Source organism: Amblyomma maculatum, chromosome 3, assembly GCF_055883805.1.
Source record: "Amblyomma maculatum isolate TAMU_Amacu chromosome 3, ASM5588380v1, whole genome shotgun sequence".
NCBI classification, from domain to species: Eukaryota; Metazoa; Arthropoda; class Arachnida; order Ixodida; family Ixodidae; genus Amblyomma; species Amblyomma maculatum.
This window is the reverse complement of record NC_139346.1, coordinates 32,764,627-32,880,182: the sequence shown is the minus strand read 5'-3', so window position 1 is coordinate 32,880,182 and position 115,556 is coordinate 32,764,627. Positions and strand designations below refer to the sequence as shown.

General features: G+C 44.3%; 2 protein-coding genes and 2 long non-coding RNA genes across 8 annotated transcripts; 2 read left to right on the top strand and 2 right to left on the bottom strand.

Annotated features, from left to right (window-relative positions):
• Positions 1 to 4,786: 4,786 nt before the first annotated feature.
• LOC146194471 (RNA N(6)-adenosine-methyltransferase mettl16) lies at positions 4,787 to 33,117 on the bottom strand. Of its 2 annotated transcripts, XM_084597420.1 has the most exons (11): positions 32,590 to 33,117; positions 25,428 to 25,568; positions 24,436 to 24,614; positions 19,521 to 19,600; positions 18,413 to 18,479; positions 17,521 to 17,610; positions 15,485 to 15,619; positions 14,135 to 14,281; positions 14,053 to 14,092; positions 12,760 to 13,328; positions 4,787 to 6,203 (listed from the first exon to the last, which is right to left on the bottom strand). In XM_084597420.1, exons 1-11 carry the CDS (start codon positions 32,912 to 32,914, stop codon positions 6,009 to 6,011), a joined length of 1,968 nt encoding a protein of 655 aa, XP_084453546.1. In that variant the 5' UTR covers positions 32,915 to 33,117; the 3' UTR covers positions 4,787 to 6,008. The 2 variants fall into 2 exon arrangements, with proteins under 2 accessions (XP_084453546.1, XP_084453545.1); XM_084597419.1 differs by having other exon boundaries at positions 14,053 to 14,281; positions 32,590 to 33,116.
• A 179-nt stretch (positions 33,118 to 33,296) lies between these two features.
• LOC146194470 (corrinoid adenosyltransferase MMAB-like) lies at positions 33,297 to 64,067 on the top strand. 4 transcript variants are annotated; one of them, XM_084597424.1, is made up of 8 exons: positions 33,297 to 33,455; positions 33,541 to 33,587; positions 34,825 to 34,970; positions 45,862 to 45,934; positions 50,552 to 50,649; positions 57,707 to 57,771; positions 58,701 to 58,778; positions 59,492 to 59,519. In XM_084597424.1, the coding sequence occupies exons 1-8, from the start codon at positions 33,388 to 33,390 to the stop codon at positions 59,502 to 59,504; spliced, it is 588 nt and encodes a 195-aa protein (XP_084453550.1). In that variant the 5' UTR covers positions 33,297 to 33,387; the 3' UTR covers positions 59,505 to 59,519. The 4 variants fall into 4 exon arrangements, with proteins under 4 accessions (XP_084453550.1, XP_084453549.1, XP_084453548.1 ...); XM_084597423.1 differs by lacking the exon at positions 59,492 to 59,519 and adding an exon at positions 63,919 to 64,067 and having other exon boundaries at positions 33,298 to 33,455; positions 58,719 to 58,778; XM_084597422.1 differs by lacking the exon at positions 59,492 to 59,519 and adding an exon at positions 63,919 to 64,067 and having other exon boundaries at positions 33,298 to 33,455.
• Positions 64,068 to 68,746: 4,679 nt separating this feature from the next.
• On the top strand, positions 68,747 to 70,893 carry LOC146194469 (uncharacterized). Its single transcript, XR_014705882.1, has 2 exons — positions 68,747 to 69,046; positions 70,538 to 70,893. It is a non-coding gene; the product is annotated as an uncharacterized LOC146194469 (long non-coding RNA).
• An 18,324-nt stretch (positions 70,894 to 89,217) lies between these two features.
• On the bottom strand, positions 89,218 to 95,516 carry LOC146194468 (uncharacterized). Its single transcript, XR_014705881.1, has 3 exons — positions 95,308 to 95,516; positions 94,864 to 94,928; positions 89,218 to 93,962 (listed from the first exon to the last, which is right to left on the bottom strand). It is a non-coding gene; the product is annotated as an uncharacterized LOC146194468 (long non-coding RNA).
• Between the last annotated feature and the right edge of the window lie 20,040 nt (positions 95,517 to 115,556).

Below are 115,556 nucleotides of genomic sequence, written 5' to 3'. Positions count from 1 at the left end.
ACTGGCCAACCTGTATATGCAATGCCTAGTGACATCGTATACAGTACCGGAATCGTGGAAGAATGCCAACATTAGCTTAGTATAAGAAAAAGGACGCTGAGTACTAAGTATTTACTAAGGTAATCGCTAAAATCGGGGCAACCTTAGGCTTCAGTCAATCAAAAGATCAAGCAGGTTTTTAGAAAGGATAGTCTACCATTGATCATATCCATGCCATCAACCATGTGATAGAAAAATGCTCGGAACATAACCAGCCCTTATACATAGCATTCATTGATTACGAAAAAGTATTTGACTCTGTAGAAACCTTGGTGGTCATGTAGGCATTGTGAAATCAAGGTGTAGACAGGCTGTAGGTGAAAGTACTGGAAGATATATATAGTGGCTGTACAGCAACCATAGTTCTGTATAAATAAAGTAACAAAATAACTGCAAAGAAAGCTGTTAGGCAAGGAGACATGATCTCCCCAGTACTATTCACAGCTTGCTTAGAGGAAGTATTCAGAGACTTGAAATGGGAGCAGTTAGGGATAAGGGTAGATCGAGAATACCTCGGTAATCTGTGATTTGCTGATGACATTGCCTTGCTAAGTAATTGAGGGGATGAATTGCAAAGAATGATTGATGACCTAGACAGGAAATGTAGAAAGGTAGGCTTGAAAATCAATATGCAGAAGACTAAGGTAATGTTCAACAGCCTCGGGAAAAGAACAGAAGTTCAGAATAGGTAGTGAAGCATTGGAAGTGATAGGCGGATATGCCTACTTGGGACAGGTAGTAGCTGCAGATCCAGACCATGAAAGGGAAATAACTAGGAGAATCAAATTGGGATTTCGTTAAAACTTCAAGTGGGGCTAGTTGGTAATTTCTTGTTGGAATCATTTTGTAGCGGTAAAAACACGGACACGAACACGAACACCTTGTGTTTCGTGTTCTTTGTGTCTGTTTTTACCGTCACAAAATGATTCCGACAAGTTGGAATGGAGTGCATTTGGCAAGTACTTGCAGATCATGACTAGCAGCTTACTGGTATCGCTCAAGATGAAAGTATAAAACAGTTGCATCTTACCCGCACTCACCTATGGGGCTGAAATGTGGAGGCTAACGAAAAGGGCTCTGCTTAAGTTGAGGACAATGCAAAGAGCTATGGTAAAGAAAACGGTAGGCATAACATCAAGAGATAGAAAGCATGTAAGGGGGTCAGAGAAATGGCTAGAGTTAATGACTCTCTATTCGAAGCCAAGAAGAAATGGGCATGGGCAGGATATATAGTGCGAAGGGAGGATAATTTACAGTCACTAAAGGTAAGAAATCGGATTCCAAGGGAAGGTAAGCGCAGCAGGGGGCAGTAGATGAGGTAAAGACATTTGCAGGTGTGAAGTGTATGCAGCTAGCACAGGACCGGATTAATTGGAGGAATATGGGAGAGGCCCTGCAGTTTGTATAGTCCAGCTGTTGATATTTTGGAAGCTCCCGGCATCCTAAAAAATTGCTGCACAATTTGCTCTCCACTGAACTGAATGAGTGGTACCCATTTGGCTCTTCCACTTCTTGATGTGCTCACTCCGCTATGCACTTCATTACATGGTATCTATGGTTGCTAATGAAAAATTACATGTCTGATAAACTTGAAAGCATTAGTCATGCACAATAGAACAACAGTTGCATTGAACTTTGTTTTCCCTTGCTTTTCACACAGTACCAGTTTTGTGTGGACGCACCTTGTGTGCACGTTCAATGGAAAGAACCCTGACTTGCGTGTATCCCTTATTGTGCATGTGTAATACAGCTGTAATACCAGATGCAGTGACTGCTAGCAAGTGTTTTTCAAACATTTTACCTATTCCATAAAGGATATGGTGCAGGTTTGCTGCTTCTGTTGCTTTCTTGGTGTTAGCCAAGGCTTTCAACATCATTCCATGAATTAATTTATTATAAATAATTAATTATGACTCATTAAAATCAAATTCTTCATTTATGATAAAGGCCGTATAAAAATTAGTTGTGGTTTAGCTCTGGTTAACCTTAGTTGAATTGCAATGGCAATAATGGAAGCTTCTTTTGTCTCCTACATTATTCCCCTATTACGCCCTATCAGTGTAAGGTGCTACATTATTGGGGACACTTAAGCTCATCCTTTAAAAGTATGACGCCAGAGCGTAAGCTACCAGCCCACATATAAATGAGAAGGGTTCAATGCTGCTAAACCGAATGTGGAGCGAAAGCATTAGCTGCGGGTAACCGAGCGTTCTTCGTCTTAGTCTTCTTCACGGCTGTTCAAGGTCAAACATGGCCCTTCCCGGGACCATGTGATGGGCCGAAACCTGTCGTAGTATTGCTATTACACTAAAAGCAAGATGGAATAGGCCTACAGTTGTGTATTTGCACAGGACACTGTTGCCATGGTTATGCAAGATGGTATCTGTTATTTCAGTAAAGGGTTCTACGTCGTGGTTAGAAAAAAATTGTAAAAGCATACACGCAGACCGCTGTATCCTTGTCTTGTTACGACGAGATTCCACTTGCAATTGTAAAACCTTTATTTCGAGTTCGTAGCAGTTCCTGTTGCTTGTGTTGTGGCTGTGCTGTGGCAACAGGCTAATTATTAGGCTTGTAAGGGGGCAGTTCAGTTCAGTTCAGTCGTGTCTGACTCTTCGTGACCCTATGGATCATGTCACACCATGCTTTCTGGTCTTTATCTTCCTAACATCACATAACTTCATCTGCAGTGCCTCGAGGATGCCATCTAACTTTCTGGTCTTTATCTTCCTAACATCACATAACTTCATCTGCAGCGCCTCGAGGATGCCATCTAACCATCGCGTTCCCTGCCTACCCCTTCTCCGGTGACCCTCAACCTTTCCCAACATCACATCTTTCTCCAGCGACCCCTCTCTTCTCATCAGATGACCAAAGTAGCTGAGCTTTAACTTTAGAATTTGACCCTCCAATGAGCAGTCAGGGTTTATGGTCGACAATATCGACTGATTTGATCTTCTGGCAGTCCAAGGAACCCTCAAGAGTCTCCGCCAGCACCACAATTCAAACGCGTCAATTCTTCGGCGGTCAGCCTTCTTCACAGTCCAACTCTCGCATCCATACATCACAACTGGAAAGACCATAGCACGAGTTATATGGATCTTGGTTGGCTTTGTGGCTGTGCTGTGGCAACAGGCTAATTATTAGGCTTGCAAGGGGGAAAGTACCATGAAAAAAATGTGCAATGTTCTCACAAAATGTATGTAGCACCGTTACTTCACTAACTGCAATTTTATTTGGTACTGTCACTTCTGAATCTACTCCAATCGTTTCAGCAATTAGCCACGTTCAAAGCAAACAAAAATGGGAATTGACTGCCTAGACATTGAATCTGGCCTGTGTGGGACGGCTTTGAATCAGTTGAACTTCAAATAGATTAAATCATTAGTTTATCATCATCCATTATTGCACCAATGCTCGAGAAATGTGCACCGGGGAAGTACAAAGCATTTCTATCCTCGTAACTGCCGGTGCCAAGAACTTCAGAGCAAGTACCCTGTGTCGACCCGTGAACCATGTATTTGCTGCTGTAAATTAAACGTGTATCAGCAGTGAAAATGGCACACGCACACCTTTATTTTATTCACAGATGAAATTTCCACCACAAAACCAAAGGGTACACACGATGAAAAGCTCGCATCCAAATGCAGGAAGGGTACATAATGAAGGGTAGCAATTTGGGCTAGTTGGTCTATGTAGTCGGTACTGCCTTCCTCCTGTGTATTGTGTTGTGTGCGCCTCGTTAGAATATCGCAATGAAGGGTACATATTCCCAGGATGAACAATGAAGGTACTGTGGACTAAAAATGCAGGCTGCTGGTCTTTTAAGCAAGCATGTTACGTAGCTGTCCATTGACTGTACTTGGCACTTGCGGTAACTCATACTTCAAGCACAGTAAACAGCCCCTGCTCGCCTGACATTTGATAGACGCAAAGCTCAAGGTGATCACGACCAGGTTAGCCATGTTATCAGCTTGTGATAATAGGCTACTCTGATCCAAGTATACTGTGCTCCTTGGCAGCTCTCATCAAAAAAGGTGCTTTTCCTAGCTGAGATCACTGCAGTGACTAGCCAGCATTTGAAAGAGGAGGAAGGGACACTTTGACCCGCATTCCATGAGCCTTTTACTATTGCAACAGAGAAATTGTTTTTTCTCACATGTGGTGCACATACACTGTGTTGCATCCATTCCATACACACCGCTACAACAACTTCCAGCTAAGAAATGGCAATCAGTGTCAGGCAGAATGCACGTGGTGGAAGCGATCAATCAATCAAAATAGATTTTGTTTACCAGAAATCCTGTATGGTCACCTATTTGGGCTTAAACCTGCACACAAAGCTTTTGGGCCAGGGCAACCATCCAGGTGATCATACTGACACTGTTATCCCTCTCTGGTGCCATTTTTTGCTGCTATCAAAGAAAACATTTTTGTACTGGAATGCTTCCTTCAGATCTGGCAAAATATAATTTGTTAATTTTCCAGCACACACACTAGGGGTTAATTTTTTACAGGGATGAAGCAAAATTTTTTTCACGGTGTCATGTTTGATGGACACAACAGTCAATTAAATATCCGGTGGATCCAGAAATAATGTCTCTCACAAGCGCTTGGCAAATAGTTTCGAAACTCATGCAGGCGACATGCAGCGGCCGCTATAGCAAATAAAGTAGAAGGGGCGGTTCCGCTAACTGTTGGCACTCCCGTCATTTGAAAGCCTTGGCGCCAAATTCAATTGTTAACCTTTCCTTTTTTTTTTTTTTCATTTCTTTTCTGTGTGTGTGTGTGTGGCAAGCGTACTGCAACCAACATCTTCTGATCAAATTTTAAATGAGCTATCGTATGTTCGAATCTATGATCAAGAAAAAATAAAAAGGCTTTGTCACAGCCCTTTTAACTTTATCTGTCAATAAACGGCGCCTGCTTGCGTGTCACCGGCTGCTAGCAATGACAAGGTGGTTATGGCACAAGGAGCGCGGCAGTGTGTTGCCTGTAGTTCTGCGCAAAATACCTCTCGCATTCTCTCCCTCTTTCTAGATCTTGTTTACAATAAACAAGATCATAGAAATGATCTTGATCTTGTTCATAATAGATAAACAAGATCACTTCTTTTTATTATAGATTTCAATGCCAAATTTCTTCACTCACAGCTCCTCAAGATAGCTACGACAACCTTCACCATCATCTTTGGTATTAGCCAGGGATAATGGATGATCGTGGACTGCTATTAAAGTCAACTGTTTGATGACTGTGGTGGTGTGTATTGTCAAGAGAAGGAATTGAAAGAGCTTAGTGAAATGGGGAAATGAGGGAGGGGCGAACAGGCACAGAACTGGGCAGCATGAAACATGGGGCAGCGGTGATTACGGTGGCCGCAGCTGCGCACGAGACTGCGTGTATTAATGCATCGAAGGCTTTGCTGCAGTCCTTGATGTTGCATGCATTGTTGAAGTGTTACCTCTCAAGTAATAGACATTTCTGTTGCTTCAGTATGTCTGCACGCCAAATCCACATTTTTCCCCACATCTTGGCGCCTCAGCAGAGCTTGAAGCGTGTGAGGTTTGCACAAACTGTGATCTCATTATGATCGTAATACATTTTTTTTTTAAATTTTTTATAAGGTCCTGAACTGCCTTACCACATTCGATACGTGTAAGTGAGGTATTTACGCTTGTCGTTTTGAACACACCGAAACCAGAAGTAGTTGCCCTAATTTACAACTGCCAATATGACAGCTGGATGAGTTCAACTAGATGGATTCTCATTTCAAACAGAACAGTTCCACTTCATATTTTTACTGAGATCTACTCAAATGGAGCCAACAGAAGCACAATAAATAATCCCTTTACCCAGGGGCAGTCGTTCAGCTGGTCTAGCTCGTGTCATCGCTCTGTTCCACTGAATTTCTCCTTATACAAAGATGAATATGAACGCACACAGGCCATGGGGGGCATCATGCCAGACAGCTAAACTCCCCAGAGTGAGTTCTTAATGTACTGCATCAGCTGGTGTGCCACGTCTGACTGGCCACTCCGCACGGTCATGTGGATGGCGACATTGGTGTGGATCCGACGCACACGCACGTCAGTGCACAGGATCAGTGGAGTGCCCTCTGGTTTTGGATCTGCACCTGCAAGGCCCTCAGCTGCCAGCAGGTCGTCCTGCAATCATCGGCAACCGGCATAATCAGCACCATGAGGTCAGGCAGAGGTGGAGGCACTGTCAAATTTCAATATCTTGAAATTGAGATGCATTACATTTTGCTGTAAACTGGGAAAATAAATTGCTGCAGGACATGAAGATGGGGACTTGCACATAAAAAAAAAAGGTACAGTATCAGGAGTTCTACAGAGCACTTTCAAAATTTTCAAATGATGTGCTGGCTGAAATAGAAAGAAAGGTCTTTTCACAGATACACACATACAGTGGATGTCAACTATTTCGAATTTGTGTTAGATAGCTAATTATACGCACATTACTAATAAACTCTTTGATTAACACACTCTGGCAGTTAGGGTCGATGGCGAGCTCGTAGCCATGAAGAAAAGCTCACCACATCACCCTTTAAAACAAAGAAGTTGCTCTCCACAGCCCTGCAATATGAGTAAATCCAGGGCTTATTTCCATACAAAAACTAAGTTGGGCTCACAAAGCAAGCAGGATATTCAGCCCAAGCATGTCCTATGGCGACAAATCACAATGTCTGCAGCACAAAATTTTTCACTGCCATCACTACTTCCATTGTTGCGTGTACTTTTGGCCCACTCTTTCATACAAGACAAAGAATGTGGCTGTCAATTATGTGGCCATCAACTTTCAGAGTAACAAAGAAAGCATCGTAGGGCGTTGTGTTTTCAATGAACTTCTTGCGTGCCTTATGTCTATTGTTTTGTTTTTGTATGGGAATAAAGAGCAGATGTTCTCATGCTATAGAGAACATTTCAAAAAGACATGGTATTGTGCTGCTCGTGGCTACAAACTTGCCACTGAACTTAACCACCAAAATGTGCAAAATAAATAAGTTAATAACATTTTGTTGATTGGATCGTTAAGTAGTGACATAACATTAAACATAAGTGACATCCCCCGTGGCTGAGAATCCCTCTTAGAGCGTTAGCTCTACTGCGTTCATTTGCGATTTTTACATCATTCCTGGACCTAGCACCTTATGCGTTCCACAATGGCAGCATGAACTCATGTGGTGCATGTTGTTTCATCTCGTGCTGTGCACCAAACATAGTCGTCTTCGCCAACTTCCAGCTGCAAGACATTCTTGCACTGTGCAATGAACATGCAGTCTGCATGAAGTTCCATCTGCTCCATTCCTTCATTTATTCTGGGTAAATAAGCCATACATACACACCATCTCTACTAAAGACTGCAGCGGTGAATTTTTTTTTTTTTTTTTTTTTAATTGGTTCACAGGAAGGAAAGGCGCAGTAACTGTCACACTTGCTCTGTGGACACCCGAACCGCGCCGTAAGGGAATGGAGGGAGGTGGGAATGAAAGTGGAAAGAGAGAAAGAGGAGCCGTAGTGGAGGGCTACGGAGTAATTTCGACCACCTGGGGATCTTTAACGTGCGCTGACATCGCACAGCACACGGACGCCACTTCGTTTCGCCTCCATCGAAACGCAGCCGCCGAGGCCGGGATTCGATCCCGGGAACTCCGGCACAGTAGTCGGGCGTCTTACCACTGCACCACCCCGGCGGGGCGTGAATTTAGACTGCAGATGTGAGAAACAGGCTGATGAAACCAATGAGCAACAAGAAGCCCGACAAGCCCAATGCCAAGAAGCTTATGAAGTGTGGAAGTGAGCCAAGATCAAAGCTGCAGCCGACGGCTAAGGCTTGCGGAACTTTGTTCAAGAATAGTTCTACAAGTTTTCTGGCAATGAAGCAAAGGCCACAGAGTTGAAAGATGCTTTCTCCCTTTAGGTTTACATAGCAAATATTGCCTCAGTGCAGTGCTTAGTTTCCTCTTGTGAAAATAGTGTAGTGGTAACATTCTTCATTTCATTATTTCACACATTTTTAACAAATACCATGCATGTTCAACATTAGACAGTCATGGAAAAAGCAGTTTATTTACGATGAATAGCTTCATTATGTTTAGTTCCAAGGACTTTTTATAGATGGCACCACCTGCTCCAGCGATTAAATGATAAACTGTGCAGTGAGCAGCAGGTGAGGTAGCCGTCCTATGGCCGAATTATTGTCAGAGTAACAGCGCTGTATAGGCTTTGCCGCTGTACCGTTGCTTTGATTCCCAAAAGAAACTGTAACCAAGTATAGGCTAGGATGTTTTGCAAAATAGAATCAAATGGATGTTCCCATATATCAGCCATGACAAGAACAAGATGGCTGTCCACCTACTTTGAAAAATTATAATGTGAAAGTGCGCAGTTCTTGGCCCTTCCACAGTATGCTAAATACTGAATACCCACAGGACTCGTCCTAGATGTCTAGTCTAGATGTCGTCCTAGATGAAATAACACATGTGGGAAAACACACTTGGAAAATTTCACAGAGGGCTCCTGAAGTAGGGCAGACCCGAGGTGTCACTAGGGCAAGTCAGCACATAAAAATCTCACCTATTGCATACTAAACTGCAACCCATATGCCTCCGATCTCTGTCACCAGCACGAGGCGAGAGTGACTATATCGACTGACATACAAACCCAGCTGCATGCCTCTTTTCGATGCCGACTGGCATGTTGCTGGACGTTTCATTTTTGTTTCACAAGCTGTCTTGCCGTTCAAACGCCAGTGTATGTTACCCTTGCTTATGTACGTGCTGCTCTCCCAGCACTCTGAAAACTGCACCTTCAACACCAGCTTTCATCGTTTGTGTGACGGAGCTTCCTCACAAAACTTGACTGGACTTTCTGATTTTCGGCATTATCTTCGTTTATGGGGCCGGCGGCATAACTCGACCTTTGGATAACTGTGGCATTCCTTCTGCGTCCCTTAAAATTGAAATGAATAAGGCTTTACTATTACTCATGTTATATTTAGTTACCAGTCGCGTGTTGTTCATGAATTTCATTTTAATTTACTATACATTTGGCAAGGACACATTACCTACTGCATACTGCTATGCTATCTAATCAAGCAGTGTACTAAACTCCTGAACAACATTCTGCAGCTATGCAGCCAAAGCTACAGAACTGAAATGCATTAGCACACTGTGCAGCAGAAAATAGTTACTTCAGAAATTCTGCAGACTGCGCTCTGGAGTGTTATATCATTACAAAAATAATCACATTATAATCACATCGATATTGTGCTACAATAAAAGCTAGTGAAGCGTTAATTCAGCGCATTCTAAAATTGGTACAATACACCATGCAAATGCAATGGCTGCACCATCTGTCAGGAATCCCGTGAAGCGTACGTTGGCTGCTCGCGCAGTCTACCTGCTAGTGTCCGCATACTTTAGTAATGCGCTTGTTTCAACAATGTATGTAGCATGAGATATTCATTAAATGCAACTTTATGTTCGGCCTTCAGTGGTGTGAAGGAATACATTTCTGCATCACTGGTAGCTCGAAAATTATTACTTCAAGTAAAGGCAGAACTCAAACCAAAACCATACCCGAGGCCAGATATGCAAGGACTACTTGATGTACTAGTAACACCGTGACGAAAGCTCTGCCCCTGCAGCTTTCGATGCATAGCTACAAAAAGTGTGCATGACATTGTTTTGTTTCAAGTACAGTTTGGCTTGATTTTCTACAGAGGCCATACACTGTTCCGAAAAAAGTAGAGGATAAAATTTGTCTGCTTTTCATTTCTTTTGAAATGTTTTTTCTCATACTGAATGGATAAAGGGTGTAATTACTCATTGACATCCACCCAAGCGCAGCCATACAGTTACAACAGAAAGCTATACAACTTTATCAGGAACTTCTGTAAACATTGCTTTTGTAGCCATGTGGCTGCGCTGAGGTGGATGCTAAATGAATAATTACTCCCTTATTGCAAACCTACTCCACATGGGGGTTCCCCTGAACCATGGACGAACAGTGGCCTGTCACATGCAGCTACATTGTTCATCCACTGCACATTTTGGAGCTGCACAATAACAACACGCAAGCACTCTATCACGTGGCTATTTTCATATTTTGTTAGTTTTCTCTGGAACACGGAAAGAAAGACCACATGAGATATATTGACAGGGAAACAATTCATTCAGAGGTTCTTGAAGATGCTTTCAGTTCAGTTCAGTCGTGCCCAACCCGGTCTCTCACTATCTTCCTAACATTACATAACTTCATCTGCAGTGCCTTGAGGATGCCATCTAACCATCGCGTTCGCTGCCTACCCCTTCTCCGGTGACCCTCAATCTTTCCCAACTTCAAATCTTTCTCCAGCGGCTCCTCTCTTCTCATCAGATGACCAAAGTAGCTGAGCTTTAACTTTAGAATTTGACCCTCCAATGAGCAGTCAAGGTTTATGGTCGACAATATCGACTGATTAGATCTTCTGGCAGTCCAGGGAACTCTCAAGAGTCTCCGCCAGCACCACAATTCAAACGCGTCAATTCTTCGGCGGTCAGCCTTCTTCACAGTCCAACTCTCGCATCCATACATCACAACTGGAAAGACCATAGCACGAGTTATACGGATCTTGGTTGGCAGTGTAATGTTTGGTTTGGTTTGGTTTGTGGGGTTTAACGTCCCAAAGCGACTCAGGCTATGAGAGACGCCGTAGTGGAGGACTCCGGAAATTTCGACCACCTGGGGTTCTTTAACGTGCACTGACATCGCACAGCACACGGGCATCTTGCTTTTCGCCTCCATCGAAAAGTAATTGCAGTGTAATGTATCTGCTTTTTACTAGGCGGTCAAGACTAGCCATGGCTCTCTTTCCCAGAAGCAGGCGTCTCCTAATTTCATGGCTGCAGTCTCCTTCCGGGGTAATCTTGGAGCCCAAGAAGAGAAAATCCGTCACAGCTTCCACTTCTTGTCCTTATGCTCCAGGACTTGACAGGGCAAGACAGCATGACCTTTGTCTTTTTAATGTTCAGTATAAGCCCAAACTTCTCACTCTCTTCTTGTATGCGCATCAGAAGCCTCTTGAGTTCCACTTCATTTTCTGCCATTAAAGTGGTACATGTATCATCCGCCTATCTAAGGTTGTTGATACGTTTCCCAGCAACTTTCACTCCAGCTGAAGACTCGTCCAGACGGGCCTTCCTCATGATGCACTCAGCATATAGGTTAAATAGGCAGGGCGACAGTATGCAGCCCTGTCTCACTCCTTTCTCAATTGGAAACCAATCAGTAAGACCATGCCCAGTTCTGACTGTGGCCTCTTGCCCTTCATACAGGTCACTGAGGAGACAGATGAGGTGAATTGGAACTCCCATCTCTTGGAGAGCTTGCCACAATCTGCTGTGATCTACGCAGCCAAACGCTTTCGCATAATCAATAAAGCAGAAGTAGATGGGTTTCTGGAACTCTCGTTTTTTCCATGATCCAGCGAAGGTTGGCAATATGGTCTCTAGTTCCTCTGCCCTTGCGAAACCCAGCTTGCACATCCGGAAGCTCCCGATCCACATACTGCTGCAGCCTACCTTGGAGGATTTTCCACATCACCTTGCTAGCATGCGAAATAAGCGCAATCGTGCGGTAGTTGGAACAATCTTTGGCACTGCCTTTCTTTGGAATGGGGATGTAAACTGACCTCCTCCAATCCTGTGGCCACTGCAGGGTTGTCCAAATTTGCTGACATAATGTATACAGAACGTTAACAGCGTCATGGTTGAGGTTTTGAAGCAACTCAGCTGGAATGCCATTAATTCCGCTAGCTTTGTTCTTAGCAAGGCTGGCTAAGGCTCATTCAACTTCACTCTTCAGGATGCCCAGCTCGAGATCAGTAATCACAACTATCTTATGTTGGGTTTGCACATCCGAGTCCTTCTTGTACAGTTCTTCTGTGTATTCCTGCCACCTCTTCTTTATCTCTGAGGCTTCAGTGAGGTCCCTGCCTCACTGAGCAATGCTTTACAACTTGATATATAACACTTGTGCTGTTGCAGCCAATACCTAAAGAGTTCAGTAATTAAAAATAATTGTTAAGTTAAGATGGAAATAACAACAGCCTGAGAAACTCTACGCTGGCGCCAACATAAGCATCTGGTTCTATTCATGTCCAATGTGCCATATGTTTTTAAAATCCTAGCTCAGGTTACAAAGTGCAACATGTATATTCGCATTGAAAAATTTAATGTGTACTCGCATACCCCTAAAATTAAAGCATTTAAGCCCAAGCACTTAGGCACAAGCATATTTCTTGGTGTCGGTGCATTAGAACACAGTGCAATTCTTGGAGAAGGTAATGTCTACTGAAGCCAGTGCCTCCTTCTTAGCTGACCATAAAATTCCAAAGTGCACGATAACGAGAAGAGGCAGTGTATCAATCACAAGCAGAGATGTGCTTGCCATCTCGGCATTCCTTTAAGCAGGCGGTTAGCTGGAGGTACAAGACGGAGAGGCAGCTGCTCTGCTCCAGATTATTTTCTATCATGCCAAGGACACTAGTGCTCTCCTCTCCACCAGGGGCACCAATGTCAAGGATTAGGCTGCTCCTGATACCTGACACCCTGTGACCTTGACAAGCAACTATGTCAACACAGTAGAAAAATAAAGAAAGAAGCTGTCACATGGTGTCTGAAGAAAGAAAAGTTTTCAAACGAAGTGCCTCACTTACACTGCTTTCTTCAGGGGCACCATTGCCACCCTGGCGTGGCATCTTGCTTGGAGGTCCGTCTGCCTCTTCCTCATCTATCTGCTTCCTCTTCAAGCTGCCCCCTTCCTGGCTGTCATCCCTCTGGCCCTTCGTGTCTGCATCCATGACTTCAGCCTTAACCTGCGGTGCCTCCTGATCAGCTGGTGCTTGCTCACTCGATGAAGAACCAGCATCTGCACCCAACTGCGACACATGGTTCGAGGAATCGGTGGCTGATGGAGGGTTCTCAACTGGGAGGGATGGCTGCTCGCTTGCAGACACTGCCTCTCGCCCCTCCTGGGATGGCGCGACTGGTTCGGTTTCTGACGAAGGTGCTGGCAGCGTGCACTCTGCTGCCGACTCCCCTTCCTCCTCAGAGGGTTTACTCAAAGATTCTGCCACTTCCTGCGCTGGTGACTGTTGCTCTGTCGTCTCTGGTGCTGCTGCAGCCTCCTCACTGGCTTTGGAAGGAACGGTAGTCTCCATGGCGTCCTCTGGAGTGCTTGTATCGCCTGTGTTAGCCACCTCTGAAGAGGTTTCGGCTGCACTTCCTGCATTCAAAGTATCCAAGAGGACAGAAAGCGATTACGTCAGTGCAGATAAGGATTAGGCAGCAGTTTGTAACAGCGGTCTGTGCCACATATCTTGTAGTCAAAAGTGGGCTCATTTTAGTAGAGGTTAATAGGCTATGGCTTTTAGTACTAAGCTAAGAGAGTGGCAAAATGCTTATTAGTCGCACATTCACCACAGCAGAGAGAAAGATTACACATATTACACCTAAATAGGCACAGATACCATATCAAGATGCATAGCAAATCAACATGGTATCTTCAATCATAGCATTGCAGCTATCTGACAGCTACGATCAAAGGAAAGCTGAAGGGGACTTGGAGGAAATTGTGGTGGATGCACTTTGAAAAGCTTCTGTGCGATTGATAGTTGGTACTATATCTGATTTTTACTAGCTATCCATGTATCTGCTGATGGGCAGTGAAGGGCAAAGCTTAAAAATCTGAAAGGTTAGGTAAAATCACAACTTTCACCTTTTGGACACTGCACAGAATAATCACGAAGCTCACAGTTTTGGTAGGAGGGCATGCTATCTCAGGTGCTTAATCCCCTCTGTATTGTGTTTGTATTCTATTACAGCTTCAAAAAGTGAGCTGCAGAAATGAAAAGAAGTCTAAGCACTTCCTTTAGCAGCCACCAAAAGTAGCAAAACAACCACTTCCGGGAGAGGACCACTGTGAAGAATCCCTAGACACTGGCACCTACCTTTCTGTGTGTCCTGTGCTTGAGGCTCATTGGCTGCAGGCTCAGCCTTGACGGTCTGCGGCTCTTCATCAGACTTTGCCACCTTGGCTTTCCCGGCGTCTTCTTCTTCCATGCGACGCTTGCGCTGTATCTCTCGGCGTCTGCGCCGCAGGTGCGTCCATGTGTTCTCCTTGGCCTTCACCAGCAGGTGGCACATGTTTGGGCCCTCGTTGATGATCTCAAAGGGAACCTGCAAGGACAGTCATTAGGCAGCAGTCACCCCAGAAATGGTTGCCGCATTTACTGCATCTGACACTAAGGCGTCAGTACCCTATATTATAAATGATACCGCGTGTGGTCAGGGCAATCACGCAATGAAACCGCTTCACTGATTTTGCCACCATGAAACCCCTTAGCTGTCCCTCATGTATGCTAGGTGGCAAGTGACATTTCTGCACCCTTTTATCTGCGTCTTTCATGCAATATTTTCATTTACAGTTGACGCATGGCTATGATAATTACGACAGGGCCAGGTTCTAGCCTTCACCACCAGTACTGCTGCCCCCCTAGTGCAAGCATATCAGTGGCACCACATTTCATGAGTTTGGCTTTGGAAACTCGGTGCGCACTGTGATGCCCAGATAATTTCCACCATCTCGTAGTAGACTATCACCATAAGAAAGCACATATTCACGAACCTGCTGCACCAGGCTTGAAAACATTGCCTCCACCTGACCACTGGCAAAACCTATGATATCCCGTAGTATCCAATTCCTCAGTGTAGCGTTAGCGAATACTGACTGGCATACTGCATTATCACAGCCACCCAGGGCATGCATACTTCTTAATTTCATCTCATGACATGATCCTCTGCAGCTACCTCTTATGTCTCCCATCCCCTGGAATTCAGTCCACTATTCTAAGGGACCATCGGCTATCTGCTTACAAGCAGTGCAAGCCCTGCTGATGTCTTTTTCTCAATCTCAGCTACCACATCATTTCCTCAGTCTTGTTCCCTAGTCCATTATTTGGTTTTTTTTCCTGTCTCCTCATGGTATACCCCTAACTATCTATTCATTTCCTTTCCGCAGCTCACTGCACAGGCCTCACTTCAATTTCAAGCCTTCCTAGCAATATACTGCATACATATGCATCTGCACCAAACCTATTTGTTTCCGTAGCTGTATTTGTGGAAAGGCATTTTTTTTTTTATTTTGGATTACCTGTTCTGATGTAACAATTACCTGATGCAGTTCACAGCCAATTTTTGCGAGTATCTTAGTCGCTTCGCATCCAAAAGTGTGTCATTTGCACACCTTCAACGAAAATCAGGAACATTCTGACTTGGCTTCACAACATCACATGACAGCAGTGTTTCACAACAGCAGCCCACCTACAAGATGGCAGTGCACGTCAAGCACTGCCAGGAGAAATGTGGGGAGCGTAGGTTTACCTCTATGAAGCTGAGGGCATTGAGCAGCTCTCGCCAGACATACTGCACACGCGGCACCACCGGTATCTGTGACGGTGGCAGTTCGACCAGGATCTTGGTTGGTGGCTTCAGTGCTCGCACCTTGCAGAATGGAGCCTGCATGCCGATTTTCCCAAACCCAGGTGGCTCGTAAGCACCAATGTGCACTTTCAGACAACTGGCTGGTAGCCAGCCCATGTCCTCAATGAAAGCATATTTCATCAAAAGAATACACCACTAATGTGAGCTAAATGTATTCCAAGCATAACAGTATATCAAGGACCAAGTGAAGCAGGCTTGTACTCAGAGATTGTTGTTTTCTGATGACAAAGGGGATTTGTTAAATTCGCCAGATTTCTTACAAGCTAGAAAAAAAAATGAAAAAGGAATACCAGGTGCTGGCCCACCCACTGCTTAAACAAACAACTATGACGGTGTTCAGACAGATCTTTAAATACAGGCCTCCCAGGTTTTTAAACGGTGGTTGTGGAGTCCTTTTTGTTACCAATGCCACAAGTCTGGATCGAGAAGTTAGAAAAAAATTGCTCCGAAATGGGGGAACACATATAATATGCATGACAATGCAAACAGCACAGATGCTAGCCAGAGAAACCTATGCCATAGGCACACATAGTGAGACGTGGTCCCACAGACAGCCATACACAGTGTTAGTTATAGCTCATCTCCTGACTAATAGCTGGTGCATGTTGCGACTACTGGTTCTGTGCTAGATCTCATGCAAATCTGAACACGACCAGCTTCAAACTTGCGCGACAGTCTGGGGGCCCACTGTCTTTGCCCCAGAAACCGCTACCTCACTGAGTGTAACGGCAATATACTGCTGCAAAAACGCATAAAAAGCATTTTTCATTTTATATCCAACTTTCTCAAAATAAATTCATATTGTGCTACTGAACAAACATCAACATAGCCCGAGAGAACCAGAAAAATCACCTTTAACTCTGAAGGAAAACTATGTTCAACTGTTTTTAGTGCCCCTTTCAAGTTCTCTAGCACAGCAGAGACAAAGCCCACTGACTCATCGAACTGGTGCATTGGAACTGCAGTACATGTGCAATCAAATCCACCACCACATGATTTAAGGCACGACTGATGACACTCTGCTGATTCCATGCTTGGTATAAACTACGCACAACTGAACGGCGCCAAATGCACCACGACAACGAGAGTGACGCTCAGGCACATGTCTCTGCTCATCAGGTATGCTGTATCCCACTAACGCTGCAGCCCAAGTGCTCCCTATGCAGCCCTGAAGAGAACAGCTGAATGTTCACAATATTGACTGTACTGTGCAAGGGGCTTACAGCCTGATGAAACAAAAAAAATGAAGCTGTATGCTCGGCAAAGTATCCATGACTTACGGTGTTAGGCACATGACCTGGAATGCATACAAATGAAGTAATGAAGAGCAGCAGTTCTGTTTCATTCCCCCGATTTACTAAGCCACCCTTTAAACCAATGCGTCAGGTCACACAGGCTAACTATTAACCAATGTCACATACTCCCAAACAGCATAAGAAGTGGGCTGTGGCGAGCGACAGTTAACCTTACCTAGATCGCAGCAGCAAAGAGGGTTAAGGTATTACCCTCACAACAACATAGTAAAAAAAACAAAGAAAACAAGGCTAGTAGTAACTCTGCTTAATAACAACCCGGAATGGAAGCCAAAGGAACAATAATGAACAGAAGAATAAAAGGGCTCTAAGTGGGGTTCATGCAAAAAAGCACTCTACCAGCCACTGACCATGCTCTTCAACAACCAGCTGCCGATCTTGAGTCCTCAACATCTAGAGCTGTTAACACCGAAAAGTTTAGTTTTCCATGCTCAACATCTGTGCTCTGAACATACTGTGCTGTAGTGTGCTCATACTGCAAGCAGCAAACAAGGGGCGTAGCTCCGAAATTTCCCATTTCACAAAGCAGCCCAACTTTGCAACAACTGAGCAGCAGTGCAAAATTTAAGAAGCACAGACATGGATAAGAGCGAGTCTACACACCTTCAGCAGGTTGACATCACGGAAAGTCCAAGCGACAGCATATCGAGTTGTCTTCCCTTGGTGAAACTCTGCAACTCGGCAGGACTTGACCTGTGGAGCGAGGGTTCAACAGGAAATGAGACGATGGCACAAACCAACTGTAGAGTCAGCATTCCAACAGTGCAGCTGAGAATCAAGAGACTGAATTAAGTTTGCAAAACTCGGGAGAATGAACAAAAAGGTTCACACATAAATATGCTCCTGTCTTTGTCTTTCTAGCACACAGAGAAAAAGCATATGCAGCCTTTTTTCCTTCACAAAGCGAAACCAGCTTATCAGGCCCTGGCTCTCACCTTAGGGTGTTGTTACAAAGGAAGTGAAGAAGGGAAGCAAACGCGTGCGCGTCTTCTCCCGGCTTCTGTCTAGTGCCGAGAAGCCGCTGGAGCTTTACGCTGGGAGGATCGCTGTCAAAGTACCTGAATGCTAAAGTTTTAAATTCAGCAAATATTGTTAGATGCCTCATCCCTCATCTCTTCAGGCAAAACTGTGTGCTGCTCTGGACATTCAAAACTAACCATCCTCGGTTGTTGTCCTTCAGTTAAACCAACCCCCTTACCTACATCACTACCTACTCAGATTACCTACTTCCTCTAACATACCGAAAAATTCCGCGATTTATGCCCCTTCATGGTCGCCAGTGAATTTATCTACCATTGATAGTGGCAATATCACTTGCAATGACACAACTACGACCACCTTTGAAAACAGCGCTGATGGACTGAAAGAGACAGAGGCTGCAAAGAGCGCCACGGGACCACCCAAGCAGTGCGCTATCATGAACCCTAACACTGCCCGTGAAATGAACCCTAAGTCACACCTACATACGGCCTTGGGATTAAACTGATTGACTCACCTTTCCGTGCAGAGCAGAGAGGACCTCCTTGACGCTGCTGTTCTTGCCCAGCATACACGTGTACAGGCTGCAAATACGCAACAGAATCAGAAAAATTTGCACCCAAAAAAACTCTTTAAAAAACCCCAAAAGGGAGTAAATGAGCCTCAGCCACAGTGTAGAACACACACCTTCACCGACGACAAGAAGCATTCAGTGCAGCGAAAAAGTAAAGCCACAAAGTGTGCAGTGGCACCACTGGATGACCGAGAAATGATGCCACAATGAGTCACAATGGTTCTGCCTGAACCCTCACAAGTCAAGGCAGCAAGCAGGCAGAATATGTGCATCTCCTTGCAATGGCGAGTTGGGACATATAGGATAACAGTCACCATGGCAACGCATTTCATTGCTCCTTGTTTGTTACTGAAGACTCTTTGTAGCCAATGGATGGCAGCGTACTAACCTCCCATTCCTAGCCTGAAAGAAAGGCCCTGGGAACTAATCTGGCTACATGCGGCTGCACTCCCCGTGCATGGTCCTCATTTAAAGAACAAAAACATGCTACGCCATGCTCTAGCACTTGAGGCAAGTCCCCTTGTCCAAACGTTAGCTTGCGAACTGAGGTTTCCCCCAACTCTTGTTCAGTTTTCTTTCATGCTGGGTTAGAAAGAATGGAAAGCAAAAATCAGAAGAAAAAAAAACCGACAAAATTAGGAGCCGCTGTTGGTTATAGTAAGAAAAAATACAGCAAAAGAATAAAAACTAGATCAGTGCCATGTTAAGATGGGACAGCATGAGATGGTTTTATGCTCTGTTTTGACCTGACTTCATGCATAGTGCAATAGATACTCCCGTTTGAGATTATTCTCTCCTTGGAAGGCTATTTTATTGATCATTTTCATGTAAAATATAACCAGATAGGAAATGCACCTAGCACGCTTCCATACCTTCTTCAGGGGCACCTCTGTTAAGACGAACTTCTCATAAGACAAACAAGTTCTCTGGCCCCTTCAAGTTCTTCTTATATGGAGTGTACTGTACTACTGTACCTGAAACATTTTGGATAACATTTGGATTGGTATGCCCTTTCGCATCAGGAAACACAGCACGCTGTCCCAAAGCTCACCCGACTTTGTCACGCAGCACTAGGCTGTCCCGCAGGAGAACGTCCTTGAAGAAGCCCACCTCCCCGGAGTTTGCCCACACCTGTACACAAAACAGCACCATGCTCAAGCATGAGATGCAGACAGTAGCTTCACGTTTGCGAACAATTTTTCTCATAGAAACAATCCAGCAGTTATGAAAGCTGCAAAAAGGCCCTCACCACCACATTAGAGTAGTGTCAATAGTTGAAGTGACTCAGTGGCTTCAATTTTCAGCTGGTAATCCCAAGGTTGTGGGATCAAATTCCATCTTGCTGGTTGGCCCGTGTACTGTGCAATGTCACTCACAGCCCATGTGCTATTTCAGGGCATTAAACACCATGTACCTACTACATCAGAGCAGGAAAATGTCATGTTGGCCTTGAAGCAACCAAACATCAAACTGTGGGCATCCAACTATTTTTTTTTTTTTGGTGCAATGCAAAGCAAGCTGTCTAAACACTCGATTCCACATCAGTTTTGATAGGTGTGCTGTAGGAGATTTTTACTGATAATTCAGCCAATGCACACGCTCATTCTTATGCGTCCTCGTGCTAGAAACCATAACCGGCAAGCACAATAGCGAGCGTACACAAGAAAAAGTGATGTACTGAAAGTTAATATATATCCCACATGACAAGCAGTAATAATACAATTTCAGTAATGAGTACTGTACATTTCAGTTTCTACACCCAAAACTCCAATGACAGTGATGTATGCCGTGCCGACGAATGTTTCCGTGGATCGTGGTCACTGCTTCATCTAAGAAATTCAACACGCTGTGGCACCATCTACTGATAAAAGCTAAAACCATACCCTTGGCAACGCTAAGGAAATGTTGCTTTTTATTGAAGAGTGCATTCAAAAGGTTGTTAACCATAACCAAACACGATGAGCACTCTCGAAAGAAAGACACCATGCAATGCACTTAAGGAGATTAGTGATACGTTACCGAGACGTGGTAACATAGTGGGGAACATCAATAATGGCAGGGTTTCCTTTCAAAATGGCAATTCAGTTCCTTTTATGTGATCAGTTCAGTTCAGTCGCTCAGTCGTATTCGACTCTTCGTGACACTATGAACCATGTCACGCCACGCTTTCCGGTCTCTATCTTCGTAACATCACATAACCTCATCTGCAGTGCCTCAAGGATGCCATCTAACCATCGCATTCGCTGCCTACCCCTTCTCCGGCGACCCTCAACCTTTCCCAACATCAAATCTTTCTCCAGCGACTCCTCTCTTCTCATCAGATGACCAAAGTAGCAAAGTAGCTGAGCTTTAACTTTAGGATTTGACCCTCCAATGAGCAGTCAGGGTTTATGGTCGACAATATCGACTGATCTGATCTTCTGGCAGTCCAAGGAACTCTCAAGAGTCTTCGCCAGCACCACAATTCAAACGCGTCAATTCTTCGGTGGTCAACCTTTTTCACAGTCCAAATCTCGCATCCATACATCACAACTGGAAAGACCATAGCACGAGTTATACGGATCTTTGTTGGCAGACTAATGTCTCTGCTCTTTACTAGGCGGTCAAGGCTAACCATTGCTCTCTTTCCCAGAAGCAGGCGTCTCCTAATTTCATGGCTGCAGTCTCCTTCCGAGGTAATCTTGGAGCCCAAGAACAGAAAATCTGTCACAGCTTCCACTTCTTGTCCATTGATGCTCCAGGACTTGATATGGCACGACGCCATGATCTTTGTCTTTTTAAAGTTCAGTTTAAGCCCAAACTTCTCACTCTCTTCTTGTACGCGCATCAGAAGTCTCTTGCGTTCCACTTCACTTTCTGCCATTAAAGTGGTATCATCCGCATATCTAAGGTTGTTGATACGTTTTCCAGCAATCTTCACTCCAGCTGAAGACTCGTCCAGACCGGCCTTCCTGATGATGCACTCTGCATATAGGTTAAATAGGCAGGGCGACAGTATTCAGCCTTGCCTCACTCCTTTCTCGATCGGAAACCAATCAGTAAGACCATGCCCAGTTCTGACTGTGGCTTCTTGCCCTTCATACAGGTTCCTGAGGAGACAGATGAGGTGAATTGGAACTCTCATCTCTTGGAGAGCTTGCCACAATCTGCTGTGATCTACGCAGTCAAACGCTTTCGCATAATCAATAAAGCAGAAGTAGATGGGTTTCTGGAACTCTCTTGCTTTTTCCATGATCCAGCGAAGGTAATTTGGTCTCTAGTTCCTCTGCCCTTGCGAAACCCAGCTTGCACGTCCGGAAGTTCTCGATCCACATACTGCTGCAGCCTACCTTGGAGGATTTTCAAAATCACCTTGCTAGCATGCGAAATAAGCGCGATCGTGCGGTAGTTGGAACAATCTTTGGCACTGCCTTTCTTTGGAATGGGGATGTAAACTGACCTCCTCCAATCCTGTGGCCACTGCAGGGTTGTCCAAATCTTCTGACATAATGTATGCAGAATGTTAACAGCGTCATGGTTGAGGTTTTGAAGCAACTCAGCTGGAATGCCATCAATTCCTTCTAGCTTTGTTCTTAGCAAGGCTGGCTAAGGCCCATTCAACTTCACTCCTTCACTCTTCAGGATGCCCGGCTCGAGATCAGTAATCACAACCGTCTTATGTTGGGTTTGCACATTCGGGTCCTTCTTGTACAGTTCTTCTGTGTATTCCTGCCACCTCTTCTTTATCTCTGAGGCTTCAGTGAGGTCCTTGCCTCGTTTGTCCTTTATCACGCCCAGCTTAGCACAGAAGCTTCCTTTGATATCTTTGATTGTCTTATACAGAGCTCTTGTGTTGCTTAATTGGCTGTTGTCCTCAACTGCTTGGCACTGTATGTTCAGGAAGGCATTCTTATCTCTCCTTGCTATTTTCTGAAAATCTGTATTGAGAACCTTGTATTTTCTCTTTCCCCCATAACTTTTGCCATCCTCCTTTCCTCAGCTATTTGCAAAGCCTCTTCAGATAACCAGTTTGCTTTCTTGCATTTCTTTTGCTTTGAAACTACCTTAGTAGCAACTTCTTGTATTATATCACGAACATCAGTCCACATCACTTCGGGCTCTCTGTCTTCTAGATCTAATTCTTGAAATTGATTCCTCACTTCCACAGCATATTCTAATGGAATTTGATCCAGATCATACCTGAAAGGCCTTCTTTCCTCAAAGGCGTTTTCCTCAATCGAAGCTTGAGGAAAACGCCTCAATGCCTTGTTTAATGAATATTGGAGTGCTCAATCTGTACAATGTGAGGCGAGATCTTTTCATTTTCGCCACAATTCCATGACAAAGATTGGTCAGTACTTGGTCACTTTAAACACTAATAGAATATGTCAGCACCTGCTACTGAGCAAACCTAATAAAGCACCTAAAATTATTTCTCTGCTTTGAACTGAGCCATGTTTTGAGAGCCATAGTTCTTTCTTCTTCCACTTTGAACTGAATAACTACAGTCGACGAGCGATTTATCGGTCTCTCTAGGTACCACAAAATCGTCTGAAAATTCGGGCAGTCCAAAAACATCAAATTTTGAACAGAACATCACTTCACATAAATTTACCATTGCCACTATGGTGAAGGAAGGGGTCATTAGCTCAGGCCGATGCTTGGCGGTGCCGCCGCGAAATGTTTACACAGAAAACGGGCAGGAACTGTCGTTTGATGCCTCTACTGCCATCGGCAGATCATGGGTGTCCAGACACGTTAGCGAACCTGACACTGACTTTGCTGAACCGCTGCATTCTGAGGATGCTTCATTGCACAGTCCTCATTTGCCATGCAATGAAGCATCCTCGAAATGTTGCAGGGCCATATATATGTTCAGCGTCGCACTGCATTAAGGTCCCCATATTTCTAGCTTAATATTTGCACAATCTCATTTTCAACCTCCTTGAAGCCTGGATTAATGATGTTCCACAATACATGTTAAACGGAGGCTTGGCTTTGGCAGTGGTGCCGCGGCGAACGCGAATAAGTCAGAAAAATCGAGCAATTTTTGCAACTCATATACATTAGTTGTATGGAGCATGTCGAGTGCCGCGAAAAAGTCTGTATAATAAAGCATGTCAGAAAAGTCAGGTGTCCCAATTTTCGGTCGTCGGCTGTATCAATGCAACCTAACTTGATGCGAACCAATTTTACGTTTATCCTGAGAGCCAGCTGGTATGGTAACACAAACAAGATTCATCATCTTTGCTTACAATTTTTGTCATTATGAACTTGGCTTCTTCCCTTGAACGACCTTCGCACTCAGATGGTGCCATGGCTAAAACCATTAAGCGAAACTTTGAAAAAAATGAAAAATCAAGAAAAGAGACAGCAAAGCCCCGAAAATTTATCCGAAATCAATGGACATGTACTAATACTGACACGGTTAGGGAAATGAGGGTCTTGTTTATGACACAGATATGAAGGAAGAAAACAGACACCAAAACCAAGAAAAGCTGTGGTGCTGATCAGTTGGAAATAGCATTCCTACAACAGCTTTGGCCACATGTGGGAAGAAACCAGGCACCTTTACTTTAATGCAGAACCATTACCACCCACATTCTTTGATTTTATCAGGGTGGCTCACAAGCCTTCTTCGTGGGTAGGCTATCAATCATCTGCACCTTTATATTCTGTGGCACTGCTGGTGAGTGCAAAGTAAAGACGCAAAGGAAGGCACGAGCACCTATCACACCACCAGCAGCCACTTGTGTAGTGTCCTGGAAACTTGCCACACGCTGTCGAAACAGGCACTGCTGCGGCTGTTCGATGCATACAGTAATTCACTGCATGTGTTCAGTATATTAAACCTGCACATACAGAGCCTGCTTTGAAGAAAAATAAAGAAAGCATGCACAGAGATGAGATTTCTGCTTCCTGCCAGTTTTGTCCCAACCGGCTGAACACACTCATGGCCCTAGTCTGTGTCGGTTCTCCTGGCTTACCTTCTCAGACTCAGTACCCCCCATGTCCGAGGGTGGAGAAGCTCGTCCCTGCTCCTTGGCCTTGGTCCTGGCATCAGCCTCCTCAGCCGAGGTGAAGAAGGGCGGGTTGCAGACGCACAGATCAAACTTCCCAGCCTCCTCCATCTCCACTGCCTCAACCAGCGATTCCACCTGTAGCACTGCATGGCATGGAAAAGAAATCGCGGTTGATGGCCGTGCCACACAATCAATCATCCTTTTCACATTTGTCCCCGTTCTTCTGTGTTGGTTAAGCACATTGAAGTTTCCATAAAAGTCACGGAAAGAGAGAGAGACAACTTAGTTTATTTTCCTCCCTATCTTTCTTGCCTTCGCTGCTAACAAATTATCATTTTTATTTATTTACCCACAGCGCCAAGTGGTATTACAGTATCATTAACTTGGGAAATCAAATTCCAAAAGAGAAGGCTGTACATGCAAATATGTTTTTGTCTGGCAACACAGCTAATGTGCTTGGTTAACACATCCAGTTGTGGCACACATACTCTCTGTGCTTTGCAGTCAGATTTGTCAGTAAAATACTGATACAGCGTGACCATAAATTCCAAAAAGCAAGCTGTCAACAAACTATATGCACCCAATCATGGGAAAATATTTTGCACTTACAACTGCTCCCCATTAACGGAAGCCCAAACAGCTATGAGAGAGAGAGTGAGACTGCCTGACTAACCAATAACACTGGCAGAATGTTAAGCTCCTAATCTCATGCAACACTACTCATGTCTTCCTGCTAACAGGCACTATGGTGAAACCTCAAAAAATCAGATCAAAAATGAACTGAAAATCTGTTCGATTTGTCTGCAGTTTTGATTAGAAAGAGCCTTTTATGATCTCCTGCATAATTGTGAATTAAATGCAAATTGAAATAAAGGAAGTTTGCTGATTAAATACACTGCACTGCATCACCTCAAAAGGCCTGCATCAGATTGCTGACATCGGGCTCACGTGCCCACCTTTGATGTGCTTCTGCAGCTCGTTGCGGTCCACATTCTTTGTGGCATGAGCGAAGGCAGTGGGGTCAGTCTCTGTGGCTGTAAAGTCCCAGCCGCACTGCCTATGGCCCAGCAGGGCCAGCACACAGGATGCTCCGGTCCCTGGTGACAAAAGGAGAAAGAGGAGACAAAGTCAAATTCACACACGTACACGCCTCAGGGTTTTTTGGGGTTTTTGGTTTTTTTTTTTACGCTCACACAGCCACAAAGTAAAGGGACACTGAGCAAAAAAAAATTGAAGCTGCCCTGTGTCGATCGTAATGACAAAGAGATTGCTTTCACTGATAACAGAGCCATACTAAGCTAAGAAAGGTAAAAACAAAATTAAATGCACACATTGCTGCCAATGGCAGTTCTCCCAAGCAATGCCGTGGTGGTATGAACACTCATTTTGTATGCAGCATCATTTACTGCTATGACGATCAGAGAGTCCCTGTCAGCCTTGAATTGACAGGTTCTAATCGAGTGATGGAGGAAAAATATTTCTTCCATCGACAAATGGTGATGAATTTTGCATGGCAAAAATGCAGCTTGGACCGAAAAGTGTCAGTACACACGCTATTTTTCCTACCAAACCTACAGTTGAAGGACGATTTTCCCAATGAGCAGCAGGCCAGGAAAAGCTTGTGCCCACTGTATCACCATTGGGTACCTGTTGGCACTGGTTATTAAACCCCGATAAGGTGGAAGCTTGGGCATGTACACAGACAGGATATTGACTTCCAGCACTGTGTCTGTGTACTCATCTCAACCTTGTCTTTTGTGCTGTAAAGATAATGATTAAATCCTACGTCCCAAACGTGAGGATGATATGAGTACACAGACAAGGCGCGGCAAGTCGGGACCCTGTCTGTGCACACGTCTTTTGCACTATAGCAATAACGACATATCAACATGCCCAAGCTTCCACCTTGTCGGGGTTTAATACCTAGTGCTAACAGGTACCCAATGCTGTTCATTTTCAAATCCAATTCTACAACAAATGCACCTCTGCTGCATATACGCCCCATGCATTGCCTATAGGGGCGCCACTGAAAGCCGTCTAGTGTTTGTTTTCAAAAGTTTTTCCGGGATAAGAGTTGTGGTGGCTCATGTGTTGCTGCGAGGATTGGCGATGTTTGCGGCGGAGATATTTTTTTATTGCGAAAGTGATACTACTCCCATTTTCAGCCCTTCGCATAGCCACAGTCGGTAGGCATGTTTCACCTTTAATGACCCAGATGGCTGTGACATCATACCAGCTGCGAGAGATGGGCTACCAAGTCGAGTCGTCGGCGGTCTGTAGGCACGACGCGCCGTGGATGAGATGATGACGCCACTATGACATCATACCAGCTGCGAGAGATGGGCTACCAAGTCCAGTCGTCAGGTGGCAGTGGTCGGTAGACACAGCGCACTGCAGCTGGAGCAGCGCTGCTACCGAGTGGAAGTGCTGCTGTCACCTCTTCTCTCGCAGTTGAGAGGAGGAGGAAAACGATGGGTATATAAATGCTCGCGCTTGCTCAGTTAAGGCACTCGGTATGCATCCTGATAAACAGAAAGAAAAGTCACGCCGTCTCGATGAAGCCAGGAAATGACAGCAGGCTACAGAGACAGATGAAGAATGGGAACAGCGTCTCGATCAACGGCCCGCTCAAGATACAGCTAGACGAGCGTGTCGCGCTTCTCTTGAATCATCCTCAGCCGGTGACGACTCCGAATGGAATGTAATGGATGCTTTGAACAGTGAAGACTCTTTGTCGACGTGCTCAGGAAACAGAAGAAGAACGGCAACGAAACTATGGCGTAGCCATGCTATTATTGTTTTCAAGACCTACTGGGTTTAACTAAAGCTAAGCCCCAGCCAATTTTTTTTTTTTCAGCTCTTGCCGATTTTTTCTATGGCGGCCTGGAGCATAAAGTTAAGGTTGGCCTTTGTGTAGAGGCGAAAACACTGATGATGCTGCAGCCATCTGGGAGAAACAGTGCGTACACGCGCCAGGTTCCTCCAATAAACAAGCGCTAAATGACCAGCTGCATTTTTGAGCCCCGCTTTTCTTAGGGTGGGCTGCATCGACTGATTAATTACTTTAACAGAATAATTGTTTTTTTTTTTTTCTTTTTCATCTACCATGCCTTTGCTTTGCTAGCTCTTTTCATATGTGCTCATGGCGACGCACCTTGACCCAATATATGAGACACTCTGCACCACCCGCGGCTACACCATGCCAGCACCACTCTCTTATAGGCATATCACTTCATCAGCCGAATTCCCCAGACTTTATGAAATGTTGCTCACAGTCCCATATTGCAGTAAATTCGTTGTCGTCGTTCGCCATGAATGAAAAATCTCAATGGAAAATTCAGGAGCAGTTTGAAATGTTCAGATTAATGCTAAATTTGTAAAGAAGTTCTGTAACTGAAGGAAGAAAATTCAGCGGAAAGAAAAACTGAGTCAACTTTGAGCGGAGGTCTAAGTCGAACACAGGACTTCCATGTTGCGAGACAGACGCACGCTGATAGGTCGCGAACGCTCGCTGGTTCAAAGCTGAATAATTTGCGATGGGAACGGGATCCGAGAACGCAACTGCGTTATGATATTAATAGGTGATGCCAAAATTAGCGCCCCGATGGTTAAAGCATCCCTCACGGGAGCCAGGTCTGCATGAGCGCCATGCATAATTCTATGAAAATTCTTTTTTTTAATCCCTCTGTGATGTGACATTTTTTTGCCTCTTATGCTGCTGTTGTCAGGCCTGTCCGGTATAGTGGTGCAGTAGTTTGTTCTAGGAATTTTCTTCCAGCATTTCTCTTACCTAGCCTTTTCGGGATTAATGTACCCTGGTGTATTGACAGACGTCTTTTGCATCAGTCTAGGTTCTCTAGCATTTTTCTTTTTCTTTTGTTTTGTCTAGGCTTTCCTAGACCTTGGCCTTCTAGGAAAGCCTAGCCTGGCTTCTAGGTTTTGTCTTTCTCTTCCTGTCTCCCTTGTGTTTGGTTTATCAGCATTTTCTCTTATTTTTTTTTCTGTTTCATTCTTCTCCTCCTTATTATAGTTTTCTTTCTCTTTGTGGATTTTTGTGAACCTACTCAATGCCGTAGGAGACTGCCAAGCTCTATTTCCCACCCAATTTTATTTTTATTTGTTGTGGACTATCCTTTTTACTGTTTTACTCCAGCCCCTCTTTTTTCCTATGTTTTTATGTTCTGTAAGTCTGTCTCTCCCATCGCACTTTATCATTTTGTTGTATATCCGTTAAGGTTGTTGCTGACTACAGGTGGGATTAGCCTTGCGGGTTCCTTGTCGTTTTTGCACATTCGTTGTTTTGCTGCTGTTCTTTGCTTTTCCGCTTCTGTTTCCTGATTTTGTCTTGTTTGCAGGTCTGGATGCTACCTTTTGGAGGTCTTTTTTTTTTTTTTTCTTTTTCAGGCCAGCGTAGACCAGTTTGCGACACTGACCTCACTTTCTTTTTTTTTTATTTCTCTGTTTATAAAAGTTTTTTTTTTATCATGAGCATTTGATTCCTTTCATTTATTTATTTTTGGCTTCAAGGAAGTGGGTGAAACGGACAAATCGAGCACTTACAATCTTCGTTTCGTAAAACTTATGCGCTTAGGTAAAAGGACAAAATATTTAGAGATGCTGCTTTTATCGAGCACTATTAATATATATCTTTACTTTGCCCTCAGGACCTATTAATGGCTTCAAAAATTAAGTGCCATAAAGGTATGCAGCCCTGCACTAAGTAAATAAACTATTAAAGGTTTACTCTGTAACCTACGTATATTAGTTTTCCTGTACTTAAATGGTAATAACAGTAATCTTCAGAAAATTCACGACAATGCGCCAATATTATTTCAAATGCTTTCATGTCAAAATATAAGCCAGTAATGACAAGCGATTTGTTAACATGAAGTGAACTTGAACAGTATGCTCTGTCGTATTGCTTGCCGAGCTGGGACGACTGACTCCAGCCCATTTTTTTTAAAGCTTTCGAACATCTACCCAAGCAAAAACAATTGTTGGAGACGCCCCGTAGTTTGTGCCATAGTGCATTGGCAGCAGATGCTGTTGATGCAACGATGCAAGCGCCGTGAGAAAACGAATTCATGACACGAGGACTGCATAGAAACACGAGGCTAGCAGACGACGCGGCCGGCTCCGCTCCAGGATTTACTTTCAACTTTTTAACATAACCATAAAGAACCAAATAATTTATTTTTACTAAAAGACACCACATGCAGTTGCCCTCACTATTCCTTTTAGATGACTACCTGCTTCGCGTTACATAACATTCTGGCATTCCATACCATAAATTTAACCTTAGCAATGTTACCTATTTACCTGACAAATCTTTGTGCTGACAATATTTTCATCTTGGCATTTGCAAGAAACTTTGCACCTTAACTACGCACCTTGCAGACAATTTATCATGTGCCGTTTACACTTATTACCAACCACTGACTGGCACTTTGGACATGAATACAGACAATCAGAAGCCAGTGCAAAAATCTTCCTGCCCCTAGAAAGGCAATCAGATGCGCTTATCTCCTGGGCCATTGGAGTGGACAGGGTATCTCCTTTCTGTTGGTGGGTGAACGGCAAAGACAGCTTTAGCAATGACTTTGATACAGCCCAAAATGAGCATTAGCCAGAAGGTCAACTTCACATCTTGGACATCTAGCAAGGCAGCAGAATTATCTTCTGTGTTGTTTATCCTGGTCAAGGCCTAGCACCATTGTGACTCAAGATAGGCACTGCAGGACAGATTCCAAATCAAATTATCACTCCAGTGGATTCCCAGGTACTGCAGAATATATGGTCACGAACAGTTTAATTCTAAAGAGAAGCTTCAATCAGAAATAATTGCTTACAGGCAATGTTACAAGCTTACTAACTATGCTACAACATAGTACTGCATAAGTAAATAAATATTACAGCACTTCAAATTATTGGCACTATGTCATCCCAGTGATCTAGAAAAGACAGAGTAGAGGACGGGAGAGACTTTTTAAATAAAGTACTTGTCCGAGCTAAAAGTGAATGAAGAAGCAGTATTGCTGTTAATACTTTTGAATGTGTTGCTATTGTGCTGTCAAGTTCGTCTGCGGACAAAGTTGGTTTTGCGTGTTGCGGTATGTTCCTTGTGCATAAAACAACAAAATGTTTCTTTTTGGCAGTGCAGCTATTAATAAATTGAGATAGTGCTTTAAGCAAAAAAGACATTGCACCACTCAAATTCCACAGTAATCCACTGGTTTTGGCCGGAACTGTGATCATACTGTCCTGAAGGCGGAATGAAACAGGCAACATTTCTGGGGATAGCAGAGACCTCATCAGCTAAACAGTCTACTCTAGTTCACCGTAACATCATTTACAGACTCAGCATGGGTTTTTGGTTTTGGCTTCCACTTCAGATGAGAAATGGAGAAAAAACAATATTTGGTAAATTCTTGGCAATGCATATATATGAAGAGCTGCTTCCATAAAACTGTGTACATGATTTACTCACTCAGTAATACACCAGAGACTGTTTTTCAAATTCTTTGTGAGTATTATTATTACACAGACGAGAGGAGGGCACTGAAACAGTTGGACTCCTGCCAAGAGGAGACTTCTGGACCTCTGGGCCAAAGCCAGCCAAAGACAGTGCATAGCAGACTCTACCTTGTGTTGTTATGTACAGGTGCGGAAATAAGTAAACGGAGCACGCTTTTCTGTTCAAATTAAAATCACACCTTCTGCACTGGAGATAAGAAAACAAGATTTGTCGAAGTGAAAGGCCACTGGAGACTACTACCAGTTTGCACATACCACCACTGTCAGTTTCAGCTATGCAACACGTGAAAAATTTTAGAAGCAAATAGCGCTCTTCGTTTACTTTGTCCGCACCAGTACCTGCAAGCCCATCCCTAAAGCATATGTGTGTGTGTGTTACACTTAGAGACCTCGTGTGTGACAGGCCTAAATGCCTGTCATGGAGGGACTTTAGTTATACCATCCTCACCTCACGTCCTCACTCTCTTCCCTTACTGGCATTCCCATTTGTCTTCCCCAGAGTGAACAGCAGTCACAGATATTTTCACTAACAGATTGCAACATTTGGCAACCTGAACACATAAATTTGCTGTGAATTACTCTTACAGAACTCTTGCTCAACCACATCACAGAAAAGTGATAAACTGCTATGTAATTGCACCTAATCAACTGTTTGAAACAGTGCTGAGGGAAACTTTCAAATTTAAGATGCCATAATAATGAGTTCAAAACCACTATTTTGCAAAGAAAACAACACAAGAGAAGGACACCACATGCGCACATGCGCCGCACAGGACGTTATTCCATCAACCTTTCCTAAACAGGAAGCGGAAGAAAATGGCTAGCAAAATCACAGCACCAGAATCATGGAGGAACAGAATTCTGGCTTCCTAACTGGAGAGCCGCAAGCGGAAGGTAATGCACCCAAGCTTGCCACAACGGTCTTCCGGTTTCCTTGTGAGTCAAGTATTACTATTGTTTTCCTTCAACCTTGTTGCTTTTAAAGATGACATTAAAGTGATGATTGTTTTAGGGTCTCATTGTTTAGTGATTGGAATGGCTCAAGTGTATGTGACTGCATGTGCAGCAGCATGAAGAATGTGGAAAGTCATCGCAGGATGCGGTTGTCGCAGACGATGGCGTTCAGCGGTTAAGCGCACTGGCTGCATGAAAGATTCGCGAGGCGGATAGAGCATTTTAATATGATATTGTTTCGAAAAATACTTAACATACGCTCAATTAAGACGTCGACCGCGGAATAATCAAGAAAAAACGCGATCGGACAAAGAGAAAGCGAAGCCGCAACACGAGTACAGTATGCGCACTTGCACTATGAACAGAACGAGATAGAGAGAGAACTTCGAGAAGAGAGAGCTGTTACCAATAGATCATGTATCGCGCGCTTCGGCGTTAGATTCTGAAGGTTGGGACAGTCTCCAGGCCGGTAGTTCTTAGACCCTGGCGGCATAGTCGGCCAGTCGAACGATTTATTGTCGGGCTCTTGGGTTCGAGGTTCGAAGAAGGGTCTCCCAGGCGTAGAATGAAGCACGTAATTAAGCGCGCTCTGACACCGACACCCGGCTAATCAAGCGCAATGGTACTCACCGATATCGAGTCCGGTGACGTCTTCCCTCCTCTCCAGCACCTTCTCTACTAGGTCTTGGACCCAGAGCAGGTAGTTGAGGCGCTGCGGCACCGCCGGAACCAGTCGACCAGGCGGCAGCTGAACGTCCAGGTTGAAGAAGTGCTTCAGCAGCGTACGGGACAGAGCGCGCTGGGAATCGGCATCTTTGAAGTCGAGTTTTGCCTTGCCCTGGGTATTGTAGCTGACGTGCTGGGCGAAGTCGAAGTACTTGTCGGCCAGAACAGTGAAATCGGGCGGCGTGCGGAAGACGCTCCGCTCGTGCATAAGCAGCACGTCTCTCTTCATGGCGAGGTAAGTATGCTGTGTAGCTGACCGCGATCGAGCTCAATATGACCTGCAGTGCAATTCAATCGCCTTAGTTTGCTTTAAAAGGCCAGCAACGTCTACTCAGCAACTGAAAGCGTTGTCAGTTTCTAAAAGCGCAAACACGTCGAAAGTTCCGCGGTTCCGCCATGTCCGACTAGCAGACGAGGCGTACGTGATGGCGCTGTTTACAAGTAGCAAACTGAAGACGCTTGAGATAATATAAAAGCAGTTACTTCAGTCATATTTTTCTAAATCTAATTTTTATGGCACTGCATTAAACTTGTTTTAAATTAAAGAACTGTTTTATAGTGAGTGAACCCATGGAGTGAACCATTATAGAGCTAAGCCAAAGACTCCGCCATGGTTGATCCAATCCAAGTTCGCACGTCAACCGCATTTTTTCAGTCTGCTACTAGTGAGAAGTTTCTTCAAGAGACTTTTGGCGCATATAAATGTTCGCTTTACGCTATATCGCTCGCCCTCTTGTGGCCACTAGGACATTGAACGCACGCTTGATGAGGTGACGTTGAAAATTTTTGAGTACTTTTCTAACGGAGCAAATATACAAGTGGTGCGTACAATACATCCTGCGGTTCTCCGTGCAGCTCTGACGACTCACGGCCCAAGATTTACACCCGGACCGGCGACAAAGGTGAGCTTGTAGCCGGTGCAGACTCCCGGTACTGTTGCTTTCGCTCTGGCGATTATGTTAAGTGATAATGAAGCACGAATTCGTGACCTCCTTGTGCTGGCGTGCGTATCCATTAGGAATCTGCACTTGCGTCTCCGTAGGCCGCATCATAGGCGTGCACAGGGTTCTGCATTAGGGGGAGCCAACTTTCACCCAAGAGCCTCCCCCAGCCAAAACACAGCGCGAAGATGAGGAATGGTTATAAAACATTTATATTTTGTAGTGATGAATAGCAACACATACAAAATAGCTTCGCCATTGCAAGATTAAAAAATACTCGACGATGTGCTTCTCCCATAACGGTTCCTTAATTGAGTCTCCGGCTTTCCAGAGGAAAATGTGTCTTGAAACGTAACAGCACGAGTTCAGAGAACGCTGAGCACTTTTAAAAACGACGGCACAGGTCCGACAGAGTGAAGGCAAGAGGCGAACAATTGCGCCCCCCTTGAAGGATTAGGGGGGACGCCCTTCCTTCCCTGCGTACGTCTATATGGACCGCAATATATGCTTTCTAAAATCCACTAGATCGTAAGCATTGCATCAATGCTCGTTTGTGATGCGTCTTTCGGGTCGCAGCGCAGCATCAACATTCTCGCAGTTGCAAATAAGCTATAGAGCTGGCTAAAACTTTTCGGAACATGAAAACAGCGGATCGCTTAATTTAGTCACTGCATAGTCCGCTACGCAGTCTGTATTTGCCCGTCGAAATTTCTAGTTACTTCCCGAGAAGCCGTGCTTATTCTGTGGGCTTTGTAGTCACTTTCTCCCGCTCCGTTGATTAAGTATGTGCAGTGCTTAAAGTCTGGTTCATTCGGAAAGGGAAGTGATTCGAGCACGAGAGAGAGAAAGTGGTTGGCAGCCTGCTTCGCACATCATTTTGTAAAAAGGGGTGAAATTATTGTTCTTTGTTTTGGGTTTCAGAAGATATTTAATGGCTCTGATATTTAAAAGACACTGCGAAATTGCAGAAAGAATGAGAAGAAATATTCTAAAAACAACTGAAAAAAAAAAAAAAAAAAACGCTGCCTGCTTCATATTCCTGCAGTCTTTATACATTTGAGTGTGGGGTGTCTCAGACCCCTTTGAAATACTGGTAGAGCATGTGCCTGTTCTCCTTGAGAACCGTTAATACTGTTTCATACATCCAATCGTCTAGTTGCTGTAGCCATTATTGCTTTTGGGTGGCACATGCATGCAGGCACATCGGCCACGTTTACGGGCCAGCGGCGGCGTAAAGATGATGCTGTGTTTGAAGCACTGGGCGCCACCGATGAGCTCAACTCGCACATAGGATATGTGCGCTCTTTGCTCGGACATCCGGAGGTCAGCAAGCAACTAAAATGGGTGAGAGTTCGAATGCCAATAGCAAGAAATTTAAGGCCCTAAATTCCTCATATGGGGCAGAGAACTTTCCGCAATATCTAGCTGTGCCCATTTTTAGGCCAGCAACTCCTTCCCTTCTTTCCTGTTTTTCCTTCCTTCTTGTTCCACATATGCGGCGAAAGGGAGACAGCATGCAGTACTTCTCTATAATATAATGGCATATTATGAGAAAGACGAAAGAGAGGAACTCTTATTGGGAGGAAGAGGAAACCAATTTTTTTGACAGTCGACCATATGCAATCAGCTTGCACTGTGACACAAGAGCCGCTGCTCCCCATAGTGTCACTGCATCATTCATGAGTTCACAAAAAGGGGTGCCCAAAGGGATTCAGACATAGTGGCTAGCACACAAGAAAGACGCAGACAGAAAGTAGGGGAACAGGACTGTGTGCGTCTTTCTTGTGCACTAGACACTATGTCCGAATCTAGCAACAAACTAACCCAATTAAGAGCCGTGGCCCAAAGAGAAGTGAGCGACGAAAACTGATGCTGAAATAGTGGTGGTGCTGTGTGGACCACGCCTAACCACACGTGTGCAAATAAGACACATTTTTATGCACACCCAATCCACAATCAATAGCTGTCCAGCCCACACACCACATATGGCACGTTTGCATTAGCCTGGTCTCTGATTGCTAAGAGGACAGACCTGGACACACTGCTAACATCGGGGAATAGAATGTGCTTCTTGTAACAATCTGTTGTTGGCTCATTTTGTCTGTGATATAAGGAAGATGAGTATTTGCTTTTTATTGGTTATTCATAATCACAAATCCTGGTCTTGCCAACTTATTTGTTTGCAACCTGATCCTGGATGACATAGTGCATTCTGGGAGCAAGCTGAGATGATGACTCCTGGGCATATTGAATCAACAAAAGCTGTTGTGTGGGATTCTCAAACAAGAATTCTTTGATTGGATTGAGCAACAACAAATAAATATCATGTATCATATCTTGGCAACGTCTCATCTGGTTACCAGAATAAGAGGCACTGCCGTGTAAGTTTACTGAAATTTTACTCTTGGTTGGTCACATCAGTAACAGTGTGAGGATTCTGGATCAGCAGCATTTCAAATGCTTGCTCATCGACTTCCTTAAGGGTGTGTGTACATCAATTTTCTCAGCCTTGGGCATGATGACTTGTGTACATCAGAGCAAGCAGTGCTTGGCGGAAAGCTTTCTTAGCGCAGAACGATGAGTACTCAACATCCAAGAAGCACATCCTATTTTCTTGATTGGTATGTATGCTTCGTGATCCATGTACCAAAGTTTTCTGACTTGCGTTGGATAAAAATGGCATTACTTGATTTTAAGCATGTCATCTTATTTGCTGTGTACTCTCATGCTGCTAAGATCCCAGCAAATCTTTCAAAAATACAGACAGTTTAACTCAGTTAATCATGGAATATCGTGCAGCAGCAGGGCGTTTTGAGAGGATTAGGTTTGCTGTGACTCAATTATTAAAAGTAATTTTACTGTGTTGCCTTCGAACTTTAGTCCCGGACCTGATGGAATTTCCACAAAACTGTTAAAACTAACCAAACACATCTCCGGACCACTGCTGTGCAGGCTGTTCCAGTACTCCCTTGACACAGGCAAATTGCCTAAGGATTGGAAAATTGCTCATGTCATTTCTGTCTTTAAGTCTGGAGACAAAAAATCACTTCACTATTACAGGCCTATTTCGCTCACTTGCGTTTCATGTAAACTCCTTGAGCACATTATAGCATCTCAAATCATGCAGTACCTTGTAAATTGTAAGCTCATCTTCTCTAATCAGCACGGGTTTCAACGTGGACGTTCCTACGAATCGCAGCTGTTTGAGTTGGTCACTGATCTTCACCATTCTGTTCATTCGACTCATCCCATTGATGCCATCTTTATTGATTTCGCTAAAGCCTTCGATCGCGTTCCTCACTTTCGCCTAATCCATAAACTTAATGCAATGAATTTATCCCCTGGGGTCATTGACTGGATCAAGGATTTTTTAACTGATCGCTCTCAATCTGTCATCCTTAACATAAATGCCTCTGCTCCTGTCTCAGTGAAATTGGGTGTACCTCAGGGTTCCGTCTTAGGACCGATTCTTTTTCTCATGTACATAAATGACCTACATTATAACATTGCCTCTAGTATTCGTTTGTTTGCAGACGATTGTGTCATTTACCGTCCCATTAAAAGCCCTCGTGACCACATTATCTTACAGGATGACTTAAACATTATTTCTGACTGGTGTACAACGTGGCTAATGCAAGTAAATACTGACAAAACTAAAGCTCAAACGTTTACTAAAAGGCGACGCGTTGTCCTTTATACCTATTTCATTGGAAACGATGCCATTGAACATGTATCATCCATTAAATACCTAGGAGTACATTTATCTTCTGACCTTACTTGGAATACTCACATTGAACACATTATCAACAAGGCCGATGGAACATTAGGCTTTCTAAAATGCACTCTCTATCAAGCTGATGAAAAAACGAAACTCCTAGCCTATACAACACTTGTCAGGTCTCAGCTTGAATATGCATCCATCATTTAACACCCTCATCAAGCTTACTTAGCAAACTCCATTGAATCTCTACAGAGTAAAGCAGCCAGGTTTATTGCCCACGATTATTCCTACCCAACTAGCGTAAACAGTATCAAGCAACGATTTAATTTATTGCCCCTTGAGACTAGGCGACGAAATGCCCGCCTATCTTTCATGCACAATCTATATCATGGTTCATCAGACTTTCGAAAAACGTTCCTTTGCCCTGCCCCCCACATATCTGCTCGCGTAGACCATCTATTTAAAATCAACCCCGTACATGCGCGCACAAATCTGTTTAAATATTCACCACTGCTACTTGCTATTTCACAATGGAACAGTTTGCCAGCAGATGTCGCTACCATACCTGACCATAGTTCATTCCTCAAGGCTTTGGAGGGAATTGAATGTTAAACTGACAACTTTCTTAATAATATTTTGCAGTGCTCATTACTTTTTTTCCTTGATGTGTAGTGCTGTGTTATTTCTTGTTCATTTCAGCCTACTGCTTGGTATTAAGCGCGTGCATACCTCGTTTCTTCAGAGCATGTAAAATTGCTTAGGTCATATAACTACTGGATAAAAAAAAAAAGGAAAAATAGCGACCGGTATGACTTGTTTTTTTTTTCCTCCCTTTCTTTCCTCCTCTCTGATCCTTAAGTGCAATTGTTACTTATGTGCCTGTTATAACAAACTTTGTTCATGTGACTTCTCCCCCGCTATGTAATGCCTGAAAGGGCCTTTAGGGTATATAAATAAATAAATCAGGCTGCCATGCTTCCAGACCACACATTGGATGTGTACACTGCAGAATCTGCAGTGGAGAAATGTGAAAACCTGAGCATTGTTGCTGCTCACGATACATCGCTCGCCCCCAATTGAACACAACCAACTTGACCACATCAAAGTTCACCGGCATTCTATAATTGCTTTAGAAGAAGGGAAAGGTGCAATATCTGTCAGGCTTGTTTCTGTGGACACCTGCAAGTCTCTCGGAAAGGTCAATGTCAAATTGGCTTCAAACATTGGGTTTTTGCAAGAATGTGGATAGCAGCACTGCACCACTAAAAACCACCCCGCCGGGGTGGCGCAGTGGTTACGGCGCTCGACTACTGTTCCCAAGGACGCGGGATCGAATCCCGGCCTTGGTGGCCGCTTTTCGATGGAGGCGAAAAGCAAGACTCCCGTGTGCTGTGTGATGTCAGTGCACGTTAAAGAACCCCAGGTGGTCGAAATTTCCGGAGTCCTCCACTACGGAGTCTCTCATAGCCTGAGTCGCTTTGGGACGTTAAACTCCACAAACCAAACTAAATCAAACCATTAAAAACCTTAATCATTGATGTCATTATAGGTTGGATCATATTGTAGGTTAGCCTGACGCAGATGATGGAAGACACCGAGGGCACTTGGTTCAGTGTGGCCGGTGTCCCTGCTCCCAACAACAGAGTATGACAATTTAGTTGTTTGTGAGGGAGGGTTCAGCTGGTAATTGATTGTGCACCACCTCCACCAATTCTGACAAGAGTTGAGTGATTGAGTGTAGTCTCTGGGGACAAGAGGCGCTGGCTCAGCTTGCTGCCCCCCGCAGGGGCACCTTGTGTATTGAGGTGTTAGTACTTGGTGTCACCACGGACTCTGAGCCCCCATACCGAAGCTGTAATCCGTACCGTGGAGATGGGTTGAAAGGTGGAGGGAAGAAACCGTGAACAGTGGCGATCGAGGTCGGGGTCAAGCCTCGGCCGACGGGCTCCCCACCTGTCTACGAGGTGAGGGGCTCCGGGACCTTCCTCTGCATATAAGGGTGAAACAGAGGCGACAGATTATTAGGAACCCTTAGACCACCCATAATGCATGGAAAAACAATCATCAAAAAAACTTGATCGACCTCCGAAAAGGAGTCGCACCGAAGTGACGCAAAAAATCACGCACCAACTGAGAACTTTCCAAAGTTTCTTGTCCTGCGCTCATTATCCGAGTCTAAACCTGTAAATGAGCTATCAGTCTTTCTGATAGCCAGCTCGCTGAAGGCCATCATTGGGGCTAACTATAAAGCGAAAAAAACTAGGATCTGGTGACTTACTAATAGAGGTACCAGACAAAAGCCAGGCTGACAAACTCCTCATAACAAAGTCATTTGCTCACCTTGACAATCAGGTATCGCCCCACCGCAGTCTTAACAGCTGCCAGGAAGTGGTTTCTGAGCGAGACCTCTTAAATGAAACAGAATCAGATCTCCTTGAGGGCCTACAGAACCAAGGTGTAACAGCAGTACGAAGAATAACAATCAGGCAAAAGAATGAAGAAATGAAAACGAAACATATTGTTCTCACTTTCAACCAGAGCACACTTCTTGAATTCATCAATGTGGAATTCATCCGATGCTAACTGTACATATCAAGTCCCCGCAGGTGCTTCAAGTGTCAGCGGTACGGGCATGGTAGCCAGACATGCCGAGGACGTCTTACCTGTGCAAAATGCAGCGCACATGACCATGCAACCGATAATTGCAATGCAACTGACTTCAAATGTGTGAACTGTGAGGGCACACACCCTGCATACTCACGGTCCTGTGTGGCCTTTCAGGCCGAAAAGAAAGTAATCAATCTGAAGGTAACCGAGAATATATCATACGGAGAGGTGCGGAAGAAACATAGAGTTCTCTCCTCTGCTCCCTATGCTGACGCAGCCCGTAGAAGGGCCAGGCCGCGTCTAGTAATGGTGGGTACGCAGTGAAAAAATTCAGTTGAAAAAATGGTAAATCGTCGCCTTCTCTATTTCCTTGAATACAATGGTCTTCTTCATCAAAACCAAGCTGGTTTTAGAGCTGGGCGGTCAACAGCTGATCAGCTCATTGAATTTGAGTCTTATGCAAGGGATGCTTTTGTACATAAACAACATTGTTTATCTGTCTTTTTCGATCTTGAAAAAGCATATGATACCACTTGGCGCTATGGTATCATCCGCGACCTCTTCTCTCTTGGCATCACAGGGAACATGTTGAATACAATACGAAGTTACTTGTCTGAACGGACCTTCAAAGTTCGTGTTGGCAATGCATACTCAAACCAAGTACATACAGGAAAATGGTGTCCCTCAAGGTGGTGTTCTCAGTTGCACACTTTTCATAGTCAAAATGAGCTCTTTAAAAAGCGTCCTGCCAAAAACTATTTCTTGTTCTATGTTGATGATGTTCTATGTGTATGTTGATGACATCCAGATTAGCTTCAAATCTTGCAACTTGGTCATCTGTGAATGACAGATTCGGCTAGGTGTAAACAAATTGTCCAGGTGGGCTGATGACAATGAGTTTAAATTTAACTCTGAAAAGAGTTTGTGTACTTTTCTCTAAGCAGCGTGGCATCAGGCCTGACCCCAACATTATACTGAATGGTCAGAGCTTTGCCTTTAAAAAGGAACATAAATTTCTTGGCATAGTTGTTGACGAAAAACTTTCCTTCATTGCCCACATAAAGCAGTTGCAACTGAAGTGTCTCAAAGCAATGAATCTGCTAAATATTCTCTCTCACCGGTCATGGGGCACAGACCGCGACTGCCTTCTGAGCCTTCTGAATAGTGTAGTTCTATCACGCATTGACTATGGCTCGATGGTCTATCAGTCAGCATCATCCTCTACACTAAAATTGCTCGATCCTGTGCTCCACTTCGGCCTTCGCCTCGCCACGGGCGCTTTTCGAACTAGTCCAATTGCTAGCCTTTATGTCGAGGCGAACCGATGGTCACTGCAACGAAGGAGACAATTTACTTCCCTAACTTATGCTATGAAGGTACTATGCCATCTGGATCATCCATGTCGCCGGCTCCTGCTTGACAAAACTGGCACAGCACTTTTCTCAAGAAAACCATCTCTAACACCACCATACCCAATCAGAGTTGCCATGCATATTGAATATCTGGATGTTTCGGTTACCAGTCCTCGTACAACTTCCATAAAAGACTTAATTGCTCCTTGGGAAATGCACGGTGTTAATTGTCACCTGTCGTTTCTTGAAGTGGGGAAGCACGCATCCCCTATTGCCATACAGCAGCACTTCATGTCACTTCAGGCGAAGTACACTTCTGATGAATATTACAGTGATACTTCAAAGTCTGCTCAAGTGTCCTGTGCAGCACATGGACCACAATTTTCAGTTTCAAAAACACTGAACAGACATACAAGTATATTTACCGCTGAATGCCATGGTATCCTGCTAGCTGTGAGACACATCATTGAAAACAAAGCTTACGTACAGTGGTAGTCTACACAGACTCCCACAGCATTTTAACCTCTCTATTTTGTTCGAAATGGCGTAAGAACCCAGTCCTAAATTCTCTCTTTTACAACCTCATGTCTGCCCATAAATTGGAGCTTAAAATTATGCTATGTTGTTGGTCAAATATTTAGGGGAATCCCCCAAGGTGGAGTAGATTTGTAATAAGGGAGTAATTACTCATTGCATCCACCCAAGCGCAGCCATACGGCTACAAAGGAAAGCTATACAGCTTTCTCAGAAACTTCGTAGTTAAAGAAAAATTCGTCCTGATCCGGGAATCGAACCCGGCACCACCGCCTTTCCGGGGCAGTCGCTCTACCGACTGAGCTAACCAGGACGGTCAACAGAACAGATGGTAGGGCGAGAGCGAATTGATCTGTAACTCGAAGTGGGAATGGTGTTGGTCAAATATTTAGGGGAATCCCCCAAGGTGGAGTAGATTTGTAATAAGGGAGTAATTACTCATTGCATCCACCCAAGCGCAGCCATACGGCTACAAAGGAAAGCTGTATAGCTTTCTCAGAAACTTCGTAGTTAAAGAAAAATTCGTCCTGATCCGGGAATCGAACCTGGCACCACCGCCTTTCCGGGGTAGTCGCTCTACCGACTGAGCTAACCAGGACGGTCGGCAGAACAGATGGTAGGGTGAGAGCGAATTGATCTGTAACTCGAAGTGGGAATGGTGTTGGTCAAATATTTAGAGGAATCCCCCAAGGTGGAGTCTATTCCACCTTGGGGGATTCCTCACTCAGCCGCGGGATGAGCGGAAGAAAACAAGCCTCCTTACTCTTTATAGCTGCGTCAACAGGCAGCGCCAGCGGGCGCAGCGCCGCCTCTCGGGTGCGATACTGCTCCTCCGACCGGCGCGTTGGGCTGCAAACTTCTGCAACAGACGGTACATATCTTTTAACTCTCCTGCACCACATTGTTCGAGATGCGGTGATCGGCTTACTGTCATTCATGTTTTAATTATATGTGCACAACTGGAACCAGAAAGGAGATGTCATTTTCCCTCCTTGTACACTCATCAAATACCTGCACACCCATTCATTTTTATTGGTGACAACCCAATGTTTCCTTTAAAACAGGTGTTTAACTTTTTATCACAAGTAGGCTTTTTACATGGAATTTCTTATCGACGTGGGTCTCAGCCCGTTCCTCCTTGAGAGGACGGATGAGATCTTTTAAAGCATCTACTTATACATTGCACATCCATTATATATCGCAAATGAATTTTAGGCCCTATACACCATTGTTTTTAGCAATTTTACAGAGCGAATACATTTTTAGGCCCTATACACCACTGTTTTTTATTCCTTCATGAAAAATCACAACTATTCCATTATATAAACTTGAGTACACAGTTAACCTTGAGTCTGGCGCTCTTTGCCCTGAGTCGCCCTTGCGCCATTAAAATCCATCATCATCATCATCTTGAAGTACAAGTACAGGGCTGAAAAATATAGGCTTCCCACGAGGGGCAGCACGAACGCACCATAGAATATTTTGAATACACTGCAAGAACTGAAAAATGTCCGCTTGCGGTAAAAAAACTGCATCTGGTCCCGATGAGATTCATTATGAGATGGCTCGCCCATCTATCAGAAGCGTCTGTAGAAGCGCTTCGGAAGTTTAACAAAATCTGGGTGCTAGCTAAAATACCAGAGGCTTGGGAAAAAGCCATAATTGTGTCTTTCCTAAAACCCGGCAAGCCACCGACCTGCCCTGGGAGTTCCAGGCCTATAGCCCTAACTAGTTGTTTAGCAAAATCTTTTGAAAGTATTTTAAACACTAGATTAACCTTTATTTTAGAATAATGTAAACTTCTTAAAGGGACACTAAAGACAGCCAAAGATGGTATGAAAATCTAATAAACTACATTTGGTGACACTGTCGTCGCATATCCGGCAGCAAAAAATCGAATAATTGCTGAGATATTGCGATAAGAAGTTGAGGTTTTTTCTTGTTCCCGCCGGTCGAATTCAAACTGTGGCCTCCAACTACGTAGTTGGAGTTGAGTGACGCACTCTATGACGTAAGCGGAGACTCCGTGATAGCTAGCGAGCCGGCGCGGCCCGCGGCGTCGCATCCCTCAAGGGCCAACTTGGCAACAGCGTACTCGCAATGACGGCCTCAGCCGAAATAAATAAAACGATGAAGAGAGTAATTTACCGAGTATATTTTTGTATTTGCCTTGCAACCTTTACGTTGTTTTTTCGCCGTCGTTTACATATGATAATAGCGTGTTATCATGTTTGAGAAAAAACATACTACCGCATTCAAACATGCAACGTAATTCGCATTTGTCAGCCTCCGGGATCCCTAGCGCGTCACGTGATTTGTAGTTGCGAGCCTCGGCCGTTTGGCTGTGGTGGCGATACCTGTATTTCTGTTATTCTTCTTTACTACCTTATAACAGCTCTGTTTTCAGTAAGAGTGGTCTTTTTGTAATCAGGAACTGGCATTCTATCGATGCAAACCAACTTCCTTTCTCTCTTTAGTGTCCCTTTAATATTCATCAGTGCGGTTTTAAGAAAGAATGCTCAACTATAGACCACCTAGTGCGCCTCGAAAACACTGTCCGCGAAGCATTTATACATAGGTAGCATTGTCGCTGTTTTATTACCGAGCGATATTACCAAGCGAATTTGTCATGGAATTTACATATAGATAACATCTGCTCTTCCGCTTTACGTAAACTATATACTTTTTAAGACATAAGTTTAAAAATTCTCCCTCGAGCGTAAAACTACTTGCTTACAATTCACTAATTAGACCGAAACTTGAATATGCATGCGTTGTTTGAGACCTGTTTACTAAACACAATATCACTCTTTTATAAAAGGTACAAAGAAAAGCTGTGAGATTCATTTACTCTGAATTTTCTCCGTATGACTCACCCTCTGAATTAATGCAGGTTAATGGTATTGAATGTCTTGAACAACGAAGAAAAAGTTTACGCTTGCAGTTTCTTTCTGCGCTTTGGAATCAAGACCTAGCTATTAACCCTTAACCATATCTGTCGCTTTTATCATCGAGGCATACGCGCCACCGTCATCCTAACATGCTGACGCCGTATTTCGCACGAACTGATTTATTCAAGTTTTCATTTTTTCCTCGCACAGTAACCGACTGGAATGATTCATTATTGCCTTTCTCCGCACTTTGATGTTTATTACCTTTGTTATTATTGTTTTATTGCCATGTTACCACCCTGCTTGGAGCTGTACAAGGTTCGCAGTATTGAATAAAGAAAAAGAAAAGAAAGAAGAATCCATTTTTAGGCCCTATACACCACTGTTTCTTATCCTTTCATGAAACATCACAACTATCACATTACATAAACTTGAGTACACCGTTAACCTTGTGTTTGGCGCTCTTTAACCTGAGACGCCCTTGCGCCATTAAAATTTAACATCATCATTATCATCATCATCAGCTTGCTGCCACAAGATGGATGCTTGCACTCTCAACACATTTTTTTTGTCATCATCCACTGCTGGCATGAAACACTGTCTTTGTTGCTACAGTTTATAGGTACTGATAGGCTGTCCCCGCACAAAATGATAGATGTGTAACTCTACTTAAAACTGTGTACTTGAAGCTTGACTTAACAGCCTTTAAATCGCTCTCGGATGGAAACAAGCTCAATTAAACCTGGTTATAACGAGCAAAAGCACCCGCCGCAGTTGGTCAGTGGCTAAGGCACTCGGCTGTTGAACCCGAGTACCCAGATTTGAGCCCGACTTGTTTGAATCCGCTCTGCTTAAATGCTGTTTTTTTTTTTTTTTTTTTGAGCATGAAAGCACTACATGCAAAAATGTAAATGGTAGATGATTTCACTAGGCTCTGAGCCTCTGGATTATTTGCTTTCATGCTAATTAAAACAAAGGATACAAATCTTAAAGGAAAGCTGTGTTTTTTTCTTGTGGCTACGCCTCTTCAACTACATACATTAGGTTGAGCTTGTACTATCTCTCTCTTCCTAGAACTCTCTCTTGAGCTTCAGTCTCTATGTAACTATTTATTTTGTGCCTGATTGCAGGTTCAGTGCTTGCTTCAAGACCTTCAAGCTGCCATTGCGACACCAAATTCATCTGCATCTGAAGGACACAAAAGTGAGCCAACCTGTGTCTTTCCAGTGCTTATGAGGGCTTCCAGCATCACATTAGTGCAAGTGCTACAAATAGAAAAAAAATGAAGTGGGTGTCAGATTAGTAGTACTATTTCATCAAATAACACTGATATGATGCCCCCCCCCCCCCCCCCCCCCCTTACGACCCCCCATTACCTTTAAAGAAACAAACTGTAATGTTGTTAGTCCTCTAGGCTCATGTAACTACCTTGTGTGACACTATACACTAACGTTTGGTTCCCGCATGGAGCAGGAGAACACGAACAAGCGACCAGCCATGCAGACTCCGGTGACAATTCTAATCTATCAATGTGAAAGTATTACTTTGCTATGTTCACAGATTTCTGTCCGCAAAATTGCGTCCGCAGCAGTTGTGAGTAGTTGAGAAGTGGTAGAGGTTAATCAGTGGTGTCAATCGATAGAGGGTAATATAATGTGTCCAAAAATAATTAGGACAATAAGTTAATTAAATAATTAGAGGCAAAAAAATGTAAAAGTAAAGGCAAAAGTGGTCTCATTAGCCAATGGCTTGGCACCACATTTGAATGTATCAAATAATAAAATAGTTAATTAAGTCAGTCAATTAGGGTGATGTCAAGATGTATGAAATACTAAATAATTAAATCAGTCAATTAAGGTGACGTCAAGAATGTGACTTCACGCAACCTGAATTCGAGCAAAAAAGGGCATGGGAAGGGATTGCTGCGCAATTTGAAAGTACCAAAGGTTAAAATAGTTAATTAAGTCACTCAATTAGGGTGACATCAAGGATGTGATGTCACGCAACCTGAAGTAGAGCCGAATAGGGCATAGGAAGGGATTGGCATGCAATTTGAAAGTACCAAAGACTAAAATGGGTAACCAAGATACTTTGTTAGATGAGTGGGTAAACATCCATTGTTAATAAAAACAGCGCGAACAGGAAGACACAAGACAAGATAAAAGGAAGCTACAGGACAAGTGCTGACTCACAACTCTGGAATAAAAGCTGAGGCTGGGTTGTGAGTCAGCGCTTGTCCTGTAGCTTCCTTTTACCTTGTCTTGTGTCTGCCTGTTTGTGCTGTTTTTAATAATAATGAAATGGGTAAACAAGAAGTGAATTAATGTGACATTACGCAACCGGAAGTAGAGTCAAAAAAGGGCATAGGAAGGGATTGGCACGCAGTTTGAAAGTACCAAAGGCTAAAATGGGTAAACGAGAAGTTAATTAATTTGACGTAGATGATGTGACATCACGCAACTGGAAGTAGAGCCGAAAAAGGGCATAGGAAGTACCAATTTGAATTTGTAATTTGAAAGTAATTTGAAAGTACCGAAGACTAAAATGGCTAAACAAGAAGTGAATTAAGCAACTATAAGCAACCAACAGCAGCATCTATGGTTTCGCATTACTCCAATGCAGATTCTGCAATGCTCTTTAATTTTTTCGTGCTCACATGCACCTTGAGCCGCGGGTGGCTGCCACAAAATGCGGTGGTGTTGCCATCCGTTGATGTCTTTGGGACTCAACTATGACATACATTTATGGATATCCATTACAATATCATCATTTGAGTACCAAGTTAAATGACATTGTATTGAGCACCCTAAGATATTATTAGCTCAGTTTATGTGAACAAAATTTTAATGTCTTTGTCAGTAGCATTGGTGCATGCCCCTGGCCAATAGTAGTTTGCAGGTGAAATAGATAGCCACTGATTAGTGAGCAGGTTGCTTGATGTCACGACTCACAAGACTAAATGACGCTGCTAAGTTGGCACGAGATGGGAATTAAACCAGAGACCTTTGGATCCTTACTCATACAAGCTACCCAGGGACCATGCAGGCACGTTCGCATGGCTTGGTATAAGCGGGGACTTGGTTCTGCTTATGGGTAGTCCTTTGCATAATGTAGTAGCTTATGACTGTATTCTAACGAGTATTTGTGAAACAGTAGAGTCACGAATTAAGGGATCAGTGATCAAGCAAGTTGCAAAAGGTATGCACAGAAATGATTATCTGCAAGGGGAGCTGAAGGTAGGAACCACTAAGGCCCTCGTGTTGTACCCTTAGTGGTGGAGCCTAAGTGTCCCCCCAGTATTTTTCGCTCTTTTTGTGGCAGCGCAAAGAAAAACCTGTCACTCTAGCAGTGCAGACACGCAGTGATCTGCATGCTGCTCTATACTGCGCAGTTAAAGAGCTGAGCATACTAAAATTTGCAGGTAGACTAATATATTGGACAATTGCAGTGCAAGTTTGCACTTAGTGAAAGTAGAAAAATTAGCGATCTAATCCATGCTACGCCCAGATTATTTGACCATAAAAAAAGGGAAGTTTTTGAGGAAACTTGTATTTAAACCCCACATGTAGGGCAGTGAGCAACAACGTGTAGTAAGTGAAGTAAGAACATGCCGACCAAGAAGTTGATGATGGTTGCATTGTTGTTTCATGAAAAAATATAATCAATCCAAGGTGCACACTTAGTAGTGGCTTGAAGTGGGTTGTTCTTAGCTCCGACGATAAAGTCTTCACAGATGATGAGAGGAGCATGCGGTGCCTGTGCAGTGCATGTGTTCACATTCACGCAGTTCATAAAAGCCACGGCCATGAAATCTTTTGCGTCATTTTTCGCGGTGTTTGGCAAAACGTATGTACACACTTTCACCTAATCTCGTTTGCTGACATCGCACTTCATGGCACATATGTCACCGCACCTGAGCGTTGGCCTTTCGACAGCTTTGCTGTCATGAGTACACATGTTTCCTGTGTGCCTTCATACACTGTGAGGCCATCAGCTTTAAAGCCCCGGCACTTGAAGAAGTCAGCGCAGGTGAATCCGTCAAGTGCAGCGGGCTCGTCATTCTTGTTTGAATCATGGTGTTGATGCCAGATGGCCGGCACCACTTGAGCACACGTGCTAGAAACAGCCCTGGACTAACAATCTTGTGTCTTTGCAATGTCATTACTTTAGGTAGTGAATCGAACAGACTGTTGGAAGTTAGTACTGCTTCACTTGATGATATTTTGAAGTAATGCTACAACAACATACGAGAATGTTTGAAACTGCTCGAAGCCTCACTAGGGCATCTACGGTTGTCATGTAGCCTTGGTGGACAGAACAGTGGCGGGCAATGGGAGTTGAAAATGCAGGAGTTAAATGCATTCCTGCATTAAAAGGATGTGAAATTTGTAACCGACCTCTCATTTGAACAAATGAATTAAAGGAATATATACATGCAAATATATAAAATGTAAATAGTTGCATATTTGATTCTTTGTGCATGGATCACCACGTGGTATTTTCATATGACAACTATTTAATTCATAACCGAATTTCCTTTTTCACCTGTCATGGTTTTGGCTTCAACAGCTGGACAACAGCTATAATGTCAAATTTCTGCACAGGTTGCATGATTGAGGAGTTGAAGTGCAATTTAATAGCTTCTTCTTCACTTTGGGATTCTGGCTCCTGAGATATTAGACTGACTAGCAATGTAATGAATCAGCATGATGAAGGAAAGATTATTTCACAGTTTTTTATCCATCATGTAATCTATACGACCTTTGACATCATAGCCATCGCCCTGCTGTTGAAACTGAAACGGATAGAAGAAAAAAATTCTGCTAATTATTAGTTTATGGTTGGTACTGAAAACTACGCAGTGGCTGTTGGCTCCATTAGTAAGCATTCTTTAGGGCACATAATAAAAAGTGGCTACTTGTCTGTCATGAAAGAGCACTGCACAAGGGTAGAGGTGGGGAAGCCTCAGTTTGCAGGTCGAGCCAACGTTTCGACAAGTGGACTTGTTTTCGTCTGGGCCACTTGTCGAAACGTTGGCTCGACCAGCGAACTGAGGCTTGCCCCTCTACCCTTGTTCAGTGCTCTTTCATATCATGTACACCATCTTCTTCCTCTCGTTCTACTTGTCTGTCAGTTACATGAGTGAAAGTACAAAAGTTTGCATTTCCCAAGCGGAGGACATCATTAACCCTGCATTGCAATGCTGAAGGTACTACCATAATTTTGTAATTATAAGCTTCACTTTATATAATTATGCTAGTCTGAATAGGTTAATTTAGACACACAGAAAAAAAGTGTTTATAACACTGTCCGTACTCAATGTTTACATTCCAGAGGGGTCAGATATGCGACGCTCTTTTTTTTAGGTACTTTAGCATAATGGAAAATGTGCATGATGTCACTGACCGTAAATCTGACCGTAAATCTGACCGTAAAGCCATTGTTACTGTTAACATCATGTTTCAATTTTGGAACAAAATAAAGGTTGCTGTCGAAGCACTGACTGCTATCATGAATTCAATATTTGGGTCGCAAGCAAATGCTTCCACAACCAGTCAGCCATGCAATGCTATTGAGGACACAGTGCAAGTGCATCTGTAAAAAACTGGGGTCTAATTTCATTGCGTAGTGTGTGCTGTAATGAGAGTGCTGTGTAGCCTGCTCAGCATAAGAATGTCTGCTTAGAATTTCATTATTAGTAACCTTTTCAGTTCTTCTTTTAGAAACATCACAGCTTTGTTCTATGGCGACGAGGTGCACTTTAAGAATTGATTGGTTTCGCATTTTCTTACAAATAACCATGTCTTTTGTGCTTTGCAGTGAAGACAGAATTCCCAGCTGAGCACATCAAGGAGCTGGAGCAGTGGATCGACGCCCATTCTGAAAGCTTGCCACCCCTCCGGAACTTTATTCTTCCTGTAAGATTTTGTACTCCACTCTGTGCTATTGTTTGGAATTTCTTATTTCACACATCATTGTGCTGGAACCTGGTAGTTGGATGCAACTCAAAAACAGAGTGGCAAATGCCCTTCATGGAAAGATGTCTGACCTGTGCTGTCTCCCTATTACAATGACTGTGGGGGTGGCTACCTTGTGCATGCTAGCACGGTGTCGTAGGTGGGTACTACATGCACTGCACGTAACTATGGCTTGATGGAAGTAGGTGGATGGCATTAACTGCAGGGCCTTTTTTGAGGGGAATTTCGGCTGCTAAACACTTTTCACTGTACACCTGTGTATTCTTGGAGGCAAGATGCAAGAATGTCCACTAAGGAGCTCGCACTAGGGACCTCTGCGTGGTTAAATCCAATATCCATGTCACATGGTCAAAATTAGTGTCAACCTGAACTAAGAGTTTTGTTATTGTCATGCATGCAGTGCCATATGGCAGACTTTACTGGCACATGCTGGAAAATGCAATTGCCTTGAAATGAGTTATGGAGACATGCCAATCTGACTGAATGCATTTCATGCTCACGATATGTGCAGCCTCAGCAGACGATGTGTGAAACTTAAAGGTCGGCTTCCCTTTGTGGTGAAAATTCCTGAGCAATGCCAACATGGCCTTAATTATTTTGGAGAAATAATCAGGAGTAGTATCGGCATCGTCTACAGATGTGTGCCTACTGTCGGTGCTGTAGTAAATCTGCTCAGTCTAGGCTTAACAGTGCTGGCAACCATGTTCTCCTGCGTGGAAATTCCACCTCATTCGTACTTGAGGGCATCCACTATGCGTCATGAACAGGATGGAGGGCGGGAATGAGGATTGGGCTCGGACCTCGGGCTTTTTTTGCAGGTACGCAGCACACCCCTGCATATCAAGAAGTGACAAAGGCAAAGGGAGGAGGGGCAAGGATGTGGAGAAGGAAAAGGAAACCGGCCATAAGTGTGGGATTATATACATGCAAGGCAGTAGAAGTAGGGTTAAATGGGAGGAAGTACGGGAACAAGTGCAAAATGACAACTTCATGCCGAAACACACCTAAGGGATATGGAAAAACCTCCACATGTCAGGGGCTACACTTGGACAGGATGCAACAGGCTGGAAAAAGATTATAAAGGAGGAGGGCCCGGAGCATTGATAAAGGGGCAAGGCTGGGAAAGGATAAGGGAGAGCTGCAAGGAACATACTTTATCTGGCTACCAGGTATAGTGGGAGGTCAAGAGACTGTGTTGGTTTTGTATGCCTCAGAACAGGGAGTGATTCGAGTTTGAGGAGAGTGCCAGGCATCTGGAACTTATATTCAAAGACGTCAGGAAACTGGGCTAAAACAGGAAGGTATTATATTATGGGCCATGTGAATGCCCACCTGGAACACTTTGATAGAGCTACAGAGGAAACGGAAGATGCTGGGAGCATTCTGTGAGGCTCAAGATCTCGTAATAGCAAATGCAGAAATTAAGCGGGAGGGGAAAATAACGTAAGAAAGAAATAACTCACATTCCACTATCGACTATTGCCTAATGTTGCACAAACTGTACGACAGATTAGGGAGGATGGAAATTGATGAAGATTGTGGAAAAAGCGTGGGAAGTGATCACAATAGATATAAAAATCAGCTTTGGGAGGGCAACAACAGCAATAGAAGGGCAAGAGGGAAAGACAACCATAAACTTAACAAAGCACAGTTGCAGGAAGTGGCAAATCACATAGAAGGTATAGTATCCAAACAACCAAATAGGGAGTGGACATATGAAGACCTAGTAGGTGTCATAAAGAAAGAGCTTGAGAGGGGCCAACTTAAGCAGGGAAGAAAAAAAGGGAAACATAAACCAAAAAGCTGATGGGACATGGAGGCCAAGGCTGCCATAGTGAGATACCAAGGTGCATCCAGGGCACACAGATCAGCAAAGAAAAAAAGGGGCCACTCAAGAAGAAGTATAATTAAAATGGAAGGAGTACCTTGAGAGGGAAAGGGAGGTGGCAACATTAATGCAGGATAAAATGGGAAAAGCCGGAGTCCAGTGGATGAAGATTAATAAAAAAGATAGAAGCACCGCGTAAATGTTTTGGGAGCACATAAGAGCATAAGAAAATAAGACAGAGGGGATACAACGGCCACTGACGACACAGGAAGGAAGGAGAGGAAGCATAGGATTATATCAGGAACATAATAGAGGCTACAGTTGCAGAGCCTGGGGAGGACGCACGAGAAAGGTATGAAAATATTGAAGGCAATAGGTCTGAAAAAGAGGAATGAAGAGAGACAACTGCAAAGGATTGGGACTGAATAGAAAGGAAGATACCCGCAGGAACAGCGACAGGGCCTGACGGCATACCCGTGAGATTGATTAGCATACTGGGTCAAAAAAGCAAATTGAAACTATGAGATCTGATTGAACAAATAATAGAGGGAAGAGAGGTACCAAAAGATTGGAAATTGAGCGGGATGACAATAGTTTATAAAGGTAAAGGCTGTTTCACATGATGCGACGTGCACGAAAATTTTCAGTTCAGTCGCAGTGTCGTTGTGGTGCCAATCGCACCGGCCCTTTCATATGCTTGCGGCGCCAGCGATTTCTATCGGTGTGATTTTACCAACAATAAAGGAAGAACACGCGTAAGATTAAATATTGTATCTAATTTATGTCCTTTTATCAGAATATAAAGCACTTTATGCAAAATAGACATTTTTAACTTTTTCGTTTTGTACGCAGCTGTGTATAAGTCACATCAGGCTGAATTCCATTGGCTGGGGGCCGCCTCATTCACAACGATCGCTGCGACAGTGCGGCGTGCCCTTCTGTCGCTGTGCGGCTGAAATCGCACTCTGCTGCGGCGAGAATTGCATCATGTGAAATGGCCTTAAGGGAAGCAAGGACAACATTAAATCTTACAGACCAATTACAGTCACCTCATTCATATATAGACTGGCAATGCAACTTGTTACGAGTAGACTAGAAGAATGGACAGAGGGTGAGGAGATACTAGGTGAGCTACAGAATGGTTTCCGCAAGTACAGGAGACTGGAGGATAACTTGTTTATAATAACCCAGTGCATAGAGATAGCAGCGACAAGTAATAGACCTCTATGGTTAGCCTTTTTGGACATTAAAGGGGCATATGATAATGTTGGTCTGGGTGAGCTGTGGGAGCAATTAAAAGGATATAGATTGAATGGCAGCATGGTCAGGTTCCTAGAAAGGGTATATACAGATAACGAGGCTATCATAACATGGGAAGGACAAACAACAAAGCCAGCAAAAGTAAAAGGACTCAGGCAAGGCTGGGCTTGTCACCCCTGCTATTCATGATATACTATATGAGTCAGATGGAAAAAAGCCTTGAAAAGAGTGACGTTAGAGCAGACCTGGGATATATGCAGGGAAGACAGAAAGTAAGCCAAGTGCTACAGGTATTGATGTATGCAGATGACATTGTCCTGCCGGCAGACAAGTGGGATGGGCTGCAGAAGCTAATGATAAGAATCTGTGGGACAGAGGGTGCTGAGTTGGGGCTGCAATTCAGTAAAGAAAAATCGGGGATAATGGTATATAAATGATGACAAAGGCGACCCAGTAGAGATACAGAAAACAAAAATTGACCATGTTGAGAAATATAAATACCTGGACATATGGCTAAATGAAGGCATATGCTTTATCTGGAACAAGAAAAGGAAAAAGAAGACAAAGACAAAGGAAAGAGAAATTCAGATATTATCAAACACAGGGTGCTTTGGAATTGTAATAGGTATGAGATAGAGGGGCATGGAAAGGAGTTATGGTACCAGGTTATAAATAGCGTGGAGCCCTGTTTGTGTTGGTGTACACAATATAATAGCTGTTAGCCGGCCGCTCGAGACCTTCGGGTTCTGAGATGGGAGGTGGTTTATGGCTGTTGAGGAGGCGAAGCGCAAACAGATGCCTCAAAACAGAGACGTAATGGGGACCGCTACCGCTCTTTGGACCACACGTGTGGCCCTTGGTGCACGCTGTTATCATTCATTAGAGTGCTTTTTGATGTCTGTAGAGCTGTAGCCTAGTGCCAAGGCTCTTAACGGTTTCGAGGAAGTGTGCGGTGCTGGAAAAAAAAAAAATCTTCTTGGCACCGGTGCGCCATTGGCCCATTTAAGTTACTATATTGTCATCTGATTGGCCATAGAAAGTTTGGTTCTGATTGGTTTGTGAAGTGTGGCTCAGAATGCTGAAAAACGTTATTTAAGGGGGGACGCGGGTCTTAAACTGGTCAAAAATGGGCGAAAAATTGATTTTGAGAAAAATGCATTTTCGGAATGTCTGTACCTTTGAGCACTAGCCTTCAAAATATCAACACTGAATTCGATCGGGAAATGCGGTAAAATCGACTTTTAAAACGCCACGGGAGCCTCGAAGTGGCCAAAAAAGGGGTGAAAATTGTTCGAACTTCCCGCGCGCGCCGCGGGTGAAGCAGCCGGCTGGCCGCCGCCATCTTGGACTTGTTTTGAAGCTTGTTTCTTTGTGCGCATTTTGCGACATCTCCAAATGACGTCGCTCAAACAGAACGACCACCGTCGCGGGTTTTCCGAAAGCCGTTTCCGGTCCGTTGATTGGCTGGAGCGCGCGCTAGCGAAGCGAGCCCCTCGTCTCGCGCTTCCCATTGGCCAGCGCGACTGACGCCATTTTTTTTGTTTGTTTGTTTTTAACGTTCTTCGTCGCGGCTGCTGCTTCGCTCGTTTATGATGCGTTTTCGCGATCGTTATCAGTCGTTCCCGCAGCCGGTGCTGGTCTTTAGACGTAGCTCGGTAGACGTAGCCGTATCAGGAGTGTATTGAAAACGGAAGCGCCTAGCGAGTGCGCGTCGAAGAACGAGTGCGGCGGCGCGCTGCCAGGGTCGCGCGGCGTGTGCTCGACCTAGCTGCAGCACGTCCGGCGGCATATAATCGTTTGCGAGCGGTTCAGAGGCATCAAAGATAGCATCGATATATTTAACTGTTCAGCTGATACTCATGGTCCTCACCGACGCTACCACTTCGTTGCTTTTTTATCGCGTCGACGACGGGCGAGCCTGTCATCGCGCCGTTGCCCGCGTTCATTTTCCGCGGACGGCTTCGTTTTTTTTTTTTGTTTTTTTTTTTTTTTCACATTGTCTAAGTAATCGCGTCGCTGCGCTCAAGGGGTGTGAAAGTTCGAACTTTAGCTCCAGCAAGGGACTCGGCGTGCGGCCCTGCATGCGCTGTACAGCAAAGTAGCAAAGTAGCAAAGTTTCATTCTGCAACATTAGCCAATTTATTAGGTCATTTCAGTATGCCGCTGTGCTTCAGCCTTAAACTTTGTGCAGGTTTATTAATAGTGCAAGACCGTTTTATCGCAATTTTGAGTATCTGTTTGCCTTGAAGGGCACTACCACAGGCATATGAAGTTGTAAATAAAGCTTCTCCCGCTGGTTCTAGTGGCGGTATATTTAGACTTTGTGACAAGCTTTTACCAGTATTTGGGGAGGGTACTGTTATATGTTTAGTATATAGCCTTCCTCATAAAGAACAAAGCCTCAACGATTCCATTTATATTACCATAGCTGCAGTGTAGCAAAAGTTAAAGGTTGTCTCAAAATGCAAATACGTTTTTCTCAGTGCTGTTTCTGGACACTGCATTCAGCCTTACTGTGCTTTTTCTCTACATTGTCGCCGAGTGACAATGACAAATTTAGCACCACTGCAGTCATATTGAAAAGATCAGGGGGTGATCCAACACTTACATCACTCTATCGAGATTTTTTCAAATTGCCAATAAAATAATATTGCATGTCAAAAAATTTTGCTGATTTCCTAATGGCATACACTACCTTGGCCATGGGGTAATGGTGATAGTTTCAGTTTTAGTTGACATATTCAAAATCCAAAGACAGTTTTGGAAATGGGAAGAGCATGCCATTTTTGGTGAGAAATATCACAGTGAGGCTACTGATTGTTCAAGTTATAATATGTGGTCAAACTTCAAATGCCGTTTTCTCAGTTTCATATTTTTGGTCGATCTCTACAGTCTTACGCAGGGTTTTGATAACTTCTTTTTAGTTCACACAAATAACTTTGGTACCATTTTCTTCAGAGAGAAATGAAGTACCCGATGACATTTTTAGTTTTTTAGTTTAGGCAATGGATAAATGTCAATTTGAGATTAGCTTAATGAGTTCGTTTCAAATAATGCAGCCTTTTACTCTCACCATAATATGTGAGAATGACATGTCTTTTTGAGGAAAACGAAGGATGTCATCGGGTATGGGAAGACTTTGGCTATCAATCTATGTAATTAAAAGCAACGAAATGCAATGAGAAAGTTCATTAAAGCTGCGTAAGAAATTCACTAATTATGCTCTTGACTTTGTTAGATAACTTTTGATCTAATACCACCAGCTCAATTGTAATTACATTTTTGAAATCAGGAGAGAAAACCACATCTGTGTGCAAAGTTTCGTGAGATTCTAGCCATAACTAAAAAAGTTAGTTTTAAGACCCTCGTCCCCCCTTAAGGTGATGTTTTGGCATGAAATCGGAAGAGCGTACTGAGCCTCAGCTGCTTCTCGTATGTGCCTTTTTTTCCAATTGCCCTGCACTTGGCCCAGTATTAAATAAATGACCCTTGTTCAAGAAGTTTGTCTCCAACAGCAACATATCGCTGGGCAAGCGGGCAAAGGAGCTGGGTGCTCTTTGTCAGACCACCTCTACGATCACGCCCATAATTTAACTAGCATTAAAGTTCCTGAGGTTAACATCTTTGATAAGATTGAAACGTCAGTTAGAACATTGGTAACTGCAAGAAGTTTAATGTGTTGACGATGAAATTTTTTATTGCCAGCATAATTATTCCACATTTTTACTCATGGAAATCTGCCTCAGGGCTTGGGCTGGAAACCTTGCTCCTAGAAAAGGAGTGCGCTAGAAGACAGTTCACTCCCTTTTTACTCCCTTATAGGATAATTTGTGTTTACAGTATAATGAACGAATGGTTTTATAGATGAAAAAAATGTGTCTTTTTTTCCACCCTCTTTTATTTTACAAGTCTGGTAGCCCGGCTGGTGCTGCTCTACATGTGGCCCGCTCAGTCTGTCGGCGTGCTGAACGAAGGTATATACCACGTCCCAAACTTGTCTTGTTTTCTGCTTGTGCTACAGTTTTCCCCACTTGGTGTGTGTTACTTTATTGGCTCTTAAAAGCGCATTAAAGACGGCACCATAGTACTTTAGTTCTGAGTAAAAACTGTTTATGTGGCGCTTTCTGGCTCTGTGACATTTGTTCGACAGACTAAAAGGCCTGTTTATTGCTGAGCAAAATTTAGGTTTGAAACTTGACATAAAGATCTTAAATGGACTTCATAATTATCGTTTGGAAGTAGTAACTGGCTTTGTAGATTAGCCCTAGGGATCTGTGTGAAAAAATCATCTTGATGCACTGAAGTTGACTTGCGAAAACTGGTGAGGTTTGCGACACCTACAGTTAATTTTCATTAGCCTTTCCTAGCTTATAAACTCTATTTAGCGTTGTTTGATTAGAAGACTGATATCCATTCATACGAGCCAACTTATGTTTATCGTTAGCGTGCCTCTGAGTCGCTATCAATTCCTCAAACTGCCATGATTGGCACAACTTTGACGGACGCCTTTCTCTGGAGTGGTTTAGTGCAGCATGGATGGCGCATTTGCATGCAACAACAATTGAGGAGCTGTAAAAAGGGTAAACCAGTGTCATTACACCTATATATATATTTTCCATTGCTGCATGGGGCTTCTGTACGATGTTTTATGTTAGTGTGCAATGCCAGAAAAAGCTTTGTGCTCCCAGGAGTCTAAGCTCCAACACATAGTAGATATTTTATTAAGGGAGGTTACTTGGTGAATTCTAGTGCCAAGATGGGCTACTGCTGTTACTTCCAAGAATCTGTGCATTGTTCACCTTTAACAGAGACTTGGAACAAAGACTCGTGCCTGAATACCTGTTGCCACTTCTAATTCAGTCTGCATCTCATTTTGTGTGCCACAATTTAATCATGATGTCAGTTGTCTGTTCGTGCTCAGGGTGACTACTCTTTTCCTGGATGATGAAGTGGATGAAGTTGTGATGCGATACATAAACAGGTGAATGCATGAGACATCAATTCTCATTTGATTATTACATTTTACTTTTGAGAGGTAAAGAAAGTGAAAGGAAAAAAACATTGTACTGAACGTACGTGGTGCAGTGGGAGAGTAAAAGGAGCCAGTTTTTTATAGTCAAACCTTGATATTACTAACCCATATATTACGAACTACTGGCTACTTCGAACTTTCTCCAAATATTTTCAACAAACACGTTTCATTTCTAGTTAAATTATCAAACTCAGTTAGCTATGAAACAGATGTATCAAACTCCCAGCGCCAAGCAGCGCTCGCTCAGATCACAAGTAGCAGGCTTTGCCGCAGTACACAAATTGCTGGCAGTGGTGCAGTGAGCGTTTGCACCAAGGTTTGCACTTTATAGTGTTAATATCTGACATTTACCAACAGTATTGCAAAGACAGAACAGCATGTGTGGTTGTTAACACTGCGTTAAACATGAGTCCACACCAGAAGCGCCATGGAAGCAGCGGCATAGATGATTATAGCCTTGTAGTCATCATGCGTTCTTGTTGATTGTCACGGAGGTGGTGAAAACGATGATAGCTTTTTCTCTGACATACCGTTTTCCATACTGCATGGCTGCAATGCGGAAAAGCCATCCTAGCTGCCTCTTGGTCTGCCATTTGAAAATGTTGTGGGTTAGCAGTGTTGTGTGGGGAAGTCAAACCATTTGCGCTCGTTTTTTTTTGCAGTCTCCAAAATTGAGAAAGTCTTCCCATTTCTCGAGCAAGGATCAAGGATTGCCTGAGCTTCTGTCCCTTCAGTAACTAAATCATACTGCATTCGCATGCATTCCTTATTAAGTTTCGTATTATGAATTTTCGCTATATTGAACACTTTTATGATTTCTTCACTTGTTTGTTATAATATAACAAGGTTTGACTATATAGGGAGCTTGCGTGAAGCGATGCATGCTGGGTAATCCGCTATGATGTTGTCGCTGACAACAGATGGAGTTCAGTGCAGCCAGGCTGAATAGAGCAAGTGTCTTGTCGTTTTCGACAATCCACCAAGCAAACACGCGGCTTTTCATTCCTGAGGAATGTACTCGTCAATGCTGTGCCTGATTTGCAAAGCGCTGCAAAGAAATACAAAGTGCTGCGTTGCGGACCTGTTCAAGCTACGCCTCTGCAAGCGCAAACGAATGACTGCACTATGCGTCTAGACCTGGCCGCCCGTCAACATCGCCAACATTCCTGATTTCATTTCTTGCGAGTCAAGTTGCGAGTAGTTTGATACTTGCCTGGATTGGCGTTGATCTCGCGTGTGTTGGCCCGTGCGAGCCATTCTTGTCAGTGTCACTAGATGAATCATTTGCCTTCTCGCCCTCGTGCAGACGTATGTTTGGAGTTGTGAAGAACCCGCAGACGGCCTGTTCAATCGCGCAAGCATCGTCTGCGCACTACGCGACCATGTAGACGAGTCTATGTGGCATTTCAGTGCTGTGCCATCTGCTGCCATCGACAACATCATGATGGATTACCCAGCATGCATCGCTTTATGCTAGCTCCCTATAGTAGACACCTATGTGAGAACTTACAAATGCAGTGTGAGCATGGGGAAATGCATTTGCAACCTACAGCTCCAAGGTGGCGCTTACATTGTTCCACCGTTGGTGTAAGGTTTCTGCTGTGTAGTCGCTAAAATGTGCATCCGCATTCTGCATTATTAGAGGCTGTCACCCGTTAATAATTAAGGGGGTATTATTATTAACGATGCACCCTTAACGGTGCGCACACTCCCAGACACCCTTAGAGTGAGTGGGGGTAGCTGTTCCGGTCGCAAAGGAGATGCCCTCGACCTGCGTGGCAAGCTCAGCCAGAATTCAACTACCTTGTAGTGACAGAAGGGGGTGGCCGTTTGGTGCCCAGCTGTCGCCGGTTAAAACCAGAGTAAGGATCGGAGTCAGAAGTAACAAACAAAACACAATTTATACACAGCAAGAGACGATACAAAGGAATACACAAGATCACTTGAAATACACGGACGAGAGGTTCACAGAATACAAACGCTAAGCATTCAACTACAGAATGATTCAATAACACAGAGGCTTTCCAACAGATCAAACACGAGAGAGTTGCATAAACAAACACCAAATTGTTCACCGGGCACTGTTGCAGTACGACGCCTCAAGAGTCACGATGTGGCCGCCATACGAGACGAGCGCCGCTCCCTTGCAGGTTCGTGGGTTTGCCAGCAGCGGGTGATCCCCGGGAGTCCAGCCGAAGCACAGGCAAGCACGTCGCAAAGCACTGACGAACTGACTGACTCACTCAACAAGCGGCGCGGTCGCTTTAAATAGGACGCGCCGCGTCTGTTTGTTAGCACGCGTCAAAGCTAGCGCGCACACACACTTAGCTTCGCTGGTTATAGCTCTCTCTTCTCCTCCCGTCGAGCCGCGCGTCGTCGTTGGCTAGGTCCCATAGAAGATTCTGGAATTTTCTGGCGGATTCCATTCCGATGAACCACCGTCCTCCCCGGGCAATAGGAAAGAGGGTGACAGCAACGCGTACAAAGCTATGCGCTCTCCCGCGCGGGGAAGGAGGCTTTTCTCTCCATGCTCTTGCACGCGACGCCGCGCAGGCCTCGCGCCGTACCGGCTTGATGAAAATGTGCGCCGATTTCATGACAGAGGCACATGTGTGGCTGATAAAATTAGTTGCCTAACTTCTCTCATTTTAGTCCAGTTCGCTGACAGGTGCCATGTGTAACTTCCAGAGAGTGGTGAGCCTGTGAGTGCAGCAGATGGCATGGAAAAGCATAATGACTGCACTAAGAACTTCTTGATGCAAACAGTCATCATTATGCTTTTTCATGCGCTGCTGTTGAAAAGCCACATGTTATGCTGCTGTGATATACACGGAAAACTTCAGCACAGGTTGCCCTTTTGCAGCATTAGAATTGATTGACTCGCAAGGCATCATCTTAGTTCAATATGTTTTGTGGGTTACTTTGAGGTGGACTAGGTTTAAATTACAGGGGTGATTGTATTCATTAGGATCCACTCTCGGCCAGGATAAATTTTTCTCTTCTGAAACTTTTAAACACTGAAACTGTGGAGCTACTTCCATGGCCCTTATCAGATAAGCAGACAGACGCTCGTGGTATCCTGACCAAGACTGGCCTTCTTTAATGTTTAGCCATCAAATATATACACCGCCACAGCGGTCACATGACATTCATGAGAGCTGGGTGAGGGAAAGGAAAGGGAAAGGACGGGCGTGCACAGTGCGTCTCAGGATGGCGCCAGATCTTCCCCTGTTTACAAGCACTGTGTGGGTCCACAAGGATGGAAAAAGTACTTTTCAATTTACTCATCAGAGCAGAGTCTTTTTGGCGGTCGTACGACGCGCCCATATCGCGTTGTTATTTGCACTGGGCTTGAAGGTGTCTCTTTGGGTACATTCTTTTCGTTGTTGGACAACTGCTTTGCCACGATGGTCTTGCCAGGCGAATTCGAAACAGTTTGTTTCACACCCTTGTCGGTTGTTTCCGTAGGCTGACTGGCTTGTTCACCCTGGTCCGGTGAGGGCCCGGTTTCTTCTCCCTTTGGGAGGAGTAACAGATGACGTCTGTTTTGACGTAGGGCTCCCCCTTGATTCTGGATCCAGTGAGACCCGGGTGTCGAGGCCAGACGAAAGACTGTGCCTCCGGCACATCTGTCTCGCAGCCACACATGGTCCCCTGCGGACAACCTGGGAAGAGGTTTAGCAGCATGATGTCTGTCAAAATACAGCTTTTGCTTATGCCTGTATTTTTTGTCTTGCTTTTTCCAAGAGGCGCTTACTACTCGAGGTTTAGTGTAGCTGGCATGCATGGTACTCTTGATCGTAAGCAACGACTCATGAGCAGTTGAGCTGGACTGTAGCCGGTTGGGCCCGGTGAATTTCTATAGTTCGGCAGGGCAATGTAGCATTCCTGCACCTTCTTAAGGAGCCTTTTAAGTGTCCCTGCCATGCGCTCAACTTCTCCGTTAGCCTGTGGGTAACGAGGACTCGTTGTGACATGTTTGAAGCCATAATGACTTGAAAAATTAATGAAAGCAAGCGATACAAACTGTGGTTCATTGTCTGATAACACAGTTTTCTGGATCCCGTGCCTGGCGAAGATGCTTTTCAGGTGTTAGATGACTATCTCCGACGACGTTCCTCGATTCAGCAGGGCCAGCTCTGGATACCTGGAGTGATAATTGACGACGAGATAGACAGCTCCTTTCATCTCGAATAAATCAACTTCAATTTTTTTCCCATGGGAGCTCTGCTGTTTCAGAGGGCTTCATTGGTTCACAAAATTGGATGCTCTCTTGTGCACATGTTTGGCAGTTTGCTACAGTTCTTGCAATTTTTTGGCTGATTCCTGGCCACCAGAACGACTCCTTTGCGTACGTGCAGCAGCGGACGATGCCTTGATGAGGACTCTTTGCAGCATTTCTTTCTGCAGCGCTCATGGAATCACTAGTTTGGAATCCTTTAGAAGTTGTAGCTGTTTGCAAACTGTGATGTTGCCACGATGTGCCCAGAACTGTTTTAGAAGTGGCGGTACCCGGTGTTTTGCATCTGTTGATGGGTTTGAAAGGCGTGGACTCGTGCTGAAAGCCACGTTAACAACCGCTCATGCTGCTGTACCTTTGCAGCTCTATTGGCGAAGCACCACCGGCACTCCTTTGTCCCTTATTTATCCTTTATTTTAAGATAATATTTCATGTTAGAAACGTATGAGCAAGAGTATTGTACTGCTATTCTCATTTGTAGGCAAACTGTCACAGCAACCTTTTTGAGCCATTTTCTAAACAGCAGTTGCATCTCCTTTTCAGGTTGCTTGGAAATAAAAAAAAGAAATGTTTGAAAAAAAAAAAGTGATGCGTTGCTTATTGGGCAATACGCTATCATTGTCACAGAGCGGCCAACCTATTTATGCTCTGTACATATGCAGTGGACCATTAAGAACATAGCAGGCTCGTGTTATCACTACCTTATCTGTAGCTGACGGTGACGTAATTAGCAGGATCAGTGCTGTCTTTGCAATCATCGCAATGTTAAATCTCAATGTCAGCACAATGTGCAAAAATGGCGTACAGTCATGCCACTTCTAAATTTTTTTTCATGTGCACAATCTGCAGGTTGAGCGACTACTTGTTTGTAGCTGCGCGAATCTGTTCTCACCACGAGAATGCCGAGGAAGTGATCTACAAGTGAAACGGCTGCAGAGCAGTGGACCCTCTCTGTGTTTCTGAATGGTGCATGGCACGAATAAATGGCCTTGTTATTACTCGCTGCCCCATGCATGCTTTATTTTTGCATTTAAGTCTGCCTGTTTTTAGAAGTATGCTATGTGAAAGAATATATATGTCCATGCTTTCCACGCAGCCTTCGGCGGCAAAAAAAATTGGCCGATGATTGCAAAGCTCGATGATGCGCAATTTGAGTGCAGTTCAAGTATTTTGGCTTTGTGATATGCTGAGGTAAGAAATTTGGGAGCCGGTTTATCGGTGTATCGGTTTATTTTCCCGCACAAAATCATTATTCACTTGACACTCCTCGCCCAATTCTTATTGTTACAAAGGAGTCTTTATGATTTCAGAAGTGGCGGATGTTTTCCGGGAGTTGGATCAGAGCCTGGTTGTGAATAATGAGATCTAGGCATGACTTAAGTTGTCACTGGAGTAGGAGGAGCCACATTGTCTTGTTGACATCGTGTTGAGCAGCACATGGGTGCGTTTTTCTTCTGTGGATTCCTATTTCACTGGGTCGTATTGTGCATCAAGAGGTGCCATTTGAGGACGACTCCACTCACCTGTGTTGCCATACTCTTCTCCTCCGCTTTCTATCGTGTGGTTTCGTTTTTCCTTCAGTGCATTTTATTGTCACCCTCCTGTTATGCTCATTCCCTGTGCTTTCACCATAATGCTTTCCTGGTAGCAACCCTCCGCGGTTTCTCGTAGCACCATCATCAGGTCACGCATCCTTAGGCCCTTGTCATAATCAACTTCCTTTCACTGCTTCCGGCTACATTTTTCTCCATTCCCGCTATACTCCCAAACATAATTCGCAGTTGTTAGGAATACTCACATTAGCAATGTCAGGCCAGCATTGTACGACATGATATAATAAATGTTTTGCTGCTCAGCAACCACCATGCACCTCGCTTGGGATTGTGGGCGGTTATGTTTGGCCTGGAAAAATTGAGGAGGTGGCACCTGATCAAAATATCACCTAAAAGGAGCCAATATAGCTGCTATCTAGTCATCCTGTGGGTTCCACACGCCTGCATCAAAATTCAAGCTCAGCCAACATTTCTGCTGATGGCAGAGTCAGAAATGTACTTCAGTAGAGTTAGTTCTGGGTATTCTTGATTTATTCTTGTCTAGTTTGTATTTGCTGTAACCATGTCATACGAATGCACATACCATGGGCTACGAGTAGCATAATCAGCGTATATATGGGAAAGTTAGGAGAAAGTCAGCATACTGACACTAAGAGAACCATAGAGGTTGCAATGTTTAACGTGATAGCGTTAAAGGTCCCATTACACAGAAAACCTGACACGGGTTTGTGGGTCTGTTTTTCTTCTGTGAGCTCATATTTCATTGTGGCATCAGAAGGTGCAAACTTCTCCACTTTCTACCTTGCATTTCTGCCTTTCCGTCAGCATGACGCTGGCAGGTGTGGTAGCTGGCATGGCCGGCCAGAATTCTTAGCTGCATAGTTTGTGCAACTTAACCAGGCCACATATGATATGAGAAATTTGGGGGGAACTGCCAACTTGTGTTACTCATTTGAGATGGGAAGGTAGAATAAGAATCAACCTTCCAGTGCTCTGGGATGCCAAGTCAGCCACACTACACCCAGGCAGGTATGTTCATATACGGCTTTGTTAAAGCGGGACTGTACAGGGTCTTGAATATTTGGGGGCTGGGATTTAAAAAATTCCAAAGTCTACTACCCCATTCGAGCTGAAATAACGTTCACAAAGTAGCAAAATATAGTCTACGTTATCTGATAAGTGATTCAACAGCGGCACTTGCCTAGATTTTCCGAAATCGAGAAAAAACTACTCTCGGTGGCGTCCACAATTTTCGCAGAAGAAAGTCGAAAAGCTATTTTGACATGATACGTCATCTGTCGAGCAGTGAGACAAGCTGCATCCCGGCCGTTGGCGCGCTTGCCTCGCTGCCCGACAGATAACACACCATGTCAATAGCTTTTCGACTCTTCTGCGAAAATTGTGCACGCCGCCGAGAGCAGTTTTTTCTCTATTTCGGAAAATCTAGGCAAGTACCGATGTTGAATCACTTATCAGATAACGTCGACGATATTTTGCTACTTTGCGAACGTTATTTTAGCTCGAATGGGGTAGTAGATTTTGCATAGGAATTTTTTAAATCCCAGCTCCCAAATATTCAAGACCCTGTATATGCCAGGTGGTCGCCTACGTTATCGCATACCTGTAGGGGGAACTTAGGTGCCCCCGTAATTTTTCGTTTTAATGCGAAATAATGTAATCATGATTACATTATCGTGATTAGAAAGTGGAAGAACCGCATGCCGCCACTGCGAGTTTCGCGTGTCTGGATATATTGTAATTTTAGGAGCTACTCGGCTGGAAATCGCGTTCAGTCAAGGCGCATATCTGCTTTCAAGAAATTATTTGCATCAGCTACACGGCAAATCACGAAGGCGCTTCAAAAGTGATGCGATTCCGTATCCTACTAGCAGACGACCATACATTAATTTTAGGGTGGACACAAATACTGAAAATTTGCAGCAGATGAATTAGGAATGTGCTATATAAAAAATATAAGCAAATTAGCAGGATTTAGTGATACATGTCCGCTTTTGTCGCTAAAATTGCCATTAAAAATCGAGCGCACAGTGGTCAAAACACCCGTCAGAAAGTACTATCATTATCATTGTGAATGTTGGTGCGTGGTGCGCCGTCAACGCAATCCATCTAGCAGTCAAAGCATGGTTGCATTGGTTGGCATGGTGACCTGAACTTGCAGAGAGCCGGCTCCGTGAACTGCGCATGCGCGCCCAGAACCAAAGTGGAAAGGAGGATGCATAGAGTTTCTTACTCTTACCTAGAGGGAAAGCTGTGCTGCCGTCTATGGGCGTTTACATGGAGTTTCCAGACGGCCAGTTCAGCCACCATGGGCGCTCAAAGCATCATGGGCCGGTGAGCTACCGAGTGCAGAACTACAACTTTTGGCCAAAACTAATGCAAAGATAAACGTTGTTCTACCGTAAATAATGCCCTAAGATTGAATATTGTGACTATAAATTGTAAAGAGAGAGAGAAACAGCATGTCAGTGTGATATTTATCCAATATAAGCGATGGCTCTTTCTCCTATTGGCTTAGTTTTGAGCAGCACAAATACCAATATTTCGCACTTAATAGGCAAGCTTTGAAATAAAAAAACGTTATGAAAATATTTATGGTTGGGCAATCACTTAAGAAAGTTTTTAGTGGCATTTTGGGAAACAAAAACCATTTATTGGCGACGTCTGCTTTTGAGCCTTCGCTACTATGGCTTTCGCGGTCTATGTACGCAACTTCAAATGATGATGATTACGAAAAAGAAACATCGCAGTAACGCCACTCCACGTACCCGAGAAAAACCGACTGTCCCGCAACAAGTAGCACACCGGCCCATGATTCTTAGCGCGCCCATGCTGGCTGAAGTGCAGCGCCCTCAGCTTTCCCTCTAGTTAGTGGGTGCGTTCCAATACCCCCTCGTAGACGTCTACTTAGACGGCTACGCGAGCAGCCGCCATCTTGGGACGCGTTCCAATTCTCGCGAAGCAGTCTCGCGAAGACGGCTTCGCCGAAGTCAACATCGATGCAGACTACTTTGCTGTCTAAACATGGCGGACAGAGCGCGTTTCGCGCTGAGTGAGTCGCGCGTGCGGTGGTTGCAGTAGCTGTACGGTGGTCGTGCTCTTTGCGAACGTCGGAGTATGCATAATGAACGATCTTTCAAACGTGAGTTGTTACGTCAATGTATGCGCTAGCTAGAGGCTAATTTAGCTGTCTTTATGGTCGTGAGATATAGCACTGCAGATTCTTTTACCGCGCTAAGAGGAAAGCGTGCGTTGGATGCTGTTGGTCTTCTTTTTTTAACTTGTCGACGACTTTCTTCAGTCTGCTTCAGTCTTGATGTTATCGACGAACTCGTCGCACCTCGCCGGGAGTCAGGACGGCTGCTGCACAGCGCACGTGTGTGCTTCTATCTTGCTGTAGTAGCCGTGGCAAACTCTTCCGCGGATTTTCAGTTAATCTCGGAAGAACGAACTCGCCTGACGATGCCGACTTGTTGCGCATTGATTTTTTTGTGCCTGTACATTATTAAAACAAGTTGTCTTTGGTTTCCTCGTCTAGTGACTACAGACAACATTTGTAACGGCACAGTTTTTCGTTTGCTGTAGCCGGTTATCACCTTTCGTCCGTAATCGCCTCAAGTTTACAGTATTTTGCATGTTTTCATTTTTACAGCTGTGTGAATGAGACATCTGAGAAGCATGTACACTTCAGCATCAGTAATAAAAAAGGAAAAACGGACTAACGTTATCTTCCGTCAATTCGTGAGCATGCTCATTGCGTGAGAAGTCTGTCTGCTACAAGTTAACCTACTAATAGTCCATCTACATTGTGGCGATTACACATGTAATATTGTTGCTGCAAAAAATCGGCGAACCGTTAAAAACGTGATTTTTACCTGTATTGTCGTAAATCTTTAAAGAAAACAGCGTTATAATAGTTGTACAAACTTTTTAGTTCAACCTTTATGCCGCGAGGTGACGCTAGGCGTAAACAGGTAGACGCGTTCCAATACGCGAACCTGTAGACGTCTACGTAGACGTCTACGAAGCAGTCTTGCTAGACGTCTAAGAATTGGAACGCACCCAGTGTAAGGAACTGATGCGTTGATTCTCTCGACGGATGTGACGTCAAATAACTTTTAGTATTTGCTTTTTTCTGGAAATAAGCCTCAAACTCAGATGCCAAATACCCCGTTTCACAGCGCCCGAGCCACCCGAACAAAAGCTGGCGCGTTTTCGGGCAACGGATGCTCGCGCCTTGCGAGCCCTAGGTCGCTTTTCATGCGTCGGCTTGTTGTAGTTTGCGGGGCATCATCCCGATAGATGCAAATTCGGTGAAAATCTGATTCAGTTCGTGGATTGTTGCCTTAAATTCAACAGCGCAGCCTTCGGTCCTGTCCCTGGCCTGTCTGCAGCCTCCGACTATGGTGAGTCGTACGCGAATGATGGTGCTTCGTACATGCCCGCGAGCTCTAGGTAAAGCACTTGTCGGCGTTCTGCTACCGTCTTGCAGCTTTTTTAACGAGTTTTTACACGGCAGTGCAGCTATGCGGTAGTCACAATTACTGACGCGGCGTAATCACCCGACAGTCTCCGGGCGAAGGCATGTGGAGACTGCATAATGGCGTCGATCCCGTTTCTTCGCGCTTGAAACAACCGTTGCATACCTGCTGCTGTGCACCGATCGGTCGCCGGTTGCTGTTGTCTTCGGGGTGCACTGGGGTATTGGGACGTACGCGGCGACTTGCAGATGATGTGAAACTAGTTGTGAGTCGACAGTCACGGAAATTTGTAATTTGCTTTTTTTTTTAAAGATTCTTCGTTTGTGGCCTAGTTTGTTTGGGCAGTAGCAGGCATTTTGGTGTGCGCCAGCGTGAACGCGCTGGTTTATGATCAGGAGGTTTTATTGCCTTCCTCGCAGCTTCAGCATAGTGGCTGGGCCCATAACAACGTTCGTGCTTCTGTCAAAAAACTCGAAAGGTATTCATCCATGCGGCCCATACGTGGTGCTGCAGTGCAAGAGGTCAGCTTCTTTGCAGTGTCGACGAAGTGCTAAAGAAGGGGAGTTACTGGCCAGCTGAGAGACAGTATAAATGTAAACTGGCCCAGTGCGAAATGAGCCCCGGAGTGAAATGAGCCTACTGCTCAGCACGAAATGGTTACAAGATACGGGCGTATACCCGCACGAATTTATTGTGCTTATATGCTCACACGTTCCACTGTCGAGTACTCACATCGGTGCATGCAGCAATGAGGGTGACTTGGGCTATCATAGGTTCTTGCCCATGAGAGTATCTGCCCTTTTACTACCAAAATAACTGCATTGGTAGAACTCGCTGAGCTTATTTATATAGATTTAACACTTCGAATGCATGTCGCTACCGCTGAGTTCCCTAATATATATCTTTTGCCTGCTCCAGCAGCATCATCACTTTGAGAAAACTAAGAATGATAGCAGAAATAATGCCCCCATAAATAGTGGGCAGTGCTTCGCTTCAAGCTGCTGTCAAGGCCATTGACAGCTTATTTGAAAACAAAGCAATAATTAACCTGAGGTATGTTTTGTTGAGGAGAGTGAGGCACCGTTGCATCTACTATCTCGTAATCCTGTCAAAGAGCTTGTAAGTTGCTGCTATAAGCACTCTTCATTACAGTTCCATACAAGCCGCAGCATATTCCGCACTTACTGCACACATGATTTAACTTAGTCTCTTTGTTGCTATTTCAGTGTTTTGTAAGTGTGCTAAATATTTGTATTTGTGCTAGCATTGACTGCCAGTCTCGTTGCTGCCTTTTTCCTTCTGCGGCAGGCACTCTCACTTGCTTTACTCGAATCAAATTCTACTGTGAGCGAGTTTGCTGAATTTATGCAAACTAAATGTAATTGCAGTATTGCTCTCATTTATTTACATTTGCAGAGGCAAGGAATACTCGGGGCCGACGTACGAGTTTCTTCCACCAGTTGGATTCCTCTGCTACCTCGGTAGTGCAGTGCGCTGTAACTGGTGTGACCAAATGGATACTCTCACTCCTTCTACTGGTTTAGAGCGTGCTCCTAGTTAAGTTTAAAATACCTTGCTTGCAATGTGTTTAATCTTGTTGTGGAATATTGTCAGGCTTGCATTTGCTGATGTGTTATTTGGAAAGCATTCAGAGTGATTTTGGACGCATGATTTGCCGTGGCGGGAGGTGGAGAAGCACAAATGTGTGACTGCAATTTTTTGCCTCTCTAGTTTTCAGCCTTTAGAATTAAAGCAACAGATTGATATGTGAACAGGCCTGGCATGGATTAAAGAGTTTGTCATATACAACAACACTTGACCCTTGCGGGGATAACACAGCTGTGGTTATCTCAGCAAAAGTTCTCTGTATGTGATGGTGTCCGAAACATGGCATTGTCTTAAGTAACTTGGCATGGAATCGGCCACTTCTTGCACTCTCTTGACAGCATCTATTGTAATGTGTGCTAGGCGACATGCCTTCGGATCTGTTGTATGTCTGCAGCAGTTGCTTTGATGTATCAAGATGGGATGGTTGTTGCGAGTTGGAAATTCCTATTCTCCCGACTACACCAATAAAATGCAGTGAAGCCAAATACCAGGAACCGATGTGTTATGTGGTTCATTGTGAAGGCTTGCCATTCTCGTAACTTTGCCAAATTGCTAGAAACATTATTTTTAAGCCCGGTCTTTTGCTCATAGCACAACTCATTTCGTGCATTTGTAAACTTTTTGTGGTTTATAGTTGGCACATTTTGCAGAGGGTGACAAAATTTGAGCTGGTGTGCCACGAAGGTTAAATATCTGCTTATTGAACTCTTCTCGGGAAGCTACATGCAAATCCTGCCTAATGTAGCTGTGAGGGCTTCGCACTTGATTGATGTACCGGTGCTTTACTTGTGGCAGCTGGTCTACATTGTACAGGACTGCCACTTTGAGGAGCACCAGCACTGCTATGAAAGCAGATTCACAGCATTGTTCCTGGTGGAAGCAAACCACTGCAGATGTTGCTCTCATTCCAATGCAGCTTCAGCCAGTGAAGTTTCATAATGCCCGTGTTGGACGAACAAGAGGCCTATGAACTTGAGCATTTCACTTAGTCATTCCTTCCAAACATCCATCAAAACAAGCAACCTGTTGGGTTTCCCCAAAATCCCTGTACAATCATATTTATTTTTATTTTTACAAATAGTTTGTATCATACATAAGCTGGAGAGCCATCACTCAAGTATACACTAGGTTCCTATCTACGTGAAAACTACATGCTTGTGTGCCAGTATTCGCAGATTGTTGCTAACGATTGTGGACACCCTCCTAAACAGAGATAAAACTGAGAGCATGCAGCGATCATGTGTACATACTCAAAAGCAAGTGGGTACGGAAACTGTGTGCACCTTTGGCCACTGTAATTGTAGTACCTGAATCGCTAAAAGCTGAAATCAGAGCTTCTTCTGACTCTTCTGGCTTCTTTGCTGCTAGAGCGATAAAAAAATTCTGTAGCTGAAGTTGCTGAATCACACAATTTCAGCGTTTTTTTGTTGTGTGGCTTGACATGAACATTTCTCCATCTAAGCTGCCACCATTCTTCAGATAAAGATCGCTTGTGCGTCACTACTTGGTGTGATATATGTCAGGGATACACATAAGCTCTGCGTTTAAGCGTATGACTCAACATTGTTAACAGCTATAGTCGGCAGCTGCACTTGGGAGTCTTCTGCATATTGATTTTCAAGCTTACCTTTCTACTTTTCCTGTCTAGGTCATCATTATTTGCAGTTCATCCCAGAGTTGCTTAGCAAGGCAATGTCATCAGCAAATCGCAGATTACTGAGGTGTTCTCCATCTACCCTTATCCATAACTGCTCCCATTCAGTCTCTGAATACTTCCTCTAAGCAAGCTGTGAATAGTACTGGGGAGATTGTGTCTCCTTGCCTAACACCTTTCTTTATCGGAATTTTGTTACTTTATGCAGAACTATGGTTGCTGTGCAGCCACTATATCTTCCAGCACTTTCACGTACGGCTCGTCTACCCCCTGATTTTGCAATGCCTGCATCACCGCCGGGGTTTCAACTGAGTCAAATGCTTTTTCGTAATCAATGAATGCTATGTACAAGGGCTGGTTATATTCCGAGCATTTTTCTATCACCTGATTGATGGTATGGATATGATCGATAGTAGAGTACCCTTTCCGAAACCCTGCTTGATCCTCTGCTTGATTGCAGTCTAAGGTTGCCCTGATTCTATTAGCGATTACCTTAGTAAACACCTTATACGTAACAGACAGAAAGCTGATTGGTCTGTAATTTTTAAGGTCCTTCCCCTTTCTTATGAATGAGGATAATGTTTGCATTCTTCCATGGTTCCGGTACCGTCGATGACACCAGGCACTGCGTATAGGCACCGTGCAGAAACCCAGGGGGCAGCACTAGCGGCGAACAGGCAGCGCCACGAGTGAGCGCCGGAACAGTTTGATAGGGAGACGCGCAGCCGGTGCGACCGCCTGGGCAGGGCGCGCACTTGGAAAAGGCGGCCTGCGCAGCGAAATGGTAGCAGTTTCAGCCAGCTCAAGTTACGTAGCGAAGCACAAACAATGCGAGAGCCACAAGACGCAGAGACAGGGACGAGACCTGGCCGCCCGCTGGGCGTTTATTTCTAGGCTGGAAACATGCGAAACGGAAGACGACAGGAGAAGCGCACGCAGTTGGAAAAGGCCGAGCAAAAAACTAATGGGGTGGGAGGGTGGGGGGCGTAAAAAACACGGTAAAAATGTAGAAAAATACAAAAAACATTTGTGGCGAACGCCCCTCCTCCCAAGTGTGGTACAACTTCACAAAGGCCAGCTCGAACGCCTCAAGCTGAGGAAAAAAAAAAAAAGAAGAAAAGCTGCGGGGAATCGAGCGGCCGAGAATGATGAACAAGTGTGGGAGAAGAAGTGAGAATGAATGAAGCTGTAGTCGAAGAAGAGAAAAAAGCCTAAAAAAAAAAAACGACAAGCCTGAAAACTCGAGAACGCGATTACCGGGGTCTGAAAATGCCGCAGGCACTTATATTATGCAGACGGATTTTGAAGAGCTTTAGCTGTTTTCTGGTGAGGCGATTGCCACTTTTCTCGACGATAAAGGAAAGGATGGCAGATGGCACGCGGTCGCTGATACAGCGACACAACTATGAGAATGGAAACTCCCTTACAGCACTGCACAAGCGATCTACAGTTTCTAATACACATGCATGTCTTCCTTTCTGTCGCATGTCAGACTTGTAGCATGCTTAATTTTCTTTTTCGTTGAAAGAACGTCCTGCCTTATCCCGACTTGAATGCTAGTTTTCTTTCGTTTTTTTTTTTTTTTTTTTTTAACGATCCTTAATGCTTCTTTAACGGTACTTTCAAGTTCTCTGCCACAAAATTAAGTTTTGACAGGGGAAGGTAACAGGTGGCAGCCAGCCGTTTGGAGCAGGATGGCATGTAATGAATGCGAGATCTGTTCAGAGCGTCCACAAATAGGTAAAAAAAAAAACAAAACATAATTTCTTTTACTTATATTTTACTATAGTCTCGATTGAGCAGTATCGCATGAGAAACAGCTTATCATTCGAGGTTCAACAGCTCAGTAGACATCGAAATGTCATTAACACAACTAAATGAATAAAGCGTATGGAATGGCAGACAGCTAGGGGCTTTATGAATCGCATCTACAGAGGAGGGCGAAGCAGACAGCGAAGGATGGCGAGGAAACAAAATAACGTGAGGCTCGGGGACGGATAAAGGAAGCCGCCCAAGAGGAGAAGGAAAGGATGTGGAAAAAAAAAAGAAACTAGCTGAGAGGGAGGAAAAAAATAACGAAAGCAAGCAAGCAAAAAAAAGAAAAAGTTGCCAAGGTAAATTCGCGAAACTAATGCGCAAAACACAGTAAATGCGCTATTAAAACGATCCATTCCTGTTGATTACTCTCTGCATTGTACTGGTGATTATGCAAGCTATCGTAGACAGGGAAATATAGACCACAGGACAGCTTAAATAAAAATTATGCAAAGAACAACTGCATCCATGAGCGCGGCCCACTGGGCGCGCACGGCGGTCCCAGTAGCGCTGATGCCTATGAGTTGCCCGATTTCTTTGAATATATATTCTTTTGCGGCTTGAGAAAGGATGCTAATGCAGGTGAAGGTATAGTGTGTCCTCTTTCAGAAAAAATGCTTCGCGGTAAATCTGGACGCGGCAATACCCAGGCATGATTGCCAGCTCACTGCTCGTTGGGAGGCAGCGATTCACATTTAGTGTCGCTTCGCTTCGTAAAGCTTATTCGGTGACGCGAAAAATATTTTATAGGGCCAATGAAAATGTGTGCAACAGCAGCAATCCAAGGACTGCAGCCTAGCAATTCATTTGTGACCATAGAATGCCGCGAATCGAAAGAACGAACGGCGAATGCGCCCCACGCACAGCAGATCCGCCGCGTCTCCGCTGCACGACCGGGCGCACGTCTCCCTACCAAACTGTTCTTCCCGCCGAGAGGGGCGCGCGCGTTGCACCGCGAGTTACTCCTGCACGGTGCCTATACAGGGTGGCCAGTTTTTCTAGCACGATATCCCCCCCGTCCTTCAGCAAATCTGTAGTTATCTGATCCTCTCTAGCCGATTTCCCCCTTTTCATAGTTTTTAGTGCTTTCTTGACCTCGACCTTCGTCACTGATGGAACGTCCGACTGTTTTTCCCTACCACCAATCTCATTACGGTCCTCACTACTTTGGCTACTGTAGAGATCTGTATAGAACTCCTCGGCTACTTTGAATATCTTGTCCATATTCGTGATGACGTTTCCCGCCTTGTCCCTTATCGCATACATTTGGTTTTTGCCTATGCCCAATTTCTTCTTTACCGCTTTAAGGCTTCCCCCGTTCTTTACAGCATGCTCAATTTTCTCCATGTTATACTTCCTTATATCGGCCACCTTGCGCTTATTGATTAGCTTTGATATCTCAGCCAATTCGATCTGGTCTGTTGGATTGGAAGCTTTCATACTCTGGCGTTTCTTAATCAAATCTTTCGTCTCCTTAGACAGCTTACCGGTATCCTCTCTTATCCTACCGCCTACTTCTAACGCGCACTCAGTAATGATATCTCTGAAATTATTGTTTCTTGCTTCTAGGGTAATGTCGCCATCCTCCGTTAGAGCTAAATACCCATTCTGTAACGAAATCCTGAAGTCTTCTGCCCTCCCCCTCACCGCTAAATTCGTGGGATTAGGGGTGCACAAAATGCAGGATGAACTATGGGGGGTGGGGGGAACTACCACCATTCCTGATCAGGGTTAGCTTTTTCTGCAGAAGACTTGTGGCTGCTGTGTGGTTTCCATATACTATTAACAGCGTTTCTACATATGCCTTTCCTATGCCATGGTTATGTAATGCATGCATGATTGATGCATAGACTGAATCAAATGCTTGTAATATAAGCAGGTTGTATGTAGGGGTTGCTTACCGTATTTATACGATTATAGCACGAGTTACGTTTTTAGAAATTGCATCACTGAAACAGCACTTCATGCTATGTTTAGAAGCAATATCTGAATTTAACACTTTTCTTTTTTTGCTGGTCATCAAGATAGCTTTACCACCAGGTAAGCCAGTTGCGAGGAGAAGACAAATTTCTGGCAACTTCGAGGCTGTAAAATGAGGCAAGGTTAAAAAAAAAGGTAACCATGAAGAAAGACCAGAAGGTGGAAGTGAAAAAGAAAATAATAAAAAGGTGTAGTTATTGAGAGTTCGAATTCTCCTGTTTAATATCATTAGATCATGGCCAATGGGCAGGGAGCGATGCGGGATTCTAAGCGAGAGAAGAAAGCATGTAGTGCTTAGCAAATTGTGTCTAATCAAGAAGGGGGAAACGAGTGGGGGCATGTTCATGAACAGCGATAAGTAACTGAGTAGTGACAGTGAATAAACCACTCGGATACTTTTCTTTGGATTTTTAAATGCAGTCTCCTTTATTGTCACATCCCCAGCTATGGTTGCCTTTAATGTTACGATTTCATGTTATAATCGTGAGCTTGTGTTGGAATCGTGACAGAATTTTTTTCTTTTTATTCTCGACACAAACTCTTCCCTCGCATCATATATTCATTACGGAATTGTTTACCTGTAAATACGGTATATTCTGTGGTTCCTCTTTCATCTGATTGATGCCGTGAACATCGGCTGTGGTCAAGTGGTGTGCCTGAAATCCAGCCTGGCCTTTTTGTTCACTAAAGTCTAGGCTTCCTCTTAATCTATCGGTGATTACCTCATTGAATACATTTAAACCCAGTTATAACCTAACTAAGACAGGTCTGCAGTTTTACTTCTTGGTTCTGTGAAATTTTTGCTTGAAGAAGAGTGGAAACCAAACTAAGGAGTACATATAAGTGAAATCACCGTGGGAATGTTTACAGCAAACCCCTATTTCTCGTAGTCATAAACTTGGGAAAAAACATTTTGCAATTGCACTGATAGGGCAACTGTGGCAGCAGCCTCCACCATCTCCGCTGCAGTTCGCGCAACATGGTTATGAGAGGTGTGAGGAGGGCGGCCAGAGACACCTTGCCTGGGAAATTGTGCAGTCATGCCACCACTGCTTGAGCTTGACTGGCCGTGAATGCACCTGTGTCTTCACGTATGTTCCCGCTCTGCCTGCCCAGCACAGCCGCCCCAGGAAATACATACTTGCCACTCACATTGCCACTGCTTTCCTTCGTCCCCATTCGAACATGCGAAAGATGTCATTGGAATCTTGCGAGCAGTTGCATGGTTGTGCTGTTTACCTTTAAATCTGTCAGTGAAGAACTTAGTGATAGATACTGATTGATAATGATAGTTAGTGACAGTGATGACAATGACAGAGATTACTATGATGTCATGGCCGAAACTTACACCATGATGACATCACATTCAGTCATGACGTTACCAGGCGACTCGAGCACATGTGAAGGTTAACCCGATCCAGTCGTCAGTGCAGCGCCTTTCATTTAGCGTTTGCTCAAACGCCACATGACACAGCATACAAAAGCAGACGCAGTACAGCAAGCATCAGCAGCATTTCAAATTGGTTTACAGGAAAGAAAAGGCGTATCTCACACTTCTCCGCGAACACCTGAATCGAGCCATAAGGAAAACGAGGAAGGAGGTGGCATAGTGGAGGGCATCAGACCACCGTGCAATAAAGGCTTTCACCTCATTGCTCTTTAGTGGTCCAAAGTGCCCCCAGAGTTTTTCTTTTTGCTCGTATGAGCATTCAGTTCAGTGCTGCATAGTGTAATGTTAAAAAAGCACGAGTACCAGGGACCGATGCATTTGTCACCTGCAGTCGCTCATTACGACCTTGGCTGTTCCTTTTATGTTATTTTGTGTTTGTCATGACACATTAATGTGTTACCCCGCCGGGGTGGCGCAGTGGTTAGGGCGCTTCCTAAGGATGTGGGATCGAATCCTGGCCTCGGCGACCGCTTTTCGAAGGAGGCGAAAAGCAAGGCGACAGTGTGCTGTGGAATACCAGTGCACATTAAAGAACCCCAGGTGGTCTAAATTTCCGGAGTCCTCCACTACAGCGTCTCTCATAGCCTGAGTCGCTTTGGGACGTTAAACCCCACAAACCATTCATGTGGTTCTGCCAGATATACAGTAACTTGGCACTAGCTAACAGAAAGTCACTGTAGAGAGTAGTGATGTGGTACTAGCTGGTATATGGTAAATGGTATATTGCGCAGGGCCACTCTAGCATTTTTTTTTTTTATTTCCCGGAAGCTTAAATGGAATTCTTTTTGACTCGGGCAGAAAAGTTTCGCAATTTGAACGCCTATGCTCTTCTCCAGCGTTGCTCTGTGCCTGCACTTCACTGCAGTGCAGGCTCGAGCCAGCGGCAGACGTATACATAACCAGCGCTGCCAGCTTTGGCGAATTAGTCTGCTCGAGGTTGTGGTTACAAAAAATAAAAATAAGCATCAAGATACCCCATGCTCACTTGAGATGCAGACTAAAGGTCGTTCCTGCAGGAAGCATAATCAAAATCAGATGTGGGTTTCAGTCTGACCATAAGCAGAGTTTTCCACATTAACAGTGTTGAGCTGCCCTTCTGCCAGGAAGTGCTCTTTGCGAACTGGTAAGTACAGTAGAACCCCATTATAGTAAAGTCACCGGGACCGGCTAAAATCTTCCTATATCAGTTGTTAGTGATGACATGGTCCTGAAGATACTATCTTGTAATTAAAGTCTGCTTACTAAGCACATCTTGTTGCTTTATGAAAAGAACACTCTAAAATGCCTTGCATGTCTTTCTTATCGTCTCTGTGCCATTTCCTTTTTCATTTTTTTTTTTACCGCTTGTAGAAGTACCTGTTTATCATGAATGCAACATGGATACGAATACAGCCGAGCTTGATTTCAGCTGAGAACCAAAGCATTGCGTGAGTGCGGCATCATCTTCCGCTGTTTCCATCTTTTAAGAGGCAATAGATGAAAAATGCGCGACAGTCCAGCACTGCAAAACCGCACAAGCCACGCCTCCAATTCTTGCCACTACTCCTTCGTGCTGAACAGTGTTGTGTGAATGTTCGGCAGTTTCTTCGCTTTCCTTTTCCTTGCTGCACTTTTACTCTATTTTTAAGTGACCGGCCGTCTTCTTTTTGTGTTTGTAGTCAGCTTTACATTTTTCCCCCTACGCGCTGCATGCTTTCCCTCACGGCTCAAAGGCCTTAAAGTTGGCTTCTTCTCAGTGCTGATGAGCCTAGCGGTAAAACCATAAAAAAAAAATGCACTACTTATTTTTTTTTTTAAGAAAAAAATTTCCTCGCTATTCTAAGTAATGCGTGTGCAGCAATGTCATTTCGTGGGAAGTCGACGCCGCGGCCAGACGTTTAGTATAACCTAGTTTTACCAAAAGCACCTTTACTATGATTGGACTTCAGTTTCACTTTACTATAGCAGGGTTCTACTGTACAATGATAACCGGTCATAGAGACTCCTCCATATTTCACGAGTGGAATGGAGTCCAGTTTTGCGCCCATTGCAGAAACAAGCTGAACAAGCTGGTCATTCTATGTTTCCGTTTTCTGGACAAGGTGCTTTGCAGCAATACCTAGCCTTCAGGGGCCGTGCAAAAATCTTAGCAGTGACATCCTACGAGATATTCAGAAGAACTTGTCCAAGAAAAAGTATAGGCAATCAATACGATCTGTGCAGGGGAGTATGTGCTAGGAGTTCACACTGTTCACAATACAAGTTCTACAAACCTGATGCGAATTTTTATATCATAGCTGTAAGGATACTAGCACAGCCTGATAATTACAGTACACCTAAACAATCACTCTACCTGCCTCTATGCATATAATGTACGCATATAGGCACTATGCACATATTTTACTTGACTACAAAGTTCAGCATGGTAGTTAACCATGCATATGAAACAGCTCAGGTATTGAAAAGCCTCTTCCAGTCATGTTCAAAACCAATATATTCTGATCAAATCAACATGCAAAATGTAAATCTTTTGTAAAAATTTTCATTTTGCACACAAAGACAAAGGTAGCTTTACTGCACATACTGTAGCACGAGTTGAATGCTCCGGGTAAATTTTCATAGTGCTGCAGGGTTTTTATGTGTTTTATTATGTGTTTTATGTGTTTTTTTTTATGGTTTTTATTATATGAACAATGCAAAAAAAAAAAAATCGGTGAACTCCATGAAAGGTGCCACATTAGAACAAAAATTAGCAGTGCTATGCCTAGATAATTCCACTGCAAGAATGCATATGTGCTGACTCATGTTCTGTTGCCATAAACAAAGTACAGTATGTGAGGAATACAAGGGATGGAGGTTTGATTCTCAGAGGAGACAGGATTTATTTATTTTATTTACCCCATTAATCACACATGTGCTCTGTGCTGTCGTACAGTACAGCAAGTAACGGCATATGGTAGCTGTAATAAGACATAGTTCATGCTGGTTACATCGGCTGTCATGCAAAGATGTAATCAATGCAATTCACACTTTTTGTAGTGGCTTGAAATTGTTGACGACTGCGACCCCGAGCAGTTCGCACGTGAACACTGGCAACCACTGTGATTTCGTAGTATCGATGACAGTCGCCGCAGATGATGAGGGGAATGTCTGGTGCCCTCACAATGCATCAGCCATCTCGCAGATAAGTGCTGCCATTCAGCGCCACCATTGCAATTCTTGTTTAAATGGCTATGGGTTGTACAAACTGGAAACTCTAGCAGACTAACAATCTTGTGCATTCGCAATGCCATAATAACATTGCGTGGATAGTAATTTAGAAAAAAATAAATACATTCACAGTTATAACTGGTTCACTGGACAATATTTTGTAAGTAATAATTCAACAATACTGCACAAGAATTTTCAAAACTCCTCTGAGCCTCACTAGGGCACCTATGAATGTCGTGCAGCCTTGGTGGATGGAACCGTGACAGATTATTGTAGATGAAAATGTAGCCATTAAATACTGTCCTTTTAAAATGCGTGATAGAGCGTTACACTGCGGTACACAGGTGTAGAACATAAAAACAACATGGCTGCAGCTGCGAGCTATCAGGTGGCTGTTGCACATACTCCATGATAGTAAATCAGGTATAGGTATCTTCCATGGGGCAGGTAGCTAGTAGCAGGCTAGGCAGGCAAACAGGGTTCGTTCATGGCTCTGGTCCACCAACAATGTGACAGTGGTGCAAGTCATCTATACTTGGGCAGATTACCTAACATGCAGACAACTACTGTAAAGTCAAACACTGAACTTACAAAAAAAATTAAGTTGATAAATGAAATTTACTGCCTTTGGATCTGAGCAAGAATGAGAACAGAGGCAAGCCATTTGGCAAGCCTGTTTCGATGCATTCCCTAAAGCCACATCTCTATGCTGTTCTGACCAGTTTATTTGTTTTACAAGAATACATTAGGAAAGAACCAAGCGATCCCACATTACATCTACGTTGTGCACTACAGTTATAAAAATAAAAATCATAGCTAACGAGTACGTGACCCCGTTCGGTGATGAAGTACATTTACTTTGCTGTACAGCGTACCACTCGTCTCGGGACTGACGGACAGCGTGTCAGGCGTTTATCATTTGCCAAAAAAAAAAAAAAAAAATGCGAAGCTAGTAAATCAACATTACACACTATTAAGAAGCGGTCAACACACTTGAAACACAGCTAGTCTGCAAACTATTACCACAGTCATCATACATAAAAGCAACAACAGGCGCATACATGCAGCATGTGCTGAAAAGGCGCGTCCGATGCAAGTGCAAAACTGACGTTGGCCTCGGTGATCTTACGACTGCTAGGGGAAAGCTACATGCCTCACATTCACACTAAAAATTAATTCAAAGCACTTCTGACGCAAACGTAAGCCTTCGATGTCTCTGTAGTCACAATGCCTAAACACTTTCAATGGAGCGCTTTATTTAGTTCTGCGCAGGCAAGCTCAGAACTTCGCTCAGACGACCTCAAGTGCAGCAAGAAAGTAACCTTGCTGCAATGTTGGGCAAGTTATACACAGTTAAACGTCCCGAAACAAATCGTTCCCAGCTAATTTCACACAGCGATTCGCGGAAGAATCGCGGCTCTAGCGCAGGCACCATGCTTACCAACATGGCACTCGAGTACGTTAATGTTCCACAAATCAATATATTAACTCATTTCCTTCCGACTTACCAAAGTGATGCTCACCGTGCGAAGTGCGTTGCCTGTGCTGTATAAACACAGAACACAGCCATTTTATGGGTTGTTAGCATTAGCAACAAATAGATAAAGCGCAACACAGGCTCCGTAAAGCACTGGAAGGAGAATAACCAGAGTCAATAACGCGTCAAACATTTTTTTAAAACGTTTCATGTAACGCGCCGCAACTCAAATAATTTAGCGGAGGAGGCGATGATGATGATAATGGCGCACGCACCATCGTATCTGAAATTGTTGCAAATGAAACTATACAGTTTCAGTTAAACAAAAGAGGTGGTGACGCATAAACTACAAGTGCGAATTTTAATTATCTAAAGGTTTCCTTTTACTGAAGTAAGTTTTTTTGGTATTGGACGTTTTCGCCACCTGCAGCGCTGTCACTCAACCGTTGCAACGGCGCGCCATTTGAACCGGCTGGTTGTACGGTGCTCGCACAAGTCTCTGCAGTTCTCTCAAGTTCTCTCTTCTCAGTTCAGCTCTCTCTGCAAGCCTCCCAGAGGCTATATGACTCATTTATCTCGCCACAAGTAACTTTTAAACCACAGTTCAACAATGCGACACTAGAGCCATTCAATGAAGGACTACACTTATTCCTAGTTTGGCATTTATTTCCTTTGCGCATTTTTACTCTGTCCATTCATAACAAAAACTTGGAAGAAATATCAAGTGGCTAAGTGGGCTTCCCACAGTGCAGTTACATATCTATAGTTATTTCATAAATTGGCAACAGAGTTTTGATTCAATCATTGCCTGCATTAGGTATGCTGAAGGGAATTAATGGCCTGCAATCATCGCTGCTTCATGCGTTAGCTGCAGCCGCCAACCTTGGCTCATTGGCCGACATTATCTCTTCATCCCAGTGTCTGGTATCCCTTGCTTGTTTCACTCCCTCGAAACCTAATCGATTAGCTGAAAAGCCCTATTTCCTGGATTACATGTCCCACTCTAATGCTTCTTTTCAGTTTTCTGCATCTTCATACTCAAAGATGTGCACCATGTGCTGCAATCTCAACTGCAGGTACTCTACTGCAAGATGCCCAGCACTGTGTGTCATATGGTATGGTGTTGCGGCAGCATAGAAGTACCACCCACACAAACCATCAGATGAGGACCTGCTTATGCCCTCACCTTTTTGGACCAAGGACGCCACCTGCCCAGGGCAAATAGGGCCTGCTCATTTCAATAATAGCTGATTACCTTGAAACTGTACTTTAATCCACATCTGTGTTTGTGAAGGTTTTCCAATTTTACTTTCTATAACCTGCTGCACTGTCCTTTGCTTAGGTATTTTAAACTTATGCTTTAATATCCACTTTTCAGCCTTTCAAATGATCATACGATAGCAAGCTGCCTTTTATTACATTATATGTACAGCACCTTCCAAATTTACATTCACCTTTTTTTGCTCTTGGGGAAATGTTTCTCATGGTTCAGATTCAGAGTGACTACCTGGCTTAAAAACATTACTCCCTTCCTACGTCCGAAACCTTCCTACCTACGTGCAGCAGTGACTTTGTGGCTATGCATTCGACTGCTAATCCTAAGGTTTTAAGATTAAATACAAGGCTACATTTCGGCAGAGGCATGATGCAAAGACACCTGTGGGCTATACAATGTCAGTGCATATTAAAGGACACCAAGCAGTCAAAATTAATTAGCTCTTTCCCATGCTTGCCGTCTTTCATAGACCGCATTAGGTTTTGGCATTCCCGATCCCTGTGTGCCATGTCAATACCTCTACCTGTTGTAAAGTTGCTCTCATCACAAAGGGTTGAAAAATGAACGTTCACCTTGTAGTTTCTTTAGGTCCTTGAGCATGTGCTGTTATTGAGGCAGTGGGCAATATTTGGCTGGGGCCTTAGACGTGCAATAGCCCAAACCAGATTCGAAATCGAGGAAACAGTTTAGCTGAAACAAATGTCGATTTCAGTCTCATCGACATCAACTGCAATGTCCGTTCTCTTTTTCTACAGGAATATAATGTAGACATGATGCAATGCTGTTCTCCCAAATGTTTTCCGATTGTCATGGCTACTACAGTTCAAAATAATGAGACCAAAGAGCACGACACACAAGGAATGCTTATTCGCAATGGAAGCATTTTATTGCAAGCTATGAAGTAAATACATTTGTCGTGAAGAACAAGCAAAAGATTGCAAGAAACCATCAAAACAAAATTTAAAACCCCATCTAGAAAAGCAAAAATCTAATGCCATGTTTTCATGGAAAGCAGCCATTTTTCAAAAAAGGCTGCTCTTTGAAGCTGCTCACAAAATTATTTCAGCATAAATGCTAATTTGCTACAATCCTCTTTTTTTCCAACTAGACGCAAAGTCTACAAGACCTTGTGTATAAAATGTCACCAACCAGCACGCAGCTGCCATGCCATCAGCAAAACCATGCGCCCAACTGCTCATTGCACACCGGCCAAAACTCTGCACTGCCTTTGGGCAAGTGGAAAACAGCTGCAAAGCATCTTAAAACCCATCCACCTTTTGTTTCTATTTTAAGGTGCTATCATTTCTCCTGCTTCAATCATTCCTTTCGTTTTCAGGTGCGATTCCATAAACTGAACTTGTTTATGAACCACCCTAAATTCGAAAATGTGTTCAAACCTGCTGTCTATGAGGCAGCGCCTTCAGAATGCGCGATGGCCAAAAATACTTTTGCAGCAGACTCGTTAATAACAGAGCTACAACCATCAAAACTGGTATGTTTCTCTCCTTCCCTTCCATCACGAAAGAGTCTCTCCCTCCTCCCTGGTTGACTAGCCTCCACAAGAGACAATACGCGTAGGGCTGTACATGTAGGCTCCCTAAATATGCGAAATGCGGAGCGCCATCTCTTAGTGCTTTGAGAAACTATGCCCGCCATGTTGGTTCGGTCAACAAAATGAAAACGCTGCCCTGTGCTGGGTAAAAACAGCTACGAGAACGCATCAAATGCAGTCATTATGGCCCTGACTTTTACAGGCATTCTTCTTTTTTTCTTGCTGGTTGGTTTGTGGGGTTTAACGTCCAAAAACGACTCAGGTATGAGAGACTCCATAGTGAAGGTCCCCGACAATTCCGACCACCTGGAGTTCTTTCTTTAAGGTGCACTGACATTGCACAAACACTGGTGCCTTGCTTTTTGCCTTCCATCAAAAAGCTACCGCTGCAGCTTTATTTTTTTTTTCCTTGCTTTCTGCTACCCAAGCACCACCAGTGACCTTTGTTTGAAGGTTGAGAAGTGAGCTTTGGCTCATCCAGCTACAATGCCAATAAGGAGGAGGAGGGGGAGAGGCTGAGCTCAATGGGTGGCCGAAGCATAGGTGCGAGGCCTCTGGCCTTTCTTAGGAAACCAAGCCCGTGCATGTATGGATGTTCTGTGTTTTCTGTATTCATGGTTATGCATGGTGTACCATGGCTGGATTCGAGTGGCGACGGTGCGCTCTTTACGACCTACGCATGGAGGGTGCTTCCTGTCTACTCCAGCTGCGAAATCGTGGCACTGTGTGGCATTGACGCGTCTACTCAGTGATGCCGTCATTTGGTGTGCAACAAGCTGAAAAAAAAAAAAAAGCGGAGGCTGGCCAAGCCTGCAGCTGCAAGCCTGCACTTTCACCCGGTTGTGATTCTTGCCAACGAGATGTCATAAACTTGAGCGTTCAGAGCGACCTGCAGTGATTTTTGCCGCTGTACTGAGAGTTATAGATGATAGGTGTGCCGGCCATGAGCCATCCTTACAGGCTCTGGCTGTGTATCAGCATCTTGCCGAAGAGCCAAAACCAGGCAAAAACTCGCATAAAATATAGCTAAATTATTGGAACAGAGTTCTCTATCACTCGGAAATTGATGAAAGGAAACACCGCAAGTTTTTCAAACTTGCAGGCGTGGGCACGTCGTTCAGGGGAAATAAAGTTCAAATGTGTGGCAGAAAACATACCTATGGGTCCGGATCGAAGGAAATACCAAAAGCACACTGCGGCCGAGATGCTCAACTATTGTCATGAAGTTAGCTTCGTTACAAACTAGCCGCAGAGTTTAGCAACATAGGTGGCAGGCAAAGACAAGGGTCGGAAGGCTTTCCTACTATCCTTATATGAGGATGGTGATGAATGTCTCCTGTTATTTCGAGGTGATGTTGCGCACGCCTCAGAACAGGAAAAGCAGTTACAGTGAATGCGCTGTTGAAATGCACAAAAAGTGCAATAAGAGCAGGTTACCCTTTTTTTTTAATTTGCACTAACAACTTAAAACAGGTCAACGACCAGCCTGACTTGCAGACACGTGAAAACGCCCGAAATTTTGGTACATGTGCAGAAGCAGACAGAAATGTGCCCAAAAGCGAAAAGATGCCGTCACACTGGCATATCATTTGAAATAATGCATGTAGGCAAAACAGGTACTCCTCCTTGCTCGGCCACTAATTTTAACAGGCCTGGCAGAACAGGCCCGAGAGGCCAAAAATGTTCAAGTGATAAATTCCGTGCTTCTGTAGCCATGTCAATGCATTTTTGACAGTTTCCCTCATATCATGAAGGAAACAAAGTTACAGCAGGAAGAAAAAAATCAGCTTTTGTGCAGCATAATGGGACTGACCTACAATAGTATGCTGCTACTTGCCTTACTGCAGACTGATAACCCAAATCACTGTTGTATTCAGATGGTAATTAGCACATGTTGCGCACTGCAAGAAATAAGACAAAGTATTACTACGATCAAAATGTGCTAAATAGTACTGTTGCCTGAGCCTACACTGCACCGCTTTTGCGCACACAAAATTGAGACTACATAATTTCTCTAAGTATTTCGCTCACTCCGTAAACTGAACACTTGAACGCTTGAAGGCGCGAACGCAGGTGCGCACCGGGCGCCGCCACAGAAGCGAGTGACCAGGGTTGGGTAAATCCTGCACACACTTCACGGGGAAGAGAGCACTGCTTGCCTAGAAGAGCTGCCATTATATCTGCGGCGAATGCGCAGGCTGTATGAAAGTGCGCGCCGCTGCCACTTGAGTCCAGCCGTTGGTGTATGAATAGCACAGTGCACAGAACACTCTGAAGCATGCATAGACAAGGGCAAGAAACTAAAAGCCTTCTTTCTTGTGTGAGAGTATGCATGAGTGAAAACGAAATGCAAGACAAAAAAGTGCGTGACATCAGCAGACCAAGTGCCATCCCTCACCCATCAGTCAGAGAGAAACCAATGGATGCAGTATCTGTTGGTACCTCATCGACACAGTTCGATGGCAAGCGCAAAGGATGAGGAGGTTTGGCTGTCTGAAAAGGACCATGAGAGCTTTGGTTTGCATTTTGTTGCTTTCCAGTGTGTGCATCGCTGCAGTATTTCGCAGATACCATGTCCAACGCCTTATCGGGCTTGGTTAAAATGTCAGCCTGGTCAGTAGCCCTTGAATATGTTAGCTCTCTTAAATGAACAATCTGAAATAAGCAAGGACATAAGTTGTGCTGGCCATATTGTGGACTGCTTTCAAGACAATGTGTGTAATGCCAAATAATCTGAGAAGTTGAATAAACCGCTTGGGGTGCCCCGTTTTGTTTTCTAAATATGCATTGTAATACCATTTAACAAAGCTTGGCCACCCAACTTGTGCACACCAGCTAACACAAAGCTTTAGCTGCACTACACTAATCCCTCTGTCACACAAACACTTCCGATCCTCACTGAACTCAATCTGCATTCAGGCTTTCAAGAAGGATTGAAGCATCCGGTGCTACACGGGCGTTTTCAGTGAGCATTGAGAAATTTCCTACGTGGTTCGTCGTCTGCTGTCAGTCGCAATGAGTCTCAAAAAGAAATTTAAGATTGGGGTAATGATAGCACGATTTCAGTGTGCACAGCAGCATTCCGCTTTTGGCGCCTCAGGTCACCTAACCTATCTTCCCAGCGGTCAAGTGCTACAGTGCAGTTTCTCTTCCGCTCCACAGTTTCCACGCTGACGTAGTCGAAGAGAACGCCACCTTAGCTTCCACTGGCAGTGGACTACGGTGTCAATATTATAAAATTAGCCGTTCTACAAATGTTCTATCATGCCTTTTAATACATTTATGTATTATTATGTGCAGTTCTATTGCATTTATTTGTTTTCAAGTTTTAGAGCTCGTTGATGACGAGGGTGTCAATGACCGCTTTTGAGTGTGCTTGAAATCTCGAGAGCGATTGAGGAAGCAACCTTGAGTCAAGCAGGCTCGAGCTCAACTGCACTTGACAGTTGCCGTGTAACAACCTCGATCTACAATGAGTTGAATGTAGATCCAGTTCAATGAGGATAGAAACTGTTCGTATGAGAGCAGTTTAACTCGCATCTTGCAGGAACAAGCAATCTATATACACCTTTCCAATAAGTTACTCGGTGCCACCATATTGTTCGCTCCTCCTCTCTGGACTGCTGCAAACCGGCTCTGCTTCCACTGTGCTTGCACCAAATGCACAAAGCAGTCCAGCGGGTAATATGGTGTCACCCTGTGACCACTTATTGGAAAGGTGCACACTACTATGACTATGCTACAGTATGCTAAGGAAGTGAACACACAAAAAAGCCAGGCAATCATGTTACTCTGGTAATGAATGTTTAAGTGTGGCTGGCCTTGCATATGGCTGGCAGTAATGCATGTACCCCTGTCTTCGGACAGGACAGCAGGGTTGTAAGCATCTCCAGCAAACACTGTGTGGATGTTCGTTTTGTTATAAAAATTTAGGAGACACTTGAGATCTGTCTTTAAGAGTATAGCATGGTAGCGTCAACAGCTCCCGTCTGCAGCTTCCCTCAAAGATCCTTGATCGCATACATGCCCCTTGCTATTTTATAAATGAAGTCTTTAAAGAACTTTGCTGCAACCTACAAAAAAAAAAAAAAAAAAAAAAAAAAAATGTAGGAAGTGCGTAAGAGCTTTAAGATCGCTAAGGCGAACACAACCCGGCACCAGAATTAGAATATGTGACTAATAGGTACGGTGCAGGGAATGCAGCCTTCTAGTTAAACACGTCAAATGACAGATCGAATACCACACGCCCATCCTCCGAGGTCCTGTGTATAAGCGCATAAGTGGCCCGAGTATGCATGGGGTTGCCATTAGCCTCTTTGTCACCTCTCCACGGCGGTTTGCACAGCCAGGTTGCCCCCTTTCCTCCTCTCTGCAACGCGGCAACAGAGCACGCACCTGCCAGAGCTCTTCACACGCAAGTTCCAGTATGAAGGACGTTTTTTGATGACAATTTCTGATGACACTTTCTGTACATGACGCACATGAGCCAATTAAAATACAGCTTTATAAATGCCCTCTAAACACGTGAATATTGTGAATATAAGCATAATACATAAGATAAATTCTCAGCACTGGGTAAAATATTCACAAAGTATTGTCAAACATGAATATAAAAACAAGAAATTGTAATAAAATCTTGAGGATATACAAAAGGCAGAAAAATGCTCATTTCTTAAACTACAGCTTCAAAATGAAGAAGTCTTTTTTTTTTTTGCCTCAACTCCTTCAGCACCATGTAATTTGTTTATTAAATAAAATATTTACACAATCTTGCTATTAGATAATACTAAAATGCAGGTATTTTGATCCTCAATTAAATAAATGCCCATGTTTTTGTTTTGGCTTTATACATAACATAAAAACTTTTCTCCGAAATTTGCAGAAAAAATCCAAGAAGTGAAAGAAAAGGGGGCATGAATATCAAAATAAGACAGCAAGAAAAATAATCCAGAATACTAAAAATATGCTACACTGCCTCTTTTATTACTAGTAAAGATATGGTGCACCTATCGGCAGATTTCTTCTTTTTCATAGTGCTGTTCGGAAGCAGTGGTCATTCTTGATTTCCTGCAGCAGTTGTTGAGAGTCTCATGTACCTATTCTCCAAATCACACTAAAAAAATGCAGCGAAGCCCAATTGCCAAGGAAATAATAATTTACGTTCTGAAGTCCATTTTGAAGGTGTGCTGTTCTCTACGAAATATCGCTAAGTTGCTGAAAACACCCATTTTTAAGCTCTGCCTTCCTCTACTCATTTTACAGTTTATAGCATTGACATTTCCAAACCTTTCACGATTTATGACTGGATTATTTGGTGATATGTTTTCCACAAGGTGGGAGAGTTTGCCATCAAATTTGAAAATCTGCAATAGGAGCTCGGTGTTCAAACTCCACTCGATTTGCTTGAAGAAGTTCCACACTTGAAGTTCTGGAGAAGCCATATCAAGTGTACCAAGCTTTCATTGCTGCTGAAACCCAGCGAATGGAAACAGAACAGTGGGAACACAAAATGAGCACGTGTAACTAACCAAGAGTGATCAGAGATTGAAACTAAGCTTTTCTTGGCCACTAGCTGAAGTTCGAGGCTGGCATTTGACTGATTCATCAACCGAGCTGAACTGAGAGCTAGTAAAATTGTCTTCAAGAGACTTTGTTACTGCTCTCATAAAAAGAAAACGATAGTAGAAGCAGCAGAATCGTGTGAATGGAGCCAAAGACCTCTTTATTTCGAATAATTTTTTAAATGTCACACTGTGCCAGAAAGAACAAAAAAGGAAATAAAAAAATAAACAAGCTGCACACAAACAGAAACTATGGTTGTCACAATAGCCTCACTGCGGTAGTGCAGTGGTTAAGATGCTAGATTACTGTGCCGGAGTACCCATGTCCGAACCCGAACACTGGCGGCTGCTTTTGATGCAAACGAAGTGGCACCCATGTGCTATGTGATGTCAGCGCGCGTTAAAGATCCCTAGGTGGTCAAAATTACTCCACAGACCACCACTACAGCACCCATTTCTGTCTTTCCACTTTGACTCCCTCATCCCTTCCCTTGCGACACAGTTCAGGTGCCCACAGAAACAAGTGACAGATTCTGTGCCTTTCCATTCCTGTGAACTAGTTACTATAATTACTTTTGTCATACTATCTGCCTAAATGGGGCTACATGTTCCAAACACGAAAATTTACGTCTGCCAGTGTGTGAGAACCATCATTCATATATGAACGATTGGCTTAAAGCGGTCCTGAAAGGTATAAGCCCTAATCCCTTAATTTGTGCCGGTATTATCTCGCACATAATCATCAGCATACAACCATAATCTACCACATTGTGCCTAAGACCACCCAACATGGGTATAAAGCTCTGTTTTAACCAAGCTGTATGAATGTGGAGTAGCACGTCTGATACTGGATCCAAGGGTCTCTGAGGGTTCTATTCCACCTCACCCTCTCACCTCAAAGGAGCTGCCTGAGTTAGCAGCTCCAGATAGCATTGTCCTCTCTTTTCTCGATTCTTTGTCTCTTTTGCGCTTTTCCACAATATGAGCTCCAGCCAGTTCAGCCATATCATGTGGCCTCATGACATCGCAGAATCAGACAACCAATCAGTGCATGGCCATGTCACCTGCCAAAGGCAGGGTTGTGATTTTTCTCAAGGGTGACGCCTTTTACGCTACCGCAATAAAGCAACCATTCTACAATAAGTCACTTCTTGTGTGCTCCACTACTGCTGCTGCATTGTATGATATGGGCAGTTCAAATTATGTCCCTTCTGTAAAGAGCAGTTTGTTTGCACAGCCTCCTATCCGATGTGGATGTAGGCTACAATCCAGCACACAACAGCGGCAGGGCAGACACATTAAAAAACATGGCAGCCCTTACGAAAGCCAGCTGCTCTTTTAGCTGATAGAAAGTCCAAGATTTTCCCAATTCTATTATCTTGTAGGCAATGGACAGTAATCCGATCAGTTTAAGTTTGCAAGTGCTTGACAGCCCATTTCTTACAGATTATGGTACTGTTAGAATCCTTCCAAGATTTTAATACGCTTGAGGTCGTGAGGCACTACACACAGGTGTAAAGACTGGTGTATGGAACTTAACACGCAAAAAACGGCGCTTCTTAGAGTAACTCGTAAAACGAATTTCAGTTCATTTCAGTATCGCTTACACAACTGTCTCATTTCCGAAGTTTCTAGTTATAAATATCTTGGCATTACTATTACCAATAATCTCTCCTGGAGTGCTCACATTTCAAATATTTGTTCATCAGCTTTTAAGAAACTTTGTTTTATCAGACGTAAACTCAAAGATGCTCCATCCAATCTTAAACTACTGGCTTACACCACATACGTCAGGTCTAAACTTGAGTATGCTTTGATCATCTGGGACCCTCACACTAAAAAAGACATTTATCGAATTGAACAAATACAGAGAAAAGCGGTGAGGTTCATTTTTAATAAATATCAAAGAACGAACTCTCCTACTAACCTCATGACCGCCAACAACATTCCGCTCCTAAAAACTCGCAGGAAAATGACTCGTTTACTCTTTTTGTATAAAATTTTAAACAACCAAATAAACCTCAGTCCTCCACCGTGTGTGAAAGTTCCCAACACTAGGCGGACACGTCATCACCATAGTCACTCACTGCAGCCAATTTATGCAAAATCTAAATCCTTTATGCATAGTTTTTATCCAAGGACAATTTCTGAATGGAACACTCTCCCAGAAAGCTTAATTAGTCTCCAGACTTTGACCAGGCTCTACAGCAACATCTGTTTGGTTGACAGTAGGGTCGGAGTTTTTTAGGACATGTATTGTTACTTTGATGTCGCACAAAGGTTTTTCATGTTTTCCCTTTTTTTTTCTTTTTTTTTTCTCTCCGGCTGTTGGTCAACACATTTCATGTCATTACATTGCCTCTGTTTGTTAGTTTTGTCGGTGCTTCGTGTGATTTATTGTGTTTCTTGTGCGCTGTATATATGTATGCCACTCCTGCTAGGACCGGAATACTGGTCTGCAGTATCTTGAAATAAAATAAATAAATAAAAAGCAAGCAGTTTTTCTAGCACAATCTCCCTACCACTCTTCAAAGATCTGCAGTTGCTTATCCATACCAGCCGATTTCCGGAACCCTTTACATTGCTTCTAAGGCTTTTTTACTTCCTCCATGACCAGCATGACGTACAACCTGCTCACATTACTGCCCGTCATCCTGACTGCTTCAGGGCAGCGTCATCAGCAAATTGCAGATTACTGAGGTATTCTCCATCTACTCTTATCCCTGAAGGCATATCACCTAGCACATAGTACTATAGATGCTGTCAAGAGAGTACAAGAAGTGGCCGATTCCATGCCAAGTTACCTAAGACAATGCCATGTTTTAGACACCATCACACACGGATAACATTTTCTCGGAGAACCACAGCTGTGTTACCTCCACACCGGATCAAGTTTTCTTCTATATGACAAACTCTCCAATAAATGTCAGGCCTGTTCAGGTATTAATCTGTTAATTTGCAAGGCTAGAAGCTAGACTGGCAAAAAATTGCAGTCACACATTTGTGCTTCCCACCTCCCCCCATTGCAAATCATGTGTTCCAAACCACCCAGAATGATTTTCAAAAAATAGCATATCGGCAAGGGTGACAATACACAACAAGATTAAATACATTGCAAGCAAGGTGTTTTAAACTTAACTGGGAGCAGGCTCTAAACCTGTGGAAGCAGTGAGAGTATCCATTTGGTCACACCAGTCGCAGCTCACTGCACTACTGAGGTGGCAGTGTAATCGAACTGGCGGAGGGAACTCGTTCGTCGCCACCAAGAATTCGTTGCCTCTGCAGATGTAAATAAATGAGAGTAATACTGCAATTACATTTAGTTTGCATAAATTCAGCAAACTCACTCACAATAGAATTTGGTTCGAGTAAAGCAAGTGAGAGTGCCTGCTGCAGAAGGAAAAAGGTAGCAACGAGACTGGCTGTCAATGCTAGCACAAATACAAATATTTAGCACACTTACAAAGCACTGAAATAGCAACAAAGAGAATCTAAGTTAAATCATTTGTGCAGTAAGTGCCCAATATGCTGCGGCTTGCATGGAACTGCAATGGAGAGTGCTTATAGCAGCAACTGCCAAGCTCTTTGACAGGATTACGAGGTACTCGCAATGGTGCCTCACTCTCCCACAAAACATGCCAGCTCAGATTAATTATTGCTCTCGTTTCAAATAAGCTGTCAATGGCCTTGGCAGCAGCTTGAAGCCAAGCACTGCCAACTATTTATGTTGGAGCAGGCAAAAGATATATATATTAGGGAACTCTGCGGTAGCAACATGCATCCAAAGTGTTAAATCTATATAAACAAGCTCAGTGAGTTCCACCAATGCAGTTATTTCGGCAGTAAAAGGACAGATATTGTCACAGGCATGAACCTATGCTAGCTGAGGAGTAATGAAGTCACCCTCATTGCTGCATACACCGAAATAAGTGAGAGTACTTGACAGTGGAAGGTCCGAGAAAATAAGCACATGAATTCGGTCATGTATATAACCATACTTTTGTAGCCATTTCATGCTGTGCAGTAGGCTTGTTGCACTTCGAGGCTCAGTCCGCACAGGGCCTACTTACGTTTAAGCTATCTCTCAGCTGGCCAGCAACCCCCCTTTTAGCAGTGCGCAGATATTACTCATGTATTGCAGCACTACCACGTATGGTCTCTACAGATGAGTGCCACTTACCTTCCAACAGTTTTCCGAAAGAAGCCCGACATTTTCTATGGGCCGAGCCGCTCCATCGGTTGAAGCTGCGAGGAAGGCAATAAAACCCCGATTATAAACCAGCGCGTTCACGCTGGCGCACGCAGAAATGCCTTATACTGCCCAAACAAATATAAGCGAACTCAGAAATAGTTTTACGTTATCTAGTCGCCTCATATGTCCCAATACTCAGGAATAGAAGTTGTTCCAAGTGCAATGAAACGAGATCGTGGACGCCATTACGCAGTCTCGTCTCCTTACGCCTTCGCCCGGAGACTGTCGCGCGATAGCGCCACGTCAATAATTGAGGATAACGCATGCTTGCGCTGCCGTGCAAAAAATCGTTAAATAAGCTGCAAGGAAGGCGATGGCAGAAAGACGACAAATACTTTACTTAGAGTTCGCGGGCATGTATGTACGACTCACCGCAGTCAGTAGGATTGCACCGAGGGCTGCGCCCTTGAATTTAAGGCTATAATCCATGAACTGAATCCGCATTTCACCGAGTTTGCATCTACCGGGATGATGGCCCGCAAACTGCAGCAGACCGACGCATGAAAGACAACCTAGGGTGCCTAGGGCTCGCCAAGCGCAAATGCTTGTTGTCTGAAAAGCGCGCCAGCCTTCCTTTGGGCCATACTTTGGGCGGCTCAGTGAACATCTGGGGATCTGGCTCTGAGGCTTACTTCTAGAATGAATGAATGAAAACTTTATTTCCACCGAAAAGGAGCCCTTCATCTCCCGCCCCCGGCACGCAGGCCGGGTAGCGAGTCAGGAGGGCCCCGCAGGCTGAGGTCAGGTGAGGTTACAAGCACTCTTCACGGCCTCAGCCACCAGGCGGGTCGCGTGCCGCTGAACGGTGGGATCTCCGCTCCGCAGCCAAACCTCCCAGGCTTCTCTACTATCAATGTTAATGCCGGCGCCTGGGGAATCGGCGCATTGCCATATTATATGATCTAGCGTGCCTTTTTGTCCGCATTTTTTACATTTAGAATCTTCTTCCTCCCCGGTCTGTGTTAAGAAAACCCAGACAGGGCAGATGTAGTTATCGGCTTGTAATCGCCTCCAGATGCGTGCTTCATTGTTAGTGAGAGACCGATCTGGGGGAGGGTATACTTTTCGATCTAATTTGTAAGATTCTGTGATCTCATTGTATGTGATAGCGCAATCTTTAATTCCCTTGCATTCGGGCTGTTCTACCGCTGCCCGGTGGTAGAGATCTCGGGCCAGCAGGTGCGCAGCTTCGTTGCCAGGGACAGATTCGTGTGCTGGTATCCATATGATGGATATGGTTCTAGTAATGGGATTTGTGAGAAGAATCTTTTTGGCCTCCTCTGAGATCCGTCCTTTTGCAAAATTCCAGACAGCCGTTTTGCTGTCGCTGATTATAGTTTTGGCCTGTGTACCAGTGCATGCGAGCGCTATTGCGACCTCTTCAGCTGTACTAATGTCACGGGTGCGTGTTGAGCCCGCAATTTTAGGTGCACCTTCTCCATTTACTACTGCCGAGACAGCTGCTCCATGTCTTCCGCATGATGCGTCTACATAAGCAACTTCATCGACTGCTTTGCGTTTCATCCTTTTAGCGATGGCTTTGGCTCTGTGTTCTCTGCGTTCTTTGTTGTAGTCTGGGTGCATGTTTCGAGGTAAGGGTGGTACCAGTATGTGTTCCCTTATGTTGGGTGGGATAGATGTTTTCGTCTGTGAGCCTCTGTCTGATTGGAGTCCGACCCAGTCTAGGATGGCTCTGCCTGTCTCCGTCTGACTTAGTCTTTCCAGTTGAGAGATTCTGACAGCTTCAGTGAGCTCTTGCCATGTATTATGAATCCCCATTTTCTCCAGCTTCTCTGTTGATGTGGAGACAGGGAGGCCTAGTGCGCGTTTGACGCATTTTCGAATTATGACGTCGATTTTTTCACGTTCTGTCTTTTTGAGATTGAGAAAAGGTGTGGCATAACATATGCGACTGATGATGTAGGCCTGTGTCATTTTGAGTAGACTACGTTCCTTGAGACCGTGTCCTCTAAGCGCTACTCTTCTGAATATGCCCGTAACTTGGGCTGCGTAGTTCTCCAATTTTTTGATGGTGTTTGTGTTCTGCCCTTTTGCTTGGAGGATCATTCCTAGGATTCTAATTTCCTCTACTTGTGGAACCGGGTAGTTTTCAACATTTATCTTTATGTCTGCTTTATTCTTCTTATATTTGGGGTTGTAGATGAATAGTTCTGACTTTTGCGGCGAGCAGGATAGACCGCGTTTCGCAGCGTACTCAACCACCTTATTTGCGGCAGCCTGGAGTTTGCTCTCTATTTCTGCGTCGCTACCTTTATTTATCCAGAGATTTATGTCATCTGCGTACATGCTAAATTTTAAGTCCGGTATTTGCTTTAGTTGTGCTGGTAGCCCCCTCATAGCAATGTTAAATAGAAAGGGAGACAAGACAGAGCCTTGTGGCGTTCCCTTGCTACCCAAGGTGATTGTGTGTGATTTGGCGCTTTGAAAGCTCATGGTGACCTCTCTGTTAGTGAGAAAATCTTTAATATAGTTATAGGTTCTGGTTCCAACCCCAACTTCTTGGAGACCTTCGAGCACTGCCTTATGCTTGACATTGTCGAAGGCTTTGGTTAGGTCAAGGCCGAGAATAGTCTTTGTATCTGAAGATTCATGTGTTATGATATCGTATCTAAGTCTGAGCATGACGTCCTGTGTGCTTAGCCCCGGCCTGAAGCCCACCATTTCGTGTGGCCAGAGGTTCTCTTGCTCCATGTATTTGGTAAGTCTCGTCTGAATAACGCGTTCCATTAGCTTTCCCACGCACGAGGTCAGTGATATGGGTCTTAGGTTTTCTAGCTTTGGCGGCTTCCCCGGTTTGGGTATGAGGATTATACTGGCATTTTTCCATGCCTGCGGTAGTTGTCCAGTCTCCCATACCTTATTCATGTATCCTGTCAGGGCTGTGATTGAATCGTCGTCTAGATTTCTGATAATAGTGTTCGTGATACCGTCAGGTCCTGGGGCTGATCTTGTCTTTAATCCAATAATCTCAGCTCGGACTTCAGCCCTGGTAATGGGGGCGTCTAAGTCTAGGTTAGGTTTCCCCTCATATGCTGGTAACGTTTCGGTTTCCGTTTGTCCAATGTAGATTTCGATTAATTTACTCATCAATTGTTCGTCCGAGCCTCGAAGGCATGCTTAACTTTAGTTTGATTTACGTTGGCTTGTGCTTTAGATTTTTCCGGATCGAGCATGTGTCGTAGAATGTTCCATGTTTTGGAGAGGCTCATGCCTTGTTCCATTTCATCACATCTGCTACACCAGTTTTGTTCATTTAGTTTGATGGCGTATGTCTCCATCTCTTTATTATGTCGAGCTAGTGCTCTCCTAATGTTACGGTTCCATCTTTGTGTTTTTAGGCTTTTCTCTAGGTCCTGTTTCTTGTTCCACATGTTTAGGAGTTTGCTATCGATATTCGGCGGTGCATCTTCGTCTTCTAGAGTGACTGTTGCTTCCTCCTCATGTTTCTTTAGCGTTTGTGACCACTTATCGATATCGTCAATTTTCTTTGTTTCGCTCTGCAGAAGTTCATCTGCGAATGCGGTATTTGACTTCTCACCTTCTATCCTGTGTTACCAACGGATGCCTGAACCTTGAAACACCACGGGGACACCGGACTTTCGACGGTAGGCCCAATTTCCTGGATTTTATGAGTCTTTAAAAATTTCTGACCGAGTCCTAGGCCTAGCTCGACTCCGAAACCTCGCTGGGCGCTAGGCGTTCCCCGAAGAGGCTGGGAGCAGCGTCGCGACTTGAGACGAGCAAGATGATGGAAACCGTGGAGGGAAGAGACGCTTCCGACAGCGATATTTTGAACGGACAATGGTTCATCAGAAAGAGAAACCGAAACGTGGCAGTTAACAATGCCCAAGCCGATAACGTTGGAACGCTGAACCCACCCAAGCCCAAGCCCCCTCAAGGGAGGAAGCTGGCCAAAAAATCGATTGAGCGACAGCAGGAGCGAATTCCCAGCACCGCTAACAAGATCATCATTCGCCCCAGAGGCGGAATTAACAGTATTATCAACACTGTAGGAAGATTGAACTTGTCGCGAGTTATCATCCAAGCCGCCGGCCTGGATCTGACGACCACGAAGGGTGACATCATCTCCCCAAACTGTACTCAGCAATCAATACTGGTCGCTACCACGGATACCGAGAGAACTTACAAGTACGCAGCAATTCAAGCTCTGAAGATTGGACCCAACATAATTGAAGCCAAGTCATACATCGCCATGCCGGAAGACGGAGGCAAAGGCGTCGTTCACGACGTACCACTGGAATATTCAACAGAGGAAATTAAAGAAATGATAGAATGGAGTGGGACTAATCCGCAAATCTCCGGTATTAGAAGATTGGGAGCGGGATCCAAAACCATTCTGATACTTTTCGAAGACTGGTTTGTGCCGAAATGGCTCAATTTCCAGGGAATCAATATGAGGTGCTACTTGTATAAGAAGGAGTACGAAGTCTGCACAACATGCGGCAGGCTGGGACACAGAGCCGATGTATGCCCAGACCCAACCAACGTGAAGTGTCGCGGCTGTGGCTTGGAACATCCAGGCGCTGAACACACATGTGAACCTAAGTGTCAACTCTGCGGTAAAGACCATGTCCTAGGAGACAACAAATGCCGCGAAATATACAGGATGCCCTACCTCTCAAAGAAGAAAATGTGGGAGAAAAGGCTAGAAAAACAACAACTGCAATCAACTTCAGGAAGCCAGGGATCCATCCTCTACTCTTCGGAACAAGAGCACCGGGGACGAGAACCCCGAGGAAGGAACCGGGCAAACACGGACTCACGGTCGGGGACCCGATCGAGATCAAGATCAAGCTCGAGAACCAGAGAGACCTCGAAATCCCGGGACACGAGCCAGGGACGAGGGCCTGGCCTGCCTCCCAGAGATCCTAAGAATCCATGGGGCCAACTCAAGTCAGCAGAGAACAAGACGGTAAGCTTCGTTAGCAAAACCTCCCAGGCTGAAAATAGATGGAAAAACTCAGAGGGGAAAACGCAGAACTTAATGATCAAACAAATGAGTCGCGAAATTCAAGAACTTAAATCTAAATTCACCGAAAAGCCCACGGCTAACAGCCCGCCTGCAAATCAATCACATGAGGTACCAAAAACCACAAATTCAATTACTACTAATTCTACTTCAGAGGAATCAAACTGTATGAACTTGGAATTCACCCGGCCGCCACCCCAGAAGCGTAAAGGGGGAGAGACCGATCCATTTATAACCCTTAATAGAAAATTTGAACAACGTAATGACAAATTTGATAAGCAACTCGAGAATATTAACACGCTAATCCAGCAACTTCTAGGGGCTCAGGGACAGATGCAAGTGCAGATTCAAAATCTCACTAAACAAATGCAGGAAGCATCACTAGCCTTCTCTGAATCCAGTAACAGAATCGCAAAACTAGAAGAAACAATGGGTAACAATCATGGGCAAAAGCCATAATCAGAAAGACAACTCCACGATCTGGCAGTGGAACTGCCGAGGGTACCAGAGAAAGCGAGCGCTATTGCAACAATACATAGAACAAACTGCCGACAAACCCATAGCTATCATGATACAGGAGACTGGGAAAAACCCAACCAAATTGTTTGGATATCAAAGCCACAGCAGCGATAGGGGCGAAAAATCCAAAGTCACGACTTTTATCCAGAGAAACATAGCCGCTACTAATCACGAGATCACATCACCGGAAAAAAAGACCGAAAGAGTATCTTTCTCTTGAACATATACAGCACTCCGAAGCAAAAGAAAGTTAGGTTTCAAGCCCTATTCCGAAAAGCCCTAAAGATCGCAGGAAATAACCCGCTTATCATAGCCGGTGACTTTAATGCAGCCCATCAGGAATGGGGGTACAATCGGCAGGATCCTAAGGGCAGACAATTATGGGAAGACATGCAAACACTAGGACTCACCCTGCACACTGATCCAAATGCACCCACACGCACGGGTAATAGCGTCAGCAGGGACACCACCCCCGACCTCACCTTAAGCAAGAATGTAAGTACAGCGGACTGGAAAAACACCGAGCAAAACCTAGGTAGTGACCACTTCATTATTGCACTCACATTAGGAAAAGGAATAAAAATTAGAAAACCCAAACAACCCAAAATCACGGAATGGGAAAGACTTACTTCTAGAAAAAAACAAGCACTAAAAGCTATTTGACGTCACATCCGTCCAGAAGAGCAACATATCCTCCTTTCCACTTTGGTCCTGGGCGCGCATGCGCAGTTCACGGAGCCGGCTCTCTGCAAGTTCAGGTGGCATGGTGGCATTAGGCGCCGTTTCTTGAGTAGCGTGGTAATGCGTGGTGCAGCTTTCGCTCTTTGTTGTTAAAAATGCGTCGTTTTGTTTGGATAGAAGTTTTTGTTGTTTGGTCTGTGCAAAAAAATGATGTGTAACGAGCTGTTCGAAAGATGCTGGAAGTGGCTGAAGCTTGGAACGTGGACGGCTGTACTACGCAGACTACTACGCAGAAAACGTCGGACTATATTGGGGAATGTTTGTGCGATTACCTACGATTGCCAACGTAAGTGAGATATACTTATATTACTGCTTGGAAATGATTTTACGGCAGTGCGCTATAGTGTTCGCAGTGCGCTATGATCTGGTAACTGTCTTCGACAAAGGAGTGGCAGTTGAAAAAGCGAGGTGATGGCTTCAAAAAGTGTGCTGCTATTCTAATCCTTTCGCGAGTCTGCCACACAGCTTCGGAAGTCCTCAACTCGCGGTGACCCCACTCCTCTGCCGATAAGTTTCGCGACAGGGTGTATTGAGTTTTTAATGCATCGCCAGGTTTGGTAGTCACAGAGGTCCAACGCGCGAAGAGCTGAACACCGAGAGGACGCCCGCAATCAACGTTCGTTGGCCCGCAACGGGATCTTCGCGGCTTTCTGTGCGCATCCCTGTGAAATAATATAATCATTAGAGGTGCGGGAGGTGGTCACTTCGAAACCCGCCGCCGGACACCCACCGGTAAAGTCGGTACAAGCGCCCCCCGGCCCGGCGCACGGCTCTTTCAGGAGTGTGCGTTTGGAAGAGTCTCTGCTAACCCTGCTGTGCTCCTTCGAGGGGTTAAAGTATCGAACAAACTAATGACCTGCAAAGATCGGGTTGACAGAAAAAAAAAAGGGCCACATAATGGGCTTTTGCCGCACAAGGCGGACTTATTGTTGTACGATGGTGGAACTGATCATTGCCACATCGGAGCAACTATTGAGACCTATGACCCCTTTCCCAAACATTTCACCCCAAAAAGCCGAGCACCGCTCGGCATGCCTGTGCTCTAGAATATACCACGGCCGCTCGATGGAAGCGCACTAGGTGCGGCCTGCGGCTTCGTTCCGGTTGGCGTAACCATAGCCTCGAGATCGAGCAGAGTCGCCACCTTGCGGCTCAGCAGCGAAACCTACTCAGTGTGGATGCGTTTTCGCGTCGCGTGCCAGCCCGCAGTGATTTACGCGCGCGCATGCGGCGTGTACAGGAGTGTTTTTGTTTGTTTCGCAGTTCCTGTGAGCTTTTGCTTACCTATATGCATCTTGCAAAATAAATATGAAATGTCTATAAACCCCACGCTTCATTAAAAAAAATATATATATACTTGTCCGTATCGAGCATGTCATGCTTGGATAAGGACATCATCCATCGCGGTCTTCGGCGCTTGAGATCCTTTGACACGCAATGTCTCAAACGAAGTGGTACTGTCGTTACCGCCGTGTCAAAGCAAAACAGGTCGTTGCCGTCAATAAAAGTTAATGCAAACGCTCAGAAATCGCATATTCCCGTTTCTGTTTGGAATACCGCAGTTACTAAAACATATGCCACCGCAGACTGCTTCATATAGCAGAATGCAGTTTGAACAGACCACTCTATGCCTGCTATGCCGTCTGTATGCACGATAGAGTTGCGCGAGTACTTTTTTTTTTTTCTTTTAAACCTCTGTCGCGGTGTCTCAATGGTAAGGGCGCTTGACTGCTGATTTTAAGGACGGGGGATTCAATTACAACCGTTTCGAAAGGCGGTGCTCTGCTGTGGTATTTGACTGCACAATAAACAATCCCACGTGGTAATTGTGGTGTTAATAATAATAAAAAAAACTACACCAAAACCAGCCTCTGCAATCATCCGTCATGGCCGATGCCGCTGTCATGCGTTAAACCCGGGCCAATATGCATTTTTCTTTTCTTTTGTTGTTGAAGGCTTCTGTGCATCCGTAAAAGTTTTAGTGAGCACATTTTGATTTAGAGAAATGCTCGAATGTTTGGGAAACATATTCCCTGCACCTAATTGTTACCCTAAATATTACATAATGCCCCTAGATCAATGTACTTTACTGGTAGCCTATTATAATCATTATAATCCCTTTTCGTCCAAGGGCTGTCTTCCGACAAAACTCATTTCTGACAAGGGGAGTAAAACAGCTTCATGCGGACTTAAATATCAGTGCATAGTTCGGGAATAAATACATTTTTATAGTCGCATGATAAGATGACCTCCAGTTCTTTCGGAATAGTTTTATATCCGGCATCTGTTTTGGACGCAACCCTGATATTTTACTTCGCATAAGATTTAGTCACTGCTAAATAATTAGTGATAAAGAAATTTTCAGCCTGTAAAATTGCTTTCCAGAACATGACAGTGCCCATGCGCAGTTTATAACGATGTCTTCGCAGCGAGTAATTCGTAGCTTGCATTTTAACGTTACTGAAAATTAATCGCTGATCATTGTAAATTCTGTCAAGTGTGTAAAAGTTCTCTCACACGGTGAAATTTATTCGCATTGCAAAACAAAATAATTACGCTACTAATTTACCGTTATATATTACCATCACACACATCAGAAATCCCTTATACTTTCTTCGGTTTCAGGAAATCATTTACAGTTAGTGGCGCATGCATTAATACACAATCACATTCTATGACAGTGGCCGCAAAAAGCATCTCGGCAAATTCAATCCACTCAGCGCTGTACACGTGAACAATTAGCTTTCCTGTGCGGCGAGGTTTCCTGTATAGTGTCGGCGTGATCTCATTTTTTGGGAATAGTGCGTGGTTGTCTGGGCCAGAGTTGATGTGCACTCAGTCTAAAGCAACTCGCCATGCAGTGCGCTGCCAATGCTACATTTAACCTGCTTAATCCTCTAGTCAAGTACGATATAGTGAACCAGGCTGCCTCGATTCAATCTAAATTACTGCAGGTCAGAGCACGAATCTTGTATCTGCGTGGGCGTGACACTAAATTCGCCGGTCTCACTCGCATGAGACACGTGCAAACTGTTTAAAAGTCGATAAGAAAACAAAGCTGTCATTAGGCAGGCCCAAGCATTAGGCGCGTAAGCGCGGTACAGCGCAAGAAACGTGCAAAGTAAATCTAGAAGACTGGTGGTTGCGTGCTTTGTTTTCCTAAAATCCGCTCTTCTTCTGCTGCATTGGTGAAATCCTTGGATTTTTTTCTGCAATGTTGCAGAAATACTGCTGAAGACACGTTTTCATCGCCAACAAACCCGCCGTAAACTCGGAAGCAGACCTACGCAGCGTGCGTTTCTGCGAGCGCCGCCGGCTGCCGATCCACACTACCGGAGTGACGGTGGCGCCACCTCTAGGTCGATCTCGCGGCGAATACTCTCTGTGCCCGTCAGCTCAACGCGATAACAATAGCGCGGCACCGTCGCGGATGTTGCGCGACGCCGCCGTTCTCACTGCTGGGGGCGACACTGAAAGAGGGTCAGGGAGCAGACAGCGGGGGGAGTACCGCGTCGTTGCTATTTGCCACAAGCGGAACGTTTGCAATTAAATCTGTGTTACACCTTTCTATTCTACTTGAAAGGCGGATTTATCTACGAGTAACGGCCATTTAACGCATTTTGTTGCCGAGACGTGAAAATTTCAACATTGCATGCAATTTGCGGACTGCACATAACACTACAAGATTCATCAACAGTATAGTGCCTTGCCCCGCCGGGGTGGTGCAGTGGTAAGACGCCCGACTACTGTGCCGGAGTTCCCGGGATCGAATCCCGGCCTCGGCGGCTGCGTTTCGATGGAGGCGAAACGAAGTGGCGTCCGTGTGCTGTGCGATGTCAGCGCACGTTAAAGATCCCCAGGTGGTCGAAATTACTCCGTAGCCCTCCACTACGGCTCCTCTTTCTCTCTTTCCACTTTCATTCCCACCTTCCTCCCTTCCCTTACGGCGCGGTTCGGGTGTCCACAGAGCAAGTGTGACAGTTACTGCGCCTTTCCCTTCCTGAGAACCAATTTAAATTTAAATTTATAGTGCCTAGAATATACTGGCTAGTGTGCCGACCGCGGCCTCCTGGGTGGCGCCGCCAGCGATGAATGCCGGCGGCCGCCGCCAGGGGCGCTGCAAACTGGGTGGGTATAGGGTGCCTCGATGCCCGCGCCTCCGCTCAGGGTGAGGACAGCTGCGTCGTCTGCTACGGCGGCCGCCATTCTCGCGCCCGCGGCATACAGGTTTCGTTCTCGTGGGGGGAGGTCTGCTCGCTTCTGGCTTGCCGCGGGCGCTTAAAGTAAGAAAAATAAGGAATATTCTGGTGCGCTTTTGTTTTACATGAGAATATAATACTTAATTTTGTTGGAGAGCCTGCCTTGTGCTTTTAAAAACAGGACAAGCAGCCAACATCAAGGCGTCGACAGTAACAATGAAAGCGGGTATGCAAGATATGCGCCAAATATGTCAGTGAAGCTCTCCTAGAATCTATCGCTAGAGTTCAAAACCTATCTCTTATGCACTGAACCCTTTGGTGCGTGGAAACAGCAACCCGTCCCAACATAAATTTGCGTCGTCAGGTCGCTTACTCGAGTGAAGCGACCATACTCCTAGAGAAGCAGAAGGAAAAAAAAATCCTGAAAACGTTTATTTACCGAGGTTTGCGATAGATTCCGATGAAAGGAACCGTTACTAAGCAGAGGATCATGAAATAAAAAGTTTTGAGTCGCTTTTCAGTTAAATCTCGATGACGGTTATGACAAGGCGTATTCTGCATACCACCACGGGCATTGGCAGCCCTGTTGGTGTTATCATTCCTGCGCATGTTTAATGTCGAGAACAAAACGCTTGAAAAATGCCACAATCCACTGCGTGGAGGAGGGGGGGGGGGTTGAACATTTATTTTAGATCACATCTCCCTCAATTGAAAGCATTTAATTCTGTTCACTTGTTTTGTAGTTAATTTCAAACTACTAAGTTTATTAGAACTGCTGGAACACATCGGGTGATTTCTGCCCAAGCTTCTTTGGCGTTCTTTATTAAATTTGTAGCTATGAATGTCCCAATACAGGTGACTGCAATGGATGGGTAAGAAAACTGAGCAGACGCGGTCAATGACACAGCGTCTTGGTTTCGCACGTTCTGAAAAAAAAAAAAAACGATTATCAGCAACGGTAATAAAATATAAGCACTCGCCTGTTCGTCTTGGTATACCTGGATGAAAACAAAAACTGTTACCCAAGCAAACATGAAATCGTTTATTCAGTGGTTATGAAAACACACAATAAAGTTACCAATATTTCTGCTTATGGGAACGCGACCATTATTGCACTTTTTCAAAGTAGACATCTATGTTAAATAGATGACTGTAATTGACGAAACAGTTGTGATTGCATATATACATAGATGCAGAATTCAGGTTTCGAAGCAAAACTTTCGCGGAACTTCATATTCCGGCTTGGTTACGCAAGGCTGACTCCAGCACAAGTTTTGCTTCCGTGGCCACTAGAATGAGGGCTCGGAATTTGGCGAAGATGAATTCGGAGCCTCACTCTGGCATACGCAGCAGTCAACATTTTTCTTATTCGCTCTTTGTGAGCCATGCAAGTCTTCACAAGGGGCTTGTCTATCTGTTCAAGATATGCGATCAAAGAACGAAGTGGCGACTTCATGGTGAAAAATGTGCCGGTACACCATGAATTGACGGCGGTAAAATGCTCTTCATAGTTTTTCAATGTTTTCATTACATCCCTGCTAGGATATACGAGGTTTTGTCCATCCCTGACGTACTCCTTGAGTGCAGTGAGGGAAGCATACTCATCGTCAGGGTTGCCAAGGAGAGCAGCCTTGCACTGCGCACAAGTTATGCATTTTAGAATTCCTTTCAAAATAAAACCGCCAAGGTAAAACAAGATACGGCACTCGGTTGACGTGAGCTCTTCAATGAACAGGATTTCCGAATCATTGATTTCATCGATTTCGTTTTCTGTACCTTCCTTCTTGGCGTGTGCAAGCAGATCGACAAGGTATTCCCGGTCGTCAAGCTCGTAACTTGTCGACCTAGGAGTGTGAAGAAAGTGGCTGACGCTGATGAGTCGAAGTGCGCACTTCAAGTCGTACGCAGTGGGCACTGGCTTCATGAGCCGCACCACAGAAAAAAGGTTTTCTAGGCAGTCTTGCAACAGCCTGCTCGTGAGAAGGAATTCATACCCTTCACTGCCAAGAAGCACATCTTGAAGGCGAAGGACAGCCGTTGTTGCAATTAGGACCCCTGCTTGCGATGGCTTCCACTGAGATCCAGTGCCCATTTTGAGTTCTCTGATCGTGTCTATTGCCATACGCAGTGTGTCTAAGGCGGCATGATATTTAGTCATGTTTCTGCGGCTTAGCGCCATGGTGGGATGACGCGCTGACATAAGGGCGTACCACCTAGAAACGAGGTCCATAAACCACGCTGTTGTTTCGGCCTCTGGCTCAATCACTCCTTCTTTTATTAGGAACCGAATAGCTGGCGGGGCTTCGCGGAAGAGCTGGACAGCGACTCCAACTTTCATCTTGGTGAAGTGTCCACCACTAATGTGGTTTTCTGATAAATTTGGTGCTACCTTAAGTTCATTGGCAGCATCATAATCCAAGACGGCCTGTACATGCTCTAGTTTCACCTTCGAGGAAGGCAATCCGTTCTCGCTTACTGTATCATCACTCAGTGTGAAAACTTTAGAGCTTAGAAGCTGTCCTTTCAGGTTCTTAAGGACATGTGCTGGGTCAGAGATGAAAAAAAGTTCCTTCCCATCTAGGGTTGGGTGGGGTATTGAGCACGAAGTTGTTGAATGGCGGTGACTCGAAAAGCCAAATTCTCTCCACATAGCGCGGTTTGCTGCACCCATGTCACAGGTGACTACCCGTACTCTTAGAGAAATCTGGCTGCGTATCTGAACTATTTCCAGGACATATGTCTTGAGTACAGAGCCGTCCACGTGCCTACCAGTAAATTCATAGGCTATCACTTGCTTCCATCTTTGGTTTACCCCACCTAGCATAAAGACCAAAGCATGGTTGGCTGCCTCTTCAGGCTTCGAGGGCAAGGTCGTTCCTCCCAAAAGCACGTCTTCTCCACGGTCGAGTTCAAATCCGGGTGCTATCTCCATTTCATCTAGAAAGAGAACGCAGTCTTTTTCCACATCCTCCATTCCCTCTGCTTTGGACCTCATTACGTCGATCACTTCATGCAGGATACCTGGCAGAAACTTCAGGATCTCAATTCTTCTTGCTAACGTTCTGCTTGATGGGAGAGGGTAGCCAATCTTTCTGAGCGTTTCATACCCAGTGGTTCCACACGCAAATTTAATTTTTAGGCCTTGCTTTACTGTTTGCGCTGACCATGAATTGCCACGATTGTTGTTCCGAGAAAGGGCACGAATTTGGTCTTCATTTAAAAACTTCGTATTTCGTGAGAAATTAGCTGCCTCTTTCTGCAGCTTACGATTCTGCTTCTGTAGTTTTTTTACAGTGTTCTTAGATTCTCTGTGGTGTTGTTTCAGCTTATTATTGGCTGCTGTGAGATCTGCTATCTTCTTCCAAAGCTCTGCTGCCCCAGAATCAAAGGGTTGGGTCGCACGAGCCACTGCAGTTTCTTGAGGCCGTACATCCGTGGTGGTCGAAGTAAATTGCTCACTAGCATTGCTTTTTTCTGTAGCCACCAATGTCCCATTTATCACTCCGTCTGACGATGAATCTGCTGGAGGATCTTCTTGCGTATTTAAGGGAAGGACGTTTGTCACTTCTGGTGAAGAACCTTGTGCGGCAGCGTCATCACTAAATAATGCAGGCATGTGCACACTTCGGTCCCTCGGTGGTCTTCGCTCTTTAGGAAGTTCTGGAAGCATATAAATAAGGAAAAATAGCACATTACATATTTAAAATAGTGGTCCTTTTGCAAAACTCCGAAGTAAGCTTTTCTGCATTGCAAAGGACTCTTCACCATGGCGGCCCATCCTAAACGTCAGGTGCAGCTGTTTTTCACCCTCCTTCAAAAAAAGGAGTGGGTAGGCAAAACTGGTTCTAATCCCTTTATCCCGACAGCGTATCGTGTGAAGGAAAGGAACGCCGCATTGTTCAGACTATATATGTTTGCAGCATTCTACATTTTTCTGACTCCAAAGCTGGTTTGGCGGCCAAGGTGAAGGAATTTTGCTGTGCCAAGAAGCTGACCTCCAAAGTTTTGAAAAGGGTCCATAGAAGACGCGGCAGAAAATTTAACACGTATGCAAATCAACCACTTCATCACGTAAAATTTTCAAATGTAGACGACGAGGCGATAAGCAACATGGTAGCAAACACCAAGGTTAGGAGGTATCTGACCTTTGAATGGGAACACCGTTGGGACAGCATTGGGCTTGAGTTTTTTCCAACCGTCCGCGCGGTTTTGTTCGAAGCTCTTGTCTTCGAAATGAGCCTGCAGATGAATGTGTTATTGGAATTAGCCCCACATTGCCTGCTCGAGAATGAAAACAACAGCACGCAAGACAACAGCGTAGTCCAAATATATCAGTCGAATCAATCGAATGAGCTCCTTAATCTGCACATAACAACATATACTGTTTATCTCATTCACTGAATTAGTGCGGTGTCGTTGGGCGAAGCATAGGGCTAACAGGCAGCGCAAGCTACCCAACGCAGCATACGTGTCAAAAACTCAAAAAATCGTAAGTAAAGGAATTCATGTTGGCTCCTAGACGACCCAGATGCAGAGTAATTGCCACAGCTTATGTGCCCTCGCTTGTGGTCGTGCTCTGTGCCTTGATTCGTGCCGGCCGCGGTTCTCTGACAAGCGCCTCGTGAAGGCAATTATTTTTTAATGAACAGAAGCGGCGAAAGCACGTTTGGTACGCATTCACGAGCTTAAACATTGTGTCATGCAATTTCGGATGCAAACAGGCAAGCAGCAGACAATGACCGGTTCGGCGCGGAAGCGTGCCTTTTTATTTACGCCGAGCAAGACGAATAGTGCGAAAATGACATCTGACCAATACAAATCTTGTACTACACTTAGCTGGCTAAACGCAAAAGCGGTAAATCGCAACAAAAACAGCACTGAACCAACATGCGGCACTTACACTACAGACACATGAGGAGCTCGTCGGTTGCCACTTGTCACGCTTGATCCGGACCAGCCACAGAAGCCTTCTTTTCGGGTCTCTGGGAAAATGAAACATCCTCCAACCATTTCTCGCATGGTTGGAGCATTGAGGAACACAACATCCAGGCATTGCACGGCGATGAAAGCCGCGCGAACGCAGGCACTTAGCAGTGACGCCCGCACGACAGCAGAGCGGCGAGGTCGGCGCGGGCAACACAATGGCGGAGGGAGCGCGCGAAAACAGTTTGAGGCGGCGTCGAGTGGTTCAAAGGGTGACCTCACCCTAAGCGGGGGCGCGCGCATCGAGGCACCCTAGGTGGGTACCTGTCACGACGCCCGCAGCCTACCGCGCTCTCGCAACACCGGCAAGAGGTCTAGGCGCGCGCTGCATTTCTTTGCTTTCGTCAAGTTGGTAACAGACCACAGTTCTACTGGAGGCAGCTGAATACCAGTTTAAAGGTTTGTTTTGAACTTAGATTAGAATTTTGCGGCATATTCAATAATCGCCGCTTCGGTGCAACTTCAAAGCGAGTTTTGAACATCCCCGGTGCTCACAAAGGAAAAACGGAATATGTACCCGGGCGATGGTAGCACCATAGGCTTTTATTGGTGTAATGTCATTTTGGTAGCTTTTTCCTAACAAAATGTAAGGATCATATGCGTACATGTGTTTTACCTACACTAATTCAACTGAAATAGATCAGTAATAGATTTATTTGTAATTGGTGGTTCTCAATGTGTACTCTACATTTGCTGACAAGCAAATACGTGCAGTTTAGTCATAGCGCGCGTGTGTGTGTGTGTGTGTGTGTGTGTGTGTGTGTGTGTGTGTGTGTGTGTGTGTGTGTGTGTGTGTGTGTGTGTGTGTGTGTGTGTGTGTGTGTGTGTGTGTGTGTGTGTGTGTGTGTGTGTGAATAATGCAGGAAAGAACAATACAACACTTGTTTTTATTGCTACAATAACAAGACGCAGACAGTTGCACGCAGAGCATGAAGGGGAGCATTTACTGGCAGCGGCGCTGTTTAAGAAACCTTTGTCGTTTCCTTCGAGCTTCCCTCTCTTTGTTTAGCCCCTTGACAAAAAAACGAAACCTTAAGAGAACATAAAATTTTACAACTGCAGTTAGAATTGCCTTTTCATGCTCTGGACAGCCAAGTTCAGGAAAAGACACCTGCTGTAGCTGGGTCAAGAATTCAACTAAACTTCCTTCATGGAGTTCGTTTTTACTAAAAAACGTTGTAAAGGCATCCTCCATGGCCTTTACAGCAGTTAACAAGCTCTGGCTAGGGTACACCGGGCCCCCATTATCAAAATGAGCAGTAAAGTATGAAGAAGCATCGGCACCAGCTTCTGCTTTGCTGACGCAAAGATAGTCAGCCTGTAGTATAATAAATTAGAGCACTATTGCTCTTTTTTTCTGTGTATGATTCATGGTCACTGCTAGACACGATTACTTCAACAACGTCATGAGCTTCGCTGAGATTTCCGTGGTCAAGTAGGTGATCTATTTTCTCTGAGAGAAAACTGCTCTTTGTTTCACACAGCTCATTTGGGTTTAGCAGTGCTTTGATCACCTCTGGGGTGCAATTTCCTCCTCTAGGCGGTTTCGCCAGGTTGTAGAACGCTAGTAGATTCACAGTCACGAGAAGAAACTGTGAAACGGTGGGGTGGTCGTTGCATCCCCTAATTATCCCAAAAAGGTTTTCAATTTTATCCTGGCTTAATCGGGACGTAAGCAGATATTTGAACCCCACAGCCGATGCTCTTGATCGTCACTCTTAATCCTGCCGATGTGTAAGGAAGCCAGCTGGTTTCGCTCCCATTCCTGCAGATACTGTAAGAAGCCTTTGATATATTGTTCGTTCGGACTATTAGGCTTGAGTGCCTTCTCGCTTGTTCGCGAAGTCATTATCAGACGGTTCATATCTTGCACGAAATCTACTGTCGGCTGCACTATCCCATATGAAGACTGAATTTGTTCTTTGTAAATGAAAAGTCCTTTGATGACTTGCTCACCAAACAGCTGAAAAGCGATGTCAACTTTCAAAGCTGTTCGGCTTGATGTGTGCATTTGTTATGCTTGGCATCACCTTGAGGGTCACATTTTCCCGATCCACTTCGAAAGCTGCTTGTATGATGCCGCAGTGAACATGTCCAGCTGGTGTGAGGTATCCTTTTGCAACAAACCCGTTTCTGACATTCTTAATCAAATGTGGAAAGTCTGAGAAAAAATACAGCTTTCTCTTTTGATCTACTGGGTGCTTGGTGCTATTTCGGACGTGGCTTGTAGAACCTGGGGAAAAAATCAAATAAATCCAAAATGATAAAATCTGGTATTATTCCATCGCCACATTTTAAACAATGCAAACCTAAAGCTTCAAAATAGCAAAACACTGTAAAAGAGCAATTTTGTATCTTGCGTGAAATTACATTCTTGCTCTTACCCTGTATTCCAAAAAGCCGTCACATTCCTCTATTCCAGCTAGCGCCGTCACATGTTATGGAATCCACGAAGAGGCCAGCTTTTTCCGCAAGAACAGTGGCTTCCAAAATAATTTTAGCCAAGATCGGGGCTTTAACATTTCCCTTTGAGGCAAAAACCCCTAGGATCTGAGTCCAGTTTCCTGCAGAAAGGCAGAAGTTATCGCTCACAGATATGTGCGTATGTTTATATATTTAAGGTTGCGATATAACGAAGAAAAAGTTATTGAAAAGAGCACATCTTCGATGGAAGACCGTCTGGTTAGGGTTGAAGTACTGGCTACAACCAAAATTTATTAGGAGCTGACGCGTTTCGAGGCCACCTTCGTCTCTAGGAAGTGAACATATTCGATAGAAGTTTGGTTGAGAAAGCAAGAGTTTAAATCAAGTAAAAATGCGAACCAAGTATACCTTAGGCTGAAAAATCGTCAACCTAAAGAAAACACACCCAAGGCTCGGCGTCGTACCAATTGCTGAATTAAATGAAGAATTTTAAGAAAATAATGAAAAAGCCCAACCCTGTTAGGCTAACGTACCGCAACCGAAGCACGGTGCTAAGCAATAGAAGCACAAAATTGACTTTAATGGAGGTAGTTGTTGCGGTGTAGACTATCGAATACTCGCAGGAGCTTCAATTGTGTCATATGACACATTCGAGACACGGGGAATGATAATCGCCCTGTGGAACCACTCGCGATTTTCACTTCACACACCCACGCTTTGCGTTCAGTGGCCCGGCGGTTAAATATACTCGCTGCAAATCACCCGAAGTCATATAACCGAATGGCGCGGACAAACAGGCTTTGAGACGTATTTTTTTTTGTTTTTTTTTTTGCCAAGAAGTTGCTTGGAGGAGCCAGCGGCCTTGGTTCGCCGTTGTTGCAAAGTGACACAGGCCATTCACATATATGCAGAGGGGAGCCTTCTTGAAAATATAAATTGTAGTACACTATAGACATTTGCATCGGCCTCTTTACTGGGTCGTTGGAAACCGGTTTTTCAAAAGTCCAGAGAGGAGGCTTTTCGAATCTCCCTCGCCCGATAAAAAGGCCTATACGATAACCTGGAAACGCTGCAGATGACATCAGTGGGGAAAAGAAGAACATTTCCTGTTGGCGCCGCATCTGAAGAAACAAAACAACTCGGACGCGAAAACATGGGCTCTTAATTTTGGTTGGTGACAATATTTCAAAGCATTAAACACACCTTACCAGTAAATGGCTGAAACAGCAAAACCATGCCATGGTCTGCCAGCACATTCTTCTGGTCAGCAGGTGTATGATCGCCGAGGTCAACAAAGCCTTCGATGTCGCCTTAATTGAAAAAGAAGCCCAGAAGGAACACTGCTTAATGTCCAAACATATTTCAACACATATCAGAATATATATATATATATATATATATATATATATATATATATATATATATATATATATATACATATACACACACTTTCTTTTATCGCCTTTTTCGCGCCAGAAGGAGCTCCAGGAATATTCCAGTGTATTCTTTTATCACTTCTCTAGATCTATGTTGGGGAGTGGCAAATCGTTCCTACTTTTGTTAGCAGAAATTCAGCCTAGTTTTTGTTCAGTGAACTGACGTTTGTATCGCTCACGCACGCTGACCGCCCCTGAAATGTAGACAGACATAAAAGCCTCCTTTCCGGCTGTTTGTGGGCGCATACCTGTAATCTGTGTAGACATGCTTAGCAAAACTCATTTTCCGTATATGGCACAGAGCATTCCAAGAATCTAATAAAAACTTTACTCACCAACTGACTTCACACTTAGGTTCTCCGATAGCTTTAATTCGTCAATGATGAGGCCACCATGACGACTGTAAACATCCATGGTCTTCGTCTTTTCGTTTAAGGCATTGAAGACTTTAGCGCTGAGGCCAAAACCACCTTTGAAACGCTTCAGGTACTTTTGAAGGCAAGTCCGCCCTGGTAGGACCATAATGGCTTCTCTTCGGAGGTGCTCATATAACTTCGGACTTCGCATCCTCATCAACATACATTCTAGAATCCATTCGTCGTCGTATCGCATGCCTTTATGCGACTTTCGTCGTGCAGCCAGGAGACAATTTTTTACAGCCAGCTGTTGCTTTGTGGGAAGGGACTTAATTTTGCTGTCAAATGTTTTTTCACAAAGAGCCTCATTTTGTTCTTTCATGTGAGCCATTTGCATCATTGCGCCTGCCAACTTTTTCTTAGTCCTTGATATAATTCGAGATATGTTCTTTGATTCTTTCTTTTCATCAGACTTCCCCGCAATTTCACTTTCCCTTCTCTTTTGTCTGCATGCTTGGTTTTGAGCCAGAATTCTCAGGTACTTGCAGAAAGCACAGGACTCTCCATCGGGATAGCAAACACTTCTCAGAAAAAATCATGCCCCTGTGTACTTTCCAGAAGCAGGCTTTATGCCGCATCCACCACAAAGAGCTGTCACTTCCTCGATCAAGGATTCGGCCTCTTCGCATGTCATTTGTTCTGACTTCTTTCTTCCCCTCAGGTAAACACTGATTGTCCATCAGGTGAAGGCCTTTCAAACACTACCATTTTTTCCGTGAAAATGATGGCGAAATTATTTTCTTCGGCTTCACAGTAGGCGTAAGCCAATGATTCCGCGGGAAACGTTGGTACTCTCATCCAAGTTATTGGAATAGATATGTTGAGGAATGGGTGCATGCTCTCGCTGGTAATTGGAGGGGGTTGTTCAGCAGCAGCAGCGCTTGCTACTTCA

What these genes read in the sequence shown, in the direction of transcription:
- LOC146194471 (XM_084597419.1), bottom strand. Translation starts at nt 32,914, where the DNA reads ATGAAGAGAGACGTGCTGCTTATGCACGAGCGGAGCGTCTTCCGCACG. An exon ending in CGTCACCGGACTCGATATCG is followed by an intron (nt 25,569 to 32,589) that starts GTGAGTACCATT and finishes TTTTGTCACCAG; the next exon opens with GGACCGGAGCATCCTGTGTG. An exon ending in GCTGCAGAAGCACATCAAAG is followed by an intron (nt 24,615 to 25,427) that starts GTGGGCACGTGA and finishes CATGCCATGCAG; the next exon opens with TGCTACAGGTGGAATCGCTG.
- LOC146194470 (XM_084597422.1), top strand. Translation starts at nt 33,388, where the DNA reads ATGTTCGCTTTACGCTATATCGCTCGCCCTCTTGTGGCCACTAGGACA. An exon ending in CACCCGGACCGGCGACAAAG is followed by an intron (nt 33,588 to 34,824) that starts GTGAGCTTGTAG and finishes ACATGCATGCAG; the next exon opens with GCACATCGGCCACGTTTACG. An exon ending in TGTCGGCGTGCTGAACGAAG is followed by an intron (nt 57,772 to 58,700) that starts GTATATACCACG and finishes TCATGATGTCAG; the next exon opens with TTGTCTGTTCGTGCTCAGGG.